This window comes from Gopherus flavomarginatus, chromosome 1 (genome assembly GCF_025201925.1).
Source record: "Gopherus flavomarginatus isolate rGopFla2 chromosome 1, rGopFla2.mat.asm, whole genome shotgun sequence".
NCBI classification, from domain to species: domain Eukaryota; kingdom Metazoa; phylum Chordata; order Testudines; family Testudinidae; genus Gopherus; species Gopherus flavomarginatus.
Genome location: NC_066617.1, coordinates 66,650,637 through 66,794,815, shown reverse-complemented (window position 1 = coordinate 66,794,815; position 144,179 = coordinate 66,650,637). Strand labels below are relative to the sequence as shown.

Sequence of the window (144,179 nt, the reverse complement as noted above, 5' to 3'; positions counted from 1 at the left end):
GGCAGTCATTTGGGTCTGTGGATGGGCAGGGTGCTTGGAAAGAGGCTATACTGCATCTCCATGCCATATCAGCATCTTCCTAATTTTTACCATGAATTTTCACCCCTTGCTGGCTGGTGATGAAAGAGAATTTAACAGAATAGTTACTCCACATGGTCAGTTATGTTCCAATGCAGAGCATACTTATTAGGGCTACCTCCGTAACTCACTAGCCCCCTCCATTCCTTGATATGCTAGTCGGTTGCTAGACTCCTAAATATCTCCTTAGCCTACTCCTGTTCTTTTTGCAGATACAGACTAACATGGTTGCTACTCTGAAACTTAGCCTAGACTGATGATCATCCTCCTACTGACCTGGAATAGAAGTTCATGCTTCCACTCTTGGACCTCCTGAATATCATTATTCTCCAGAGTTTATCCTGAACAGACTGAAAAAACATAGCTAGTGAATAGATCCCTCGTGAGTATTCCCTGCCTCCTGGAAAAAAATGAAGGGGATCTAGAAATCATTACAATTGAATTTTGTATGTTTATCTTACCATGATGTATGCAGGGACACTTGCCTCCACCCATGGGGTTTCCTACAGGAGGTCTGCTCACAGCGCATGCCCTAATCTCAGCTTGAGTGTGATATGTGAGGAGTTCTGTGCTGCTCCCAGCTTCAGTCTTTAGGGCAGGGAGTTTGTTTATAAACAGAGGCAGAATGATTAAGGTAACAAAAGGCTTGTCATTAAATTAAATTAAGGATTGTTAGATGAGCCTGAAAGCATTTCCAGGCACTTCAGTTAAAAGATAAGAAACAAAGGCTAGGACTAAATGGTCAGTTTTCAGAATGGAGTGAGGTAAATAGTGATATCCCTGAAGTCAGTACTTGGAGCAGTATTATTTAACATATTCATAAATGATCTGGAAAAGGGGTAAACAGTGAGGTGGCAAAATTTGTAGATGATACAAAATTACTCAAGATAGTTAAGTCCTAAGCAGGCTGTGAAGAGTTACAATAGGATCTCACAAAACTGGGTGACTGGGCAACATAATGGCAGATGAAATTCACTGTTGATAAATGCAAAGTAATGCACATGGCAAAATATAATCCCAACTATATGTACGAAACGATGGGGTCTAAATTAGCTGTTCCCCATCAAGAAAGAGATCTTGGAGTCATTGTGGCTAGTTCTCTGAAAACATCTACTCAATGTTGAGTGGCAATCAAAAAAGCTAACAAAATACTGGAAATCATTAGGAAAGGAATAGATAATAAGAGAAAATATCATATTGACTCTATATAAATCCGTGGTACATCCACATATTGAATACTGCTTGTAGATCTGGTCACTCCATCTCAAAAAAGATATATTGGATCAGAGATGTTTGACACCAATGATTAGGGGTATGGAACAGCTTCCGTATGAGGAGAGATTAAAAAGACTGGGTCTTTTCAGCTTGGAAAAGAGATGACAAGGTGGGATCTGATAGAAGTCTATAAAATCATGAATGGTGTGGAAAAATTGAATAAGGAAATTTTATTTACTACCTCACATAACACAAGAACTAGCGGTCACCCAATGAAATTATTAGGTAGCAGATTTAAAACAAACATAAGGAAGTATTTCTTTACAGTCTACCTGTGGAACGCTTTGCTAGGGGATGTTGTGAAGGCCAAAACTATTACAGAGTTCAAAAAAAGAACTAGATAAGTTCATGGAGGATAGGCCCATCAATGGTTATTAGCCAGGATGGGCAGGGATGCAAGATCATGTTCTGCATGTCCCTAGCCTCTGTTTGCCAGAAGCAGGGAATGGGTGATGTGATGAATCACTTGATGATTGCCTGTTTTGTTCATTATCACCAAATGGGGGCAGGCTAGCTCAGTGGTTTGAGCATTGGCTTGTTAAACCCAGGGTTGTGAGTTCCATCCTTAAGGAGGCCATTTAGGGATCTGGGGCAAAAATCTGTCTGGGGATTGGTCCTGCTTTGAGAATGGGGTTGAACTAGATGACCTCCTGAGATCCCTTCGAACCCTGATATTCTATGAAGCACCTGGCATTGGCCACTGTTGGAAGTCAAGATACTGGGCTAGATGGACCATTGGTCTTAGTATGGTCATTCTGATGTTCTTACATAGAACCCAGATATATCTGCTCCCTGCTGTAACCCACTAGCCCCCCTTCCCTCCCAGTGTTGAGATAGAACCCAGAAATCTTGATCAGGTCTCTCTCTCCAAGAGTTAGTAAGAATCTACATTAAAATTTTAAACTTAACCAGTGTCCCTTAAGTGACTTGCCACAAGATGTCAGACTATGTTAGTATTAGAGCTGAGTGGGTCTAATATTTACTTACTTTTCTTTCTTTTATATAGGAATTAGACACAGTAGTCCTGTCAGTTGATTGCTAAGTTATCTGCCAAAAACCTAGAGCTTTCAAGTCCCTAAGTAGCCCCTGGAATCACAGTTAAAGGTCCCCTCCCTGCACCCCAATCTGAAATGGTGCCCCTGGATGCACGATGGCTTTTAGCACTGCTATAAAGAACATCTGAAGTGGCCATTGTTTTTGTGTGAATAAAATAAAGCCCATTGATTAAAAAGTATCATATTTTGACTTGGAGTTAAAGCAGCCCCTTTGATAGCATGGAAAATGTAATTTTTGTATCATGGTCAAACAATATGATCTTTCATTTCCTTTCAAGGCCCTTCCACCTTTGCAAGGGAAACACATGGCAGCAAAGCCTGGGGAAGCAGACCTACTGACTGCAGGTAAGGAGAAAGAGAATCTGAGATGAGTTGATGGAAGATTCTAGATAAAACAAATCAGTAGATAGAATTCCAGAAGGACCAGATTGAGTATTAGAAGGTAAAGATGCAAGAAGGATGGAAAGAGCGAGCTAGAGAGTCTGCACAGCATAAGGAGAGATTGGCAGAGAGCGTGACTGCAGATTGAGGGAGGAAGGCAGAGCTCAGAGCTGTTCAAGCAATTACTTGTGCTCATGACTACCAAACTGCAGACTCCGCTGCCACCTTCAGCTCCTGCTGCAGCCCTACATCCTAGTCCTCTCCACTATATTGTGCCCTGCAGACTATGCAGCCTTTGTACAACTCAGGGACTGGCTTGACCATGTCATAGGCAATGAAGAGCAGCACATGGACTAGACAAGTGTACAATGTGCATTCATTCCCTCCAGTGTAGTCAGGGCCCACACATGTAAACTACACCTGAAAGGCCAAAGCGAACAGAGGGACTGTTGTGGTCACCCAGAACCCCCTGTTGGTCATGCCATGTCCACATGAGAAAGTGATCCTGCCATGTCATTTGGCAAAATGTGCCTTTCACTGTTTTAGCACTGAGTTTGGTGATTGTGTTGTATGTTTTGATGGCAGCTGGTCTGCCTTTCTGGTTCTTACATGGAAATACATGTGTAAAATAAAGTGTTGATTTTGCGCCAAGGCTATAATAGCAAGTTTTATTGTATGCAATGCTAAAATTTATGAAAGTTTGTGCCATTTTTATCACATGTGAGTTCTCAATAAACTTCATAATAAAAGTTAGAAACTGTCATTGCAGTAATCCATAAGCTGTGAGTTGCAGTACATGACCAATATTTATAATAGCATGACATCGTCGTACATTTCAGGGAAGTGTTTACAAAATTCGTAACACCAACACATTAAAAAAAATTCCTACAGCGGCCTTATACACAGCACAACTTTGAATACCATTTCATATCCCCTCATGCATGGGAGCATGCAAACTGATTTGGTGGGTGCACAAAGCAGCCCTGATTTCCATTAAGAATGTAGATCCAGCACTAATTATGAGAGGTGCACTGTTTGTCTGAGTGTACTGGTTCAGAAATCCAGCACTGTCTTGAGTCTACACCTGGCAAAAAGGTTCCCCCTACTCCTCACAGACATTGTCCAGAACATAGCAGGCCACAATAATGTGGACTGCATTGACAACATTGGCATCCATACGGTTTTTCAGGCAGTGCCAACAGGATTTCAATCTGCCAAATGCACATTCCACCACAATCCTACAGCTACTCAATGTGCAGTTGAACCTTCTTTTGCCAGGTGCTCTGAAATCAGAATATGGTCTCATAAGCCATGGCAACATGGGGTAAACAGGGCTCCCTGGAATAACAGTGGGAACAGTATATATATTATATATAACATTTATAACAACATAATTCAGTGAAATAATGTCCCAGCTTCTCCATGAAGATAAAGTCTCAATCTGCGGAACTCCCTGACATCATGCACACTGCCAGTGCAGCCTATATTAGTGTCCATGAATCTGCCCCGGGGTCAACTAGGGCCTGTATAACCCTTTCAAGTTTATGTACTCGTGCTCCTTGTAGAGGGCAAACTATAGGCAGATGAGTTGCATCAACAGCCCCAGCAAAGTTTGGAAAGCTCATCTCTCAAAGCCAGCAATTATTTCAGGAACACCCTGAATTTGTAATGTCCGCCATCTTTGGGTACTTTACAGTCATAAACCTGCCATTACAACCCCCACAGTTGATTTGCCAACTCCAAATCATGGACCTATAGCAGTCTAGGTTAACCAGCTTCTAGATGGCTATAGTGACCCACTTCTAATGACACATGAGGTGTCGGGGCACTGGAGGGTTGGGTCAAGCTGATCGCAAACCTCCAAGAACGTCTGCTTCTTCGTGCAAAAGTTCTGAACCCACTGTCAGTCATGCCAGGTCCGCATGACAATGTGATCCCGCCACTGTGTGCTTGTGCCCTTGCTCCAGAAATGCCAGTCTACATATGGGGAATCTGTGGCTAAGGAAACAGATATGAGTGGCATCAGCTGGGTTGCACTGACATGTCAGAACCCTCCTCTGAGAGATGCCTTTGGTAGTTCAAAAACTGCTGCTGAAATGTGTTTCCTGAAATAAGACTCTGAAGTGGAGAAGTTCTTCCAGCGGGTTGGGAGCCATGTTGATGGCTCCAGCTGCTGGCAGTGTGAAGACACAAAATGGCTCAGTTGGATGTATTGCAGACTAAAACCCCTCAACACTTCTGGTCAACTCACACAGGGCAGACAGACGAGTTCTTCCACAGCCCACTATGAACCAAGCCCTAGAGTGTCAACAGCGGGCAAGGGCACTAGGAACTGGGAGATGATGGTATATGCAGATAGAGGCTGAAGTTCTAACTCACGTCTGTGTAGTGCAGTTGTAAGGCCCAGGTTTCCAATGGAGTGTGGACACCAAAGTGGAGGCTTGGAAACAACAGATCTGCACAGGTGCATGTCACACAGATCCAGGCTTACTATGCTGTGTGGGCATATCCTTTGTCTCCAGGTAGACAAGCCACAAGTTAAATTTGAAGTCTTGGTCCTTATCTTGAAGATGCTCAATGGTCTGAGCCTCTCTATAAGATCAACTAAAGTTCTCTCATGAAGACCACAGGTGATAACTCCGCTCCTCAGACACAATAGAACTGTCTACTGTAAAGACAGACAGAACCCTTTCTTGCCAGCCAGTCAGAGACTGTGGAACAAAGTACCACAGAAATTTAGGACCATCACAGATTTCACCACCTTCCACTCCAGACGCAAGGTGCACTTCTTCAGCTTCGCCATCTCTAACACAAACCTGTGGCCTCATATACATTAAAAAGAAAACAAAACAAAACAACCCCAAAATAAAACACTAAATTACAGACAAAACACATGACAGATGTTAATCATTTTTTACCAAATTTATTTCTAAAGTGACTTCAAGCCTCTGCTGTGGCACTAAGAATGTTGAGCAATATCAATAAAACAAAGATACAATACAATAAAAAGCACAAACACTAAACTAGACCAAAACGTCTTGATTTTGAACATATCTTTATCAAAGCCCTTCCTCTGTGCACCTGTGATGGAGTTTACCGCCCCTTTAAGATTCAGCCAGGAAGTCATAATCAGAACAGTCTGGAGATAATCAAAGGGTCTCCCTACTTTGCCCTAAGACTGAACTATTCAAACAGGAACAGGCAGCTGAGTATGAGAGAGGAGACTGAAGCCAGCCATCCTGATAAGGGTGGTGATCTCTCTCCAGCAATATGAGGCTAGCCTGATCATCCACAGAGACTTTGAGTTTGGGAGCTCTGAACCCAGGTCCTGAGGTAAAGGGCCTTAGAACTATTACTCCACATGTTCTTTCCCCAGGGCGCCATTAAAGAAGATATACTTCTATTGATTAGCTTATTCTGCTTCTCATTGCTCTGATCTGTGCAAGTGGATTTTTCACATCCAGTTGAGAGAAAGCAAGGTGGAGCTCCCCTGCAGTGCTACAGCTGGCCACAAAGAGGTCCATAGGGTGGCCCACCCCTTTCTAGCCCCCAGTTTTGTGCTCCTTTAATACATCTTTAGATTCATCTGTAGCTATTCTAGCTTTTTTAAGGACCACATATGCTGCACACACATGTTCTTTAACCCCTGTGTTCCTGTGGCTTCCATGCCTCATGAGGTAGAACCCATGACCACTCGATTATTTTGTGTTAATGCCCCAGCAGGAACTCTTGTAGCTGCCAGACTAGGTACTAATTTGTCCCTATGATATTTCATTGACTGTTTGGCTCTAATCCACTGGCTTTGAGCACTTCCTGTACTAGCTGCATTTTACTTAAGCCAGGCTCTAGCACCCATTACCTTTGTCTTCTCTCCTTACAAAGTTATGTACTGTGCAGCAAATCAGCATTTCTTCCTGTTGATTCCCATTTCCAGGGCTGGTGCCATGTTAATGGAAGGTATTGTCTCAGATCACCACATGAGCAGTGGAAATTTGGACCCCTCTAAATTTATTTGCAGTTGCTTGGTGGAATTTTCTGGAGATGAACACATCCCAAACAAACAGTGCCAAAGATGTGTCAAATGTATACATTTGAGCACTTTCATTAGCTAGCTATAACTTCCATGTGATACATCAACTCTGCTGTCATCTCACATTGTTTCTTCCCTTCTTGGCATCTGGTAGTGATCTGGTATTATATTTTTTTAATGGATGGATCTCTGGGGGTCCATACATTTTCTGAATATCCCATCACTTCCCTTCACTGAATCCACTTAGTCTATGAGCTTCTTACTGGGTTTATTACACTTTGTTTAACCACCCTGTTTAATTCTTTCTGTAATTACTGTCAAGGCCACTGGTATTCATTTTACAGACAGCATGTTGTTAAACAGCATGGTTTATGCAGTATTACCTGTCCCAAAGGACTACATTAAAATATGACCGGAGGTGCCAAGAAATTGCAGTTCTCATTCTGCTTCCTCTGTGGTTTAATTTGATTGCAAAGCAGAGAGCTCTTGTATGCGCTCTGTCTGGCACTTCTCTGTTGTTGTTTGGTTGATTGGTTTGATTTCTTAGCAAAGACTCCTTCTCCAAGTGATAGTATTACAAAGAGTTAATGTTAATCCCTTTTTAAGCAATGTAGTCTTTGCATTTCAATCAGCTGCCAATTACAGGCAGTACACTAACCCTAAATTTTTCAGTAAGGTCGCTTGATTTCTATAGCAAACCTGTACTGAATTCCGTGGTGATTCTGCAGCCCTGTTGACTGATTGCAATTTAATCTTCCCAGGATTTTCAGTTTTACTGACATAATTCTAAGAGGTACCATTCAGTGAACATGTAACAATAGTAATACTATATATTCTATAATGTATAGTACACTTAATGCTATGCACCTCACTGCCTTCTGCTGCTCAGTCCGCCATGATCCCTGAATGTACTACTCACCTTCCTCCTCATTCTAGTAACCCTGCATGCTTGGCATCTTTTCCTTCAACCCTGATTCTCCACATGTGCCCTGTATGTGTCAGTTCCTTCTCCCTCTGTCTGCACCTGCTCTAATTCTCTGCAACAACCTCCAAGTGCAGGACAAACCCATCCTGGTGGTCTTGACAGTAATCACTGTTCCTTAGTAAAAGGTGCTAGGGCAACTGGAGGTTGTACAATGAAAACATTTAATTCCCTCTTCTAGGGGAATTGAAGTTTAGCACACAAAAGATAAGCTGGAGGCAGAAAACAAAAGATGACACCCAACAGCAGGACAAGTGATCAGAAAAACTGGATTTTCTATAGCAGGAAATTACTTGTGGCTGGAAGCATAGAACTCAGATGGCTGGGATTGTAGGTTTCATTATTTCTTTGTGAAGTCTGGCATAGTTTCATTCTTCCTGATTCCCCCAATGTGTTCACTTTTGCTTCTCTATCCAGCTGTACTATGACTCTTGTGCCTGTTACAGCATGGTTGCTATAGCATGTCCTTACTAGACTGCCACCTTGCAGCACTGTGTGGTGCAGCAGCCACTCACACCCAGTTTCCTCGAAGTGCCCTTCTGCTGCTCTGCCCAGCCTCCGCATCTGGATGGCAGAGACTTAACCCTCCAGCTAGGTCACTTACAGTTCTACCCCTTCTGGGGCCTCAGAGTCCACATCAAGTATGAAACAACAAACACTCCCATTCCTCCACGAGATCTGCTAGGTGCCAGTCCTTCCCCAGTTCCTGGCCATAGACAGACTTCTCTCCCACAGTGAGAGCACCATATCTACTCTGTCTGCCTGCTCCCTTTCAACTGAGCCCATCTCTTCCTTTTAAACCCCTCCCTGGAAGGCTGTCTCCTGCTCCAGGTGTCTCATTTTGGGAGGCTTGTGGGTCCCTTTCTAGTGGTATAGTCCTTTTGTTTCTAATTGATCTGTTTTGTGTGGCTTCTCTTATATTGCAAAATGTTGGTCTGCTGCTTTATCTACTTCCCATATAACATCACCTATGTGTCGTCAGCATTGTCTATAAAATGAACCACAGATGTGTCTCCTAAAAGACACATCTTCCCTATATCTGTATAACACCCCTATCTCTGTCCACGTGGTGAGGAAAGTAGAAAACCCAGAGAAATAGCTAAAGGAGACTCACATCAAGCAGAAAGACTGGAAATGTGACCATTAAATTGTGTGGGAAAAGGAGGATTAGCCAGGAATGGGAAAGGAGGAGCTGACAGCCAGTCACTACTCAGCATGCTACCCCTCAGACAGGCTAATGGCTATGTAAAACCAGAAATTAATCAGACTTGCTGGAAGCAGCAATAATTGCTCTTCCACATTTTCTGACTTCCACTGGAAGAATTACAAAACACAATCTATGGCGTAGAAGACAATGACAGCATTCTAATAGCTATCTGTGCTGTCATTTTGAGAGATGGGAAGCCTGGAAGATGAACAATGAGAAACTTCATGGGGGGAATCCTGGCCCCCTCGGAAGTCAATGGGAGTTTTGCCACTGATTTCAGTGAGGTTAGGATTTCATCCCATGTGTCTGGCCTGGATTCATAGGAAACCCTGGATTTAATTGCATGAATCCCTGGCCTCTACTCATGTTCATGGCCCCGCACCCTGGCTGTTCTGCATCCCCACTGCTTCCACAGGAAAGTGAGGAGGAGAATGCAGCCCAGCAGCTGCACATCAAAAGCCACATGATTTTTGGATTATTTTGTTCTCCTCCACACAGTTTTATGCCAGAGTGGAACATATGGTCCAAAGTGATTTTTTTTCCTTTGCAGTTAGCATACCCTTTACCATAGTTAAGTATTGTTTCATGACATAGCAGCTGCAATCTTTTCCCTGTCCATTCTTTTTCATCTTTCTCGCTGAACATGCAGCCTGAACTCAACTTTTCTGCTCATAGACTCATAGGTCAGAAGGGACCAATATGATCATCTAGTCTGACCTCCTGCACAAGGCAGGCCACAGAACCCTACCCATCCACTTTTATAACAACCCCTAACCCAGGAATGAGTTATTGAAATCCTCAAAATTGGTTTGAAGACCTCAAGCTGCAGAGAATCCACCAGCAAGCGACTCATGCCCCACGCTGCAGGGGAAGGCGAAAAACCTCCAGGGCCCCTGCCAATCCGCCCTGGAGGAAAATTCCTTCCCGACCCCAAATATGGCGATCAGCTAAACCCTGAGCATGTGGGCAAGACTCACCAGCCAGTACCCAAGAAGGAATTCTCTGCAGTAACTCAGTTCCCATCCCATCCAACATCTCCCCGCAGACCATTGAGCAGACTTATCTGGTGATAATCCAAGATCAATTGCCCAAATTAAACTATCCTATCATAACATCCCCTCTATATACTTATCAAGCTTAGTCTTAAAGCCAGAAAAGTCTTTTTCCCCCACTACTTCCCTCGGAAGGCTGTTCCAGAACTTCACTCCCCTAATGGTTAGAAACCTTCATCTAATTTCAAGTCTAAACTTCCTTATATCCAGTTTGTACCCATTCATCCTCGTGCCTACATTAGTACTAAACTTAAATAATTCCTCTCCCTCCCTAACGTTAACCCCCCTGATATATTTATATAGAGCAAGCATATCCCCCCGCAGCCTTCTTTTGGCCAGGCTAAACAAGCCAAGCTCTTTGAGTCTCCTTTCATAAGGCAGGTTTTCCATTCCTCGGATCATCCTAGTAGCCCGTCTCTGGACCTGTTCCAGTTTGAATTCATCCTTCTTGAACATGGGACACCAGAACTGCACACAATATTCCAGATGGGGTCTCACCAGCGCCTTATATAACGGTACTAACACCTCCTTATCCTTGCTGGAAATACCTCGCCTGATGCATCCTAAAATCGCATTTGCTTTTTTAACAGCCGTATCGCATTGGCGGCTCATAGTCATCTTGCTATCAACCAATACCCCAAGGTCCTTCTCCTCCTCTGTCGCTTCCAACTGATGCGTCCCCAACGTATATCTAAAATTCTTATTATTAATCCCTAAGTGCATGACCTTGCACTTTTCACTATTGTATTTCATCCTATTACTATTACTCCAGTTTACAAGGTGGTCCAGATCTTCCTGAATAGTATCCCTGTCCTTCTCCGTGTTAGCAATACCCCCCAGCTTTGTGTCATCCGCAAACTTTATTAGCACATTCCCGCTCTTTGTGCCAAGGTCAGTAATAAAAAGGTTAAACAAGATCAGTCCCAAAACCGATCCTTGAGGGACTCCACTAGTAACCTCCTTCCAGCCTGACAGTTCACCCTTCAATACGACCCGCTGGAGTCTCCCCTTTAACCAGTTCCTTATCCACCTTACAACTTTCATATTCATCCCCATCTTTTCCAATTTAACTAACAGTTCCCCATGTGGAACCGTGTCAAACGCCTTACTGAAATCGAGGTAAATTATATCTACCGCATTTCCTTTATCTAAGTAATCCGTCACCTTCTCAAAGAAGGAGATCAGATTGGTTTGGCACGATCTACCTTTAGTAAATCCATGTTGCAATTCGTCCCAATTACCATTGACCTCTATGTCCTTAACTACTTTCTCCCTTAAAATTTTTTCCAAGACCTTACATACTACAGACGTCAAGCTAACAGGCCTATAATTACCCGGATCACTTTTATTCCCTTTCTTAAAAATAGGAACTACGTTAGCAATCCTCCAGTCGTACGGCACAACCCCCGAGTTTATCGATTGCTTAAAAATTCTCGCTAACGGGCTCGCAATTTCACGTGCCAGTTCCTTTAATATCCTCGGATGGAGATTGTCCGGGCCCTCCGATTTTGTCCCATTAAGCTGTTCAAGTTTGGCCTCTACCTCAGTTGCGGTAATATCCACCTCCATATCCACATTCCCATTTATCATCCCTCCATCATCACTAAACTCCTCACTAGTCTTATTAAAAACTGAGGCAAAGTACTTATTTAGATATTGGGCCATGCCTAGGTTATCCTTAACCTCCATTCCATCCTCAGTGTATAGCGGCCCCACTTCTTCTTTCTTTGTTTTCTTCTTATTTATGTGGCTGTAGAACCTTTTACTATTGGTTTTGATTCCCTTTGCAAGGTCCAGTTCAATGCGGCTTTTAGCCTTCCTCACTTTATCCCTACATGTTCTGACCTCACCAAGGTAGCTTCCCTTGCTAATCCCGCCTTTCTTCCACTCCCTGTAAGCTTTCTGCTTTTTTCTAATCCCCTCTCTGAGTTGCTTGCTCATCCAGCTTGGCCTACAACTCCTGCCCATGGTTTTTTTCCCCTTTCTTGGGATGCAGGCTTCCGACAATTTCCGCAGCTGTGACTTAAAGTAATTCCAGGCCTCCTCCGCATTTAAATCCACAAGTTCCTCCATCCAATCCACTTCCCTAACTAATTTCCTTAACTCTTTAAAATTAGCCCTCGAGAAGTCGAAAACCCTAATCCCAGATCTACATTTGTTTATCCTTCCATCTAGTTTGAACTGAATCAGCTCATGATCACTCGAACCAAGGCTGTCCCCTACCACCATTTCTTCTACAAGGTCCTCACTGCTCACCAAAACCAAATCTAAAATGGCATCCCCTCTCGTAGGAACTTCAACTACTTGATGAAGAAATCCATCCGCTATCACATCCAGAAAAATCTGACCCCTATTATTCTTGCAAGCACTCGTCCTCCAGTCTATATCCGGGAAGTTGAAGTCTCCCATAATCACACATTTCCCCTTTGTGTTTACTTCATTAAAGACATTAAAAAGGTCTCTATCCATATCCAAATCAGATCCCGGTGGTCTATAGCACACCCCAAGCACTATCTCAGGGGAAGCTCTAGTTGCTTTTTTACCCAGTGTGATTTTTGCCCAGACAGACTCTGTCTTATCCATTCCATTGCTTCTTATTTCATTACAGTTAATCTCATCATTGATGTACAAGGCTACTCCACCACCTTTGCCTTTCTTCCTGTCTTTTCTAAACAGCACATAGCCTTCAATACCTGTACTCCAGTCATGACTACTATTCCACCAGGTTTCTGTTATCCCTATAATATCTGGTTTCACTTCCTGCACCAGTAGCTCCAGTTCCTCCATCTTGTTACCTAGGCTCCTCGCATTAGTGTACAGACATTTTAATTTTTGGCGTTTGGCGTCAGTGACATTCTTTCCCCCGTCGTGTACAGACCTTCTACCACCAGCATCACCCGTTAATCTGGTTTCTACTCCACTATTCCTCCTTGGATCAATTCTTTGGTCCGCAAGGGTATCCCCTCTCACTTTGTTTATTTCCCTCTCCAGGTTATATTCCAGCGTGGAGATCTCCTGAACATCTCCCAACCATCTCCCCCAACTTCCTAGTTTAAAGCTCTCTTGATGAGGTCGGCGAGCCTCCATCCTAGAATTCTATTTCCCTCCTTACTTAGATGAAGTCCATCCTGAGCGAACAGTTGTCTATCCGTAAACGCTTCCCAATGACCGTGCATCCCAAAGCCCTCCTTATAACACCAATGCCTGAGCCATCTGTTGATCGCCATAATCTTGTCACTCCTTCGTCGCCCTGCTCTAGGAACCGGCAGAATCCCACTGAAGATCACCTGAGCCTCGATTTCTTTGAGCGTCTTCCCCAGTCTGGCATAGTCCTCCTTGATACAGTCCAGCGAGTAGCTAGCCGTATCATTCGTTCCCACATGAAGGACAATCAACGGATTCTTTCCCGCTCCCGCTAGGATCCTATTCAGCCTCAGGTCCACATCCTGTATCTTAGCCCCTGGCAGACAGCACACCCTTCTGTTCTCCTGATCAGGTCTAGTTACAGGCCTGTCTATTCTTCTCAGTAAAGAGTCTCCAATCACGTAGACTTGCCTTTTCCTGGCGACAGTGTGATTCTCCGGTCTATCCCCTACACCAGCTGGCTGCAAGTCCTCTCGATTTGTATTCGCCCTTACAATCCTCCTAGGGCTCATACTTGGTGTCGCCTCCATTGACTCCTCCCCTCCTTCTGCAGGACTAGCTGCTTGTCTCTTTTTCCTTGCCTTCTCTCCTTCAGCAGCCTGCTGTGCTCCATCTTCATTTTCCAACTCAGCAAACCTGTTCCTGAGTTCTATTTCTTCATCGCTGGCCCGTCTTTTCCTCTGCCTGGTTCTGCTAGTCACATGCTTCCACCGTCCACTTTCCTCATCCAGCAGCCCCTCCTCAGAGTTCTTTGGTCCTGCTTCTATCCGCTCGTCTGAGCTTATCCTCTGTGCCTCATCATGTCTGTGTTCCATCATCTGCTCAAACCCCCTTCTAAACTCAGCCAGAGTTTCCACCTGCATCTCCAGACCTCTTATCTTTTCTTCCAGCAGCTCTATCAGGCGGCACTTCATGCAGACAAAACTCCTTTCTGGTGCCCCCTCCAGGACCATGTACATGCCACAGCTACCGCATCCGGTCATCCTCAGTGTGTCTCTACCTGCTGCCTCTGCCTCCATCATATCCTTCCAACTCTGTGCCTGGCAATCCACGCCTCACACCGCACCACAGGCCGCCAACAAGCACTGGGCTGCTGGCAGATCCCGCCCCTTCCTTTGTCTGACTTCCTGGTTTCTCTGCCTTGGTCTCCCCTGTAACCTCCCCCTGGGAACTCCCACTGAAACTTCCCTGTTAGCAGCTCTGTTCGCTGGCTCCTGTGCCGCTGCAGCTGTCTGTGCCGCTGCCTGAGTGCCTGGCTCCTTATATAGGACCCCTAATCAGGTAAGCCCCGCCCCCAACTCAGGGCTCAGCCTCGCTCCCAGCACACGGCCCCTAGCAGCCTGCACACACACTCACTCACACACAAACTCCACAATACAATCCACAAACTACAAAAACCTGCTCCTCCAACAGCACTCCCACTGAAACTCCTATGAGTCCTACAATTGGCTTTTGAAGCATTGGCTAGACTCTCGTAGCACCTTTGTAAAATACTATGATGCACTCTTTATATTACTTCTTTAAGGGATTTTAATTATATTTTGAAGTTTTAATTTTCACTCTAAGTACTGAAAGTATTCCCAAACCTTATTGCTATGTGTGATGGCGTGACTACCCCACACTCACCCTGCAATGTTGAATGCAGGCTAGATGGGCCAATTAACCCAACAGGCAGCTGATTAAGGACGCTCAGTTTGGCAGGAATAGGCCAGGCTTATAAAGCCCAGGAGCTGAAAGGTGAAAGGGCTGCTTGGAAAAGGCAGCTGCTCCCAGGAGGAAGGAAGGAGTGCGCACTGCAATGCACTGCCCTGCAGGCAGGAGCACCGCCAGCTTTTTTGGTGCCCTAGGTGGCAGAAGGTCCCTCCCCCGAAATGGCGCCCCCGACAGAGGCAGCGGAAGGTCCCACTGCTGAAATACCGCCGAAGACCATGGCAGCCAAAGATCCAGCCGCCATGGTCGCCGCCCCCCAAATGTTAGCGCCCTAGGTGACCACCTAGGTCGCCTAATGGGTTGTGCTGGCCCTGCCTGCAGGCACTCCCTGGGAGGAGGCTTTGGAAACTGGTAGGCCCAGGATGACAAGGGGAACCGGTAGTAGGAAGCAGCCCAGGGATAGAGCAGTGAGGCCAGAAAGAAAAGGCCCAGACTGCTGAGCTGAGCGTCCCTGGGCTGGAATCCAGAGAAGAGGGTGGGTATGGGTTCTCCTACTAGCCATTGGGTGAGTGGCACAACAGAGGCATTGAGCGGGAAGACTGCCTAGGACTACTGAAGAGCTAAACCTCCTCTGGACGAGGGGGAACACAGATAGTGACACAGCCAGAGGGATGATCCACAAAGAGGATGCTGTGGTTCCTGAGGCTGTGAGAGGGGATGCAAGAGGACAGCAGAGACAGAAAGATGTGCCCCATGACACTGTGCAAGTCAGAGACTCTTTGATTTGTTATCAAAGAAGCTTGCATGACCCCATAATTACAGTATTGAGCTTTTAATCTTGTGTGTGATAATCAAATGCCTTTGTGAGCTGCTACATTCAGCAGCAAATTACCCAACATACTTCCTTTTTTTCCAGTGAGCAATATGTATCAAATTTGCTCACTATGAAGTTGAAATTAGGTCACAATCATCTCCCCAGTTAATTTAAATGCAGAGTATATTTCAATTGCCCGAACCTTTGCTATGTTACAGTCTGTTGGTACTGGTTCAATGTTAACAAATGCACAGTGATGAACATTGGAGGGAAAAAGTTAAACTACATGTGCAACGTACAGGGTTCTAAGTTAGCTATATCAATTCAAGCAAGAGACCTTGACATCACTGTAGATAGCTCAATGAAAACCTCTGCTCAATATGCAGCTGCAATCAAAAAAGCAAACAAGATATTAGATTGAACAGGAATGAGATGGAGAAAAATACTGAAAATATTACAATCCCATGATACAAACTGACAGAGTGACTTCATCTAGAATACTGTTACCGAAATATCGGGTCTGCCTAGCTGAGAGCCAATTAACAGCCTGACAGGGATAAGGAAAATGCTTTATTCTGCAGAAAAAGGAGAGCCTGTACATTGGTACAAAAGACTCTGTCTTACACAAATTTCACAAACCTTTTATACACATTCAGACAAAGACCCTTGCGTGTTAATACTTGATTGGTAAGTGTAAAATCTCATGTTCCCCTAATCTGGCTAGTACTGACTGGTTTGGAGCAGGATCTTCCTGCTTTGAGGCAGAGGAAAAGAGATAGTGAAAAAGTTCAGGCTACTGTGTCCATGAGCAGTACTCACCCCTCCCACCTACTGGCCGCTTGTAATCTATTAAGAGGGGTCAGTCAGTTTTCACAATACTATGTGTAGTACCGGTTACCTCCATCTCAATAAGGACGTCGCAGAACAACAAGTAATGATTAAGGACTTTGAAAAACTCTCATATGAAGAAAGATTGAAAAGATTGGAACTGTTTGCCTTAGAAGGGAGCCAAATAAGAGGGGACACAATGAACATACGTAAAATGAATGAGCTAGAGAAGAGAACAAGAGATATTCAATGAAAATATAGCTGGGAAATTAAAAACCCATAAAAGGAAACACTTGTCCACACAATGTGCAATTGAACTGTGGAAGTCATTGCCAAACAAAGTCACTGAGACCGAGTACTTAAGATTCAAAAAGAGACTGGATTCATATGGATTTGAAGAATATCCAGCGTTATAATTAATGACAATTTTTGGAAGGGATATTACACATGCTTCCAGATTTAAGCCTAACTCCAAATCTCTAAATGATAGATAGCAGGACAAGACCTAATGTAGGGGCTGGGGGCAGATAAACCCGCATCTCCCCACTCTAGGGTTCCTCTGAACTTCTAATTCTGGCCACTGTGAGAGACAGGACACTGGACTAAATGGACCATGGTTCTGAAACAGTATTGCAATTCTTATGTTCCTGCCTAATGTTGTGACACTCTGTACCTCAGAGTGGCACCCTGGAACTCCCATATTCACCACTACCCAAGATCCACAAACCCGGAAATCCTGGACGCCCCATCATCTCGGGCATTGGCACTCTCACTGAAGGACTGTCTGGATATGCGGACTCTCTACTCAGACCCTATGCCACCAGCACTCCCAGCTATCTCCGTGACACCACTGATTTCCTGAGGAAACTACAATACATTGGTGACCTTCCAGAAAACACCATCCTAGCCACCATGGATGTAGAGGCTCTCTGCACGAACATCCCATACACAGATGGAATACAAGCTGTCAGGAACAATATCCCTGATGATGCCACAGCACAACTGGCTGCTGAGCTCTGTGCCTTTATCCTCACACACAACTATTTCAAATTTGATGACAATATATATCTCCAGATCAGTGGCACCACTATGGGCACCCGCATGGCCCCACAATATGCCAATATATTTATGGCCGACCTGGAACAACACTTCCTCAGCTCTCGTCCACTCATGCCCCTTCTCTACCTATGCTACATTGATGACATCTTCATCATCTGGACCCATGGGAAGGAGACTCTGGAAAAATTCCACCACGATTTCAACAGCTTCCACCCCACCATCAACCTCAGCCTGGACCAATCTACATGGGAGGTCCACTTCCTAGACACCATGGTGCAAATAAGTGATGGTCACATTACCACCACCCTATACCGAAAACCTGCTGACCGCTATGCCTACCTTCATGCCTCCAGCTTCCATCCCGGGCACATCACATGATCCATTGTTTACAGCCAAGCACTGAGGTACAACCGCCTCTGCTCTAACCCCTCAGACAGAGACCAATGCCTACAAAATCTCCACCAAGCATTCTCAAAACTACAATACCCGCATGAGGAAATAAGGAAACAGATCAACAGAGCCAGACGTGTACCCAGAAGCCTCCTACTGCAAGACAAACCCAAGAAAGAAACCAACAGGACTCCACTGGCCATCACATACAGACCCCAGCTAAAACCTCTCCAACGCATCATCAGGGATCTACAACCCATCCTGGACAATGATCCCACACTTTCACAGGCCTTGGGTGGCAGGCCAGTCCTCGCCCACAGACAACCTGCCAACCTGAAACATATTCTCACCAGTAACTGCACACCGCACCATAGGAACTCTAGCTCAGGAACCAATCCATGCAACAAACCTCGATGCCAACTCTGCTCACATATCTACACCAGCGACACCATCACAGGACCTAACCAGATCAGCCACACCATCACCGGTTCATTCACCTGCACGTCCACCAATGTAATATACGCCATCATATGCCAGCAATGGCCCTGTGCTATGTACATCGGCCAAACTGGACAGTCGCTAAGGAAAAGGATAAATGGACACAAATCAGATATTAGGAATGGCAATATACAAAAACCTGTAGGAAAACACTTCAACCTCCCTGGCCACACTATAGCAGACCTTAAGGTGGCCATCCTGCAGCAAAAAAACTTCAGGACCAGACTTCAAAGAGAAACTGCTGAGCTTCAGTTCATCTGCAAATTTGACACCATCAGCTCAGGATTAAACAAAGACTGTGAATGGCTTGCCAATTACAAAACCAGTTTCTCCTCCCTTGGTTTTCACACCTCAACTGCTAGAACAGGGCCTCATCCTCCCTGACTGAACTACCTCATTATCTCTAGCTTGCCTGCATATATATACCTGCCCCTGGAAATTTCCACTACATGCATCTGACGAAGTGGGTATTCACTCACAAAAGCTCATGCTCCAAAACGTCTGTTAGTCTATAAGGTGCCACAGGATTCTTTGCTGCATATTCACCACTGTCATATAATTAGGATATGTTTTGTACAAAGTATGACTTGTGAGGTATCATTTAAAAAGTCTTGATCTGTTGAACACTATCGTCCTCTTTGATTGTATATGCTATCATTGTATGTGAAGTTATGACATTTTGCTATGTGTGTGTTACTGAAATATATTGTGAAGTTGGGATCACCCACAACCAGCCTTTCAGGTACAACAATGGAGTAGCCAGACAGCGATTAATGGCTATCAACAACCATCAAGGAAAGAATCCACTATCCCAGGAACTGTATACAATGGAGACTTCTCAGAGAGAACACGTAGACAATGAAGATTGCTAGACCAGTGGGGCCAGACCATCACATTACAAACATAGATCTTTCCATCAAGCTGGAAGAAACTATAAAAGAGGGGAAGTGACATCACCACTTGACCTCACTCTCCCAACAATTCAACACCTGAAAACACATCTGGAGGATAAAGATTTTGAATTGGGGGAGAGTGGACCCAGGATGGAAGGCAGTTCCAGCCTATGCATTGAGGATCTGTGACCTGTTTGAACCATCTGTCAGGGTGAGACACTTCTTCATTCAAATCCTGTTTAGTTTGTAGAACTCAGACTGTGAATTTATTTCTGTTTCTAAAGTAACCAACTCTTTCCATGCTTGCTACTTATAATCACTTAAAATCTATCTTTCCATAGTTAATAAATCTGCTTTATATTTTACCTAAAACAGTGTGTTTTGGTTGAAGTGCTTGGGAAATCTCAGCTCAGTTTACAAAGGATAGTGCGTGTCCTCTCCACATCGAGGGAGGGGGTGAACTGGGTAATAAACTTACACTGGGCAGGCTTCTGACCAGTGCAAGATAGTGCAATTCTGAAGTGTAGGGCTGGAGCTGGGTGGAATTGGCTGGAGCCTCCCTATTGAAGGGCCAATTAACCCTCATGAGTGGTGGAGAGATAATTCATGTAACTCAGCTGGGCGTGTCCTGCCTGTGGATGTCTTGTAGGTGCAGTACCTGCCAGAGGTTTGTGTCTTGACACAGCATCACAGTGTGAGAGGGATACCCCAGCTTGGTGGGACAGAGGGCTCAGTGGTCCCACAGTCCAGGTTGGATGTGCAGTCTGCTATTAAAAACTGCAGAAGCAAAATGAGCCCGGAGGAAACGACATTGTTTCTCATATTAACTACAAAACAGCCTGCAGCAATATAGAAGCTTCATAAATTCAAACTTCAAATTCTCTCGCAAGAATTGTTTTATTCTTGCCCCTATATTTTCAATTATGAACAATTAAATTTATGACTCCTCCAGGAACTGTGTAGTTAAATCCCCACATTCAACTTTGAAAATGTATGGATAAATTTGCTTGTCTGATTGTAAATATAAGTAAACCTAGCTGTAGTAAATTACATTCAAGGTAGTACTATATTAAGTTAATTTTAGCTATTTAAATAATAGAATTATAGGTTCTGCTTGTTTCATTGGGATTTACTTTTCCTACAGTCTGATTAACTGAAAATTTGAAAATCAAGTTCTGAGAAAGTTGAAACAAATAAATTTTCTATATTTGTGTAACAATAGCATATTGCACTGAAGATTACTACAGATTAAGGTCCATAATCCTTTAGAAAAGCATTACACTAACAATACTGAAAATAAAAGTTCTCTGTATAATGGAGAAGGCCCTGTATATTCCACAATTATGCAGCTGAGAAATTTGCAGTGCATTCACTCTCTGCCACAGAACTGTGCTCCAGAATCTAAGATTTCTCAATATTTTAAAATTAGGTTGATAACCCTTAGGATTGTAAAGAACACCTAAATGTGAAATGAGTATAAACCATTATATTCCTAAGGTTGCAAGAGAGCCTGAACAATAGTTCTATAAGAGGTGTGAACTGTGCTATTTGTGATGGGTTGTTAAATCTGAAACCTAAATATGGTGCTGTTACCCCACCACCACCCGCCTTCTGCCCAAGGTGAGGTTAGGGATGCCATGTGGCAAGGTGCATATTGACCAAGGGGAGTTCCAGGTTCAATGACTGGGATCGGAGCTGGAGAAATCAGGTGTAAGGAGATCACTTACAGGATGAAGAACAAATTAGCTTTTATTATCTACAGCTGTCTGGCACCTCGGGACAAGCCCTGGAAGCAGCATCAAAACAAAAGAAAAGGGGCTGCTCACCCACCATTACAACTGTCGGCTCACTTCACCAAACTGCAGCCAGCCTCCCCGGGAGCCTGCTATCCTGCAGCCTTTCCCTCAGGATTACCACTGCTAACAGCCATAGCCCCCACCCCCTTCCCCTGCTTTGACCCTCTGGAGCCAGCAGCTGAAAAAACCTTCAATTTGGCCAAGTAGGGCCAATGCCTCTGGAGGGGGAAACCGTGCCCACTCTGACTGCCATAGAGACAATCACTCCCTGTGTCTGCTCCAGACCTTTCTTGAATAAGCTGGCGGTCTTCCTGCAGACTCTGTCTTCATACTACACAGTTCAGGCTTGTTACACCCTTTTAAATATCAACACTGTCGGCCATTTCTCTTTGAATTGTTTCAGTAGAAACATCCAGCTAATGTTCTTATTCTATAATCCTGAACTGTCTTGTATGCCTTCCTGCGTGCCAAAAGCTCCAAATGTCGGCTTCCCAGCTGCCAAAATTCTGATTTTCCCCTGACACTTCCCACAATTCAGTTATGTGTTATCAATAGAAAGATCTGCAGAAGTAAAATAAACAATTCAATACCAGGGTATGGTATTGCACTACAGATTGTATTATCCATTTTCATATTTCATTCAATAGAAATGTCCTTTTTTGAGTCTACCTGAAGCAGTTGCAGAATTTCCAGCTGGTGTCACCAGAGTGAACAGCAACCAGGGGGCCTTGCTGCAGGTTTACTCCAGCTAGCTGCAAAAGCCGAAGGACCTTGATTGCAGCCACGGCTCTTGCAAAATTCAAGATATCACAACCTAGTGTGCCTCAAGTTTGTTGTCACCATAAATGGTATAGAACTGTATTTCTGAACGACTGGTCTGTGGACCAGTGCCAGTCCCTGAGATCCTCCTGAAGTGTAGGGAGGCAGCAAGCCAGTCCCTGGTATCAAAAAGTTTCAGAAACACTAGTATAGAAGATTAATTTATCTCCATTCTCATTCTGTTCTTGGTCTTTCTACTGAGACTATTAATATAGGTGATAATGTAAATCGCGACTTTGATTTTTGAGATGTGGATGCTTGTCCACTAAGAAGGGGATCGAAACCATCAACCCATTTCACACTGGCACTGAATAGTTCAGTATTTTATGTAGAGAAATGTAGTATAACTGTTGTATTTAATGTCCCTATTCACAACAAAATTAAAAACATATTTAGTTCACATAGATTCTATAATTTAGTCCATGTGAATTGTCCCACACATCCTGTACATAATTAGTATTTAATTACATTACAGTAGTGCCTGGAGGTTCTGATTAGGATTAAGGGCTCAATATGATAGGTCCTGAGTAAATGGGGCTCCATCATGCAAGCTGTTGAGTAGAACTGGGCAAAGGATGGAAATTCCATTTTGCAAAGAATTTTGAAATTTAACTTCTTTTTGAATCAGAAAGAACCCACACATTTCAAAATTCTCTGCAAAAGAATTCTGAAAATGTCTGTTTTAGATCAATCAGAACATTTTGTTTAGATTTTGATTTCTTTTATTTTATGCTATAATACATAATAAAACAGAATTTAAAAGATTCAGATTACAAACTGTTTCAAAACAAAATTGAAAGGTTATGTTGAAATGGGATGTTCTGACATTGTTGAAACTTCTTTAGTTTTTCTCCAAAGCCTCTTGATTTTGGCATCACTGCATTTTCCAATGGAAAAACTTTAGTGGAACCATTTTCCAATCAGCTCTAGTGCTGAATACTCTGGTCCCAGTCCAGTGAAGCACTTACGCATGTGCTTAACTTTAATCACTTGAGTAATCCTATTGAAACTGGCCTACCTCTGTTCCCAGTGAAGTCAACAGCAGTGTTACTGTTGACTCAAATTTAGGCCACTGCTGAGTGCTTTTAAATATGCCACCCTCAAATCAGAAAACTCCCCCTTAGTTAAGTCAGAGACAGCAATTATTTTATTAGCCACCAAACTTTACTTACAGAGCACGAAGCAAAGAACAAGATCAGCAGCAACTAACAACCTGTGTGCCTGAAAGGCAAGCAGCAGGATCCAAATTAAGCATCTCAGTCCAGGGTTGTGCCTATTGTATACTCTTTTCATGCCTCTTCTCCTCCTATGACACTGATCAGGGCCGGCTCCGGGCACCAGCTGACCAAGCACATGCTTGGGGCGGCACCTTGTAAGGGGCAGCCAATCTTGGGGTGGTGGGGGGCACTCAGGGTTTTTTTGGTTTTTTTTTGTTTTTGATTCAATGGGGCGGTGCTTGAGGGGTTTTTTTTGTTGTTGTTGTTTTTGTTTCGGCCAGGCAGCGCTCGGCGGGGTGGGTTGTTTTTGTTTTGGTGGCATGTGGGGGGGGGTGTTTTGGCGGCACAGTGCTGGGGGGGGTGTTTCAGTGGTGCAGCGCTGTGGGGGGTGTTTCGGTAGGGCGGCGCAGCGCTCAGCGGGGGCTGTTTTGGTGGCGTGGCGCTGGGGGGTGGTATTTCAGCAGGGCGATGCTCTTTTTTTTGCTTGAGGCAGCAAAAAAGTTAGAGCCGGCCCTGACACTGATCAAGGGGACCCAGCAACCAGTCATCTCCTGGGTTACCATATCCCCAGCTGGATGTAGTGTTGTTCAAATTTTTCAGACATCCCAGGGTGGTCATCAAAGAGATGTAGCCAACACAGCTAGTAACCTCCAGTGCAGTCTCATTCCAACACCACTATACTGAGGAACTCAGGCCTGGTCTACACCTAAAACTTTGGTCCACTTAGCTACGTCGTTCACGAGTGTGAAAGATTCACACCCTTGAGAGATGTAGTTAAGCTGACCTAAACCCCGATAAGAATTCTTCCATTTACCTAGCTACTGCCCCTCGAGAGGGGTAGATTTACTACAGCAACAGAGAAACCCCTTCTGTTGCTGTAACAAGTGTCTACACTACAGCAGTGTTGCTGCAGCTGTGTCTCTGTGGCTCATGGAGTGTAGACATACCTTCAGCTAACCAAAGGACTCTGCAGTGGAGCAGGGCAATCTCTACACTAATATTAGTCACATCTTAATCCCAGTGGAATTCAAATACACAGTAAACATACCCATTCAGGTCTCATACAGCCAGTACAGGTCAAGTGTATATGGACACACTTTCTCTCTAGATAGATAAACACAGAGAGAGTACTCTATAGAATGGAAATATCCTTGGTAGACACTGTCTGATTTTATTAATACCTGCAGAGAGAACTCTGGTTACTGTATTCCTTATTCAGAGGTTATAAAGGTATGGCTTTTGGCTCTGATCCTATCAGTTTTAATAATTAGTTAGGTAAAGTTATAGGAACTGATGATCTACTATACAGCATTCCTGCATACTCAAAATGATACCTGCCATTGGCAAACACCAAGAAAACCATTTCAGTGATAATGACAGAGAAATGCGTCTCATTTTATAACATCTCTGGGCTGGGTGCCTTTTTTAGCACTCTTGAACTATTTAATAAAGTAAATTTTATTCCTTCACTCAATTTTTAATTCCTTTTCAGGTATAAAATTGCCTGCATTTTTCTGGCACTATAAAAAAGTGTTTTTTTAATGAAAAACACTCTTTTCCATTATATTTAGGGCAGAGGAACAAAAGTATTGGTAGTAAAATCTGCAAAATGATGAATAGCTGTAGTTTTGTAGATGCATCAGAACCAGAGATTTTAGAAATTAAATTGGCATGCTTCTTAGGAAATCCATCAAAGTTTAATTGCTTATATCATTTTTGTGATTAATTTTTTTAATTGTTTTCTTTAAAGAAACAAATACAGAAAGGTGAATGACTTACAGCTTGTATGTCTTCTAATCCCACTCTCTTCACAAGATCTCCAACAGAATTACAGAATTTCACAATTTAACAACTTGCCAAAGCTGCAATACCAGACAATACTACACAGACATAACACATTAGGGTGAGGAGAACAGTAATAAAGCAGGAGAAGATATATATGAACAGGAAGAGGAGGGCTTAGGTGGAATGGAAGTCTGGCATTCTCTGAGCCATCTCAACATTTTTATCCAAATATATCTAGAAAAAGGGTCCAAATGTCTTCAAATTAATGTAATTGTTCTCTAAGGCAATAACCTATTCTTGCTTTGGCTGCTAACTCAAACAGATCTGAGTACCACTGCTCTATTCTGGCCATAAAGTTGCGCTTCCATTTTTGAAAAATTATGCCCTTGGGGATCATTGCAGTCCTCAAGATCAAAAGGCATTGTGATGGTGTGTGATAGAGCCTTTGATGGGCTCTTTCCCTGGGCTACTTCCTACTAAAGTCTCATCTGTTTAGGGAGTGGCCCCTCTAGTCTAATTACCCTGCAGTTGGGGCTTATCTGCAGGCTCCCGTGGGCAAGGGGAAGGCTTACTTGTCTCCAGTGGCTGCATTGGCTGGCAGGTTGCTGCTCTGTTCCTTTAGGCTGGTAAACAGTGAGCTCCTGCCTCCTCACCTGTCAGCGCCTGACTAAGCCAGGCTCTCTTCATGGCATGCAGCCAGCGGAGAGGGACATGGTCAGTGATAGGGTGAAGTGTGTGCTCAGAAGATAACAATGGAGTGAGTCCATAGCCCATTTTACCGACAAGGCTTCTCCCTCGGAACAGCTTTCTGCTAATGTATAGGATGAGGTGTTCATTGCCTCCCACTACCTGGGATAGAACAGCTCTTAGGCCGATGTCCGAGATGTCCGTCTGTAACAAGAACTCCTTGGTAAAGTCAGGGCTATACAGTTTGGGTTCCTGACAGAGCTGGGCTTTCAGAGTTTGAAAAACTTCCTCACAGTCTTTGGTACACTGGATCCTTTTAGCACTCTCATTCTTGAGGAGATCAGAAAGGAGGGCCACATTGGATGAGAACCCTGGGATAAAGCAGTGGTAGTAACCAGCCAGTCCTAGAAACCGGTGTACTTGCTTTTTTGAGGAAGGAGGAGGGCACAGCTGGAGGGCCTGGACTTTGCTAATCAAGGGTCGTACTTTGCCCTTTCCCAACGTGTACCCAAGGTAGATGGTCTCATCCTTCTTGAGGTGACATTTAGCAGGGTTCGCCATCAGGCCGGCCTCCTTGAGGGACTATAGCACTGTGGTCACATGTTTTAAATGGTTCTGCCAGTCGTGACTATAAATCACCATGTCCTTTAGGTAGGCAGCTGAATACTGGCTATAGGGGTGGAGAATGCTGTCCATTAGTTGCTGAAATGTGGCAGGGGCCCATGCAAACTGACGGGCATGATCTGGAACTGGAAAAGCCTGAAGGGAGTGGAGAAAGCTGTCTTTTCCCTGGACTCAGGTGTGAGGGGGATCTGCCAATATCCCTTTGTTAAGTCCACGGTGGTGATGTACTCTGCCTTTTCTAGCTGGTTGAGCAGCTCATCCACACGTGGCATCAGGTATGCATTAAACTTTGATACAGCGTTGACCTTGCAGAAGTCAATGCAAAAGCAGGTACTTGACTGGGCTTAGGGACCAGTACCATGAAGCTTTCCAGTCACTGAAATACTCCTCAGTCACCCCTAATGCTAGCATTGACTGGAATTCCTGTTTCGTAGTCTCTTGGTTTCTGGGGAAGGGACCAAGGGTTTTCTCTGACCTTAACTCCCGGTTCCATCTGAATATGATGGGTTATCAGGTGAGTCCACCCTGGTCGAGTCAAAAAAATGGAAGAGAAGGCAGTGATTAGTTGCTGCACCTGAATTCTCTGTTCTAGGGTAAGGTTGTCACCAATCTTGACCAGTCCTGCAGTTGAAGCCTCCGCAACCTGTGGGCTTAGTTCAGGCTCTGGTAGGTAGGTAGTAAGCCTTCCTGGGCTTTTTGAAAGGTTCACATGGTAGATTTGTTGTACTTCACGTTTGTCGGGTTGATAGATTTCATAGTTCACCAGTTCTCACATGTCAGATTACCCTTACCAGCAGGCTAGGAGCTTCAACTCCAAGCTGGGCAGCAACAACAGTACCTGACCACCAGGCTGAAACACCGAGAAACAGGCCCATTTATTGTAGGCAGCTTCTTGGGTTTCTTGGGTATGTAGGAGGTTCTCCCTGGCAAACGAGCCTACAGCCTCAAGTTTCTCCCATAGGCTCAAGACATACTGTACCACACTGATGGCTTGGGAAGGTTGCTTCTCCCACATTTCTCAAACTAGGTCCAAAATCCCTCCCTATAAAACCTCAAATGGCAAGAAGCTGGTGGAAGACTGAGGAACCTTCCCGATTATGAACAGGAGAGGAGGGAGTAGCTGGTCCCAATGTCGGACATCTGTCAGGACAAATCTTCATACCATAGCTTTTAGGGTTCTGTTAAAGTGTTCTACCAGGCTGTCTGTTTGGGGATGGTATACAGCTGTTCACAGAGTCTTGATTTTTAGTAGACGGCAGAATTGCTTGATCATCTGGAACGTAAAGTTTGTTCCTTGATCTGTCAAGATTTCTCAGGGCACTGTGACTCGGGCAAAGATATTTATAAGTTCCATTGCCACCCTTTTGGAATTCACAGAATGTAAGGGCATGGTTTCGGAGTACCAGGTCCACTACAGTAAGAATGAACCAATACCCAGTAGCACTCCTCTTCAGAGGGCCAACTATGTCAACTCCAATCCGCTCAAAGTGGATAAGCCCATAAGCAGGAGAGGCGTGAAAGGGGCTTTCTCAGCTGGCCATGGTGCAGTGAGCTGGCACTCTGCACAGGAGGCACAGAAATCGGTCACCTCTCTGTAGATCCCTGGCCAAAAGAACTGGGCCAGAATCCAAGCTAATGTCTTTTCCCTCACAAGGTGCCCAGCGGTTTGTATAGCATGGGCGAGTTGCAAAAACTCCTTCCAGTAGAGGCAGTGCACCAAGAGCTGATGTTGAATCTCTTCCGTCTGCGGGTCTTTCTCTACATGATATAGATGGTCATCCTGAATCTCAAAATGTGAGAACCATCCCACTTGATGGGGTTTAGTGATCTCCTCATTCACCACTGCCACCTGGGCATATGCTCGAGTGTGTCATCAGCCCGTTGCTCTCCCACAAAGTCCAAGAGAAGAGTCAAAATCTCTGATTCAGATCATGGGGAGGGTTCCCATTTCAGTTGGGAGAGGGTCTGATCTGGCTGGGTTGGAGCTGAAGACTGGGATGTCCCTTCACCAAGGTCTGCAACCTCCTGCACACCTGCGAGGATTGCCGCTTCAGGTCAGCCTGTGGCTGGAGCTAGGGGCCCCTGGCCATTGGAGGGGGTTCCCACCAGCTTGGTTAACAATTCTCTAAAGTAGCTCCAGTCCCTGCCTAAAATAAATGGGTAGGCAAGTGTCGGGGTGAGACCAACCATCAGGGGCTCTTCTCGTCTCCCCACCGTTAAAGTCACTTCTGTGTGGGGGTAGGCCCCCACGTCTCCATGCACACACTGTAGCATGACAGTGCCCTGAGTTGGGCCTGGATTAGGAACAACTGCACTTTGTACAAGGGTTTGGGAACACCCCAAAACTACCAGCCCATCACTTCTCTCCCATTTACCTGTAGTGGAATGGTCAGTTTGGCTGGGTCCCCTTGGTGTGCTCATGTCTGCAGAGTCCAGATCTTCCCAAAGCTACATTCCACATAAGGACAGTTTCTGGACCAGTGCCCAGAATGGCCACACATGAAACACTGATCTGATCTTGGATGGTGCATGGGGTTTTCTGTTTAGGTACTTGATTGGTCTGGTCCCCATGGGCCACCTCGAGTTCCAGGCCAGGGACGGTCCCTTGATGTGCCACTGGTGGGCCTGTGGTGTCTCAAACTGAAGTATGAGTAAACCTCTCTAGGCTTCTGGGGTGGGGAACCCTTGCACCTCTTGCTCCTCAAGCCCTCTGGGGCTTTGGTAAGGGGGGAACATGTCTACATTCCTCAAGGACCTGGGGTCCGCAGGTGGTTCCGTCCTTTGGCAGTACAGGGCTTTTGGTCCCAGATGATCCCTGGGATGGGTATCATCACAGGAGACTTGGCAGCTAGGTAATTCTCAGTGAGCTGGATGGCATCCATCATGGTTTCAGGATGGTGCTGCAACACACATTCTCTTTCCTCAGGGGGCAGGATCTGAACAAACTGCTCTAGTAGGATCAGCTCAGCCACCTGCACTCCCATCTTTGCTTCAGGTTTGAGCCATCTTCAGCACGAGTCCTGCAGCTTCTGAGCGACCAGGTGTGGTTGGGCTCCCGGTGGGCAGCGTTCTCTCTTATTTTTCCCACCCATCTGTGGAATTTCCTCCATATTGGTGCACATAACAAATTTCATGTGGTGGGGTGGGGCTGAGGGGTTTGGAGTGTGGGAGGGAGCTCCAGGGCAGAGGGTTGGGTTGCGGGGTGGTGAGGGCTCCGGCTATGGCTGCAGGCTCTGGGATGGGGCCAGGGATGATGGACTCAGGGCTGGGGCAGAGGGTTGGGTGCAGGGGGATGAGGGCTCTGGCTGGGGGTGCGGTCTCTGGGGTGGGGTTGGGGATGAGGGGTTTGGGGTGTAGGAGGGGCTCAGGGCTGGATCAGAGGGTTGGGGGGTGAGGAGGTGGGGGGTGCAGGCTCTAGAGTGGGGCCAGGGAAGAGAGGTTTGGGGTGTGGGAGGGAGCTCAGGGCTAGGGCAGAGGCATGGGGTGTGAGGGGGGTGACGGATCTGGCTGGGGGTGTGGGCTCCAGGGTGGGGCCAGGTATGAGGGGTTTGGGGTGCAGGCTGCCCCAGGGCTACGGCAGGGAGAGAGGACTCCCCCAAGTTCTCTCTCCCTGCAGTAGCACCTGGGCTGGGGTGGAGGGGCGCCTCTCCCCAGACGCGGCAGCACCAGGGAACCTAGCCAGTGGGTACTGCTCCCTCCGGAAGCATTGATGAAACTTCTCCTCAGAGATTTCTAGGGTGTCAAGGATCGCTGCCTTAACTCAGGCACATTCCTGGGTGGTGGCGGGGTTTAACACATGATGTGTGGTCTGTACTACCCCAATTAAATACAGGGCCAACACTGCAGCCCATTGGTCTCGGTGCCACCAGGCTACCATGGCCACCTGCTCAAAAATTTCTAAAAAAGGCTCAGGATCATCATCAGACCCATCTTGGGAAGAGTGATGGGGCAGGTTTAGTCAACTCTGCTGGAGCACTGGGTCACAAAATGGAGGCCACTTGCTGAACCAGCTGCTGCTGCCGGGCTGCCAATTGGTGAACTAGCTGTTGCTGCTGCATCACCAACTGCTGCAGGAGTTGCTGCTGTTGCTGTTTATAGTGGGCATTTTGTTTGGTCATCCACTTCAGCAGCTCTTCCATCTCCATTCAAGGTTATATTCTTCTGTTGTTTTGGGCTCTCTCTCTTTTTTAAAAAAAATTTCCCCTTCAGCAGGGACTAGGGCATTGCCCACATTCTCCACCACCCGTGATAGAGCCTTCAGTGGGCTCTTTCCCTGGGCTACTTCCTACTAAAATCTCATTATTTTGTGGCATGGCCCCTCTAGTCTAGTTACCCCACAGTTGGGGCTTATCTGCAGGATCGCCTGGACAAGAGGAAGGCTTACTTGTCTCCAGTGGCTGCGTTGGCTTGTACGTTGCTGCTCCATCCCTTCAGGCAGGCAAACAGGGAGCTCCTGTCTCCTCATCAGTCAGTATCTGACTGAGCTAGGCTCCCTTCTTTTCTCCCTACTCCAGGCATGGCATGGGGCAGGGCTACAGGTTTTCTTTAACCCCTGATGTGCAAGGCAGCAGTTTCTCTGCTTCTTCACATGGTGTTAAAACCAGCTTAGCAGGTAAATAGGAAAGAATTTTGGATCACAGTTTGGCTGCTAAAGCTTAGCACTATTTTAACTCTTGTGTCCACCTTTTTCCACAGATGCCTGACTATTGGACAACCCCACAGCATATGCATGAGAGTTCCTTTTTCTTTGGTACAGGGCCAACAAACATCAGAGGATAAGGCCTTTAATTCTGTGCAACTTATCTGATGTCCAGTGCATTTTGAATAAAATAACCTCAGATGCACAGAAGCATTGTTAATATTATGTAATATGCTCTGCCACTGGGATTCTTTAAAGGGCTTTGATAAATCCTATCCCATGCATTCACAGAGAACTCCAGACTTGGGGCTGGTCTACACGGGGGTGAGGAGGGGAAATCGATCTAAGATATGTAACTTCAGCTACACTAGTCGGGTAGCTGAGGTCAAAGTATCTTAATTCGACTTACCTGGCCGTCCTCATGGTGGCGAGTCGACTGCTGCGGCTCTCCCATCAACGCTGCTTACTCCTCCTGCAGAGGTGGAGTATGGGTGTCAATTTGCAGATTGATTTATCGCGTCTAGACGAGATGCGATAAATCTATCCTCGATAGATTGATTACTACCCGCCGATCCGGTGGGTAGTATAGACATACCCTAAATAGACATAGTGGACATGGGCCTGAATAGTTTATGAAACATGTCTAAGGTCCCAGTAGTTCTGGAGCTTCTCACAGGGAATCTAGGGAACCCAAACCAAATTGTCATATTAGCAAGTGTCTAAGGGCATGTCCATGTGCTTATGTTCAGTTGGAGCTGTCTGGAGCAGAACTCCGGTAAATATTTTCAACTGCCCTACAGTTTTCATGGCATGTTGTTGTGGGAGAGGATAATAGAGGGGCTCTGGGAAATACTCTACGAGAATTTAAACCCTAGGCATGTCTACATTGCCCCATAGTTTGGACCTACTGGGTGTGAATAGCAGTGTGCACCAAAGAGCTGAGCTGTAACTCCCCCGTGTGGGCACCGTGGGTGTAAACATAAAAGTTCCACGTTCACACTAATGACCTAAGCTGTGAGGCTGCATAGACATGCCTTCAGTTGTATGTACTGCCACTTCACTGACAGCTGCATGTCAGAACATTATTTTAGTGTTAGAAAAGGGCCAAAGTTCTCACCGCTGACTAATTAGGAAATCCATATGATTCCCCTGCTCAGCCAGTCCTCCAAATTATAGGTTTGTTCTCACTCTGCAAGTCTGGATTGCCTCAAATAGATGCTCTTGCATGATGGCAAGGATGAAATTGATACCTCTTTGCTAGGGTAGCCCAGACCCTTCATGCAGTCTACTTGTTTTTCTCCACTGGAGAAAAAGAGCAGCTGAGTGGACCCTCAGGGAAAATTGGTTACATTAATACACATTCAATTTCCACCAATGTGTGTATAAAGATATTAGCATGCTGGAAATGGTTTGATATCTCTACATGATGAGAACATAACAATTTTGTAGGTCTGGGAGCCCAAACCTCTCCTTGGGGATTTGGAGTCTTTTAAATGATAGTCATGTCATTGATTAGAGACCCGTGGGAAGGATACAATAATATTATTATATTTTCTAAAATGGAGGTATTATACAGCTAGACTGTTTGGAATATAGAGGAGCCCAGGCAGAATATTGATTTTTATTGAGTTAACCCTTCCCCACAGGCTCAGGGAGAGAGGATGCCACACGTATCACTATTTGAGAGTACAGAATCTAAGTTTATCTTCAATCTGCCTATATCCTTAACTGGTTTGTTAATAGAACTCATCATAGATATAGGCTTTTGCGAGTGCTGTAATGCCTCCTGAATTATAATTGCTTACTTTTATCAAATTCACATGACATCTACTATATTTTATAGAAAGCTTGTCTCCCTAAATCCAACAGCTCTTGCTCCACACTTGTTGAAAGACATTTATAGGCTTATCTGTTGGAATTAGGTCCTATTTGATCATTGGAGTGATCCATAAAGTACCAGATCTCGTGTTTTAACTCATGTTTTACGGGGAATAATTAGATTCTTGCTGGAGAAGCATAACTAGTATGGTGCTTAGAACTATGCCATAACAAAAACACTGAACTGGCATCTATTCACTGTGTTTTTGGACAGTGTCATATAACATATATCAACAGATGGAAGAACTGGCAAAACTTATATTGGCACCCCCACCAACTGAATGTACCCACCATTTGTAACACTGATAAGCAACTTAGTTGTACTGTTACATCCTGGGCTGCTCTTGGGTGCTGCAGCTAAGGGCACTTTTTTCACCTGCATGTGGTGAGAATTGTTTTTGGTTTTTGCTTTTTATGTATATCTTACCACAATTTTCCATGCCTTTGTCATCTCAAGACTGTAGATCAGTGGTTCTCAACCAGGGGTATGCAGAGGTCTTCCAACATCAACTCACCTAGATATTTGCCTAGTTTTACAGCAGGCTACATAGAAAGTACTAGCGAAGTCAGTACAAACTAACATTTCATACAGACAACGACTTGTTAATTGTGCTCTATATACTATACACTGAAATGTAAATACAATATTTATATTCTAATTGACTGATTTTATAATTATATGGTAAAAATGAGAAAGTCAGCAATTTTTCAGAAATAGTGTGCTGTGACACTTTTGTATTTTTATGTCTGATTTTGTAAGCAAGTAGTTTTTAAGTGAGGTGAAACTTGGGGTACACAAGACATTATCAGCTGCTTGAAAGGGGTACAGTAGTCTGGAAAGGTTGAGAGCCACTGCTGTAGATTACTGTAAGGAACTCAATACCTTGAGACTACTGAGAAACTTAAACTAGTGCAATATGCAGCTATCTGCTCACTAATCGTTCATGTTGGGAGCACATTATACCACTGTTTTAGGACCTGCAATGTCTTTCAGTAAGTTTCTGGGTGCAATTCAAGATGTTGGTGTTAACCTGTAGAAGACTCAAATGATTTGTGTGACCTGGTTATGTGGGGGATTTGGAGGGGTGCTGCTCTAACTTGTGGCAGCTGGCCCTTCCTTCTGGTCCCCCCAGAAACACTTACTGTCCCCCAATATAGTCAAATAATGGCTGTGTGTGTGTATCACCATGCTGATTGTGGGAAAGATTCCTCAAAAACCACAGCCATGGAAGGGTTGTTTCTTTGCTGTCTGATTTGGCATTTACAGAAAAATGACAGCTGTTTTTTGCATGAACACCTTCTTCAAAGAATGCTATTGGCACTGGGCTTAGGGAAGACAGATTTTCAGCTTTCCAGGCCAAGGAGTAGGATGGTAACATAGCTGTGTACAAGGAAAATAAACAGAAAAAAATGGTACAGGAACTTCTGGGGCTGGGGTCAGACACAAAAAGGAGAAGCCATGCTCAGATGCCAGTGGGCTACTGTCACCATTGTTAGAAAAAAAATGGTATGAAAAGGTTCTGCTGCTGAAGAGAATATAATCATCCTCCAGACACCCCCAATAAAAATGATTTTTGTTTTGTTTTTTCAGATTTGATGCATTATCCTTCACCAAACTTTTGGAAGAAGATTTAGTCCTTCAGCAATTTGCTATTGATCAAATCAGCCTGTAGAGGGCCTCCTTGCACTGAGAGCTTTTGTTATTACGAAATCCTGTTAAAATGATAGGTGCAAAAGGAGGGGAGGGGAATAGTATCCATGCTTTGGTTATTTTACAAAATCCTTGAATGTCAATGGCCATCACTTGTGAAAATTAAGATTAAATACTTTAAAAACATATATAGTAGTCTTAAAGCAGGTGAACATTAAAATTATGATAAACTATAATGCTGTATTTAGTTTATTCACCTTTATTCTGAAAGCATTTTCAAGAAAAAATGTAAAACCATGGCGAATTCAGAGTAAGAGTACATCTATTAGTTTCTGCTTTAAAAAACCAAATATACTTGTATGGGTAATTCCGAGATGTAACATATACTATACTGAATATATTCTGACAAATTTAAAAGACATTCAGTCAAAATAACAGAAATAAGGCAGGAAATAAACATTGGAACTACCATACTGGATTAGAGCAATGGTCTTTCTATTCCAGGATCAAACGCTCCACAAATGATGAAAGAAATACCACAGTAGGCACTTATGGAAAAATCTTCCCCCCGAGAAAGTTTCCTCCTAGTCTTGTATAAATTACAGGTTGGTTTCCAGCCTGAGCAAAACTCTTCTTAAAAAATTACTATTATAAATCCAGATATCAATACACATATTCCACACATAAAGGCAAATGAATATGTCTTTTTTTTTTGCTCACCAGCTGATACAAGAATGGCATGTTGTGTAAAACTCATGTCTTGAGGCACATCTGATTTGTCATTGATTTCCATGACATTAAGAACTGAGTTTTGTAAGTATGTTTAATCATAATTATAAATCTGGATGGAAAATAGTATTTTCCAAGAATATTTGACAATATTTTAAAAATATATATATGGAAACATTTTTTTTTTAACAACAAACAAACACCACCACCCTTTCCCCCAAAGGTCAATTTCTAGCTCTTGAAAACCAAACTGTTTGGCTTTCAGCTTTTCATTAAAAAACACAACAAAACAAAAAAAATAGGGAAAAAATATTCTGTGAAAAATTGGTTTAAAAAGTCTCTTTTTCATTTAAAAACATTTTAATAGAAATTTTTGACCAGCTGTATTTAGTTTATGTCTGTTAGTTAAGCTCTGGTTTCTATGTAAATTGAAACATTACTGTGACATTTCCAAAAAGCATCCATTACATTATATCATTTGTCCAAGTGCAAGATAGAGCCTGATTGCTCCTATGTGGTATTTGTCCCAGATTCACCGATGCATCTGTATGCCAAAGCAAAGAAAACCCTGTAATGCTTGTACTTACCGCACAAGTCACTAGCTTGTGTAGTTGGAAGGCTGCTATAGCAAGCTGGCACTTTGCCTTTGTTGGGTTCAGGGAAAGGATCACTGGAGCACACTGCTCTGCTGAAGGCCCATGTGCCACTGGCACTGCCCAACTGCACACACATGCTGTTTGGTTCATATTTCTCCAATACTAAACCTAAATTTAGTGTACTGTCAATGTGCATTTAGAAACTTCATTATTGCAAGGAGTCATGATTTTTCAGAACTGCCTATTTTAATTATTATATTTATCTTATTAACAAGGGACTTTTAAGTACTACTGCAATAGAAATTATAATAATTTGATAATATATAGCATCATAAACACACACCACACTTCCCAGGTGCATGAGACAAAATGCCTGTCCCAAATTCCGTATGACCTAAGGCACTAATAATGCAGTGGGGTATGGGCCTGTGCAGAACCACTGACTTTAAAGGGGCTAGGCATTTTTAGAGGTATCAGTGATCTTCTCACGCAAATCGGCTTGCAGGGTGCAGGTTGAGTAAAGTCACAGTCAAATGCATACAGAGTAGGTGTCAGTTGGTAAAGCAAAGGGATGCGGGTATGAGAGGACTGATTATTTAAAAAAACTGTAAACTGTATCATTCTTTGTCCTTAACCTGCAGAGCAAAGTCCTCTTGAAGGAAGGGCTAGGTAAGGCACCTGCTACTGTACTTTGCTAAAAAAGGGATTACGGGAACAAAGTGGTGGAGAAACTTCAGTGTCAGATGAAACGATGTGCACTGTTGGTAAATAGGATTTGGGTAAGGTTGAGCCACAAGCCAGGAGGCAGGCCAGGCTGCAGCAGCTTCCATGTGCACAGGATCTTTCACCAACCCCAGCCAAGATCCCACTCACTCACTAAAAGCCCTGGGAGCCAGAGGGACTGGGAGCCTTGCACAAGGGCATGAGAGAAAGACACAAGGTTAGATGGTGTGTCCTAGAACACACACTGACTGAACATTGGTAGTGTGTGCCCCAACACTGACCCCAGCAGCGTACCGCCACATGCTAAGAAAGGGAAGCTCCCTCCACCACACATCTCCCTGTACAGAGATCATTAAGCCTTGTTTCCGACACGCCTGCCCAGGGGTGCTGGAACAATTTGTATAGTGGAGCTGCTGAGAGCCATTGAACCAAACTTTAAACCTTGTATATGATGGAAACCACTTCAAGCCCCGGGGTACGGCAGTTCCATCACCTATGTGTCTGCCTGCTCCATTACCCCCTGTACTCATCCACACCCTGTGTCCCCTGCACACTCCACCCACTCCATTACCCCCTGAACTCACCCCAACATGTCCCCCACATACTCCACCCTGCTCCATTACCCTCTGTACTCACCCTGCCCTGTCTTCAATACACCCCACCCAGTTCCATTACTCCTGTACTCACCCTGTGTCCCCCACACACTCCACTCTGCTCCATTAACCCATGTACTCACCCCAGCCCTGTGTCCTCAGTACACCTCACCTGCTCCATTACCCCCTGTATTCACCCCACTGTGTCCCCCACACACTCCACCCTGCTCCGTTACCCCCTGTACTCATCCCAGCCCTATGTCCTCAATAAGCCCCACCTGCTTCATGACCCCCTGTACTCATCCTGCCCCGTGTCCCACACACCCGTGTTCCGTTACCCCCTGTATTCACCCTGCCCCATGTCCCACACACCCCACCTGCTCCATTACCCCCTGTACTCGCCCTGCCCCGTCCCTCTCACCCCACAACGCTCCATTACCTCTATGCTCCCCCCAGCACTCAATACACCCCCCATTAGCCCTTGTACTCACCCCTCCCAGCTGTCTCCCTGCCATTTATGCCCCACCTAACGCCTCTCTGGACCGCCCCCCCAGTTCCTCCCACCCCCACCTGCGCCTCCACACCCGCTCCCCCTCCCCGTTCCTTCCCCCCTCGCCTCCCCGCCGAGCACCGGGAAGGGCGGGCGAGCAAGGGAAGGACTCGGCGGGCTTCTCCGGCCCCCTCTGGCGGAGCAGCGCTGCCAGCCCGGCCTCGCTTCCCTGCTCCAGGCGCCTCCTAGCGGGGCTCAGCGGCAGCGCTGGGTGCCGGTGCCTTTCCCAGGCACGTCCCCGCTCAGCCGCGCTCAGCCCGACTCCCAGCCCCGCTCGCTGCTGCCAGGGGGCGAACCCACCGACCCACGCCCCGCGGCCAGCCCGTCCGCCCGCCCGGCGCTGCCCAGAGCCAGTCGGCGCGGAGACACGCGGCGTGTGCGCGCGGGACGGGGCGAGGGGAAGGCAGCGCCCGGCGCCTGTCGGAGCAGCAGCAGCATGGCCGGTCCGAGCGCCCTCTGCTCCGCGCTCGGGCTCTGCAGCATCCTGAGCCTCTGGGCTCTGCCGACACGGGCAGCGCAGCGGCAGGAGGACACTCTCTACATGTGGATTGATGCTCATCAAGCCAGAGTCCTGATAGGTAAGCTGGGGCTCTACCCCCCTCGCCTTAGCACCGGCTCTTTGCTCCAGTTAGTGTCTCCCTGGAGGTGCTTCAGCAACGTGTTTGCCAGCCCCATGAAATCGCCCTGGCTGGAGGCTGCTGAGTTACATCTCCAAGCAGTTTGGTAACCTGCACTAGTGGGGCTCCTGCTGAAAGGCGTAGCCCTCCACAAAGACTAACCGGTGCACTTGAGCTCTGTGTTTTATCCGCGAAAACCGAAGTGCCAGTGGAAACTTTAGGTGGTTCAAACGTTGTTGTTTGTAGCATAGGAAAGGGAAAGTTTATCCCAGTGGTTAGTCTTCCCAAGAACTAGGTGATAGCCATAATAAGCATTCTCCACAGTAAATGTTTTTCGTCATACATGATAATCCTGCTTCATTTCCCACTTTCTAGGCTGTATATTTTTGTTTTACAGGCTTTGAAGAGGATATTCTGATTGTTTCAGAGGGGAAAATGGCCCCATTCACTCATGATTTCAGAAAAGCCCAGCAGAGGATGCCAGCTATTCCAGTCAATATCCACTCTATGAATTTTACCTGGCAAGCAACAGGAAGGGTAGGTACAGATTGAGATTGGAAGAAGAAAAAAAGCCCTCTTTAAATATGTTCAGTGGAGGCAAATATTTAGTTTTTAGAATATTTTAGGAAACTATTTCTGATATGTGCCAAAAAGACACTAAAGAGTGAGCCCTTAATCTAGAATCACCTGTTATAGGAATTATTTATCTAGCATGGAAAATGTATAGTGCTTTTTAAAAAAGTCAGAATGAAACACTGTCCCTAACTCAACGAGTTTATAATTTAATTCAAACACAAAATATAGGGTAACATGGAAGGCTGTGAACACCTTATTGATGTGAAAATTATTATAAGGAAAATTCTTGGAAGAACTAAATTTTAAAATGGGAGTTTCAGAAGGAGGGTATTCTTTCTTTGCTGATAAACTAAGGATAAAAGAACCAACAAGATTAGACAACACAAACTCATGAGGAAGACATTAGCTAGCCTTAAATGAAATTTTACAGGCCAACAGTCCATAATGTGGATACAATTTTGTTATTTTTTTTTAAAGCATAAGGTTTTAGCATATGGAGCTCTACTATGACTCATTTATTAAATACATACACACTGTTTCAGTATGCATAGTTGTGTTAAAATAGGAGCTGTATTGCCTAGATCTATTTCTACAAAGTATAATGGCAAAACTATGCAGCGTTGCAATCTATTGAGCCCACGATTCTCTATTCAACTTTTTTTTACTGAAAAGATAAGAAGGTATGGCACACTTTCATGCACAATTTGACAGACTGATAAATATGTTAAATTTGCATAACACTGTATCATGTTGGTCTAAAGTTATTATGGATATGGAGACATATTCAGCTCAACAGAAAAGAATTCTAAGTAAAACAACATTAAAAAAAAGCAGTCCATGCATTTTATACAAGATAATGTTCAGTAAAAAAATCATGTACTTTTCAAAATATTCAGTGAATATTTTGGTTATAGTTTGGTCAACTTTATAACTATGCGAGTTTTCAATTGTTTAGAAACATTTTTTGCAAAATGAGCATTTATGATTCAGGAAATCTCTTACAGCAACTGTCATACCCTTCTATCTATGTTAGGTACTTATATGGCTCCATTACCATAGTATCTGAATGCTTTGCACTCTTTAATATATTCATCATAACAACACCCCTCTGAGGTAGGGAAGTGTTCTCATCCCCATTTTACAGATAACGACTGAGGCACAGAGAAGCAAAGTGACTTGTATGGGGGCTGAGGTCACAGGAGTTCTATTTGTATCTATAGTTATATAGAAAACAAAAATTATACCACAGAGTGCTATTTAAGTAACTACCCGTAGTTAACATGTCCCAGGACAGGCATGATTGTACTGCTGTCAATGAGGAAAAAATATCTTATTGGGTAGTGGGATTGAGACAGAGAGAACCCAATTCCTTTTCCTATCCCCTTTTTTCTTTTCTGCTCTAAGACCCCTCTACGCAACCCAGTGAACAGTTTGTTGGGCAGCTGTGATTATAACATTTGAAATGCATGGCACTGCTCACATGCTTAAAGTAAAGCAGGTGTTTAACATCTCTACTGGGTTGGGGTCAGAGTATTCAGCCCCTTGCAGGATCAAATCCCATTTGAACTGTGAAACAAATCATTCTTCTTTCTCTTTAATTTATTTACTGAAATCATATTAGTTAAAACTGCCTTGATATGCTTAAATATTTTAAATTTTAAGAAGTAATTAATCTACAGTTTCAGTGGCTGTACATCTACGCAGAAATGCTATTTGAATATCTCCCATGTCAAAATCAGGTCAGAACTATAGAAGGAGTTTAATTTCTACAGAAACCGATTGGCATAATTGATTATGACATACTTCAGGTAAAAAAATTAAGATGAAGTGAAGGATTTAGTTAAGCATAAGACATAGCAATTATTTAAGGATACAAATGTTGACATTTTAAAAACACAAACCTTAATTCTGGAATTTTTAAGGTAAGGTAAAACAAAAATGATTGGAAAAAATAATATATGGAGATAAAGTACTATAAATAACCTTAACTCTGTCTCACTCCTCCTGTTTCTAAAGTAGTGTTAGCTTTCAGTCATGTGTCAAATAAATGCTAAAAATAACATAGGCTATTCATTTGGTGGAAAACATATAATCCTGTTTAGTTAACACTTACTGCCCCATCCACCTCCATCCTGTGCATACAGAGTATGTATACCTGAGCAGTTTGTTCCCATGGCTGTGGATATTTAAACATGATGTATCAGTGCAGATTAGGTGAGGAGTTCTAACTCACAGCCCAGATGGGGTGACTATGGTGACTTAAAACCAGCTTCATGTCTTCCCAATCCTGGGCTGTTCCAGGGGCTGGCGAGCCCCCTGATATAACTGCCTGGGGAGCCTAAGTTCTGGCAGGCTCTCTGGGCTGCCCTCTGGGCTGCAGTGCTCCCTGGAATCTCCACAGTAGTGTGTACTGTGGCCCACCCCCAACATGCCTTCTGGTCCCAGTAGGTTCTCAGAGGCCAGCCTTCCATCTGTTTTCCACAGTTTCTGTGCCAAGGATATCTTCCCCCGATGGGAACCAGGGCTTTTTGACAGTGTCTGTATATTGTTACTGCCCTTTTTCCTGGTGTAAAGGGGTTGGAGCCAGAATAAGGGTCTTGCCCTAGATCCAGGGCCGGCTCCAGGCCCAGCGTGCCAAGCGCGTGCTTGGGGTGGCATGCCGTGCGGGGTGCTCTGCCGGTTGCCGGGAGGGCGGCAGGCGGCTCCGGTGGATCTCCTGCAGGCATGCCTGTGGAGAGTCTGCTGGTCAGTGGCTCCAGTGGAGCATCCGCAGGCACGCCTGCGAGAGGTCCACCGGAGCCGCGGGACCAGCAAGTTGCAGAGCGCTCCCCGTGGTGTGCCGCCGTGCTTGAGGCGGCAAAATGGCTAGAGCCGGCCCTGCCTAGATCTTGACAGTCCATAGTCAAAGCAAAAAGATTAATTAGCACTGTACTGCATCTAGCACACTGGGGTCCTGGTCCATGAGTACGGTTCCTACGTGCTATGGTAAAACCAATAAATAAGAATGATAATTTTGAAATAACATGCGCCTAATTTAACTTAGTGGCAGTGCTAAGAGGGCAGAATTAAAGTTGTCTGTGGTAACAGAACTCCATTTTTCCAATATTTACAACATTTGAAAATTTTTTACTTTAAATTCACATTTTCAAATGTTTTCTTTTTATTTTAAATGTAAGGGCTTTTACAAATATCCGTTGCACACTCCAAATAAGTACTATGTGTTTGAAACCTTTACTCAGCCTTAGTTTTTGTCTGAGAATTTCCTTAGCTTTTTGATAACACTGTCAAGAAAAAAAAAATACTAGTACTCTTGCTATACAGAAAAATATATTAACCATAAATAATAGACTGCCTCTTATCTAATAGCTGTTAATTAGCACATCATGGTCCTCTACTTGCCTGAACTGCAGCCACATGTGTTCCATGATGTGTCTTTGGACTTCTCATGGTCCTTATGCCCAGATGGTTTTGCCTCAGAGCTATGCAGGAGTTCTTTGGGAGTTCCAGAGTTCCTGGGACACATGAACAGCACAGTAGCATATGCATGGTTTCTAATACATGCTAGTCCCCCTGCAGATCGAGCAGATATTAGAAACCATGCATACACTATTGTACAGCTCCTATGTCCCAGGAGCTCCAACAGTTTGGGCAAATTCTCTGCTACCATGCAGCTTGCATTCCAATTTACACCTATGCAATGTGGGTGTAACGCACTAACGCATTAGAATGGAAGTGTTTTATGTCTACTTTGCACAGCTGTAATGATGACACAAGGTGCAGGGCAGTGGAGAATCTGCCCCAGAGTCTGGAAACCTCTCATGGTCCTGCATGGCTGGGTAGGTCAACTCCCAGTCAAATCTTAAATGCTTATTGAAATGAACAATTAACATTTTAAGAACTGGATTATTCTTGTATTTTGTGTAAATTCGGTTAGAAGTGATTAACAAAGATAATAAATGTAAATATCCTAGTTCTAATATTGTGATCTTTGCAGTTGGACATTTTTGTTGTTTCTGTAGGGGGAAAAAATCTCTTTGATGTAGGAACTGTTAAAGCCATTTTCATTAGTAAATGAAAAATGTTTGTTTATTTTAATTCTTGAGCAACTCACTGCAAATAAGGAACTTCAAAAATTATGGCAAATTGTGTGGGAGGGAGAACTAAATTAAGAGTCTGATACTTCAAAGTTGTGAGTACCCTCAATACTCAGTGAGTTTAAGAGGAGCCACGGATACTAAGCTGCTCAGTCCACCTTATTTATTGGGACCTTACTTATTAAAATTCCACCCAGTATTACCTATGCTGTGTAAACTTCATAACAGCTGTAGTTTTATGTTTAGAAAAAATGTACTTCAGAATGTTGTACAGATGTTCTGTGTTTAAAAAAAAAGTTCCCACTGGATAATATTGTACATTGCATACATCTGTGTAACCACTAGAAGTCACTGGTGTTGCTTTATTTTTATATCCTGCAGATTCTTGCAAAACAAAGTGTAAGTGACTTGTGGTTCTATTCTATTCTCTTCTCGAAGCTGGGGGATGTGTGTGCAGAGCCTTCCTAATTTGGAGAAAAATAGTCCCTTGTGCGCTAACTTGTGCTGCAACGTTTTACTTTGCCTACTGGAGGAAAGTCCTACAGCATGCAGTTGGTAATAGCACTTCAGCAGTATTTAGCAATATATGAGGGGGATAGAGGCTCCAAACCTTCAAACACATATGTATATGCTTAACTTTACTAATGGGAGTAGTCTCCCTGATTTCAGTTGGACTTTTTTGGTAGTAAAATGAAGCATAGATGTGAGTGTTTGCAGGATCAGAATCAACATGAAGGAAAGGCTTTGTCAGTGAATAGGAGGTAAGTACTGGAGCATAAAGACAAAATAAGTGATTGATTAATTCAGTGGGCAGAATAAGAGTCAAGATCAAAACCAAGGTGGGTTTTTTTTGCTCCAACAGTTACCAGTAACTGAATAATGCAGCGGCAGTGTCCAGTCTGTATGGTGAGTTGGGGAGCATATGTCACTCTATGATGTTTTCAGCATACCTTCTGTTTTGCAAAAGGAGGGTTAAGAAAGGAGATAAAATTACAACTCAGAGAGGCTGATTCTGATCTCATCCACATGGGGGTAAATCCAAAATAATCCACTTAAGTATAAATATAAAGTAATTCCAATTATGTGACTGAGATCAGAATCTGGCTCAGAATGAAGGAATAAGAAAACATCTGACTATGTTAAAAGATTTATGTGCTTCCTCCCTCCTTCAGGAAGGTGAATAGACTACTTGTTATATACTGTTATTGGCATAATGGGAGAAACACATTTAAATATTACAACACCACTGATAAAATAAAGGGAAAACAAAAGATGGTGGACTTCAGTTCAAATATTTCAGAGGAATCGCTGAACATACATAAACACCTCATTTGTACATAGCAATTACAGCAGCAATTTTTATTATTTCTAAAATTGTCTAATGTATACAGGCCACATTTTTTTCTAATGGAATTATGACTGTTTTGGAAGCTATGATAAATGCGGTTGCATAACTTTGGACTCTTGGGATTTACAGTAGTACCTTCACTGTGGTTTCATGTCAGCAAACAGAGGAAATACCTTGTTTTCTGACCTCTGTACCACAATTTCAATGTGAAATGTGAATATGTTTACATACTGTGGGCATGATTTTTAAAAAGGGGGTTCTTGTATCAAAAGCATAGCTCCAAACCTTTAATATTTAGATTCTATTCTGCTGTGGTATTTTGCATCTTGGTGTTGTAGACATGCCACCAGGGATCAAAGAGTAATGCTATAGAGATCCCACTTCATTTAGTAAAGCAGGCATGTGCCAGCCATCTGTTCTATCTGCTGATAGAAAACAGCAGTAAGTTTCTCAAAGTTTTGCCAAAAAAAAAAAAAGGCTTTATTGCTCAGTAGAAATGACTTACAAGACACCTTATAAGCTACATCTGGTTTCCATAGTAATTTACATGGCATATATGTAAACTACACAATTACACTTTTTACACAGCAGTGTAGTTGTGGAAAATAAACCCTTCAATAGAATTTTCAGTGCTTATTCTTTTATTTAAAAACATTTCTAAAAACAAAAGAGAGATGTGCTTTGAATAAAAAAGCAGAAGTAATAAAACTTTCAATGTTTTTACAGAACGTGCTGTTGACAAACACTGGAATTAAAAGGTACATCAAACTTTAAAATGATATACTGGAAAAAACAGATCTCTCCCTATGGTACTAACCACACCTTTGAATTTTAGACCTCAATTTACTTTTCACTACTTATTGGGTTTATTTACTTTTACAGTGCTCTCAACTTGGAAAACAAATTACATCAATTTCACATTGGTTTATAATCAATTTCCCTTTTAGGTTCCAAACGCTGTAAAGTTACAGTTGCAAACAGTGCAATGGAATGATTTGTTTAATAAGAACTATTTCCAGTAAAAACAATTAATGCATTAAAGCATTTGTTTTGGCCCTAGGCATTGTGCATCTCTTATTTTTGTAATATCTAAATTTTGGATCAAATTTGTGTTGACAGTATTCCTATCAAAGCATCTTATGTGCATTTAAACACATACCTGGGGCCCCATTCTCACATAAGCTATGCATAGATCTGTTATTTGACCTACATTTTCTGAAATGGTAAAATATTAGGTCATATTTACATTACATTCGGTCAGTTTTATTTCTAGTGTTGTGCCTACCTTAGTTAGGAGTAATGCGTTTTCAAAGCCACCTGCGTTTTCTTTTTACAGTAGTTTGAAAAATGTTTTCACCATATGGAAGTGGTAGATAATAGTTGAGTAGAATTCTCAAAATAGTTGCTTTTAAGTGGATTTGAAAGATCACAAAGTCTGTTACATTTCCTGCCTGTTATACCAACCAGGGTGAGAATACAAATTTCATATAGACATTTTTTTTTTGGAGGTGGAAAATCCCATTGGGTTAGTAAAGGATGCCTTATTTTATTTCTGTTGTTAGTTTGGGGAAGATCTACTGATGTTAACTTTTTGGGTGATGCTTTTATAGGGCCCAATTCTGCAATGTGCAGAGTGTCTCCTATGAAATGCTGAATACTCTCCTCCTCCACAGAATGTACACTGCTGGCATCAATGGGAGTTAAGGGCACCCAGCTCCTTATAGGATCAAGCTCATATTTTCTGATTCTCTTCAGAGAAACCATAATCATACTGATGTTCTTTTTTAAGTTTATCTTTTTAGACTGACAGCCCTGGAGCATGAATCTTGTGTTTAGCCACATAATAGTACAGTACTGTGTACACAATATAATAGTGTGAGCTTCCTCACATTCTCCTTCTGACCTGCTTCAGCTGTGTCCTAGAGGGAGCACCTCTTGCAATTCATTCTTTATGCCCCTTCAATCCTTGGCTTTGTTTCTAAGACTACCAACAAGGGGAAGGGGAAGTAATGCCAGTACAATGATGGTTTTTGTGAAGCTCCTATGCTAGAGCTGGTCTGTAAACCACTGGGATATTCTGGAGATGACCTCAGGAGTTGCTGGTTACTCCCCGCAGAGCATTCCTATATAGCTAGACTTTGAGGAATGGAAGTTCTGGAATGAGTATCTGGCTGACGACAGGAAAAATGGTTTGTGGGGCAACTGGAAATGGATCTGAGGCAAAGGAAGTTGGGTTTCAGTTCCAGCTCAGAGAGTAAGCCAAGCTTGAAAGAAGGGCCCTAACTTTTGTGGGGCCCTACACTGATGTAAAACAGCTTGAAGACAACCTGGGGCCTGATTCTGATCTTACCTATGTAACTCACACACCTCCTGAGTGTGGTGTTCAGTCCCATCTAGTGGCACTGAGACCACTTAGAGAAAGATAAAATAAGTTTGCTCTACAGCCTTCACTAACAGCCAGTTGGCTTTTAGCTCATGCAGTAGAGGCTCATGCGCTAAGCTCCAGAGGCCGCAGGTTCAATCCTGCCCACCCATCACAAGTGTAGGTGCAACTATTGACGCGAATGCAGTTATACTGATGTAAAAACAATGAGGGTGAGAGAAGAATCAAGCCCATGGTTTGGAGATCTACTGGCTCTGGAAAGTCTAAGTTACTGAAGACACCGACATCAGGGGTCTGGTTCTCTGTTGCATAATACCACCTTTACAGCAGTGTCCCTCCACTGGTTTCAAAACACGTATGCCCTCTAACACAATTTGGGCAGATTCTTTGGTCCACTAAGTTCACTTTGTGCCACATATGCAGCACAGAGTGAACTTAAACTAGGGGAGGAGAGGACACATTGGATATGGAGTTGGGAGTAGTGGATCCAAGCTCTTCTATGCCTGATCCTCTGCTGGTGTAAGGGCTGCTAGTTGCAGAAATCACTGTAGGGCCTTTGCTGCACTAACTTCCTCTGGTACTGGCTCACCAAGGTCCAGGGAACTACAGTTGGCTTCCTGCACCAACCACTCACCCTTACATCTGAGTACAGCCCAGACATAGTAGAGAATCAGAACCCTTAAGTTCAACCATACTATCACCAACAATGCACTCAAAGTACTGAAAAATCACATTGCATTTCCCAACCTTACCTCAGACCTCTAAATGTGTTTTGTTATATGACATTATAAATAAACATCTGAAACAGTGTGTATGTGTACATTTCACCAGTATTAGGGGATTGTTTGGCTTGGTGCTGCATATTACACCGTTTATCTGACTTTTTTGAAAGTCATAGGGTAAATAGAAGTTCACTATGTTTTTAATAAGTTATTCTGAGTATGTGATCAGCAGTTTTGTATTTTTTCTCCATTTGGTTTGTGCAGCTGCCAAGGTTGTCATCCTGAGATAATAATTTGTCCTGGGAATTGGAATGGTGATTACATTACTTAATGATGTAGTACTAGAAAGTGATGCATTGCAGTGTTCGCTTCCTTGGTGTGTGCACCAAAGTAATAGTACTGTTGTACTGAAAGTTAATATGTTAGAGTGGGTAATGGGCTAATAATTGAAGAGTGGTTTCAGTATTGGATGTGGTTGTTACCTTAACTTACAACTTCCTTACTTTTAGTGTTTGCATTTTTGTGGGAAATTGCACTTGAGCCAATTTAGTATACATAAATATGAGGGCTGAGGACCCACGGCTGGTGACTGGATGGGAGTGCTGGAGAGAGGGACTGGCCATGGTGAGCCAGGCTTAGCTAGTTTCATAAAGCAATAGAAGCCTGACTCTATAAGTCCATGTGGTTTGAGATCCTTCTCTCTTCATGCAGTACCTTGTTAGGTGATGTGCTTGAACTGACAGTGCCCTGGTTTAAAGAGGATGCTGCTGGCAGGATGTTCTCTCTGAAGGGCCTCTGAAACTCAAGCTGGGTCTCGCAATTGATCAGACAGAACCTGAATCTGTTAGTCTTCAGAGCACACAGCAAAATCTGTTCCTTTCCCCTACACTAGTAGGCTGGAGTAGGCTAAGAAAGGGGATAACAGGGTAAAAGTGTGTGTAGGGGGCAGTTAATCCTGGATAGGTGAATATTCTGTTATTTAGCTGGAGATTTATAAATATGTCTAGTGTACACTTGCAGAGAGCAAATTGATAGGAATTCACCTGGCTTTTTTAAAATACTGAAGTAAATACTACCTGCAGAAGGCTGCAGCATGACAAATGTGCCCAGCCTCAGTTTCCCTTTTTGTCTATCCTTGAAAGGGACATAGTCTTTCAGTGTCCAATACAAAACCCATCTTTGGGCATAATTTATTCATATACACCAGTACAGTAATTTCTTGTAGTAAAACCATTCTCCAGTTCTCACAGTAAATACATAGGGACACAAAAGTTTTTCCATTCCCTTCTCAAGGGACATCATCTCCTAGTCACCCATGTGAGAGTCAATAGCAGCACATTGTTCCCTGTTCCTTTTGCCCCTGATCCAGGACCCTAGACTTCAGGCCTCCCTGTCTCAGAATGACCAGTGTCATGACTCTTACCACCGCCCTTCAAGTTCCACTACTGAGGCTTCTCTGCCTCTGAGTCCTACCACTGTTCAAGGAACCCCTCGCTAGGACCAACCCCTTGTTATGGGCCTCCTCCTCTCAGGTCTTCACCCCAAGTCTCCCTGCGGTGTTCCACCCCAAAGGCCTCCCCACAATCAGGGGTCCTAACTTTGGTCAGTTCTCACCAGCAGTTCTGTTCCAGCTTTCCTCAGGACTCAGCTCTTTCTGCTGGGTCTCCTGTAGCTCTCTTCCAAGCCACTCTTGCCAGCTCTCACCAGCTGCTTCCTGTCTCTGGCTCCTCTCAGGGTATGTCTACATCTACAATTTTGCAGCGCTGGTTGTTACAGCTGTATTAGTACAGCTGTATAGGGCCAGCGCTGCAGAGTGGCCACACTTACAGCAACCAGCGCTGCAAGTGGTGTTAGATGTGGCCACACTGCAGCGCTGTTGGGCGGCTTCAAGGGGGGTTTGGGGAACGCGAGAGCAAACCGGGAAAGGAGACCAGCTTCGCCGCGGTTTGCTCTCGCGTTCCCCGAACCACCCTGCAAACCGCAGGGAAGGAGACCTGCTTGCTCGGGGGTTCGGGGAACGAGAGAGCAAACCGGGGAAGGAGACCAGCTTGATTACCAGAGGCTTCCTCAGGTATGCTGGGATACCTGCTTATTCCAAGGAGGTCAAGAAAAGCACTGGTAAGTGTCTACACTTGATTACCAGCGCTGGATCACCAGCGCTGGATCCTCTACACCCGAGACAAAACGGGAGTACGGCCAGCGCTGCAAACAGGGAGTTGCAGCGCTGGTGGTGCCCTGCAGATGTGTACACCTCCTAAGTTGCCGCGCTGTAACCCCCTCACCAGCGCTGCAACTTTGTGATGTAGACAAGCCCTCAGTCTCTTGGTCTCATCTGCCAGTCTCATTCTTCTAGGACCCAGATATCCTCTCATAAATCTAACTGGGGTCAGCTTCTGAAAGGGCTAGTATTACCTTGTGACAAGTACATAATTTATATTTCATTTTGTAAAGTGCTTTTAGATCCTTCAAAATGGAAGTCACACTGTTATATAAAGATATATAGGCAGTGAAAGGAATATGAAAAGAATATAAAAAAAGAGGAACTGGTAAGAAAGTGTTGGGTCTGAAACAGAGAGGACCAGAGGTGTGGACTGAACAACACTGAAGTAGACCCCTGCAAGCAGCCAAGCCTGAAAAGAAGACTTGGCCTGGACTTTTTGTTATCTTACAGTTTTGTTTGTTAATGAGTCAGACCCCAAGGAAAAAGGTAACTTTTGACACACTATGGGACACATGGACTGTGTCTTAAAGCAGACAGGAAATTCACCTGCCAACCAGTCTGTACATTGAACTGCGATCATAGAAATGTAGGACTGGAAGGGATCTCAGTAGATCATCTAATCTAGTCCCCTGCACTGAAGCAGCTCTAAGTATGTAAGTGGATAACTAGACCATCTCTGACAGATGTTTGATTCACCTGTCCTTAAAAACCTCCAATGACAGAGATTCTACAATCTCTCTAGGTAATTTGTTCCAGTGCTTAACTACCATTACAGTTTGGAAGTTTTTCCTAATGTCTAACCTAAATCTCCCTTGCTGCAATTTAAGCTCATTGCTTCTTGTCCTATCTTCAGTGGTTAAGAACAATTTATCACCTTCCTCTTTATAACAACCTTTTACATACTTGAAGGCTGTTATCATGTCCCTCCTCAGTCTTCTCTTCTCCAGACTAAACAAAGCCAATTTTTTCAATCTTTCCTCATAGGTCTGGGGTGGCCAACCTAAGCCTGAGAAGGAGCCAGAATTTACCAGTGTGCATTGCCAAAGAGCCACAGTAATATGTCAGCAACCCCTCATTAGCTCCCAGTCCCCAGCTCACAGCGCCTCCCACCCACCGGCAACCCTGTCAATCAGTGCCTCCCCTCCCTCCGTGCACCTCCCAACCAGCTGTTTCGTGGCATGCAGGAGGCTCTGGGGTGAAGAGGAAGGAGCAAGGGCACGGCAGGTTCAGGGGAGGGGGTGGGAAGGAGTGGAGTTGGGGCAGGGCCTGTGGCAGAACCAGGGGTTGAGCAGTGAGCACCTCCCCTCTCGCACACATTAGAAAGTTGGCGCCTGTAGCTTCAGCCCCAGAGTCGGTGCCTATACAAGCAGCCGCATATTAACTTCTGAAGAGCCGCATGTGGCTCCAGAGCCACAGGTTGGCCACCTATTTCATAGGTATGTTTTCTAGACCTTTAATCATTTTTGTTTCTCTCCTCTGGACTTTCTCCAATTTGTCCACATCCTTGTGGTGCCCATAACTGGACACAATACTCCAGTTAAGGCCTCATCTCTTCTGAGAAGTGTGGAAGAGTTACTTCTCATGTTTTGCTTACAATATTCCTGCTAGTACATCCCAGAATGTTTGCCTTTTTTTAAAAAAAACAAACAAACCAGTATTTAGTTTGTGATCCACTGTAATTCCCAGATCCTTTTCTACAGTGCTCCTTCCTAGGCAGTCATTTCCCATTTTGTATTTATGCAATTGCTTAGTCCTTCCTAAGTGTAGTACCTTGCATTTGTCCTTATTGAGTTTCATCCTGTTTAATTCAGACCATCTCTCCAGATTGTCAGGATCATTTTGAATTCTAATCCTGTCCTCCAAACTGCTTGCAACCCCTCCCATCTTGGTATCATCCACAAACTTTACAAGTGTATTCTCAAGGCCATTATCCAAATCACTGATGAAGATATTGAATAGAACCATTCGATATGCCCTTCCAGTTAGATTGTGAAATATTGCTAACTACTCTGAGTATAGTTTGAGCCAGGTTGGACCCACATTATATATGCCATCAGTGAAAAACTTAAGGATTCAAGTTATCAGTAGTATGAAGATAGAAATGCTTCATTCATTTGCAGCAAAGAAGCTAATAAACAAAATAAGCGAAGTTTTGCCATTGTATAATTCCATGCTAAGAAGGTCCCACTAACATTACCATTAGGAAATTTTTCCTAATATCTAGCCTAAATCTCCCTTGCTGCAATTTAAGCCTAAAACTGCTGCACCCAATTTTGGGTATTGTGACAAACTTCATCCTCTGCCTCGGTGGGTTCTGCACTTTCTGGCGAATTTGCGCGCTTCAGAGGTTCATGGCAATCCTCAGTTTGGCTCCTTTTGTTAGTGGCACAAACCTGCCGTTCACTTGGCTAACCTCATCACTGGCCAGAATAGGGAAAAGGAGAACAATCCACTGCAGTCTCTGCTGCCCCACCTAATAGGTCGGGGGACTGGCCAGAGACCTTCCCCTCTGGTGGGACCCACAGTCCAGATCAAGTCCCCTTATCAAATAGGGAGGTGAGGGCATTGGTGGAACCTGGGCCCACCCTCTACTCCGGGTTCCAGCTCAGGGTCCTGTGGATTGCAGCTGTCTATAGTGCCTCCTGTAACAGCTGTGTGACAGCTACAACTCCCTGGGCTACTTCCCCATGGCCTGCTTCAAACACCTTCTTTATCCTCACCACAGGACCTTCCTCCTGGTGTGTGGTAACGCTTGTACTTCACAGTCCTCCAGCAGTACACCTCTCACTCTCAGCTTCTTGTGCCTCTTACTCCCAGCTCCTCACACGTGCTCCTCACTAACTGAAGTGAGGTCCTTTTTAAACCAGGTGCCCAGATTAGCCTGCCTGTCTTAATTGATTCTAGCAGCTTCTTAATTGGCTCCAGGTGTCCTAATTAGCTTGTCTGTCTTAATTTGTTCCAGCAAGTTCCTGATTGTCCTTGAACTGTCCCTGTTACTTTACCCAGGGAAAAGGGACCTGCTTTTCTGTCTGCCTTCTATCACTCTCCTGTAGCCATCTAACCCGACCCTGTCATAGTATATATTTAATTCCATAGTATATTCTTTCTGGAGATGTTTCAGAGAAAAGCTACTAAGCTCATCAAAAGATAGTTGTGGGAGTTAAATTTCTGCAGTCTGTCTAGCTTGGAGAAGAGGCTGTTGTACACAAAAAATGGGATCATAAAGACTTGGGTAAGGAACTGTTTCAACTGAGCAACAAGCAAACATGTGGACACTTCTGATCTCTCCCCTCACCCTACCCCAAGCATAGGTTAAATGTGAAAGTTTGCTTTGTTTTGTTTGCTTGTTTTTAAACCCATATGATACTCACCATTTAGACTTTGTCCCTGGAAGTACTAGTAGAATCCAACTTACTAGGATATGTGGGGGAGAAGAGGAACGGATAGTTATTTATTGATTTCTCTAGCACTTACTGCCATAGCTACTGAGAACTCTAATTAGAAAAAAACATATTAAAAAAGATAAAATTATATATGCTACCCATAATAAATTATAACATTAAAACTAAAAATACCACTTTCCGGATTGTTTCTAGCAAACATTCACAGAATAAGCATTAGCTGAGATAAACAACTAACTAAAGTTAATAAAAACCAACCAAATGCTAAAGAAAATAAATAAGCCTGGACATCAAGCCTGGAAGCCTGACAAATTCAAATTCTGGCCAAAGGCAACACATTCCCTAAATGGGGGCTCTCTAAGGAGAAGACCTGCCACCAGGCCTGAGAGTTCAACCACAGAAACTATTCGCTACAGAATTCCATCCACCCTCAAGTACTACAGTTGGCAATGAGGTGAGAAGCAGTCTGTTGTACTATTAGTTTGTAGACTATTCAGGGCTTTAAAAGAGAACAGGGAGCCAATTCAGAGATTTGAGCACTGGCATTATCTGCTTATAATGACCTGCTTATCTCTGGAAGTAGGCAGGTACATTCTGGACCAGATGACAATTTTGAGTGACCTTCAAAAGTAGCTCTAACTAGAGTGCACAACAGTAGTCTGTCTAGAGGTGACAAAGGCATAGGTAATGGGAGAGGTCACACAAACTTTTGGTCAGTTGTAGAAGATAAAATGCACCATGGACCACCATCACTACCTGCAAATCTAGGAGCAGTGACATATCCAATAGGAATCTTAGACTGTAAACCATTAGGCAACATTCAAACATGCTGGACACTTTCAGTAACTGGAACAAACACCACCTGAGCCAATTTCTTTTAAAGGTTCGGTAAATGTTGGTCTGATCTTTTCAAGTTTGATTCTCGATTAGTTCATATTCATTCAGGTCTCTTGCTGAGCCAGGCACTGGTAAATAAAGGAAACTAACAATTAAGTTTGGTGAAAAAAAGAGATTCATCCGAGTGTGATCGGTATGCTGATGTCTCTTCCCCCTAAAGTCTGTTTCCCCATATGGTCTCACATTGAATAGACATGACGAGATGTGCAAGATCCTACATGAGGGCCCTCAAGGAGGATGAGCAGTTGCCCGGCCTCACACTCTGGGATCTCTTTGAGGATGGAAAGAATTCACTTATGCCTGCAAGGTGTTTACCTATGGATGCTCTGTGCTCACAAGCATCAGATAGACACATTTGGAATGGGGAAAGAATTTTCCACCAGGGTGTATTGGCAGGCACTCTGGGTTTTGGTTTGTGCAGAGCCGTGTTTTGTGTGTGTTTGTTTTTTGTGAGTGTTTTTTGGCCTTCTCCTAGATTTGCCTAGAGCACATCTGTTAGGATTAGGTGACCATGATCAAATTTCTGTGATTGCAGTCTGTGAGTCTTCCTTTATGTACCTTTCATCGCTAGAGTCCTCCCTTTCTGGTCAGGGTTGTGACAGAATGCAGAAGCTTACACTGCACTACCTGTCTTGTGGATATAAATTATAGGACTTCATGACATCACAAACCACTCTAGCTTCACTCCCTTGGTTACCATGCCAGCAGAACCCCTTTGAGCCTGAGCATTGTTACCCCTTGATATAATTCACAATTGTGTTGTATCTATGTGAATATCTTGTTTAGTTAACTGACCATTTTTACTTGCCCTACCAATCATTTGCCGTCATGTATACCTTATAATTCATAGACCTGATGTCAACTCAGGCACTCATTTTATGGTATGCCTACACAGATAAAGTTACATTTTATTCATTTCTAAAACTCCAATTTTTAAAGCATTTAAAGTGTTGAACTTTGAAAAGAGACCTTTGAAAGAAAATGCTGACAGCTCTTTTTTTGGACAGCGAAATAGTTTCTCCGGTAAAATATAACCAAATTTTGTAAATTAATTAATTAAATGGAAAATTATGAAATGGTCATAAATGCACTGTGACACTCTTCTGACAACATGAGCAGTTATTTAACAGCTTGGTAATAAAGTGAAATAATGAAATACTGAGGAGGTATTTTACATGAGTCAAGGAACAGTTTGTTTCCATTCATCCTTCTTTTTGAAGAGAGCATTTTGGATTCAGATTCAGCACAGTTACAATGAGAGTTGTACCTGCTTATCCCAGAGCAGAATTTGATCTCTACATCTGAAAGCCGAATAACAAAATGAAACATAATTATCTCTTCACATCTGCTCTAGAAGTTACTTTGTAAGACTATAAGAAACTACCTTAAGCTAAAAAGGTCCACATTCCCATAACTACAGTCTGGTTTTTTTGTAGATGTGCTAGTTATCCATGTTGTGTGATTAACTCCATATTTTGAAATGTGGGAACTGGTAGTGGCAAGAGTATTTTTCAACACAGAAAATGTGTCCTGTATCAGTAGATGTACCATCCTCTACATGGGCCTTATAAATCTCTGACTTAGTTTATTTGATTGCAGACTTTCAATCAAGAAAACACCCTCCAACCTGAAACATGCAAAGATGTGTCCTACCTTTTCCTGTGGGGAGAAAGGCATTATACTTGAGTGACTGTATTCTTAATTTCAGAGTAGCAGCCGTGTTAGTCTGTATAGCAAAAAGAACGAGGAGTGCTTGTGGCATCTTAGAGACTAACAAATTTATTTGGGCATAAGCTTTTGTGAGCTAAAACCCACATCATCGGATGCATGCAGTGGAAAATACAGTAGAATATATACACAGAGAACATGAAAAAATGGGGGCTGTCATACCAACTCTAACAAGACTAATCAATTAAGGTGGGATATTATCAGCAGGAGAAACAAAAATTTGTAGTGATAATCAGGATGGCCCATTTCCAACAGTTGACAAGAAGGTGTGAGTAACAATAGGGGGAAAATTAGCATGGGGAAACAGTTTTTACTTTGTGTAATGACCCATCCACTCCCAGTCTTTATTCAAGCCTAATTTAATGGTGTCCAGTTTGCAAATTAATTCCAGTTCTTCAGTTTCTCGTTGGAGTCTGTTTTTGAAGTTTTTTTGTTGAGGAAGTTTGACTTTTAGGTTACTTTTTTGCTTACAGACAGCCCCCAACCCTGAAGCAAATACTCACCAGCCACCACCCAACAAAAACACTATCCCAGGAACCTATTCTTGCAACAAAGCCCGTTGCCAACTTTGTCCACATAGCTATTCTGGGGACACCATCATAGGACCTAATCACATAAGCCATGCTATCAGAGGCTCATTCACCTGCACATCCACCAATGTGATATGTGCCATCATGTGCCAGCAATGCCCCTCTGCCATTTACATTGGCCAAACCAGAGAGTCTCTACGCAAAAGAATAAATGGACACAAATCAGACGTCAAGAATTATAACATTCAAAAACTAGTTGGAGAACACTTCAACCTCCCTGGTCACTCAGCTCTCAAAGTCACAATACTCCAACAAAAAAACTTCAAAAACAGACTCCAGTGGGAAAGTGCAGAATTGGAATTAATTTGCAAACTGGACACCATTAAATTAGGTTTGAATAAAGACTGGGAGTGGATGGATCATTACACAAAGTAAAAACTGTTTCCCCATGCTGATTTTCCCCCTGCTGTTACTCACACCTTCTTGTCAACTGTTGGAAATGGGCCATCCTGATTATCACTACAAAAGTTTTTTTCTCCTGCTGATAATAGCCCACCTTAATTGATAAGTCTTGTTAGAGTTGGTATGGCAACCCCCATTTTTTCATGTTCTGTGTATATATATATCTTCCTACTGTATTTTCCGCTGCATGCATCCGATGAAGTGGGTTTTAGCCCACAAAAGCTTATGCCCAAATAAATTGGTTAGTGTCTAAGGTGCCACAAGTCCTCCTTGTTCTTTGTATTGTTAATGCTGCACTGTGCAACTCTGGGCATGTTTATTAATTGGACCTAATGTACATCAATATTGGATGCAACATTTGGTGTCGAATACTGATACAGATACAGATTTTTTTTGCAAATTTCGAAGTACTGATCTCACATGGTTGAGGTGGGGTTTTTTTAGTACTACACACGGTATTAAGAGATTTTCTGTCATCCTATTCAGTTAACTTGGATTGTATGCTTTTCATTGTGATGTGTACAATGCCTAGCATAATGGTGCCCTGCTTCCTGACTGGGGCCTCTGGGTGCTACCAAAATAGAGATAATTAACTAATGACTTTTGTAGTGCCCAAAGTGTACTAGACACTTGGCAGAACAAGCAGAAAAGCCAGGCCCCTGGAATTCACAGCTTACAATCGTATTTCAGACTTTCTCCATTGAGGGTGAGTAATACACAGTAGATATGCATGGGCTAAGGAGGACAAAGATGTGTGTGTATTTGAGAGTGCAGCATATGTGTAGATTTTGGCAGCCCTGAAGCAGCAGGAGTGACTGCAAAAAGGCAGCACCACAGATCATCTATGTACTAGGGTTTGGACTATAGAGTGCTCTTCTCCCACCCACATTAGGAAGTCCACAGGAGGGAGCCCATTTTCTTCACACTTTGGAAGGTCTTCAGGAGAGTCCTGCACAACTTTACAATAAACTAGACTAGAGTAAAGTATATAGTACCCTTCTCAACTGTAGAGCTCCTAACGTGTACTCGAATGGTCCATTCCTCTGGTACCTTTTACGGAATCCACACGAGGGAGCCACTTTACTGCATGCACAATTTAAATGATGCTTAAGGCACATTGGACTTACTAGTGCACACATTCCTCGGATCAAATGCACAAGAGAGAGGTCCTCTCCTATGCACCGTAGCAGCTTCACAGTTCAGAAAGGCCATAGCCTGACTGATGGATTTCCTCACTGCACGGCTCCTGCTATAACTTTTACAGTCTCCAAATACGTGTAACCCAGTAATATAGTATATCTGTCCAATCTGTACTGCAACACTTTGCAACAAAGGATCACACAGCACATGGCATGATTGTCAGCTAAACCACCAACATGTAACATACTTTTCAGTTCAGTGTCATGCACATACAATTCATAGCACAGGTGGCATGCCACAGGAAAAAAGTAGGTGCTTGAAAGGTTTCTTATTTTGTTGAGAGATATGTCACACTCCTTTAAATGATGCAGCCTCCCACCCCACATTGTGTGTAAGTAATTGGTATCCTTTGATGTTGTGAAGCACTTTGAGGAATAATATTTCTGAGACGTTTAAAAAATGGTATTTATGAATCAATGTAATCCCTTCAGTCATTTCTAACTGCTAAACGTTCCTTATGGTAGGCCTGGTTCTACTCTCACTTATACCTGCTATACACAAGTGGAACCCTATTGACTTCATTGAAGTTATTCTCAATCTATAGTGCTCTAAACAAGTGACGAATCAGATCCCATATGTCTGGGTGCTAGATTATGGATTTGGATTTTTCATTTAGTTGAAAAATAAGCCTAATGTATGGTAGCTACGTGGCTACACAACTGAGGAAGCTCAAGGGTAGGAGTTGTTCTTATGCTGCCTGGAATATGGAATGTACATTTCCTAAATAGTCTAAAGTTCTGCCTGCTTCAAGGAATGCCATCTGAGGAGCCAGCATCTTGCATGTAACTCTGAGCCTGATTCCTCCCTCAGACACCACGGTAAATCAGTGAAGTTACATAGGTGCAAAGGACAAGAGAATCAGGTCATTTGTTTTTACTTATGCCACAAGACTCTCTTTGGAGATCCTGCATCACAAATGTGGATCTAAAGAGCTGTGCTTCATGGAAGATGACAAAATAAAAATATCTGGCACATAAAAATTTAAAAAGGACCAGAAAACTATCCTTAATCCACACATCCACTTCTGTTGACATCAAAGTGAATCCCATTGCAGATCAAGGGCAGTCTGTGACTCAAAGTTTGCTGTCAGTTTCTCGACTGCTTAATTATTGCACTGTGTAAAGATTCACAGTGCGTATTTGAAGGTATATCTAAGATCCCCAGAGATCCTTGCATTCTGGTGCTATCTTTAGGGATTGTGCTGCTCCAGGCATATTGGAAAACGGGCCTCATTCAGCAGTCTCTCACACACTTGTCCTTAAGGACTGATTTTTCAGAGACTCTGAGAATGTCCAGCTCCCTTTGACTTCACCTGGAGTTGTGGGTGCTCAGCACCTTTGGGAAGCTGTGGGTAAACGAGGAGAATTTGGTTCCAAAATGCAACAGTAAACCAGATTCACTAAGGGTACTGCATAGAGTAAATTACAGCTAATAGGCTCAGCCAGACTCTTTAATCCCAGAAGGGCATTTATCTTGGTGGAAATCTTGGAGTGTTGCTGTCACTACCCTCCTTTGGGATTTCCATCAGGGGAAATTTAGCCCTTGCTTGAGGATCCATAGGAATGCCACAGTTGGGAGCCACTGGAACATTATGTTCCTGGCTTCTCAGACCATGCCTCCTTGCTGGTCAACAAAACCATGTTTTGAAGTGTACTGACACCCTATGGTTCCCCTTTGTGCAAGAGCAGTTACAGCCCCTGCAACCTCCTCTCACAATGAACTTTCTGCTACTGGGGCTCTCCAGTATGCTGGTAGAATCTAGTTCCCAGAATCCAGAGCAGTTAGTGTCCAGAGAGATGTAAATTTCAGCCCCTCCCCCCCCAAAAAACAAACAATAAACAAAACACATCTTGTACATTTGCTAGTGGTGCACTCATTCATGCATGTCTGAGGGCTCAGTTGCCAAAATCTGACAGCCAGATGCAGGAGCCACTTCACAATCACCTCTAAAGAAAGAGAGAGTGCCAGAAAGAGAAGGAAGTGAAAAAAAACAGGACACAGATATAAAGCAGCATCAGAACAGAAGCAGCTGCTGGGGACAAAAAGAAAGAATTGACGAGCAATTGTCCAAAAAAACCCCAACAAAAAACTTTGCAGTAACCATTGCAAAATCAAAATACAATAATACACACTGAGAGAAGCGATTCTCCTACCTGCTCTCAGACACACTCCACATGCCTCAAGTAAAGTTCAAAATTCACCTCTTCCTGGGGCTTGACTTCATTAGCCTGCCACTGAATAATAAAGGTATGTTTATACTGCAATTTAAGACCAGCTTGGGACTTGAGTTAGCAGACCCTGTGTTTGTTAACCTAGGGCTTGAGCATATACCCTCATTTGTAACCACAGGTTAGGAATTGTTAAAAACTGGCTCCCAGCCTGGGTCTCCAGTATCTACATTGCACTATCCAGGGCCAAGTCCACACTCGGGAGTCCTGGGACCCCAGGTCCGAGTGCTTGGTTAGCATGATTTGTGTGTAGACAGAAGGGGGATTAGGTTTGAGACTGTCAAAAATTGCCAATGCCGACTATATTTCAAGTCGTCATGGCGGGTTATTGGGAAAAGTTTTCAATTAGCAGTAATCATGCCTCGGATTAACCTCATTGGCTACGATACTGCCACTGCACAAAGAGCCTGAGTTTGAACTATGGGCTTACACTGCAGTTTAGACATGCCATAAGGGTATGTCTGCACTTCAGTTAAAAACTCACGACTGGCCCATGCCAGCTGACTTGGGCTCGTGGGTGGCTCTAGCTAAGGGGCTGTTTAATTGTACTGTAGCTGTTCGGGCTTGGGCAGAGAAAATGTAGGAGGGTTGGGCTGAGCAACCCAGTGCTAGGAACCCTAGGAGAAGCCAAGCTTCGGACTGGAGTTGGTTGTCTTAGGATATGTCTACACCGCAATTAAGCAGCCCCTAAACCCGAGCCCAAGTCAGCTGGCATTGGCCAGTTGCGGGTGTTTAACTGCAGTGTAGACATACCCTAACACAACAAAGCTTGGCTTCTCCTAGGGTTCCTAGCCCTGGGCTGCACAGCCCAACTCTCCTACATTTTCTCTGCCTCAAACCCAAGATCTCTCTGCCAGGGCAACCCAACTCAAATCTCTTTCAGAGCTTTCTTTCTTTCCCACTGGAAGGTCTTGGTATTATTGACTGGTAGTTGCACGGTAGGATGGCTTCAGCCTCTCTGTCCAGGAGAAGCCATTAATCCATTCAAGCAACTTAATTACGGTCTGTCAAATATTTGTTCTCTCATCCTTGCTGCAGGAAGAAAGGTGTGAACAATGGAATACTTTGTTTTGGATTTTTTTAAATATACAGAAATATACACACATTGCTATAGACTGATGTTGGAGACAGAAATCCTGTTCTGATACTGAGGCATCTGGCTGCAGCAGTTTCCAGTGCAGCACATCTCTCTGGCAGAAACTCCCCACAGGCATCCAGAAGAATCGAGAAGCTGGCAGAAAAGGGCACAAAATGCTTGGGCTTATCAGACTCTGCTTGCCATTGGTCAGCTGTGCCACACCTGCTGAGCTAACTGAGCTCTGCTTCTTGAAGGTCCATCATGCTCCACCATTTTTCTCACTCTTCTCCAAACAGCTAGCCATGGAGGGAGAATTGCCCAGATATCGAGGAACAAGCTGGCAGTAAGGGGCCTTTTGACCCACCCTTTACTTCTTAGACCATTTGCCCTAGTCCCTCCCACTATGTTCTGGGCCCATCAGCAGCTTCTATGGAGACACTGGTACATCACACTTACTCCGATGCTGTGGATCTACAGAACTACGGTTGTGCCAGCTCTGCTGCAGAACAGTGAAACTGGGCTCTGAGGAAAGCTAAAGAATGTGAGATTGATGGTTTAAATTCTTTCCGCCTTCCTCAGCTGCTCCATATTAAGTGTCAGGACAAGAATAGCAATGAGCATATCTGTAGAGAAACTCAGTTGGCACATGACTAGGATTTATCACTGAATTTGGTCCGCTGTTTGGATCATTAGCTTCCCAGGCTGGGTCCTGACAGGGAGCGCAATGTGAATGCTGATCCATGCCCCCCGCCAAATCCAGTAACTGCTTCCATCGGCAGTGGTTTGGTTTCAATGGCTTTCTTGGTATGGATATGCTACTAGGATGGCAGACTAATGCATTTATCAAGGAATGCTGCTAGCTGGCTGGTGATTATGTGGGTGTCAAAATTTTGGGTGGCGTGATCAGATTGCCAATGACAGACACAGACTGACTATCCTGCCAGACCACCTTAAGGACCTAGCTAGAGATCAATCAGGGTGGTGCTGATTAGCAAGGAACTACCTCCCTTTGGGATTTGCCCTCATTGATGATGATGGGTTAGCCCTTATGTAACCCTTCCTTGTGCACTGTAGCTTTCAGTGAGACAATCTGGCTGTTATGTAAACCCATTGAGCTCACTATGGGATCCAGTGAGACAAAAGAGCTGCAAGCCATTTTAAGGCTTTCCCTGCCCATCCCTCAAATAAGGGCTTAGGGAGCACCATTAAAGTTCAAGGAGTATCTGCAGAGTTCAAGCGGCCTACTTAGGGATCATTTCAAAAGAGTGAACATTTCAAGTGTTACACTTATTCCTGTAGCACAGCAGTAGGTGCAGTTCTCCCTTCAGATCTCTGGTTCAGTGATAATCTATTATCTCAGGCCATGGAGGCCACTTTCCCCATTGCCTACAAATAAGGGAGGAAAACCCAGTAAGCTCAGGTTACATTCCCTGTCTCAGTCCTGAAAGATTCATTTCTCCTTCTTTACCCTCAGCCCTCTGTAAATCTGAGAAATGAGAAGAAAAGTGAAAACACTGCAGATTTTTACCACAGGGGTCACTCCACCACAGAGGAAATTTCTAAAAGCTAATTTTTTCCAGTAAAACAAGAAACAAGAGGTGCAGGGACCCTCCTCCTCCTTCTCTTCCTATTCCAGTTCACCATAATACAAACCTTCCCTGTGTAAAGACTGAAAAAGGGACAAGAAGGGGCCCAAAAGTGCAGAGGGGTCCTCATATTCATCTTCCTAGGAGCAAGGGCAGGTTGTTAGGGTTGTTTTCGACTTTGGGCCAGAGCCGACAGAGGAGGCACCAGAGAACTCGTTTGTCTTTTGAAGAGGAGGAGTATTTTGAAGCCATTCTCAGGAGTACAGTGGACTCTGTAAAAGGAAACATGGGAGGAAGTGGGACAGAAGTGGAGCAAGTCCACCTACAAGGAAATCTATCCTGATTTATACTCCCCAAAAGTTCATGCAACCTTCATGTCAGGATAAAGAAATGGCAAGTCTTCACTTAAAATAATACAAAAATGTGAAGCCACCGTAGCAGCTTTTCATTCATCTGCTACCTCCTTATCTTGGCTACAGTCATATGTCCATGGTCAGACTCCCACTGTGCCATTCAAGATCAGTAGATCCTCTGGACTGGGAGCCTTCTTTGAGAAGGAGCTCCTTTTCAGTGTGTAGTGTGGGACATTTCTCTTACTGTAAATCTCAGGTTGTTGGTGGAGTGGGCATTAAGGGAGGAGAAGGTCAAATGAGCTATAACTCTGTCACACCACCACCTCAGGCTGGGACCCCGGGAAGGTCAATCCTCAGGAAAAGCAGGTACTGGTTACTACTACATATCCTATGGGGCAGGCTCTTCAGTGACTATAAACAGAGAAACCTCCTCGAAATAAAAATAAATGTAAAATAAAATAAATCTAAGGAGACTTTGTAACTCAAGAAGAAGTATAGACCCCACTCTACGTCTTGACATATTTTTGATCCTCCTAAGATTTATAGAAGGGATATCCATCTAGTTGATTGAATATGCCAAGTGTCATGAGAGAGAGGAGATGCAGGAGGTTTTCCTGTAGTATCCTTCAAGCAAGCATAACTTACAGGCTAATGATGTGGTTTCCCAAATATGGGGCAAGTGGCAGGAAATTTTGAAATGCTGGATCAATATTCCATTTAAAAATAAAACTTAGGCAGAGAGATCCACCCAGTCTTATGCCTTAGAATTAAATACAACTCCAAAACCAAGATTATTGACATGCCCTTCTTCCTGAACCAGTTAAAATACCAGAGTATGAAGACTGCAATGTATCATCTGCTTCACACTGGGCTATGGGATCTTCCAGGGAATAAGAAGGCTTAGGGACTCTGTCCCATCCTCTTGTTAGTGCCAAAGTGTTCCACAACAGAGGAGCACTCAGCCTGAAGTTCTTGAACAGATTCCAATGGAAGCCGCAGTTCAGGATGGAAACCCAAATTCCACCGTACCAGCAATTCCCACAAGGAAAATTTTAATTTGTCTATCTTCGGTTGATCTGAAGAACACCTGTCTACACATGGTAGGCACATCTATTTGAAGAGCCTCTGAAAGGAGATAAAACGGTTACTCATCTTTGTAACCGTTGTTCTTCGAGATGTGTTGCTCATATCCATTCCAGTTAGGTGTGTGCGCGCCGCGTGCACATTCGTCGGAGAGACTTTTACCCTAGCAACACTCGGCAGGTGAGCTGGGCGCCCCCTGGAGTGGCGCCGCTATGGCGCCGGATATATACCCCATCCGACCTGGCCACCCTTCAGTTCCTTCTTGCCGGGTACTCTGACAGTGGGGAAGGAAGGTGGGTTTGGAATGGATATGAGCAACACATCTCGAAGAACAACAGTTACAAAGATGAGTAACCGTTTTTTCTTCTTCGAGTGATTGCTCATATGCATTCCAGTTAGGTGATTCCCAAGCCTTACCTAGGCGGAGGGGTCGGAGTGAGATGTGGCAGTATGCAGAACCGCTGCGCCAAAGGCTGCATCATCTCTAGATTGCTGGACCAGCGCATAGTGCGAGGTGAAGGTGTTCACCGATGACCTGGTCGCTGCACGGCATATCTCCTGGAAATGCACGCGCGCCAGGAAAGGCGTCTGATGACGCTTGAGCTCTAGTAGAGTGTGCTGTGAGGTGGCCCGAAGGGACATGAGCTAGGTCATAGCATGTGCGGATGCATGCAGTCAACCAGGAGGAGATTCCCTGGGAGGAGACTGGCAGACCTTTCATCCGTTCCGCGACCGCCACGAACAGTTGGGGAGACTTTCGGAACGGCTTCTTTCGCTCAATATAGAAAGCGAGTGCCCTGCTTACTTCTAAGGAGTGTAGCTGCTGCGCCCGTCGAGAAGAATGGGGCTTCGGAAAGAAGACCGGGAGGAAGATGTCCTGGTTGGTATGGAAGGCAGACACAACGTTAGGGAGGAACACCGGATGAGGGCGCAGTTGCATCTTGTCTTTATGAAAAACAGTGTAGGGCGGGTCCACTGTGAGTGCTCTCAGCTCGGAGACCCGCCTGGCCGATGTAATGGCCACCAGGAAGACTGTTTTCCATGACAGGTACGGGAGCGAGCAAGTCTCTAGCGGCTCAAATGGTGGGAGCATTAGTCTGGATAGGACCAAATTGAGATCCCAGGTAGGGGCAGGGCGACGTACGGGGGGATAGAGATGCTCTAGGCCCTTAATGAACCGAGAGACCAAGGGGTGGGAGAACATGGAGTGGCCACCCTCACCTGGCCGGAAAGTGGATATAGCCGCTAAGAGCACTTTCAGAGAGGATGTCGCCAGGCCCTGTTGCTTAAGGTACCAGAGGTAGTCTAGGACCGTGGGAATCGAGGCCTCCAAAGGAGTAACGCCCTGAGTTGCGCACCAGCAAGAGAAGCGTTTCCACTTTGCCAAGTACGTGGAGCGGGTGGAAGGCTTCCTGCTGCTGAGGAGAATATGCTGAACCGGAGCGGAACAGCACAACTCCGCTGCGTTTGGCCATGCAGGAGCCATGCCGTGAGGTGGAGGGCTCGCAGGTCTGGGTGACGAAGCCTGCCGTGGTCTTGCGTGATCAGGTCTGGGAGGAGAGGGAGGGGAACTGGGGTGTCCACGGACAGATCTAGCAGGGTGGTGAACCAGTGCTGTCTGGGCCATGCAGGCGCGATCAGGATCAGATGCGCTTTGTCCCTGCGGAGCTTTAACAGGACCTTGTGCACCAGGGGAAATGGAGGGAAGGCATACAACAGGTGGTGCCTCCACGACAGGAGGAATGCGTCTGTGATCGACCCCAGAGAGAGACCCTGAAAGGAGCAGAACTCCTGGCACTTCCTGTTCGAGCGGGAGGCGAACAGGTCTATGAGGGGAAATCCCCACCTCCGGAAGAGCGAATGGATGACGTCCGGTCTTATTGACCACTCGTGACATAGAAAGGACCGGCTGAGCTGGTCCGCTAGAGCGTTCTGGACCCCCGGAAGAAAGGACACCACTAGGTCTATCGAGTGGGCTATACAGAAGTCCCAGAGTCGAATGGCCTCTTGACACAAGGGAGACGAGTGGGTCCCTCCTTGTTTGTTGATATAGTACATGGCCATTGTGTTGTCCGTGAACACCGAAACACAACGGCCATGAAGATGTTGCTGGAACGCCTGGCACGCAAGGCGGACTGCTCTCAACTCCCGGACGTTTATATGGAGTGTCAGCTCCTGGGACGACCAAAGGCCCTGGGTACGCAGGTGACCTAGATGGGCCCCCCAACCGAGGGATGACGCATCCGTCGTTAAGGTCATCGACGGCAGCTGTGGATGGAATGGCATCCCTGCGCATACTAGGGATGGAGTTAGCCACCAATCGAGGGAGCGGAGGGGGCTGGGGGGGGACTGTCACCAGGACGTCTATAGGGTCCCTGTCCGGGCGGAAGACCGAATGGAGCCACGTTTGGACGGGTCTCATGCGGAGTCTGGCATACTTGGTCACATAAGTACATGCGGCCATATGCCCCAGGAGTCTGAGGCAGGTGCGAGCTGAGGTGATTGGGGAGGCCTGTAAACCTCGTATAATCGATACGATCGCTTGGAAGCGGGGCTGAGGCAAGTAGGCCCTGGCTTGAGTGGAGTCCAGCGTTGCCCCTATGAAGTCCAGACTTTGTGTGGGGACCAGGGTGGATTTCTCGGTGTTGAGGAGTAGGCCCAACCGGGAGAATAGGTCCGTGACTATATCAACATACTGCCGTACCTGAAATTGAGAGGTCCCCTTGATGAGCCAGTCGTCCAGATATGGGAACACATGTATCTGTTGCCGGCGGAGGTGGGCGGCAACGACGGCCATGCACTTCGTGAACACCCTCGGGGCCGTGGAGAGGCCGAAGGGGAGGACTGTGAATTGGAAGTGCTGGTGGTTGGCCATAAAGCGAAGGTATTTCCTGTGTGGTGGAAAGATGGCAATGTGGAAGTACGCATCCTTCATGTTGAGGGCAGCATACCAGTCTCCAGGATCCAGGGACGGGATAATCGTTCCCAGGGAGACCATGCGGAACTTCAACTTGAGCATCCATTTATTAAGTCCGCGCAGGTCTAGGATAGGTCTGAGGTCTCCCTTGGACTTGGGAATCAGAAAATAGTGGGAGTAAAACCCCTTTCCTCTCTCGTCTAAAGGTACCTCCTCTATAGCTCCTGCAGTGAGGAGAGATTGGACCTCCTGCAGGAGGGTTTGCTCGTGAGAGGGGTCCCTGAAGAGGGACCTGGATGGGGGGCGGGAGGGCGGTGATGAAGCAAACTGGACGTGGTACTCTTGCTTCACTGTGCGCAGGACCCAAAGATCCGATGTCAATTGGGACCACGCCGGGAGGAAGTAGGAGAGACGGTTGGAGAAGGGAGGGAAAGGATCCTGTTCTGAGACTGGTACGCCGTCCCCGGGTGCACCTTCAAAAGTTGGACTTGGGACCCGGTGGTGACTTAGAGGGCCCATGGTTTTGGCCCCCTTGGGGACCGGACTGGCGTCTGCGGCCACCCCACCCGCGCCTTCTACTGAGGTCCTGCCTCTGCCGAGGTGTAAAGTACGGGCGGTGTGCTTGGGGCCTGAAGAGTCTACGCTGGGTTACGGGGGTATGCATTCCCAACGAGCGCATGATGACTGTATTATCCTTCAGGCTCTGCAGTCTGGGATCAGTCTTTTCCGAGAACAAACCCTTGCCTTCAAAGGGTAGGTCCTGGATGGTGTACTGCAGCTCAAGAGGCAGGTTAGAGACCTGAAGCCAGGAGATGCGCCTCATGGTGATTCCCGAGGCCAAGGTTCTGGCCGCTGAGTCGGCCGCATCTAGGGAGGCCTGGAGAGAGGTCCTGGCCACTTTCTTTCCCTCCTCCAGGAACGCGTTGAATTCCTGGCGTGAGTCCGGGGGTAGCAGCTCAGAGAACCTACCCACTTCTGCCCAAGTGTTATAATTGTATCGGCTCAGTAGAGCCTGTTGGTTGGCCACTCGGAGCTGTAGGGCCCCCGCTGAGTACACCTTACGACCCAGGAGATCCATCCGTCTGGCCTCTTTGGACTTTGGGGCTGGCGCCTGCTGGCCATGTCGCTCCCTTTCGTTGACCGACTGGACAACTAAGGAGGAGGGGGGAGGATGAACGCACAAGTACTCATACCTCCGAGAGGGTACTATGTACTTTCTCTCAACTCCCTTTGCCGTCGGTGGAATGGAGGCTGGAGACTGCCAGAGGGTATCGGCAGTGGCCTGGATGGTTTTAATGAATGGCAGCGCGACCCGGGTGGGAGCATCAGCGGTGAGGATGCTCACTACGGGGTCCTCGACTTCCGGGACCTCCTCCACTGGGAGGTTGATATTGAGGGCCACTCTGCGAAGGAGGTCCTGATGGGCCCTGAGATCTATCGGCGGGGGCCCTGATGATGAGATCCCTGCCACAGCCTCATCCAGTGAGGAGGAGGAGGATACCCCGGGAATGAGGGGGTTCTGGACGGCCTCCTGCTCCTGGGTCGGTTCCTGCTCCAGCTGCCCCAGGGAGTCCAGAGGATGTGTCACGTGCTCTTCCGACTGAACCGCGGGGGGGAGGGAAATGGTGGCCTCTGGTGCCCGATGTTCTGAGGCAGCAGAGCGGGTCTGGACCGGGGGGCACCCTGGGTTTGGTGGTACGCCCAGGGTGTCCAGAAGGTCCAATGTCCTGCTGAGGTCCAATGTCCTGCGACCAAGAGTCCTGGAAAACCCCCGTAGGTACCTCCGTATCCCGGTCCCGGTCGTAATAGCTGTCTGCCTGGGAGGATACGGACGTGTGTCTGGACGGCCATGGTGGAGCAGAAAAGCCTGGAGCTGAAGTCCCGACTGATCTCACACCCCTCGATCCTGGGGACCGGTGCCGGTACACGGAGTGGTACCGAGAGCGGGACCGGGACCTGCGACCAGCCCAGTGCCGGGAGGTCGACCGGGATCTCGAGTCTCTACTCCCTGACCTGCTCCGGGAGGTACGGTGCCTGGGATGGTGCCGGGAACTGGAGCGGTACTACGAGTAGCGTGTTGGAGAGCGAGAGACTGACCGGTGCCGAGAGTCCGACCGGTACTGAGAGTCCAACCGGCGCCAGGACCGAGAGCAACGTCGAGAGCGGGAATGACGTCTCGACTCAGAGCGTCTGCGGGATCGTGATTGTGAGCGTGGCCGGTCCGCTACACTGACAGACGGTGGTCTGGTCAGGGTCGGCTTGCCCATGGACTGCAATACCTGCACCGGCGGTGCGGGGGGTAGGGGCAGTGCCGCCTCGGTGATGGCGATCAAGTCCCTCGCTGCAGAGAAAGTCTCCGGGGTAGATGGCTAAGTGAGCTCTACCACGGCCGGTGCTGGGGAACTGTCAGGTGCCGGACTCAACGGCCCTCATGGAGCGGGAGTCGACGGTACCGGTTTAGGCTGTGCTGCTGCAGGTATTGGTGCCAGGCGGTCAGACTTAGGTGCAGTCTCTGGCTGCAACGCTGGTGTTGCCGTCTGACCCTTCGCCGTCTTCGACCTCAGGGAGAGGGAGCGGCGGGGAGTCGATTTCGGTGCCGGCGGTGGCCGGTGCCAGGAATCCTTGGGCATACCGGCGACGCCCGGTGCCGTAGGGGTGCCTCTGCTCACCGACTGGCTCGTGCTCGGTGCCGAGGGCGACGGTGTCAGGGCCGCTTCCATTAGGAGCTGCTTTAACCTAATGTCCTGCTCCTTTTTGGTTCTTGGCTTAAAAGCCTTGCAAATTGGGCACTTAGCCGATAAGTGCGATTCCCCTAGGCACTTCAAACAGGAGTCGTGGGGATCTCCTGTCGGCATCGGCCTGTGACAGGCCAAGAACTGCTTGAAACCCAGTGAACCAGGCATGAGCTCCGGCACCGGGTGCGGGGAAGGGGCTACCCCCCGAACCCCGCAACACTTACTAACAACTATAACTATGAACTATAAATAACTCTAATGAACTATATATATATATACAATAACAGTTAACTACACTACGAATATAACTAGAAGAGTGAGTAGCTAGGGAAGGTGGAGGTCAGCTAAGCCGCACTCCACTGTTCCAACGACCGACACGGACAGTAAGAAGGAACTGAAGGGTGGCCGGGTCGGCTGGGGTATATATCCAGCGCCATAGCGGCGCCACTCCAGGGGGCGCCCAGCCGACCCGCCGAGTGTTGCTAGGGTAAAAGTCTCTCAGACGAACGTGCACGCAGCGCGCACACACCTAACTGGAATGCATATGAGCAATCACTCGAAGAAGAAAGTATAATTACACAGACCTCTATGTACTGTCTGCTAGTTTTGAAGGACTGCAAGTCCCATGATGCAGTGGAGGGCACCCTCTGGGACTGGAATGAGCTTCCTGGGTCAGAGACTGCTGCAGGGAGTGAGGGGCCTCATTTTGGGATGGCGAAGTAGCACATGGTGGGCTCCATTTTGGTGGGGAGATGAGATCGTGGTCATTTGTTGGAAGTGCTTTGTAGATTGTCTAAATTAAACCAGCTAAGCTGCTTCAAGAAAGCCAGAAGTTGCTGCTGAGAGACTGCTGGGGCTTTGACCAAGCAGGGAGCCAAGGAGGCTGTTGCTGAGCTTCATTGGAGCCAGGCCAGAGACTGTTTCTGTGCCCAGAACTGACTGAGGTGGGCCTATAATGAAGACAGTGTGAATAACCGCCATCTGTGTTGTTTGGAAAGTGCTTTCAGCAACAGGAGGATAGTGAAAGAGACTTTAAGGGATTTCTCTGAATCTGAGAAAGACAAAGTATTGGCTAACCAGGATGCAGAGCTACATCCTGGTTACAGCAGCTCCCATCTTCAGAGGGGTTGTACAGCTTGGAATGATCCCAAGTTAGAATTGCTCTGCCCCGTGTTGCCTTGGCTGGGTTGTTTTACTGGACCGACAGAGTGCTGTCCCCAACTTCAAGATCTTCAAGTGCACTCACACAAGCAAGTGTCTAGAACTCTGAAATTAAGAAGAGTGTAAACTCAGGGGAGGCGTAAATGGGGCCAGTGTAAATGCAAGTGGTTTCGTTTCATTTACTACTGTAAACTGCATTTATTTATTGATTTATTGAAGCACCCCCTGTTGATTTAAAGTGGCTGTGACATTTTAATTAATCTCAATCTGTTATATCATGTTCTACGAAATTGTTAAATAAAGAAGTGTTTAATCTAAGAGTATTCTGGTTGTATGTTGTTTATAAGTGGTACCTTTGAGTTAGCACCACTATATAGATTAGCTCAGATTTACTCCTGGAGTCTCCCAAGGCACATCAGTGAGTGTTTTCAGGGCCCAGCCAGGTGGAGGCATCGCCAAGATTAATTTCCTTTATAAGTAAAAGGACTAGAGCGGTGGATAGAGGATTCCCACCTATCCAACATCACAACTGGGATACTCAGGATCTCCTTTACTGTCGATTACATCAGGTGCCTGGGCACACAAGAGAGTGTTGCCTGCTTCCGAGTAACCCAGGAAGGAAAGGGGGAGGAGGGCTGTGACGATGCGGTTCTGGCGGGACCCAACTGAGAGTGCCAATTTAGGACCAATTGCCCAAACAAGGCAGTCACAGCCCAAGGCTGGGGTTTTTCCACCTCTAAGGCAAACCAAACCAGCCAGACAAAAATGACTTCGGTTTCACCCCACTGGCTAACCACAAGTCACACAAGCAATTTCCTTAGACACTCCAGTCTCCCAGTGTCACAACCAGTCCCACCTGTCCTGGGGATGACTGGTTATGAAAACCAACACCCCAGTAAAAGAAAAAGGTTCTCTCGATTCCAAAGGACCAAGCCCCAGACCCAGGTCAATATACACATCAGATCTTACCCACAAATCACGCTGTTGCCAATCCTTTAGAATCTAAAATCTAAAGGTTTATTCATAAAGGGAAAAAGATAGAGATGAGTGCTAGAATTGGTTAAATGGAATCAATTACATACAGTAATGGCAAAGTTCTTAGTTCAGGCTTGTAGCAGTGATGGAGTAAACTGCAGGTTCAAATCAAGTCTCTGGAGAACATCCCCAGCTGGGATGGGTCATTCAGTCCTTTGTGCAGAGCTTCTGTTTGTAGCAAAGTCCCTCCAGAGGTAAGAAGCAGGATTGAAGACAAAATGGAGATGAGGCCTCTGCCTTATATAGGCTTTTCCAGGTGTAAGAACACTCCTTTGTTCCTGCTGTGGAAAGTTACAGCAAAATGGAGTTTGCAGTCACATGGGCCAGTTTCTGCACACCTTGCTGAGTCACAGGGCGTAACTGCCTTCTCTCGATGGGACAATTGTGTAGGTGATGGTCCTTAATAGGCCATCAAGCAGGCTAAACAGAGCTGACACCAACTTGTCTGGGATCTTTCCCAGTAACACAACACAAGTTTGAAATACAGACAGCATACAACCAATATTCATAACTTCAACTACCAAAATGATACAGACATACAGACAGCATAATCATAACCAGTAATCCGTAACCTGGTCTTAGACACCTTATATGACCCCCTTTACCTAGGATTTGGTGCCACTACAGGACCTTGGTTGCAACCCATTTTCTATATGGTCCCAGTTTATATCAATAACGTCCCAAGGGCTATACGTCATTATGTGAACCTTCTGTAGGGGTGTATCTTAGCTTCGCATGCAAAAGACAGTGTTACCGATACGTTGCTTCACCTTTTGGACCACCTGCCTCTCTCTCTCCCTGTGGCAATAAAAGGTTAATCTCTGCTCTAAAACAACCTGCTTATCAGAACAGGATAAGACCCACAAAGCAGCCATCCCATGGCCCATATTGTGTTCTGGAACAACCTGGATATGTCTACACCACCAGGAGCCCATGCAGTCAATATTACTTCTCTGAGTCATCTTAGAGTTATGTCTACACTGGCAGAATTACAGCGCCGCTCAGACAGTGCTGAAGGGAAATGGCCGTTGTGTGTTCACACTATCAGCTGCCTGCGCAATAGCATGTTCACACTTACGGCACTTGCAGCGGTATTTGGAATGGTGCACTCTGGGCAGCTATCCCACAGAGCATCTCTTCCTCATCTGTCGCTAAGAGTTGTGCAAAGGCAAAGGGGGTCGTGGGGCATCCTGTCCCAATGCCCCATAATGCATTGCTTTGCATCCCAGCAATCCCTGTGCTTCCATCTGCATTTGGTGCCATCTTTCAGTGGTTTGTGTACTGCGCGCTCTGCTCTGCCTCTTCAGTCTCCAGGAATGGATCCCGCACTGTTGACCAATATGCTGCTCACTCTCATTAACACATCACGAGTGGCAGTTTTAGTTATTCCTTAAACTACAAAGGCATGAGCAGTCTGACATTGATCTTGCCACCCATAGTAGCTACAACACGAGATTGCTTGTGGCATTCATGGAGGTGCTGACCACAGTGGAAGGCTGCGTTTGGGCTCGGGAAACAAGCACTGAGTGGTGGAATCACATCGTCATGCACATCTAGGATGACGAGCAGTGGCTGCAGAACTTTCGGAAGACAAAAGCCACATTCATGAGACTCTGTGATGAGCTCGCCCCAGCCCTGCGGCATAAGGACGTGAGAATGAGAGCTGCCCTGTTGTTGGAGAAGCATGTGGCAATTACACTGTGGAAGCTGGCTACTCCAGACTGCTACTGATCGGTCGCTAACCAGTTCAGAGTAGGAAAGTTGACAGTTGGACTCATGTTGACGGAAGTGTGCAGGGCCATTAATCGCATCCTGTTCTGAAAGACTCTGTTCTGTGACTCTGGGCATCCTGTTCTGTGACTCTGGGCAGTGTGCATGACATTGTGGATGGCTTTGCACAAATGGGCTTCCCTAACTGTAGAGGGGGTGATAGATGGCACGCACATTCCAATTCTGGCACCAGACCACCTAGACACCAAGTACATTAATCACAAGAGGTATTTCTCAATGGTTCTCCAGGCGCTTGTGTATCACCGTGGTTGTTTCACAGATATTAATGCAGGCTGGTTCGGAAAGGTGCATGACGCACGCATCTTTCGGAATAGTGGCCTGTGCAGGAAGTTACAAGCAGGGACTTCCTTTCTGGCGTGCCGCGTTCTCCTTTCGGTCCCTCTTCTCACTGTCCCACCACTCCTTCAATTCTTGTTTTTTGGCCGCGGAATGCATCATGACATCATGCAGAAAGTCTTCTTTAGTTCTTCGTGGCCGCTTTCTAATTCTGCACGGCCATTCAGCTGGCAATAACAAAGAGGGAGGCTGGGCTCCCAAGGTCATATCTGTGAAGCCAAAATGCAACATTTTACAGAAGCAATATTGTTTGCAACACAGAGAACACTGATTCAGTCATTTAAAACACAGCCCCTATTCACATACCTGTCACTAACTGGATGACCCCAGGCAAGCACACATGAGCCACAAGACCCCCAAAATGGTAAGTAACTGCAGGAGCAGGGGAAATCAGTGTTCCAGGACTGTACTGTACACTGGGCACATGGCTCTTGAGGAGCACCAGCACTGTAGGGGAGGCCTTATAATCATTACTGTCCCCACATTTTCCACAGGCTGTGTTCATTATGGAAGATATCTTGTTGCTGAGAGTGAGCAGGGAATCAAGAGAGGGTTTTCTCCAAAACTGAGGCTTCCGCCCTGGCCGTTTTGCGGCTCTCCTGTGAGCAGCAATGGTCTCTCCCCCCATGACAGCAGAGTGGTGCGGGAAAGTTACCTTTAATAGGGCAAGAAACAAAGCAGCTCTGCCAATGAACCTGTGGCAGCAGATTGCCCAGTATCTCCACGAGAGTTTCGTGGAGATCTCTGAGGCAGATTGCCATGAAGTGAAACACCCCATTCTGCTGCTTAGAGTAGGCATGTGGTGGTACGCACATACAGACACAAGCCTGCTTCCTGCAACTCTCCTGCCCCCAACAACTTGCTTCAGCGATTCCCAAAAACAGAGCCACTTACCAGGGGCCTCCTCTCCTGTTTGCGCTTCGCCAAGCTCAGACAGCTGTGACTGGCTAGTCTCCTTCGGGGTAGAGAAGAGCTCCTGGCTGCATGCATCTCTGATCTCTGAGTCGTCCTCTGCCTCTGGGTCCCCCTCCCCTTCCACATCCTCGTCCAAGATTTCCTCCTCCTGGCTCAGTCCACTCTCTACTGGCACGCAAGCCACCGAAGTATCCACAGTGGCCTTCGCAGTGGAGGCGGGGTTGCCACCAAGTATTGCGTGCAGCTCTTTGTAGAACTGGCAGCTCATGGGCCCAGCACCAGAGCGGCAGTTTGCCTCCCACACCTCATGGTTGGTGTTCCACTGCTCCTTCACGTTGACCCTGCACTGCAGTGTGTCCCGGTCATGGCCCCTTTCTGTCATGCAATGTGAAATCTATCTGTAGGTATCATTATTCCTATTACTGGAGCACATCTGGGACTGGACAGCCTCCTCTCCCCAAATGCTGATAAGGTCCAGCAGCTCAGCATTGCTCCAAGTGGGGGATCGCCTGGTTCGTGAAGCAGGCATGGCCACCTGGAAAGATGCGCTGAGACCATTGCACACGTCACCGAGCAAACAGGAAGGGGACTTTCAAAATTCCCAAGGAATTTAAGGGGTGGGGCTCACAGTTGGTCACCTGAGGGCAGGGCAGTAGAGTTCAAACTGATGACCAGAGTGGCGGGAACGCCGAGAACAGGCATTGTGGGACACCTCCCAGAGGCCAATCACAGCGCTGTAATTGACCAGGGTGTCTACAGTGGCACCGTGGAGCTGTAGCCCCAGTGCAGAAAGCAGTACGCCTCTCAGTGGGGTGTTTTTTTTACAGTGCTGCAACTGTGCAGTTTCTGCACACTAAGTGGCTTGGCAGTGTGTATACCTTAGGAGTTACAGTGCAGAAAGCTCCTTTACTGCGCAGAAACTTGCCAGTGTAGACAAGGCCTTAGATATCAACCTCCACAGAAGCCTGTCTCCCTCAGAGGACAGGGTTCAAAAGCCTTTGGCCATAAGAAACAGTGTCATTCATTTCCCAGTCATATCCATCAGGGCTCTGATGTCTCGGATCAGAACAGTTCTCTTGCACCAGCTCTCTGTTGTGAGTGACATTCCACTTCTGTTCTCTCCAGAAATTTCTTAATTTCTTTCCAAAGTTTATTATTTTCCAGGACACACCGTCCTGGCCCTCCCTCATCCCATTGTCAAGGGGCATTCAGAGGGACATAGCACATCAGAATCAGGTAGGCTTAGTGGGAAAAAAAATCTATGCCGTCTCCAAGAGCAAAGAAGCTCATTCAGGGAACAATCTCATCTAAGGTTAATGGAAGAATGAATTTCCGACATAGTATCAGTTGGATCAAGTCAGACCAATCAGATATGTTCTAAGAGCTATGACTCCAGCCCTGATCAGCCAAGATACACCAGTCATGTTTTTCAACACTTTTTATCAACAAGGAAGAAGGTACCAGATCCTCAGTTGTACTGCGAACATCTAGACTTTTCTCTTTCTGGTCAAAGAGGAGAAATATATATATTCTGTACTCCCAAGCACTGCACCAAGTGAAAATAAACATCACAGCAGCTGGTTAAGCAGGAAAATAATAGATCCACAATAGTGAAGTGTGCAGTCCAAGGTTTTCCAGCAGAGAGTCAGGCCCTTCAGGTTATAGAGATGAAGTTGCATAGGCTTTGGCTACTCCAAGGAGAGTCTGGGTGCTAAGAAATCTGGGTTCCATTCCCAGCTGTCACAAACTCTTTCTTGAGACCTTGGGCAAGTCATATAATCTCTGTGCCTCAGTTTCCCACCCATAAAATACTTCCCTACTTCTCAGGGCTGTTGTAAAGAGGAATTTATTACTATCTGAGGTGTTCAAATTATGGTGGTGGGGACAGATAAGTATTTAAAAACACTGATAGGAGCCCACTGCTGGAGCTTGTATGTTGTGTAAAAGTACTTTTAAATACATGGAGGTCTCCTCTGACATTTGAATCTTCAATAGACAAATCAGTTAATTTTTTCAGCGGTAGCATCTACTGTACATGTTTCTTCTCAGTTACTCTTCTTGGTAAAATGCTTCATTTCAGTAGTGTATGTAATTCTTCCTCAGTAAACCCACAAAATTAAAGCAAGCGCAATAAATCTTTGGATATGCACATAAGGCTGTTTGATCTCAATGAAGCTGACAGTAAGAGGGAGTGAGGTCAGCAGAAAATCATTGTGATAACTAGCCAGCAAGGTGCTGTATCCTTTTTTGTTTTTGAAGTAAGAATTCTTGCTTCAAAATCCTTTTACAGTCATTTTTAAACACCAATTACCGGTAATTAAATTGGAGTGCAACACGAATTTTGCTAATGTTTGTCATTTACTGTGCAGTATATTTAAAAAATATTCTATCATTCTCAGAGAGGTTAAAAGCTCTCTTTCCCTGTGCTATACTCAAGTGAAAACCTCAACTTGTGAGAGCCTGAAAGGACTCCAGACTGACATTAGCAACTGTGATGATTCAGAGCTTTTGAACAAGTGCACCATTTACAATTTGAGGAGACATATTTAGTACACAGGAGTGCCATTTGAGGCCAAGAGTGAAACACACCGACTCTATAAGGGTTGGGGTGTGCCACAGTTTTAACTTATGGAAGTTGTTGATTATACTTTTCGGACATCATAATCAAAAGGTTGTTGTTTGGTAATGATATGTTAGATAGGGCCGCCCAGAGGATTCAGGGGGCCTGGGGTCCTCGGCGGCGGGGGGCCCCCGCTTCAGTGGTAATTCAGCAGCGGGGGGGTCCTGCTCCGGGACCCACCGCCAAAGTGCCCCCGAAGACTCGCGGCAGGGGCCTCCCACTGCCAAATTGCCGCCAAAGACCCAGCTCTTCAGCGGCGGGTCCCAGGGAGGAAGGTCCCCCCTGCCGCGGGTCTTCGGGGCACTTCGGCGGTGGGTCCCGGAGCAGAAGGACCCCCCACCACCGAATTGCTGCCGAAGACCCGGAGCAGAAGAAGCTCCGGGGGCCTGGGCCTGCGAGAGTTTTCCAGGGCTCCCATAGCGAGTGAAGGACTCCGCTCCAGGGACCCTGAAAAACTCTCGTGGGGGCCCATGCGGGGCCCGGGGCAAATTGCCCCACTTGCCCCCCCCCTCCCCGAGCAGCACTGGTGTTAGAGGAATAAGGATGTCTGTGCATTTGTTGCAGAAGTTGGAGGGATTTAGTGAATGAGGGAGGGGACTTCAGGGAGAGAAAGGACAGTCTCGTGGTAAGGCAATTGAATGGTGCCCTGAAGAATTGGATTCTGTCCCTCCCTCTGCCACAGTGGAACAGATTTTTCTAAACCAGAATCCAAAAAGGGACTAATTACATTGTCACACAGAGCCTGTCAGGTTAGCGCATTAACCACTGGACTCCAGGATATTCTGATGTGTGTCTCCTTAAATCTCTTCTAGTGAAATTGTTCCCTTTTAAATAATAATTGAATAATTAAATATTAATTGGACCAGAGAAAGAGTGAGTGATTGTATAGCACAGTGGTTAGGACACTCACTTGCGAGATGGCAGATCCCTAATCAAATCCCTTCTCATCATCAGGGAGAGGGGGGACTTGAAGTGGTGAGCTCCCACATCCCTTGTGAGTACACTAACCTTCAGCCCAATGGTTATCAGAGAGTTCTTCCTCCCCCACCCCCTCTCATTTTGTGTAGAGTGAGATGACCTCTAAGCACGCCTACCCGATTGGGTACTGCTGGCAAGTTAGGCAGAAGAGTGCCTATCTTCCTCCAGTTTGTGAATTGCACTGGGGCTTATGTGTGGGAGAGGTGTCCAGACACCGGGAAGGAGGCAACAGTGTGTGTACCCAGAGGCAGAAATGTAGGTGACTAGGGAGCTCTTCTGGGAAAACTTGGGTGTTGAGGAAGAATAGGCACCTACAGGCTTCACTGGCAGCCAAGCAAAAATTTTATGAATCAGTGATGCCTAAAAAGGGTACTTAGGTCCCTAAGTACATTTGTGGAACCCAGCCTAGGTACCTAAAGATGCAAACAGGTGCCTAGCTGGATATTCAAAAACATATAAACAGGTTAGGTGTCTAATTACCAATAATTGGTCCAGAGTTCTTGTGTGGTGCTGGGATTTTCTGGGTGCCCAATGTGAGACACCTGAGACAAGAGTTGCAGAATGACTGAGCATTCACAGGTGCCACTGAAGTCAATGGAAGCTGTGCTTTGAACATGTAGAGCGCTATATCATGTTATCTACTTTTGAAAAATCAAGTCACAAATTAGGCACCCAAAATTAGTGAGCACTTTTGACACCTTTGCTTTAATCTCTCTGTGCCTCAGTTCCCTAGCTGCGAAATATTGATAATACTACTGTCTCTCACAGGAATGGCATATGAAGATAAATTCATTAATGTTTAAAGCACTCACATACTGTGGTGAGGGCACTACTGAAACACCCAGGAGGAAATTACTAATTCTGGGTTCAGTGCAGGGCTTGAATGGTGTACTGTAAATAAGGGTTGGGGTCACACATTGAATGAGGAGGATATAAATAAATATTGAATGGCTGCCCATTCACTGAATGAGGCTGGGGTCCTGTAGAGATAATAGCATGTGATCATATAATTAAAAACCATCATAATGCATATGCACAAGGGAGCGAATTAAGGTGGCATGGACAGTAGTGCAGAGCAGTGCTCCATCCATGCTAGCTCCTGCTGGGCACACCCACCCTCTATACTGTGGAGGCTAGTAGACTATGGTGTAAATCCAGCTTTGTGGGGGAATCCCCAGCCGCCCAGTTAGGGCACGTTTATGGCCTCTTTGTGCTGCCGTAGTGGAGCTAAGTGGCTATATCAGGACTTCAGTGAGAGTTTTACTTGAGAAAGGACTTCAAGAATTAGCCCGTCGTTTGTACAGCACTTTGTGATCCCTTGGAATAAAAGGTGCTAGTTATATAAAATGTGATTACCATGGCCAGGTCAACACCGTAAAGTTTTGTCAGCATAGCTATGAAATGTGTGTGAAAAAACTAGCCCCAGCTGACATAGCTATGCCAGCAAAAGCACCAGTATAGATGCAGTAACAACTTCTGTCAGCATATGCTCCGTGATCTGAACTAGGGGGCTCTGCCAATACAGATATACCACTGTAGCTATATCGGCTTAGCCCACATAATGTAGGTTAGTCCTCTTAGGATGTTTATTCACTTTCTTTCAAAGTGCAGCACAAGGAAGCATGCAACTTTCCTTGCAATTAGGCTGCCTCAGGCTTAAAGGTCTGTCACATGCCAACATTCAACAGGACAAATGTTCATCTGAAAATTATGTTTAAACAAAGACGCCTTTTTAAAAAAAATGAAAAATAGATGGTGTGAAAGTTGAAAGTGTACTATTGTTCCACTTTGGACTATATGCTGAATAGTTGCTCCAGTGACTGCAATTAACAAACATTCACTTTCAATTCATTTTGTTGTAGGCTGAGTACTTTTATGAGTTCCTGTCCTTGCGCTCACTGGATAAAGGCATAATGGCTGATCCAACCATAAATATCCCCCTGCTTGGAACAGTTCCTCACAAAGCATCAGGTTTGTGTTGTTCATGTTATAAATATAATGTTTCTGGAAAAAATACATTCTAAAGTAGTTAAAAGGGTAAATAGCCCCCCATAAATTGCACTGTAAATTTTAGCATCAAGGAAATGTTTGTTATAATACTGAACACTTGTTCCATGTAAATAATATGAAATCACTTTACCTTACTCTATTACTAAAAATCTAATGAACAGCCCCTTTTAGTTATTTTTCTTCTTTGAGCTAACTCTTGTTACTCTTATTCATGGAAGTAAGCCAGCAGGAGTTGTTCCAAAGTTTGATGCCTAAAATTCATTTATATGAAGCATTACTGCAGTTCAAAATTTATACAAAGCCATTATTTTGTTTTAGTTGATAACAGCTGGGTAATAGTAGTAGTAGATAAATAATTGTCAATGTTAAAGTATGTGGACATTATAAGGGCATATCAGAACTAATTTTACTGCAGTTTACTTCATATAGTCATTTAGATATGTGCAAAGTGAGTGTAAAGTAGGCAAAAACATTAAGACAGACTGACTTTGTTTTTCAGAATTTTTCATGATTATCAAAATTGAGCAGAATTTTTGTTTTTTAATTTTCAAAAATGATTTTAAATTTTGGTTGTGTTTAACTCGCTAAAGGACTAAGATGACCAATTAAAAGTTATACAGTAGCAAAAACAAAAAAAGGCAGGCAAATGGGAAAGTGGAGGAGAAAAAAGGGATTTTCCCCTTTTTTCAACTTAGTCACTTTGTGGAATTTTTGTAAAAAAAAAGAAAACATTAAAATTATAAAAAACGTTTTTAATTTGCCTATTTTGAAAATGAAAGGCAATAAAGGAAACATTTTGATGGGATTGTCAATTCAATATTCATAAAAAAAATCAATTAAATTTTAAGATTGGAAAAGTGCATTTTTTGATCAATTCTTTTAGATTGAAAATATTCACCAGCTTTAGTGGTAAATTAGATGCATTGTGTCTGTGCAGAGGTACATGGAACAAACATGATATTCCAAAGTTCTTGTAGGATGAGGTGCGTCTTAAAAAACCAGCAAAACTGGAAGAGCCTTCCAGTAAGTAGGCAATGAGATTGAGATAAGTCAGCCTATCATCCTATAGTTGACTTACTTCACTTGCCTACTGCAGTGCTGTTAAATTGTATTAAGTTAATATTTCTTCGCTAACCCCAAGCTAACCTTTTTCTAATCTACAGACCAAAGAGATTATGCCTTTTCCCCCCTATCTCCAGCAAGTATATGCCAGACTTGACCACTTAGAGTCAGATTCTGATATCCTTACTCATGCTGAATAGTACCTCACCCAATGATAGTACTGTTGAAATCAATAGGAATTCTTTTGGAATAAGGTATTGCTCACACTATGTCTTCACTGCAAAAAATAACTGTGTTTTTAAATTGAGATTGCTGTCTTGAGGTTAGCTATCTCAACATAAAATCCTAGTGGAGGCTGGCACTGAAAGTTCTTACCTCGATGTAGCTAGTTCCATCCACCCATGGTGGCTTGTCTACACAAAAAAGTTGTGCTGTTTAACTATACTGGTATAGTTAAAGCCTTACAGTCCTCCTAGTGTGGACATAGTTTTGCCAGTATAGGTAATTCATGCTAAACTGATGTAAGCACCTTCATACTGGTATAACTGCGTCTACACTAAAAAAAAAAATCACAACCCTCACCAACATAGCTACAGTAGTACAAAAACGGTGGCTAGACCATGCCACAATCTTGCCCCCAGTGATCTCCTTTACAGTCCTATTCACTGAAGCTACTGTTAGGCAACTAACATAAATTGGACCATACATCAGTGCTGGTCTAAAAACTGTTCAGGACCTTTGAATGCTCTGAAAGATTATCCCAAAATCTATATTTCAGTGTATGGAAAAGGCAGAGCCTGAAGAAACAAATTCGGGAAACATATAAAGTAGTGATAAACCTGATAAACTGATAAACCAATTCCTTTCTGGGGAAGGAGAAGGAGAAACTAAACAAAATCATTAATGCACATTTAAAAAAATATTTTTAAAACTGACAACACTCATGGGTAATTTAAGATTTTACTTCTGGATAAAACACAGCTTTTTCTTGGTTAAAACAACATTATTATAACTAGGGGTAATAAACTCCCAAAATTTAACTTGTAATATGAATTGAGTGTGAAAAGGCTCATTTATAATAAGGGATGGTTAAAAACAGTCTTAACTACAAGAGAAAAGAATTGTGCAGCATGAGTGAGAAGTTTTTACACCACACACGGTGTGTGTGTGTGTGTGTGTGTGCGTGTGTGTGTGTGAGAGAGAGAGAGAGAAAGAGAGAGAGAGCAGGACCGATGCAAGGAAGTTTCGCGCCGTAGGCCAAACTTCCACCTTGCGCCCCCACAGCCCTGCAGCAGCTCCCCGATGCCCTGAGGCGCCCGCCCCCCGCACAACTTCCCACCCCCCACAGCAGCTCCCCACCCCCAGGCCCAGGGATCCCTGCGGTACCTCCCCACCCTAGCTCACCTCTGCTCCACGTCCTCTCCGAGCACGCTGTCCTGCTCTAATTCTCCTCCCAGGCTTGCGGCACCAAACAGCTGATTGGCGCCGCAAGCCTGGGAGGCGGGAGAAGCAAAGCAGCGACTGCGCGGTGGAACCCCCGGGCTGCCGGCGGCGGCGCACTGACCCCGGGAAACCCCTGGGCTGCCGGCGGCGGCGCGCTGACCCAGGGGAATCCCTGGGCTGCCAGCTAGCAACGGTGGCCCACTGACTCAGGGGAACCCCTCGGCTGCCGGCAGCGGCGCGCTGACCCAGGGGAATCCCTGGGCTGCCAGTGGCAGCTCAGACTCCCTCTCCCTCTCAGGGCAGCAGCCACTCAAACACTTAAAAAACAATTGGAGGGCGCTGCTTTTTGGCGCCCCCAAATCCTGGCGTCCTAGGCAAACGCCTAGTCCGCCTAAATGGTAGCACCAGCCCTGAGAGAGAGAGAGAGAAGGAGAAAGCCAGATAAAGGAATAATCAGATGAAATTAAATTGCAAGTGTTAATCTGCATACTCTTCCAAAGGACCAGTAGGAAAACTTAAATAGACCTATGATGTAGAAGAGATCTGTAATATAATTAAACAGATACCTGTCGGTAAGTCACCAGGCCCTGATGAAGTCTCATCTGAGTAGTGTAAAGCTTTAGTAAAGGGTTGGTGCCCAAGCCTGTCAATTTATTTAAGTTTCCTGGAATCTTTTCAGACTCCAGATTCTACATGAGAAGCCCATATTTTATTGATTTTGAAGCCCAACAGAGATAAAATTGATTGTGCCTCTTATAGACCTATTTTTCTATTAAACATTGATGTCAAAATATTAACCAAAGTGCTTGTTAGTAGGCTTGATTCTCTGCAGCCACAACTGAGACCAGACAGAGTTTAACTGAGGCCACTAACTAAGAAATATAGTGTGTTCTGGGAGTGATCCATTTGGCCCAGTCCTTGACGCATGAAAGGCCTTTAATCACGTAGAGTAGAATAGCTTTAAGAAGAGTAATGGATAGTGTATAGATGCTTTTCTGATGGCCAGTCCTTCCTGTTCTCCCTCCCCGGGTACGTCTACGCTATGGGAGTATTCCGATTTTACATAAACTGGTTTTGTAAAACAGATTGTATAAAGTCAAGTGCACACGGCCACACTAAGCACATTCATTCGGTGGTGTGCGTCTATGGTCTGAGGCTAGTGTCGATTTCTGGAGCGTTGCACTGTGGGTAGCTATTCCGTAGCTATCTCATAGTTCCCGCAGTCTCCCCCGCCCCTTGGAATTCTGGGTTGAGATCCCAGTGCCTGATGGGGCAAAAATCATTGTCGCAGGTGGTTCTGGGTAAATGTCGTCAGTCATTCCTTCCTCCGGGAAAGCAACGGCAGACAATCATTTCGCGCCCTTTTTCCCTGGATTGCCCTGGCAGACACCATAGCACGGCAACCATGGAGCCCTTTCATCTTTTTTTTTACTGTCACCGTATGTGTACTGGATGCTGCTGAGAGAGGCGATACTGCAGCGCTACACAGCAGCATTCATTTGCCTTTGCATGACAGCAGAGACGGTTATCAGTTGTTCTGTACCGTCTGCTGCGCCATTGTAAATTGGCAATGAGATGACGATTATCTGTTGTTCTGTATTGTCTGCTGCTGTCATGGGTGCCCCTGGCTGAGGTCGGCCGGGAGCGCAAAGACAAAAATGGGGATGACCCCCCCCCCCGCGTCATTCCCTCCTTTATGGTATCTAAAAATAGAGTCAGTCCTGCCTAGAATATGGGGCAAGTGTACTAGAGAACCAGTGTATCAGAGAACCAGAGAGCACAGCCGCTCCGTGTCAGATCCTGCAGAAATGATGAGCTGCATGGCATTCTAGGGGGTGTCCCTGCAGCAACCCCAGCCATTGCTTCCCTCCTCCCCAAACCTTCCTGGGCTACCGTGGCAGTGTCCCCCCCATTTGTGTGATGAAGTAATAAAGAATGCAGGAATAAGAAACACTGACTTGTTACTGAGATAAAATGAGGGGGAGGCAGCCTCCAGCTGCTATGATAGTCCAGGCAGGACATTAAGCGGTGTAGGGGAGAGGAGCCCAGCATCCCGCTGCTATGATAGTCCAGGCAGTACAGAATCTTTTCTTTACACATGAAGATGGGGGGCTGATGGAACTCAGCCCCTAGTTGCTATGATGAGGACGGTTACCAGCTGTTCTGTACCATCTACTGGGAATGACCGGGAATCATTCCTATTTTTACCCAGGTGCCCCCGGCCAGCCAGGAGCACTAACGGGCTGATTATGACAATGAATAGCAGTCATATTGTACCATCTGCCACTGGGCAGGGAAGGGGAGCGGATACTGCTCTTCACTGCCGCAGCATCGCGTCTACCAGCAGCATGCAGTAGACATAGAGTGACATTGAAAAAAGTCAAGAAACGATTTTTTTTCCCTTTTCTTTCACGGGTGGGGGAGGGGGTACATTGACAAGCTATACCCTGAGCCACCCCGGACAATGTGTTTGACCCTACAGGCATTGGGAGCTTAGCCAAGAATGCAAATACTCTTCGGAGACTGCTGGGGACTGTGGGATAGCTGGAGTCCTCAGTACCCGCTCCCTCCCTCCATGAGCATCCATTTGATTCTTTGGCTTTCCGTTACGCTTGTCACACAGCACTGTGCTGTGGACTCTGTATCATAGCCTGGAGATTTTTTTCAACTGCTTTGTCATTTCATCTTCTGTAACGGAGCTCTGATAGAACAGATTTGTCTCCCCATAGAGCAATCAGATCCAGTATCTCCCGTACGGTCCACGCTGGAGCCTTTTTTGGATTTGGGACTGCATGGCCACCTGTGCTGATCAGAGCTCCACGCTGGGCAAACAGGAAATGAAATTCAAAAGTTCGCGGGGCTTTTCCTGTTTACCTGGCCAGTGCATCCGAGTTCGGATTGCTGTCCAGAGCAGTCAGAATGGTGCACTGCGGGATACCGCCTGGAGGCAAATACTGTCGATTTGCGGCCACACTAACCCTAATCCGATATGATAATACTGATTTTAGCGCTACTCCTCTCGTTGGGGAGGAGTACAGAAACCGATTTAAAGAGCCCTTTATATCGTTATAAAGGGCCTCGTTGTGTGGACGGGTACAGCATTAAATCAGTTTAACGCTGCTAAAATCGGTTTAAACACATAGTGTAGACCAGGCCCCAGGCACAGGCTGAGCTCCTACTCTCCAAACAATTTAGCAGCAGGAATTGTCCCTCCCAACTCATTCCTGGTTTAGGAGCTAAGGCTCAGATCCTCAAAGGTATTTAGGCACGTACCTCCCATTGACTCCCACCTAACTCCCTAAATACCTTTGAAGATCTGGGACTAAGTAGCTGCCTGTTTAAAGGAGCAGAATTTTTGACATCTCCCATCAGCAGAGCGTGCTAAGCGGAGCGGAGAAAGGGAGAAGGAATTGGGTAAGAGGAGACAAATCTCAGAAGAAGGAGGGAAAGAAATGGGGAAAGTGGAGAGGGAGGGCCCCATCATGGCAGGGGTATAGTAAGAAATGTAGCCAAGAGATTGTGAGAGAGAATGGCCTGAGGGTTTGTGGCAGGACATAAGGCACACACTGAAGTTTACATAGGGCGGCAAAATGCTTTTGACTGGTTCTGGCTATTTTTTGTAGTATATGTTTAGAATATTTACAGTTAATCTTCAATTTTTAGTATTTTGAAAACGATAATAGTGTTGAAGTGATGTCATGTTGACAGCAATATGGCCTTTCCATAGCATCTGGAACTTAAGATAAATAACTTATATCAGCATGTGCTATGTATTGAGTGAGTTATATTGAAAACTATATTTTGATGAACAGCAGAATGTTGTAATCTACTGTACTATAATGACTGCAGTATAATCACTTGAAAAACAAAGAGATTACACTCAAGTTTAACACACATGTAAAAAAAGAAACTGATATAAAAAGTAGCAAAATAAGCATAAGTGCTGCCGTGTTCTTATTAAACATTAAGGTAATTTTTGATTTGTATATTTGTGTGACATGCATTTTTGTGTGGCCTTATACTGAGCTCTTTTGTATCAGGTTATCAAATGGTCTGATAACACAAAAGTTCCTGATCTTTAATGATTATTAAAGTATTTGTCTCAAAAGTACAAATAAAGTACAAACTGCAGGGCTGTTTCTGTAAAATTACTTTGTGTAATAAACAGTTTTACATTAAAAATGAAGTGAGAGATGCAGAAGAGTCTGCTAGTCTGCATCATTGATACATAGACTGGGTTGTCTCACTGATTTTTAAACATTTTGAAAGGCTGAATCAAATGATCAGCTCTGACTATCTTCATGAAGAGCTGTGCTGCACTGTTGTAAGGTTACCAGGAATGAGCTTTCATAGTTCAATAAGGAGAACTAGTAACTATCATGATGGGAGGTCTAACTAATATGAACATGGTTTTTAACGTATTTGTAGTTTGGGTAAGTGAGTTCCAAGACTAATATGGATCTGTAAACCATGTTTATATATGATGAGCGTGTGCAGACACATAATTGTACTTAGTATATGCCCTATATAGTAAGCCCTAGTTAAGTCATGCTTGGTGTTACAATGCATGTGATATTTAACAGTGATTGGTAATCAGTTTGGCAGCATGCACATTAGTTAAGAGTGAGCTGCTAGGAAGAAGGGTTTTTTTAAATGAAGTCTGCAAGCAGATCTAAATTAGCTAAGCATGACTAAATAAATGCATCCTATAAAGTAATGTTCAGTTGTCTGCACTTAATTTGTTAATTTGTGTCTGTTGTGTCTTGTGAATTACTTCTACAAATCTGGTGCAAATTAGGTGTCACAGAATCAGTCTTCTGTAGATGTGTGTGTCAACAAACAATGAAATTATTATTAAAAACCAAATTTTAATAATATTTTTAAAGTAAAATTTTTACAGCAGTTCAGCCAAAAAGGATTGTAGTAGATTTTGTTAAGGGGGAGGAGGAGAAAAGGGCACTACAGACGGGCTAACTTCTCTCCGGTGCCAAGAGAGGGGGGAAGAGCAGAGAGAAGTAGCAGAGCAGAGGGAGGCAGGTGAGAAGGAAGTAGAGTAGGTGAAGATTAGCTGGTACTTCAGCCAAACGGTGGGAGTTTAGCAAGATAATTTTTATTGAAATCAATTGAGGCCAAGATTTTCAAAGGAGTGTAAGGGAGTTATCTGCCCAAATCTCATTGAAATTCAAAGGAGTTGGGGCCTAATTCCCTTAGGTTGTTTTGAAAATCCCAGCCCAATATCTCATGGCTACTACACATTCAACTCCTAGGATGTTGGCATCATTACACAGTCTCCCACAAAATAAAATGATTCAAGAGTTGGAGAAAATGCCTCACAGTGAGAGACTTAAAGGGCTCCATTTCTTTAGTTTATCAGCAAGAAGATTGAGAGGTGACTTGATTACAGTGCATAAGTATCTTCACAGAGAGATAATACTGAGTACTAAAGGGCTCTTTAAACTAGCAGAGAAAGTCATAACAAGAACTAATGGCTTCAAGGTGAAGCCAGACACATTCATATTAGGAACTAGGAACACATTTTTAACAGTGAGGGTAGTTAGCTATAGGAACAAACTACCCAGGGGAGTGGTGGATTCTCCATCTCTTGATACCTTCAAATAAAACTGGAGCCTTTCTGGAAAATACACTTTAGCCAAACACAAGTTATGTTTTAATCAAACCAGTTAAGAGGCGGTAACTGGGTGAAGTGTAATGTGATCTGATAAATGGGAGGTCAGACTAGATAGTCCAATGCTCCTTTCTGGTGTTAAACTCTATGAATCTATTTATTTAAATCCACAGGCTGAAGTAATTTAGGATCAAATCTTGATCCCATTAAGCTCAACAGGAGATTCGTCATTAATAATGGATCCAAGTTTTGGCCCATAGTGGCATCACCAAATTTCACCTGTATTTCCTCTAAGCTATTACTTAAAACAAAACATTGTGACATTTTTCCTAATACACCTCTATCCCGATATAACGCGACCCGATAGAACACGAATTCGGATATAATGCGGTACAGCAGTGCTCCAGGGGGCGGGGCTGCACAGGTTCGATGTAACGCGGTTTCACCTATAACACGGTAAGATTTTTTGGCTCCCGAAGACAGCGTTATATCGGGGTAGAGGTACCATTCTCTTGAGCACCGCATTATTTACTATACTTTGCAATGAGAAGAGCAAATGTTCACTAAAATTTAAATTATTCACTGCATTTAAACTGTTTTTAATCCACAGCATGACTTTTCCACTTACTGCAGGGATATCTATTTTTTTAAATAATCTTTTAAAGAGGTCAATATAAAAGTAAAAACAGATTTTATAACAGTCCCTTAGCTATGTAGGAGCTATCAGACGCAGAATAAGTTTTAGTAATAAACTGTGTTGTATTTTTATATTATATACACAACTTGCATTTGAGACTCTTTATGGTATATAGAAGTAATACAATGAACAACAAAAATTGCCCACCTATTACTTACAGAAAATGTTTATAGCAACCAATTTAAAACAAACAAAATACAAGGCTCTTAGCTCAGTATTTTGCTCTGAAGTCTCAGACCAAATTTAGGGGAAATGAGTGAATAATGACAGATAGCTGGATCCAATTTATAAAGGAGCAAGGAGGAGCCAGTCATGAAGAAAGGAGATAATTGTTTCATCTGAGGATTATTTAAGATCGGTTGTGACAATCACATAACTTCATTCTTTGGCTCTGGGATACCAGGCCTTCCTCCTCATTAAAATACTCCAGATTTACTGCCTTTAATTACTTAGTAAGCCTCTTTGTAGTTCAAAAATGTTGGCTTTCCAAGAAGAGTGTGCAAATCTCCAGCTATCCATCACATTTAGGACACTCAAGGAGTTCTGTCAAAGTGGTGTCTCTCTGTTCTTTAAAATATTCTCATCAATTATCTTATTTACTAAGTGTGCTATCCTGCCATCACTTCACATAACAAGCTTTTATTAAAGACAGTTATTTAAATATTATTTATTTAAATATCAATGGCCGTGTCCATAAGAACAGACTATATCTAGGATAAAATTTTCAAAAGGGAGTAAGTCCCATTTTAAAAAGTAACTTAGGAGCCTGAGTCTCAATACGTCTTAGGGTACATCTACACTGCAGCTGAGAGCGAGCCTCCCAGCTCAGGGAGACAGACTCTCACCAGTGGGACTAGAGCTAACCCACTAAAAATAGTAGCATGGAGGTTGCAGGTTGGGCAGCAGGTCAGATTCTCGAGCTCACCTAACCCCCTGTTCTGAGCACAGGTGCCTAGAGTGGCAATGTTTACATGGCTATTTTTAGTGCACTAGTTCAAGCCCTGCTAGTGCGAGTCTGTCTACCTGAACTGGGACACTTGATCTCAGCTTCAGTGTAGACATAGCCTTAGGTATTTAGGCACTTAACTCCCATTTAAATCAATGGGAATTAGGCATCTAAATACTTCTGAGGATCTGTGCCTACGTCACTTCTGAAAAATGAGAGTTAGTTAGGCACATAAGTCAGTTAGGTACTGTTGAAAATGTTACCCCTAGTTTGCTTTACAAGACTAACTACTTTGGGGTACAAGTAGAAGTGGTTTTGTCTGAGTGTTAACAACATAGTCTGTACCTGTTAGTTTTCACAAATAACAGATATCAGAGAGATGTAATGTTTTATACTCATAGACTTTAGAGCCATAGGGGACCATCTAGTCTGCCTTTCTGCAAATTGTAGACTACAGAATCTCACCCACCCACTCCTGTAATAGTCCCCTGACCTCTGGCTGAGTTACTGGAGTTCTCAAATCATGGTTTGAAAACTATTGTGGGGTTACGATATATTAAGATTTAAATATTTATACATATTTTTTCTTTTTAGTCGTTCAGGTTGGATTTCCATGCCTTGGAAAACAAGATGGAGTAGCAGCATTTGAGGTTACTGTAATCATAATGAATTCAGAAGGCAATGTAATTCTCCAAACACCCCAGAATGCCATCTTCTTTAAAACATGTCAGCAAGGTAAGCCATGGTGACCTGATATCATTAGTCTGTGCTGGTTAAATTGCTCAAGTCTCATTCCCAATACAGATATCAATGTTGGGGTTACACACATTGACGCGAGAGTCACCATTCATAGGTTGCAGCAAAGAATCCTGTGGCACCTTATAGACTAACAGACGTTTTGGAGCATGAGCTTTCGTGGGTGAATACCCACTTCCTCAGATGCATGTAATGGAAATATCCAGGGGCAGGGATATATATGTGTGCTAGCAAGCAAGCTAGAGATAACGAGGTCAGTTCAATCAGGGAGGATGAGGCCCTGTTCTAGCAGTTGAGGTTTGAAAACCAAGAGAGGAGAAACTGGTTCTGTAATTGGCAAGCCATTCACAGTCTTTGTTCAATCCTGAGCTGATGGTGTCAAATTTGCAGATGAACTGAAGCTCAGCAGTTTCTCTTTGAAGTCTGGTCCTGAAGTTTTTTTGCTGCAGGATGGCCACCTTAAGGTCTGCTATAGTGTGGCCAGGGAGGTTGAAGTGCTCTCCTACAGGTTTTTGTATATTGCCATTCCTAATGTCTGATTTGTGTCCATTTATCCTTTTCCGTAGAGACTGTCCAGTTTGTCCGATGTACATAGCAGAGGGGCATTGCTGGCATATGATGGCGTATATTACATTGGTGGATGTGCAGGTGAATGAACCAGTGATGGTGTGGCTGATCTGGTTAGGTCCTGTGATGGTGTCGCTGGTGTAGATATGTGGGCAGAGTTGGCATCGAGGTTTGTTGCATGGATTGGTTCCTGAGCTAGAGTTATTATGGTGTGGTGTGCAGTTACTGGTGAGAATATGTTTCAGGTTGGCAGGTTGTCTGTGGGCAAGGATTGGCCTGCCACCCAAGGCCTGTGAAAGTGTGGGATCATTGTCCAGGATGGGTTGTAGATCCTTGATGATGCGTTGGAGGGGTTTTAGCTGGGGGCTGTATGTGATGGCCAGTGGAGTCCTGTTGGTTTCTCTCTTGGGTTTGTCTTGCAGTAGGAGGCTTCTGGGTACACGTCTGGCTCTGTTGATCTGTTTCCTTATTTCCTCGTGCGGGTATTGTAGTTTTGAGAATGCTTGGTGGAGATTTTGTAGGTGTTGGTCTCTGTCTGAGGGGTCAGAGCAGATGCGGTTGTACCTCAGTGCTTGGCTGTAGACAATGGATCGTGTGATGTGCCCGGGATGGAAGCTGGAGGCATGAAGGTAGGCATAGCGGTCGGTGGGTTTTCGATATAGGGTGGTGTTAATGTGACCATCACTTATTTGCACCGTGGTGTCAAGAAAGTGGACCTCCCGTGTAGATTGGTCCAGGCTGAGGTTGATGGTGGGGTGGAAGCTGTTGAAATCATGGTGGAATTTTTCCAGAATCTCCTTCCCATGGGTCCAGATGATGAAGATGTCATCAATGTAGCGTAGGTAGAGAAGGGGTGTGAGTGGACGAGAGCTGAGGAAGCGTTGTTCCAGGTCGGCCATGAAGATATTGGCATATTGTGGGGCCATGCGGGTGCCCATAGCAGTGCCACTGATCTGGAGATATATATTGTCATCAAATTTGAAATAGTTGTGTGTAAGTATAAAGGCACAGAGCTCAGCAGCCAGTTGTGCTGTGGCATCATCAGGGATAGTGTTCCTGACAGCTTGTATTCCATCTGTGTGTGGGATGTTTGTGTAGAGAGCCTCTACATCCATGGTGGCTAGGATGGTGTTTTCTGGGAGGTCACCAATGCATTGTAGTTTCCTCAGGAAATCAGTGGTGTCGCGGAGATAGCTGGGAGTGCTGGTGGCATAGGGTCTGAGTAGAGAGTCCATATATCCAGACAGTCCTTCAGTGAGAGTGCCAATGCCCGAGATGATGGGGCATCCAGGATTTCCGGGTTTTCTGATACTTGACATTCATAGGTTGTTGTTCTGGCTCTGCCACAAATTTGCTGGCAGCTTAGGCCAAGAGTTCTTAAACATTTTTCATAGTTTGAACTACATCTCACTAGAAAGATGATCTTGATGACACATCTCTTCCCATTCATAATCACACAGCATCTCTGTGTGACTATAGAAATGGCTCCCATGGGAAACAAATATTAGTAAAGTTTTAAGTTTCTTATTAATGTGATTCAGCAGTTGGAAACACGGAGAATTAGCAGCATGTCACCAACCTGCTCTCCACAGACCACTGATATAGATAGGCTAATGTTTTTAAAAGTGGCTGCTAAGTTGGGGTCCCCCAATTTTTGGTCTCCAACTTGGGCCTCATTTTCAGAAGTGCTGAGTACCTTCAACTCCATTTGAAGTCAGTGAGAGCTGCAGTTGCTCAGAACCTCTGGAAATCCCGAACTGGGCACTCAAAAGTTGACATAGCTGAAGTCAGTGGCCACTTTTGAAAATGTTGTCTGGCACCTCTCTTGTTTCTCAGTACAGCTGTCTATAAAATGGAAATAACACAACTCACCTACATCACCGCAGTGCCATGAGGCTTAGTTAATATTTGTAAAGTACACAGAGATATTTGAATGGACATCACTGAGGTGCAAATTCTCCCACCCTTACTCATGTTGAGTAAGTACTGTACTATGTAGATCATACATTTCATTTTACTAGGGTCATTTGCATTGTAAAATACTATTATGTGAATAAGGGAGGCAGAATTGAGCCGTTTCTGAGTTCAAGGTTTATGCTTATAAGCCAATATACAAACACCTGGGGTGTACTGACAAAAATTTAATCAAAAGTTATATTGGCTGACAACAGAGCACCCAGGAGTGTATTACCCTTAGAAATGGTTTATTTGGGCGGGAGGGGGGCGCGGGGGCAATGTAAATATACTTATGTAACATTATCCCAAAGTTAATAGTTTTTTTGGAGAGTGTTTTTGACACAAATTTTGAGGCTACAGCAAATGTTTAAAAGATTAGCTTCCAAGATAATGCAGTTATCAGATAATGTCTGAAGTTGTATCAAATTAATACGACACAGTTTGTATACAGTGAGTGTGATTGTTATTAATTCCCTTCAGTCTTCTTTCCTCATCTCCCATTTACTTCCCCACTCCTTTGTCTCCTAACTAATTGGCAATGGCAGGGCTTCAAAGAACAAGCAGCAGGAGCAAAAGCTATTTATTCTTTGAAACCCCATTGTTGCTTAACAGCGGAGAGGAGCTGGCCTTCTCCTTTGAAGCCTCACTTCTGCCAATTAGCTGAGAGAAAATGGGGGCAGGGATGGGCAGGAAATAGACAGAGAGGAAGATGGGAAGCTTAATGGGATTTAAAAATGCAAATCTTATACACACGGCAGTGTGTGTGTTTGATGCAAATACAGCAGTGTTCAAAACCATTTTAGAACTTTTAATTTTTATTTCTAGTTAAAGCTATTAAGTTTAATAAAGTTTGGATGAAGTGTAGCTGTGACCTGGCTGATAGAGACTGTAATGCTCCAACTCATATGTATTTGGGGGAAATACGTCTTTCTATGAGTTTGGAATTCTCTCTAGCCCATCCAGCTTTCATCCAAGCCATATTTTATGTGCTATCATTTACTGTTATCATCATCAATTTGCAGAGATGCAGTTTTAGCTTTAGGTTAGCCCAGTGGACTGAGATTGAATGGTCATTTTGGTCTTTCACTCACTGAGCCTATGAGGCAAGAGCACATTGCAGGGGCAAGTCTCCAAACTCCAGGGGCATGCAAGAGAGGAGATCTATCATGCCAATGCCTTTCAGCCCATATACAGTTATCTGAGGGTGAGCCTCTCATTTTTGTGCTTAATTTAGGGACATAGACACAGCAGCATTTTGTGATGGCTATAGGGAGAGATGGGGATGTTCTCACTGGTAGGTTGGTTCAGAAAAGTTTTTTTGGTTTGGTTGTGTTTCTAAAGTCCTCCATGGAAAGAAGAGAGGAAACAATGAAGCTTGTCATACAGCCATGTAGCTCATATTCCCTGTTGCCTGGCCCTCGATCATAGTTTCCAGTTATTCCTAGCCAGCCAGGAAGGATCCCGTGCTAGAGGAAGTAGGGAAAGCCAAGGAGCAATTTTGTGGGAAAGAGAAGGCTTTGTAGTGGCTAAGAGGTGGCCACACAAAAAATAATATTTTTCCATTTTTCTATTTGAAATGGCATTTATTTAAGCATGCATTTTCTGTAATGAATAGCAGCTCTGCATTTGGGCACAAAGGAAAGTACATTTCCAGAATGGATCCTAGAGTACAGCGTTGGAACAAAATGTCTTTGTGTTTATTACTACTGTTTCAGAGAGCTTTACTTTTATAGCAATACATTTTGCTTCCTGTATCTACAGCTTATATATGGTGACTCTCAGTCTTCACCTTTTCGTCTTCTCCAGTTCCTGTTCACTCGCTTTTGTCTAGTGGTCCGGAGCTTCACTTCTGCACAACATACAGACCCTTTTAAAGCAGAATTTGTTCTATTGTCTCTGTTCTCAGGTTTACCCATGGTACGTTATTGACTTCAAAGGGATTGTAGAGATGTAACCCAGGACAGAAAATGATTAATAATCATGACAGCTTGCCATATTTGCCTGTAGTTCTGTTTAGCCATCTCTTATGATTTCCATAGGGAAATTTGTTTAAGAGTTAATCCATTTACTTTCAGATGATTACACATACCAGCTGACTAAAACTGTGGGTGGGGGAATTAGTGTGAATTACAGTTTGTAGTAGCTGTGGCCTGCAGAAGTGCCCCATGCAAGCTGGCGCATCTAAATTTACAAACATTCTACAGTTTGCAGCAAAAGTAAAATATTATCTGTAAACTCTGCAAATATTTAAACTTTGGACTCCACTTAATTCCATTCAGGAATTGGATTGTTCCAATGGTTGGTGGTACATCTTTCCAGCATCAGCATGATGGATTGTATCACTTTCTGGTAAAGATAAAAATAGAGAAGAATTGGGACCATTGCTGACAGACACCGTCAATTAAGGAAGCTGTATTATGATCATTACACACAAACAATTCACTTGATACTAACAATCTAGCCAATTACCATCAAGAAACTCATCTAATTTTGATTAAAAATATTGAGGAGGTTGTGGCAAGGCGATTCTCAGATTATCTGTCTACCTCAGAGCTCTTTGAACTTTGCCATTTTGGTTACAGAACAAGGTTTGGCAAAGAATTTGGTAGATAATTCCCTCCTGGTGATGGATAAATAGCAGATGACCGTGCTGATACTGTTAGAGCTATATGCTGATTTTGGTACCACTGCTCATAAGCTGCTATTGGCTTGCTCCAGTGGAAGTAGACATGGCTGCCACTCAGTAGCTTTGTTTTTATCTGAGAAATCTCAGCAGGTATTTTGGACGAATTGCTTTTTTGCCCTGAGGGTTCATTTTGGGGGACGGGTTCCGTAGGGTTCCAGTTTCTCCCACCTCTTGTTCAATGTGGATATGGGGCAGTTGATAATGAAGAGGCATGGGCTGTGATGTGTTTTAGAATGCTGATGATGCCCAAATGTGTTTCTCTTCCACTGTTGTTAAATGCTGTGGCCACTGTTGGGTAGAGATTTGGGATGTGACTAACAGTTGAATGATGATATGGGATCAGTGGGCAGGAATGCTCCTCCCCATCATCTTCGCCCAGTGTGAAGATTGAGTCTTTCATTTCATACAGATGCAACACTAGAGTAATGTAATGCACTCTGCCTCGGTCCACACCTTAAATCAAGCCAAAAAACTGAAGGCGAGCTTGCTAGATAAGCAGGCTCCTAACTAGGAACATGACACCAGTGCTCCAGGATCTGTATTGGCTAACTATTCATTTCCAGGCAGTTTAAGGTAGTGGTTTTTGCAGACAGGCCACATTATTCGTTAGTTTATTGACTAGCACAGAGTGGCAGAACGCTATCACAGGTACTTTCAAGAGTGCAATCGATTATATGATACAACCTGTATTTGTAGATTAACAAGGAGATTGATTTTTAGCTGTGCTTCCATCTCAGTCAGCATTTATGGCTCTGGTCGATAAATCTTATACTCACCTCAACAAAAGTTGCTATCCAGTTATTTTTGCTCTTCTGTCAATAGACTGTGTCGACGCTGTTCAAAGTGGAGTGCTAACTGAAGTATGTAATATCCAATTAACAATGTTTTTGTTGTTCATGAAGCTGAATGTCCAGGAGGGTGCAGAAATGGAGGTGTTTGCAATGAAAGGCATGTCTGTGAATGTCCAGATGGATTTTACGGGCCTCATTGTGAGAAAGGTAACTTTAAAAATTTCCTCAATTGTTTTCTTTACTATAGTCCTACTGAAAAAGAGCAGGTACATCACTGAAATCTCTCTCTCTCTCAATAGTGTAAATGGCCTTTCCTGGAGGCTCTCTCATGTTGCTAGATATCTGTAAATATTAAATCCAAACACAAGAAAATTATCGTTATGACCCCAGATCTAATGAAAACATCAATTGCTTAATGAAAATGCCAACTTCTAAAGAAAAATATCTTCTCGCTAAAGGATATATTAAACATGAAATTGACCGACAATTAAGAGACCGTTAATCACAAACAATCCATCTGGCAAGAGATTAAATGGAATTCTTCTGCTAATGAAGACTAGCTGGAAAACCAAGTATAGTGTTCTTGTTGTTTTGCATTTGTTATTTGAAGATAGTATCTAATTTGGATGCCACATCTGTGTCTCAAGCAGACTGACAATGGAGAGGTGAAACATTTTGGGTAGATTCTCCCTTCTCTTTCCATAAGTGAAGGGGAGGCAATAACTGCGCATTTGGACGGTGAGATATATGGGATTATGGATTAGGTGACGAGTACACTAGCTCTTGTACATGCTTCCTCCTTCTTCCTAACCCTGGGGAAGGCTCTTGCATGGGTGCTCTGTAGAGTCAGGAGAGGGCAGAAGCCAATCACAAGACATCTCTCACTCAGCCTTGCAGGCATTCCCTGGGTAAGTTAATACTGGCCAACAGTGAAGTAAAACTCTGCTCCCTGACATTCCTCCTCAAGGGCTGGATAGGGTAGCAACAATAGCTGGGGAAGAGGCTGTACAAGAGCACAGCATCTGAAAAAGCCATGCTGCTGTGGGAGCTTTGAGGCAATGTGGAGGCACAGGACTGCTGTACCGATGGCCCTGGCCTTGACAGATGTCCCAAGGTCCATAGGTACAAAGGACTGAACCCTGATCAATTCCATACCCACACAACTGAAATATTTCAATGAGTCCAAATTTGCTATTTTCAGTTCTCAGTTTGGGAATAATCTGTGTAAGGGACCATTTTTGCTCTCAGTGTTCAGATTAAGTAGGACGAACACTAAAGTCAATCTTCAGTTTCTTACGGTGTTACTTCAACCACCATACTCTATATGCATAGATATGAAACATCTTTCTGCATTAGCTATTTTATATTGCAAAGCTGACTTGTTATACTAAGCAGAAGGAGGAAAAGTGTTGTCTGAAAACTACTATTCCTGCTTATTATTGATTTTTTTGAATGTTTGTTATATAAAATCCTGTATCAAATTTTGGCATGTTCATCTCTTCCTCATGCCAGCGTTTTGTTCTCTTTCACTCTCGTCAAATTAGCTCTGTGTGCGTCCCGCTGCATGAATGGTGGGCTCTGTGTCACACCTGGTTTGTGCATCTGCCCTCCTGGATTCTATGGCGTCAACTGTGATAAAGGTAACAGTATAGAATAAAAAGCAGTTGAATTGTAAGCCACTAGCCACTTTTGTGCTCCCTGTCCCACCTTCTTGCATGCTGATTTCCTCACAGTGGTGGTAATGGATCATAATTAGGGCCCTACCAAATTCATGGTCCATTTTTGTCAATTTCACAGCCATAGGATTTTAAAAATCATAAATGTCAAGATTTCAGCTATTTAAATCTGAAATGTCTCGGTATTGTAATTGTAGGGAATCCTGACCCAAAAAGGAGTTGGGGGAGCCACAAGGTTATTGTCAGGGGGTTGCAGTACTACTACAGTACTGCAGTACTGCTGCCCTTACTTCTTAACTGCTGCTGGCTGTGGTGTTGCCTTCAGAGCTCTGCAGCTGTAGAGCGGTGATTGCTGGCCGGGAGCCCAGCTCTGAAGGCAGAGCCGTTGCCAGCAGTAGCGCAGAAGTAAGGGTGGCATGGTATGATATCGCCACCCTTACTTCTGTGCTGCTGACTGCAGAGCTGGGCCCTCAGTCAGCAGCCACCACTCTCCAGCCACCCAGGAGGCAGCAGTGCAGAAGTAAGGGTGGCATGGTATAGTATTGCTATCTTTACTTCTGCGCTGCTGCTGGCAGGGCACTGTCTTCAGAGCTGGGTGCTCAGCCATCAGCTGCCACTCTCCAGCTGCCCAGCTCTGAAGGCAGCGCAGAAGTAAGGACAGCAATACCGCACCCCCCCTAAAATAACCTTGTGACCCTCCCCTACACACAACTCCCTTTTGGGTCAGGATCCCCAATTTGAGAAACACTGGTCTCCCCCATAAAATCTATATAGTATAGAGTAAAAGCATGGGCGGCGTGTGGAGGTCCCCTTTGTAGAGGCTAGCCCCAGCTCCACCCCTTCCACCTGCCAACACCACCACCCCCTGCGCCCTGCAGCTGGAGCCCCAAGACACACACACACACCCCTATGGCCAGAGCCATAGGCCAGCCAAAGCCTGAGCCCCCCTTCCCAGAGGAGTCCTGGGCCAGCTGCAGCCATGCTGCACCTCCCCTCTCAGATTCCAAGCCGCCTACTCATCTTGATGGGTTCATCAGTAATCTCCCTGGAGTCCAGGGAGATTACTGATGAACCTAGGAAGCTGAATAGCACATACCACCTCCTCAGCCACTCAGAATCTGCCTGGGGCATAATAAATAAAAAACTTTCCCACAAACCCCACACCCGGGGGTCCAGCGCCACAGCAGTGCCAGAGGAGGCACTAACCCTCCCCTGGCCTATTATACCCACTACCCATGGGTAAAAGAACACAAAAGACCAATTTTCATGGGGGGAGACCAGATTTCACAGTCTGTGATGTGTTTTTCATGGCTGTAAATTTGGTAGGGCTCTAGTCATAAGGTATTCTTGACTGTATGGTACAGGGCTGCAGAGATCCTGACAAGAGGACTATGTGTGATAGTGTCCCCTCAGACATTTGTTTATGTTGTCTGACCTTATATGTACACCTATGATACTTTCTGTGTCTATCTACATCCTCCACATCACAATATTTAACAGAATTTCATGACTACAGCACTTTATATCCAGCCTAGTACATCTCTGCTACCTCATTCCTGGGCCTCTTCACACGATGGCGCTACTGTTAAGATATGAACAAACATGGCCAAAACTCAGCGGTGACTTTCATTGTAGTGAAAATTACACATGTGTAAGCCAGCAGATGATAGATGCAATTTACATTCACTTTTGAACACTCAAACGCGAAATGAATAATATATAATGTACACAACCATTACCTCCTTAGCTGGCTCACTGAGGGACTATAGGAGTGGCCAGCAAATTCATTTCCATTTGTGGCTTGGTGAAGTGGGAATAAAGATTTGGACCTTGGTTTCCTTAGAGGAAAGATTGGTGCATTAACTTATTTTTTAATCTGTCTGGATGCAACAAGTAACTTACTCCATTTAATATTTTTTGATATAATGACCTTAGTGTATCAATAAAAAACAGTAAAGGAAGTATGACATTCACTGTCCCAGAAGTGCTGGATATTTAAAAAATACAAAGTTTCCTACTGAAATATATCAGAATAGTCCATCACACAGAAGGTGTAAGAACACAAAACTATACAAAACATTCAATTAGTAAATTCAATAGGTCTTCAGCGAACTTTATAACAAAGTCATGTTTTAATGGAAGTATTTTAAACCCACATTCTGCAGATAGATATGCAATTATAGTCCCTTGTGCTTACAGAATCCGTTTGGCTTAGTATGTATTTAGTCTTCAGTAAAGGAGTTTGGCCCAGATCCCCAAAGGCTCTTAGACATCCTAGATTTAGGTACCACTGTGATCCATAAACTGCTGCTCAACTGCCTCCTAGCCCTGTAGACACCCAGACTCACCAGACATCTAAACATTTGCTGTAATAGTTCCCTAGGTGTCTAGGTTTCTGCAACTGAGTGCACACACTGCTGCCTTGGGCAGGCATCCAAATGCCTCTCTCATGCCAACCACTACCTAAGCATTCCCCACCTATCTCACCTGCAGGGCCCTGTCAGGCAGGCATGATCTGAGCACACCTACCTCTGCACAAAACACAGATGACCTCAGTTCTAATCCTTAGCCTAGTGTTTAGGATACTCACTTGGGATGTGAGACATTGGTTCATTTCCCCCTCTGCCTGATGAGAAGGGATTTGAACGGGGGTCTCCAATCTCTGAGGTGAGTGCCAAAGTGGTTAGAGTAGAAATAATTTTACATTAGACATATAATTTAATCTTTTGTTTTATGTCCTTCAGCTAACTGCACAACAACCTGTTTCAATGGAGGAACCTGCTTCTATCTAGGAAAATGCATTTGTCCTTCAGGACTCGAGGGAAACCACTGTGAAATTAGTGAGTCTCAGCTTTACATTGTTTCACTTAAACCAAGGTTATTCCAGTTACAGTAACTGGAAGATCAAGCGACACATTTCTGAGCTGTCTGACAGCTGGGTTCTCAAACAGCAGGTTGGGACCCTCTGAGAGTGAGCCAGGCCTGTGTTGGCGATCTTCACAGCCGATGAGTATCAATTCATTTTCTATTTATTTTTTTAAACAAACCCATGGGTTTAGTAGCAACCCTAACTACATGAGCGCTCAGTCAACACCATATGCTTGTGCCAGGTGTGAAGCAATTTACACTCCTGCCTGTGAGATTAGAACTGAGCCTCTAGATTCTAAAAGTAGAGTATGGAGCTTGAAATATTAATTGGTATTGAGGGAAAGGGACCTAGGACCGTAAGGGTTGACAGCTTCAGTTGGAAGTATTAAGTTACATTCACATGGCAGCTTGAAAACTTCTTGTCACAAACATCAATGACTTGCTATTTCAGATGTTTCGCATCAAAGCCATTCAAAATATTTCAGTCTATAGTCAATCTAACTGTTCTGCGTAAAGGTGCAGGTGGAAAGCAGATAGCCTGCCCTGGGACAAAACTGGGATGCCAGCGGTCAAACATAGCTTAGCCTAAAATAAGAGTTTTCTCACAGCTCTGTTAAATTAGATTAATTTAGTAGCTGGGATGGAGTGCCAGTGTTTTGGTTTTGAAAACATACACATGGCTTATACCTTTTGCATTGTATCCCTCTAACAACATTCAGTGCTGCATCTTTCTTGCCTTACTCATGCAGGTAATTTCAGTGACTTCATTGGAACTATGAACATGAGTTAGGCAAACAGAGTTTGGCCTTATATTTGTAATATTTTTTTCTTTGAATGCTTAACATCAGTATAGACAGACAAGCAGATTAGTACATCTCCCACAGACATGAAACTTAACTCACCATCTCAATATACAGATGGAAGTAAGGGCCAGCAAACAGTGCAGTAACAGAAGATGGTAATAAGTCAATTACTATACAATAAAAAAGAATCAGAATGTGTGAAGACTTAAATTTGGCACAGTATTCGCATGTAGATAGAAGAATGTTTTGTAGATTACCCCTGCCTATCTTTATATGCTGCAGTTTGTTTTCTAGCAGTTTTTTATCTTATCAAAGTCAGTGGGAAGCATCAAGGTTTTATTATAGTTACGCAAATGAACAAGTGATGTTTCAACATTGTTATGGTATAAGTGTCTTTCCTCTCATTCTAGTTCTGTGGGCCAAACTCAGAGCTGTGTAAGCAGGTACAACTCCATTGATTTCCACTGCATTTGCATCTGCTTTCATCAAGTCTGAATGTGAAAGCTTGGCACTCTCTCCTTCCTTCCCTCATTTGAGAAAAGATTGACATTGATGGAATTTATCACATGAATTTGATCAGGGTTTGACCCAAAGTGTGAGCAGTTCGTACTTTGTGTCAGTGGCTTCTGTATTTTTTTTAATTCATATACTGACCCATATTATAGAACATTTAAATAAGGCTCTTCCATTTAAACGGACACTAACATGGGTATAAAAACTAAACTCTGTATTCTAAAACCTCCTGCTTGTAGGCTGGAAATCAAATCTCATGTAATCTGCCATTGCTGTGGCAACATCTTAAAAAATACGTCTTTTTAAAAGCACAGTATTCGGTTATATAGCCAGCCAAATCTGGATCTACCTGAAACACGAATCACAAGTAGGACACTCCTCAGTCTTCATTCCTTTTTTTGTTTTAAAAGTGTATCTTGCTTGCTCCTTTAAGGTTGTGACAAAACTAGCACTGCTCTTAATCTCCTTCTGGTGCACTGTCGCTAGTCCATCTGGACCACTGGTAGCAGCAGCAGCCACTCTAGTGTAGCTCTGGAATTTTTAACCATAGTGTCATTTAACCTTACCCAGGGCAGATGTGGGTGAGATGGGCCCTACTCCTGCAGAGACTTAGGTACACATGCAGGTTTACTCACATGAGTAGTCCCGTTGATTTAGATGGAAATCCAGGTAGTAAATCAATTCCTATATGAGGAAAAAAGGATCAAAACATGTTAAGAACTAACTTGAAAATTAATTGACTTCTGTAGGAGTAAGAAGAGTTATGCACATGCCTAGGTTTTTCTGGGATCAGGGCCATGGTCATTGAAATGCTGATGGCTGCTGGCAGCACTGCACCGGTACTAGTGCAACAGTGGGAGACTAAAAACAAAATGCTAGACCAGGCTTATAACATCAGAGGAGAAACAAATCTCATTCCATTTCCTTAGATCCAGAGCCAGCTACATTCAGTCATGGAGGTTTCAGAATAAACAGTGGAAGAAAACCTTTGCATTAGGCAGAAAGCCATCTTCAGAGGATTGCAAAGAGGATTCCCCTTTATATGGTTTAAACATTTTGCGAGATCCTTTAATAGCTGAGTCCCTCTCTAAAACTCCTGGGAAATGTACTAACCGTAATTTGCAATACTAACAAGCATTCTCCAACTCCTTCAGGTTTCTTCTTACTGTAGTTATACATTGTCTCTAATTACTGTTTCAGTCTGAGACTGGCGAGTTGTAATTTTCTTTTTTATTTCTTCTCCTCCTTTCACCAACTGAGTTGTTCCTTTTTCCATTTCCCAGTCTTAGTTTCTTTTCCACTAACAGATATGTACATAGCACAGCACATAGCATTTAGCTTTTGTTCCATTCCAAGAAGACATTTTAGCTCACAGTTAATGTGCGGGTATGTCTACACTGCAAAAAAGGGTGTGTTCTTAACTTGGGTTAGCTAACCCGTGCTGGCTAACTTGGGTTAAGATAGCAATGAAAACATGGCAGCTCAGCTTTTAACTTAGATTAATAACTCAAGTGCAACCCAGGCTACCCAATGGGTTAGCAGCTTGAGTTAAAGCCTAAGTTAAAAGTCAGGGTGCCATGTCTTCATGGCTATTTTAACTCAAGTTTCAGGCTGTCTGCAGACTCAGGTAGACATCACTGCCTTGGTGTCATTTTCAAGCCTTTCTTCACAACCACTGAAGCTAGAAACCTGTTTTAAAATGAAAGCTTGATTTCTGGAGCAGTAAATTGCAGCATGGAATGGATCCTGCAGCAAATTCTACAGCATCTACAGAGTACACACAGTTCTGACTGTAAGGTGACAGGACAAGCCAACCAGTTTATTTCGTGCAAATACTTGCAACATTTGTTCAGTTCTTGAGTATCCTGTTAAGGAAAGCCCTAATATCCCTCCCCTGTTTCTTCCATTTGTGCCCAGCTGCCTGGACCCTGAGCTCATATTCCTTGCGGCTAGCTGCAAAATGTTGACACAGTGACACTATGCTGCAGCTGCCCTGGGAGGGTATGGAGAAGTGGGCAGTACTCATAGAGGGCACACTGAATTCCCTCTTCAAAATCCCAGTGCTATGAGTGTAGCCAAAGTCTGTGTGGACACTCAGAGGCCATGCCCAGTTCTAGCCCAATTTTCAAGCTGCTTAAGCATGCATATAAATCTTTGGAAAACTAGACTTCCCGTGCCTATAGGAGAGTGCCCCCCTACAGAATCTACTGCATAGCACAAGACTTTTTAACAATATGATCCAATGAATATTTCAAACACGAAGTGTGTTTTTAAAACAGTTATCTTCCTCCCTCTCCCTGTAATTATTTTTGTATAAGTGAAGTACTAAGACCATTGTTTTCATGTTTCCTATTTCTAGGCAAATGCCAACAGCCATGTAGAAATGGAGGTAAATGTACTGCTAAAAATAAATGTAAGTGCTCCAAAGGTTACCAAGGAGATCTTTGTTCAAAGCGTAAGTACTAACTCTACTCAATCAATCCTTGTTATAAGATCATTGTGATAGCAATACAGTATCTTATTACGCAACATCAGCACTAACTGTGTGTTGCCAGGGTAGCTCAGGTTAATTTACTTCATGGACATGCTTAATTTATTGAAGTTAAGGGGGTAGTTGTAAAACTAAGAACTTGTAAAAAAACAACCAAACCTTTCAATAGTCTGAGTTTCTTTAAAGCAGTAACACATCAGTATAATAAGCAAGTGTTTCTGGATAATAACATTTCAATTCTCTGATATTTCAAAATACCACTGGAATCTACCTTTTTATGAATGTAAATATTATGGGCCTGATTCTCCTCTCCCTTACTGACTTCATTGACTTCAGTAGAGTTAGTCCTAATTTGCACCAACGTAAGAGAGTTAAATAAGGCCTTGCAAGTTATTTTCAGAATTGTGCACACAGTCAATTTAAAATTATAGATTTACTGCTAGCACCCTTGGCCATGCCAAAACTAACATTCTAAAGAATAGCAGGAAAAGCAACTATGTAACTTTATCTCTGAGTGAAATGTAAGGAAGTTGAATTCATGTTCTCACTTGATTACAGCTGTCTGTGAACCTGGTTGTGGATCATATGGAACCTGTGTGGAACCTAACAAATGTCAATGCAAAGAAGGCTGGCATGGAAGACATTGCAACAAAAGTAAGTGAGAACAAAGCTCCGAGAATCCATACTGGAGCTTTTCAGAGATCATCTTCCATCTATAAATGGCATGCTCAAAGCTACTACATAATCGCTAGAAATAAAATACTCTCCTTAGTTAATAATCCTTTCATTTTTTAAAAATGTATGCATACAAATAATTATCCCAAACATTTTCAATACTTACTTTTTGTCAACTGTATATTAATTACAAAAAAGGAATAAAAAAATTCAAAACTACTCTACAGTGATTAACCTCACTTTTTTGCCTATTGGGAATTCTAAAATTTGGTTCACTGAAAATTTCTACATGACCTAATTTATGTTCTGCCCATGCGGTGACACTGATCCAAACCCCACTGAGGTCAATGAGAATCTTGGAAAGTGCGCCCTACTGTATCTGCTGCGCACACACTATTCTAACAGCATGATTCCCATTGACTTCAGTGGGGCTTTCAGAACACTGGATAGACATTTCTGTAAATACAAATATATTACATAGGGGTTTAGAACTGATTGGATTTTTTCAAAATTTCAGAGAAATAGATAAAGTTGTTGCAAAATCTTCCCTCCAATTTTCAACCAACTTTAAAGCAGGTTAAAATTTAGGTGTGTGTAGGGGTGTTAATTGACTTTTATTTAAAACAGACTTAAAGATTCCAAAATTTGTTGATCTCAGTGTTACCTTTGTTGATCTATTTGACACTTATTGCAATGTGTAGTCAACTGACGACTTCAGTGGAGTTAAACCAGGAATGAATTTATCCTTAAGTTCTCCATATTTAATATAATCTCTGTTCCCAATAACAAGAAGTTATAAAATGACTTGAAATAGACCCAAGTGACAAATTCCAATTCAGCCTTACTTGTCATAAAATACAGTACTATAGTAACAACAAATTGAAGTATTGAGACCTTTTTGATAAAACCATTCATAAGATATATATTTGCTGTAAACATTATTAGTCTGCTATCAGTAGTTAATTTGAAAAGTGGCAGTGAAAAAATTAGAATATTTGTTACCGGTATAAGCTTTTCCAGTTTGTTAGATAGTAAAAATGAAAATTTCAGAACAATTTATTTTTAATGCCATATGCTTAATAAATCCACCAGACATGAACCTACATGATAGTATAAACTGAACTAAAATAATTTTAAATGATGTTGATGTCATTGATCCATTGGGTAGAGAAAGGTGTGCATGTAAAAATGTATCAGAGAATAATGACGAGTGTTTTTATAAAGCCAAAACATACTCTGACAGGAATGAGTTATGGTTTAAAATTAAGACTTTGGGAATCAGTTTAGAAGATGTTGGATTGTATATTTGTTTGCCTAACTATGCCATTCACTGACAAAAGAATAAATTCTTTAACACGTACAACAGACACAGTATAGCTAAAAATCAAGTATGTGGAAATTAATATCAATTTTAATACCATCTTTTTGTAATACATCTGTAAAGTTAACCTACCAGCTAGCAAGTGAGCATTTTTTCATTGTGAATACATGTACATTTTACTGCCCCCAGAGAAGCACAAAATGTGTAGCATGCATACCATTGTACAAGGATTCTGTCTTCGCACATTAGTGTCTGCCCCAAGGGCTTTGAAGCCCTCGTTAATAAATATGTTGGTTTAAAGACTGGCTATAGTCCTGCAGTTCTTAGGCAAAATACCTTTTGCAGTCATCAGGTTGGGGCCACCCTGAGTAGAATTCACCTCTGTGTTAAGAGCCTAAGTAGAATTTACTGAAGCTATGCACAGGGCCGTTTGTGCTTGAGTTCATTTTACTCTGCAAATGAAACCAAGTATCTCTCAGTCAGACTCATGATTAATTTCAAAGAAGGAAAAACTGTAGCTACTTTAGGGGTGACTTCATTGGCTATGAAAGTCAATGGCTATAAAACAAAGATTAAAATAATCCCCACAATTTAAAACAGTTGTCCCCAAACTGTGGGGCAAACCCACAGGGGGTGCTGAGGCAGGGCCTAGGCCAGTCCCTGCAGAGGGCAGGGAGGGAGCACCACCCGGCCCTGCTCTGCCCCCAGCCACCTCCCCCAACTCAGCTCAGTCCTCATTCCCTCTCTGCCCCCAGGCCAGCTCCACCTCCTCCCCAGTTCAGCCCCAAGCTATGGCTTCAGCCCAAGCTCCTCTGCTGAGCCAACTGTGCTGTAACAGAGGAGGAGGCATGAATAGATTCCATTACTGGGGGGTGGGTCACACCAGGAAAAGTTTTGGCACCACTGATTTAAAAGTTCCATGCGCCGTCGGACTGAATGGCTTCTCAGTACAACAGTATTCTTAAAGAGAAGTGGTAAAAAAATGAAGCAAACCTGAAATTCAGTTTTTAAGTCATGTCCTCTTGAGGTTTTATAATTAGATTTGTAAATGAAATGGTAAACGAACAGGTACAACACTGATACTTGTTATCTCATTTTCAGTTTCAGTAACAAAATATCTCAGATCCTTAATTTATTTTTCTGGGTGTTTGTTGCTGCCATTCTCATTTTCTTTGTATTTGGCTTTAAAACGAAGTAAAATGCATATAATTAACACACATTCTCCACTGGGATTTTTATGCCCAGCAAACCAATAATACCATTTTAAAGCTCATCTCTAAGGGCTACCTTTGACTCTCTGTCCATCAAACATTGTTGTGAATCCAGTTGAGTATTATAGCCCTAAGTATACTTGTAGTGCAGTGATTCTGTGATAAGGCAGCCTTACGGTAAAAGCCAGAAAGACGGCCTCCTGTCATGATTAACTTTTTGTTGTATGGCACCCATTTTTTCCTGTGGGCACCTGTGTGATGTGTATTAAAATTCCCTACATTCCCATGGGAAAAACTGTTTCAATTTGAAATGTTAACAATGAACCAGGAGTCTGCTTTTGTAGTTTCTTTCTCAATTTTTCAGGGTATGGAGCCAGCATTATGAGTGCCCTGAGGCCAACAGACCCCAAGCACAGACAGCACACGCCTTCACCTAAAAAGGCTGAAGAGAGGCATGTTCCACCCGAATCCAATTATATCTGGTGAACTCAAACATCTGAAACGTTTTATGTTACACAAAGTTCATAGCCTTCATTAACCTTTCATGTGTTGAATGTTAAAATGCTGTTCATTACAGTTAAGATTACTGGCCTGAATTTTATTAGCTTCATTATAAACCACTGAGCTGATATTTACTATTCCTTTTAAGTTTTATAAATCCTTCTTTAGCACGATTATATAGGCTTCTTGTTTCAGTGCTTTGGACAGTGTTTTGTACTATATTTCAGTAATGTTTAAACTTCCTTTTTGATTATGTAGCTGCAAATGTTTTCAAAAAATGAAACAATATCCAAGTGAAGCATTTTGTAGAAGCTGCCCTGGGTTGATCTGATGACTAGAGAGTTTGCCTAAACAACAGTCAGGGTTGTTTTTGCATTGCTACTATCATGTACTTAGAACAATTACAAAAAAAGTTTCCTAATTTTAAAAAAAAACTCAATACAACAATATTGTTGGTCATAACAAATTTGCAAAGTGCTCTGTATTAAATATACACTATGGCATTTGAACAATATAATATATTGTAAACAAAGTAGAACTATAATGTATGAACTTTTTGCATTGGCTTGAAGCAATATAATATATTGTAAACAAAACAGCTCTTCTGTAATAAACTTTTTATACTGATTGTTATATATAAAATAAAGATGCTGCTTTAGTTTTTTGAGGGCTGAAGTGTGTGGCCTGTTATAATTTCACTAGTGACATGTTGAAAGGATGTGAGCTCTAGGGCAGTTAGATCCCACTTCTAACAAATAGGGAAATCACCCCAACTCTCCTATTTTCTCTGATTTTCCCCTCCCCAGATATTGGTACATCCTCCCTGACAGATAGTATTTAACTCTGGAGCTTATAATGATATTTCAAAAGAGCACATTTTTGCCTTTGGAAAGGAGGAAATGGCAACAAATGGCAGATTCCACAATAAATTTCACAGGATCTCTCAAGAGAATGTTCATGTTATCCCGCTGCACTGCAAACTATGCATGCTGAACCCTGGTCCGTGCTATTACTACACTCCGTGGATTTTCAGGAACTAAGTATAAACACTGCTCACTGAAGTGGGTTTAAGATCACTATGTTTGACATGTGTTTCTCTCCTTGTTTATGGTTACAGGATAGTGGTTTTGTTTTAAATTGGAAACAAATGAACAGATACCTATTCTCTCCCTTCCTCTCTCCATCACATGCATGCGTGGTACACAGAGCTTAACCGCATAGGCCGAGATCATGCCCCAAAGATCTATGCATTAATAAAAACAGTCGGGCCTGAATCTCATTAACATTAAGGCCCCTTTTACATCACTCTGGCAGTGTAAATGGGAATCTGGCCCAGTTGAATAGAAATACAAATACAAATTTAGCTTGTTGGTATCATAATTAGTGCTCTACTCTGCAAGCACAGGGTCTGGATATAAACACTTTCATTTGTGCTTCAGTTTCCTTTCGGAAGGGCGACTATGAGTAAATGGTTCATCCCTGAGGACACCTCATTGTTGAGAGACTATGCCTACATAGTCTGTTATGCTCAAAAAGTGAGCAAGATGTGGGTGCCTCGTTATGTGCCTCTTGCTCTTCAGAGAGTTTTGCAATGTGAGATTGTCATAAACAGATAGCTAAGGATTAATGTTCTTTTACCTGTAAAAGGGTTAACACAGGGAACCTGAAACACCTGACCAGAGGACCAATCAGGAAACAAGACTTTTTCAAATCTGGGTGGAGGGAAGTTTTGGGTGTGAGTTCTTTGGTTTTTGTCTTGGGTCTGACCCTTTCGGCTCTGAGAGTGATTTTTCTATCTCCTGGCTTTCTAATCTTCTGTTTCCAAGTTGTAAGTACAAGGATAGTAAGACAATAGGTTTATATTGTTTTCTTTTGTATTTACATGTGTGTAGTTGCTGGAGTGTTTTGAATTGTATTCTTTTTGGATAAGGCTGTTTATTCATTTTTTCCCTTTAAGCAATTGACCCTGTATATTGCCACCTTGATACAGAGACTATATATTATGTCCTTTTTCACTCTTTTTATATAAAGCTTTCTTTTTAAGACCTGTTGGAGTTTTTCTTTAGTGGGGACTCCAGGGAAGTGAGTCTGCAGCTCACCAGGGAATTGGTGGGAGGAAGAAGTCAAGGGGAAAATCTCTTTGTGTTAGATTTACTAAGCCTGACTTTGCATACCCTCTGGGTGAGGGGGAGAGATTAGATCTCTCGGTACTTGTGTTTCCAGGAACTGGAAGCAGGGAATCTCCTAGGGTCGTCCAGGGAGGGGAGCCTGGGAAGAAGTAGCAAGGAAACAAGGGGAGGGGAGTTATTCCCCTTTGTTGTAAGACTCAAGGCATCTGAGTCTGGGGGTCCCCCAGGGAAGGTTTTGGGGAGACCACAGTGAGCTAGGCACAGTATAATTCTTACCTGGTGGCAGCGATACCAGGTCCAAGCTGGTAACTAAGCTTGGAGGTTTTCATGCTAACACCCATATTTTGGACGCTAAGTTCCAGATCTGGGAAGAAATGTTATGACATGGTGTGCAGTGGTGTGGAAAGATAGAAACCAGAAGCCAGTAGGAATATTATATTTTCCTTTTCTTTGCTAGGGGCTTTTAAGCAGAGAGGGTTTGGTTTTAAAAGGAACCAGAGAGAATTTTTTTTTCTGTTCTCTCCTGGCAGTAGCTTGCATATTAAGCAAGGAACCATTAAGGAACTATTAAGGGTCTTTTGTGAGACAATAGCACTCCGATTGAGAGTCAAGTACCCAGCACAATACACATGCAAATAAAGTGGTTTTTCTGGTTTACTTTACGTTTAAAAGATTAGCTAGAGAAAGAAAGGGAAAAAGGCACTGTTGCTAGGCAGACCCCAGGAGGCAACAGAGAACCTGCAGTTCAGACAATAAACACCAGAGGGCACCCCAACACAAGAAAACAGGAACCAGAATGTCACGAAAACCAGAAGCAGTACAGCTGGAAGCAATGGAAAAACAGATAGAACTACTAAGAACACAAATGACCAGAGATGAGGCAACTCACAAACAAGAGATGGAAAGGCTACAAAAACAAGAAGACGCCAAAAATGCAGCCCACCACAGAAAACTACAAGAAGAAGAGGTGGCCCACAAAATGAAACAAGCAGAAGAAGAGGCAGCCTACCGCCGAGAAATGGAAAAACAACAACAAGAAAGGGAAGAGAGGGAAAAACAGAGAAAACATGAACTGGAGTTAGCGCAGGCTGGGCAGCATGCTCCAGCCAATCCTAACAACCCTTCGCCAATTATGGTTCCACATCCCAAGAAATTTCCCACCTACAAGGCAGGTGATGACACTGAGGCCTTGTTAGAAAATTTTGAAAGAGCCTGTCTTGGGTACAGCATCCCTGAATACCAGTACATGGTAGAATTGAGGCCACAGCTCAGTGGACCTTTAGCAGAGGTGGCAGCTGAAATGCCTAAGGAGAAAATGAACAACTATAAACTTTTTCAAACCAAGGCCAGATACAGAATGGGGATAACCCCAGATCATGCCCCTCGGCGTTTCAGAATCCAAAAGTGGAAATCAGATGTGTCATTTCCCAAACACGCCTACTACGTTGGAAAGAATTATGAGGCCTGGATATCAGGAACCAATGTTAAATCCATAGACGAACTGCACCTCCTCATACAAATGGAACAGTTCTTGGATGGTGTTCCTGAGGACATAACACGGTACATACAAGATGGATAACCCAAAAATCTCACCGAGGCGGGGGAGATTGGAGCCAGATGGATGGAAGTGGCAGAAAGCAAGAAAGCTACTGTCAAGGGGAACGAATACCCCAGAGGGCACACCGACCATAAACCCTACAACCGAGGACAGCCAAAGACCCCACCTACAACCCAAGGAAAGCCACAGGAAAACAACACCCTATTCTTCCACCTCACCAGTCTCCAGTAACCCACCTCGACCCAGTGACCAGTCAGCTGGAAGATGCTTTAAGTGTAATGAACTGGGACATATAAAGGCCAACTGCCCAAAGAACTCAAACCGAGTGCAAGTCGTTACACCACCATCACACCAAAGATCCCCAGGCCCAGATGCCTCTCAAATACCCTTAGAGCGAAGGGAAATTTTGAGAGTGGGCGGAAAGAAGGTTACTGCGTGGAGAGACACGGGGGCACAAGTGTCAGCTATCCACCAATCCTTCGTCAACCCCAAATTCATCAACCCAAAGGCTCAAGTGACAATTTACCCCTTCATGTCACAAGCTGTAGACTTGCCTACAGCTGAACTGCCTGTCCAGTACAAAGGCTGGTCAGGAATGTGGATTTTTGCAGTCTATGACAATTATTCCATCCTCATGCTACTGGGGGAAGACTTGGCCAACCAGGTGAAGCGGGCCAAGAGAGTGGGAATGGTGACACATAGCCAAACCAGGCAAGCTTCCAGACCCATTCCTGTTCCTGAGCCGTCCACAGGGGCCCCGTCTGCGTTACCAGAGACCCAGACAGAGGTAGTGGACCAGGATCCCATGCCAACAACGGACACAGCCACAGTGCTTCCAGTCCCAGACCAGGAACTGGAAAAGCAGCCAGCACAAGAACCGTTGCCAGCACTGACGACAGTGCTTGCAAATCCATCTTCAACCCCAATGCCAGAGGGCGCCAGCGAGCCTGAACTGGCAGAAGCAGCAGACAGCCATACCCAAAAGGCTCAGCCAGAGCCTGAAATAACCCCTGGTGCACCAGTGGAGAGCGGTTCACCAGCAACGGAAACAACCCCATCACCTACATCACTTCCAGAGGGACCAAGCCCAAGTCCACAATCTGAGGAAGAACTGGTGACCCCAGCCTCAAGGGAACAGTTCCAGACAGAGCAGGAAGCAGATGACAGCCTTCAGAAAGCTTGGGCAGCAGCACGGAGCACCCCACCGCCTCTCAGCTCTTCTCACCGATCCCGATTTGTTATAGACCAAGGACTTTTATACAAGGAGATTCTTTCTGGTGGACACCGGGAAGAATGGCAGCCGCAAAAAACAGTTGGTGGTTCCAACTAAGTACCGGGGGAAGCTCTTAAGCTTAGCCCATGATCATCCCAGTGGCCATGCTGGGGTGAACAGAACCAAAGACAGATTGGGGAAGTCCTTCCACTGGGAGGGGATGGGCAAGGACGTTGCCAAGTATGTCCGGTCTTGTGAGGTATGCCAAAGAGTGGGAAAGCCCCAAGACCGGGTCAAGGCCCCTCTCCAGCCACTCCTCATAATTGAGGTCCCATTTCAGCGAGTAGCTGTGGATATTCTGGGTCCTTTCCCAAAAAAGACGCCCAGAGGAAAGCAGTACGTATTGACTTTCGTGGACTTTGCTACCCGATAGCCGGAAGCAGTAGCTCTAGGCAACACCAGGGCTAACGCTGTGTGTCAGGCCCTAACAGACATTTTTGCCAGGGTAGGTTGGCCCTCCGACATCCTTACAGATTCAGGATCTAATTTCCTGGCAGGGACCATGCAAAAACTGTGGGAAACTCATGGGGTGAACCACTTGGTTGCCACCCCGTACCACCATCAAACCAATGGCCTGGAGGAAAGGTTTAATGGAACTTTGGGGGCCATGATACGTAAATTTGTCAACAAACACTCCAATAATTGGGACCTAGTGTTGCAGCAGTTGCTTTTTGCCTACGGGGCTGTACCACATCCCAGTTTAGGGTTTTCACCGTTTGAACTTGTGTATGGTCACGAGGTTAAGGGCCCATTACAGTTGGTGAAGCAGCAATGGGAGGAATTTACGCCTTCTCCAGGGACTAATATTCTGGACTTTGTAAGCAACCTACAAAACACCCTCCGACACTCTTTAGCCCTTGCTAAAGAAAACCTAAAGGATGCTCAGGAAGAGCAAAAGGCCTGGTATGACAAACATACCAGAGAGCGTTCCTTCAAGGTAGGAGACCAGGTTATGGTCTTGAAGGCGCAACAGGCCCATAACATGGAAGCATCATGGGAAGGGCCGTTCACAGTCCAAGAGCGCCTGGGAACTGTGAACTACCTCATAGCATTTCCCAATTCCTCACTAAAGCCCAGAGTGTACCATGTTAATTCTCTCAAGCCTTTCTATTCCAGAGACTTACAGGTTTGTCCATTTACACTCCAGGGAGATGATGCTGAGTGGCCTGAAGGTGTCTACAACGACGGGAAAAAAGACGGTGGCGTGGAAGAGGTGAACCTCTCCACAACCCTGGAACGTCTGCAGCGGCAACAAATCAAGGAGCTGTGCACTAGCTTCGCCCCATTGTTCTCAGCCACCCCAGGACGGACTGAACGGGCATACCACTCCATTGACACAGGTAATGCTCACCCAATTAGAACCCCACCCTACCGGGTGTCTCCTCATGCCCAAGCTGCTATAGAACGGGAGATCCAGAACATGCTACAGATGGGTATAATCCGCTCATCTACCAGTGCATGGGCATCTCCAGTGGTTCTGGTACCCAAACCAGATGGGGAAATACGCTTTTGTGTGGACTACCGTAAGCTAAATGCTGTAACTCGTCCGGACAACTATCCAATGCCACGCACCGATGAGCTATTGGAGAAGTTGGGACGTGCCCAGTTCATCTCTACAATAGACTTAACCAAGGGGTACTGGAAAGTACCGCTAGACGAACCTGCCAAGGAAAGGTCAGCATTCGTCACCCATGCAGGGGTGTATGAATTTAATATCCTTCCTTTCGGGCTTCGAAATGCACCCGCCACCTTCCAGAGGCTGGTAGATGGTCTACTAGCAGGACTGGGCGAATATGCAGTTGCCTACCTCGATGATGTGGCCATTTTTTCTGACTCCTGGCCCGAACACCACCTGGAAAAGGTCTTTGAGCGCATCAGGCAGGCCGGACTAACTGTTAAGGCCAAAAAGTGTCAAATAGGCCAAAACAGAGTCACTTACCTGGGACACCAGGTGGGTCAAGGAACCATAAACCCTCTACAGGCGAAGGTGGATGCTATCCAAAAGTGGCCTGTCCCAAAGTCAAAGAAACAGGTCCAATCCTTCTTAGGCTTGGCTGGGTATTACAGGCGATTTGTACCACACTACAGCCAAATCGCTGCCCCACTGACCGACCTGACCAAAAAGACCCAGCCAAATGCAGTTAAGTGGACTGATGAGTGTCAAAAGGCCTTTACCCAACTTAAGGCAACGCTCATGTCTGACCCTGTGCTAATGGCCCCGGACTTTGACAAGCCATTCCTAGTAACCACAGATGCATCTGAGCGTGGTATAGGAGCAGTTCTCATGCAGGAAGCAACAGAACACAACTTCCATCCTGTCGTGTTTCTCAGCAAGAAACTGTCTGAGAGGGAAAGTCACTGGTCAGTCAGTGAAAAGGAATGCTACGCCATTGTGTATGCCCTGGAAAAACTATGCCCATATGTTTGGGGACGGCGGTTCCAGCTACAAACTGACCATGCTGCGCTAAAGTGGCTTCATACTGCCAAGGGGAACAACAAGAAACTTCTTCATTGGAGTTTAGCTCTCCAAGATTTTGATTTTGAAATTCAGCACATTTCAGGAGCTTCTAACAAAGTAGCTGATGCTCTCTCCTGTGAGAGTTTCCCAGAATCCAGTAGTTAAAAAGTGTTCTTAAAATGTAAAAGTCTGTTAGTTATATTCTTAGTGGTATATGTAAAGGTGCATGTTGTATTAATCTGTTTATTTTAAAGTTCTAGGAAGAAATCGCCGCTAGTGAGGTTCCCCACTGTCTGCAATTTGGGGGGGCGTGTCATAAACAGATAGCTAAGGGTTAATGTTCTTTTATCTGTAAAAGGGTTAACACAGGGAACCTGAAACACCCGACCAGAGGACCAATCAGGAAACAAGACTTTTTCAGATCTGGGTGGAGGGAAGTTTTGGGTGTGAGTTCTTTGTTCTTTGTCTTGGGTCTGACCCTCTCGGCTCTGAGAGTGATTTTTCTATCTCCTGGCTTTCTAATCTTCTGTTTTCAAGTTGTAAGTACAAGGATAGTAAGACAATAGGTTTATATTGTTTTCTTTTGTATTTACATGTGTGTAGTTGCTGGAGTGTTTTGAATTGTATTCTTTTTGGATAAGGCTGTTTATTCATTTTTTCCCTTTAAGCAATTGACCCTGTATATTGCCACCTTGATACAGAGACTATATATTATGTCCTTTTTCACTCTTTTTATATAAAGCTTTCTTTTTAAGACCTGTTGGAGTTTTTCTTTAGTGGGGACTCCAGGGAATTGAGTCTGCAGCTCACCAGGGAATTGGTGGGAGGAAGAAGTCAAGGGGAAAATCTCTTTGTGTTAGATTTACTAAGCCTGACTTTGCATACCCTTTGTGTGAGGGGGAGAGATTAGATCTCTCAGTACTTGTGTTTCCAGGACTGGAAGCAGGGAATCTCCTAGGCTCGTCCAGGGAGGGGAACCTGGGAGGAAGTACCAAGGAAACAAGGGGAGGGGGTTATTTCCCTTTGTTGTAAGACTCAAGGCATCTGAGTCTGGGGGTCCCCCAGGGAAGGTTTTGGGGAAACCACAGTGAGCTAGGCACTGTATAATTCTTACCTGGTGGCAGCGATACCAGGTCCAAGCTGGTAACTAAGCTTGGAGGTTTTCATGCTAACACCCATATTTTGGACGCTAAGGTCCAGATCTGGGAAGAAATGTTATGACAGAGATAGTTACAAAATGATGCCATTTGGGGCTGTTTATGTACAGAATCATATGAAACATAGGCACAATCCCTCTCTGTACTGCCTTTGTTCTGCACACCTGACCATCTGAAAAAGATGCCGGTACATTAAAGGCTAAAATTAATGGACAGGAGGGATTGATTCATGATGGAAGAACTATAGCAAAGGGCCCTGATTCTGCAGCTCTTACTTAGGCAACTCTCCTGTAGACTGATGAGTACGGACTGTAGGATCAGGCCCATTTATTGTCTCTCTTCATGAGTTAACTCCTCCTGCCCAGTAATATATCGGGCGCCAAAAATCAGTTTCACGCTTCTTGACACAAAGTGTAGCCATCTGGGGAACAGAGCAAACATGTACAGCAGTACCAATGCAGAAAGGGCAACAAAAATAATTAGGGGTATAGAACAGCTTTGGGGTCACCCAAAGAAATAACCAGGCAGCAGGTTTAACACAACATAAGGAAGTACAGGTCTGTCACATCTTACACGCATTTAACATGCGCGATTTCAGCTTTACGCGGTTGGCAAAAACAAAAAAGAGAAAAATAACAATTTAAATACTGTTTCTGTAGTGCGGGCGATTCTGCCCACCATTCAACTCAATGTAATTTTGACTATACATGGTTTTCGCTTTACGTGCTAACCGCGGAACGGAACTCCCGCGTAAGATGAGACAGACCTGTACTGCTTTACGCAACACAGTCAACCTGTGGAACTTGTCAGGGGATGTTGTGAAGGCCAAAAGTGTAACTGGGTTAAAAAAAGAATTAGATAAGTTCATGGAGAACAGATCCATCAATGGCTATTAGCCAACACAGTCAGGGAAGCAACCCCATGCTCTGGGAGTCCCTAAACCTCTGATTAGTAGAAGCTGGGACTGGACAACAGGGGATGGATGACTTACTAATTGCCCTGTTCTGTTCATTCCCTCTGAAGCCTCCGGCACTGGCCACTGTCAGAAGACAAGATACTGGGCTAGGTGGACCTTTGGTCTGACCCAGTAGGGCCATTCGTATGTGCTTAAAGGTAAAGAGCAGAGCAGCTAGGCATAGGGAAAGCAGGGGGAGGGATAGCTCAGTGGTTTGAGCATTAGCCTGCTAAACCCAGGGTTGTGAGCTCAATCCTTGAGGGAGCCACTTAGGGAATCTGGGGCATAATCAGTACTTGGTCCTGCTAGTGAAGGCAGGGGGCTGGACTCAATGACCCTTCAGGGTTCCTTCCACTCCTAGGAGATGGGTATATCTCCATTATCCAAAAAAAGAAAATGGTACTCCAGTTCCCACTGCAGAAGAGCTTCCCCACCATGCTAATGTGATACCAAAGCTTGCAAGAGAGAGCCTCTAAAGGCCCATGGCCATGTGTGCACACCTCAACCTACCCTCTGCAGCAGCACAGGTGGAATCCCTTGCTGTCTAGTCCTGTAATCCTGCTATGAACAGGGATGCATCTGTAAACTCCTCAGCAAAGCAAACCCTCCCCATGCCTACAGCCTTGGCTCCAGAGCAGCTGGAAGATTTCCCCACTTCCTGGAGGCTTCTGATTGCGGGGAAACAAATGTTCCTTTTAAAAAGTTGTCCACTGTATGGAAGAGGTACAGACAGTACAAATTCCCCTATTTCCCTGCCAGTCTGTGTTAGCCTCAGCCAGAGCTAGAGAGCCCAGCTGTGGGGGTGAGAGGAGCATGCAGGCTCTGCTGCCATTCAGTCCTTGGCTTTTTATAAGCCACCCTCTTAAAATTCAAAACAGACCAAAAGATGGAAAGTCGAGCGGGAGTGGGAGAGAAAAGTGATAAATGTCAGGCACAACAGTGGCGATTGCCTGGGGGGAGGCAATGTTTGGGGGAAATGGTTTGAGGGTTTTTTTTAGAAAGTGAAGAATGAGTGGCAAGTGGTGTCCAAACACAAATTCCTACCAGATCAAAGCTCAGGGAAGAGGTAGTGAGTATACGCTGGACTCATTAGCAGTGTTTTAACGTTTAAAGCCAGTCCCTCACATCTTAGATAACTTGTGGGAAGGCAGAGGGAGAGGACACCACGATTGGTTAAACCAGTGAGCAGACCCTGCTGCTGTATTCTGAACAAGCTGCAGCAGATGGCTAACTGAGCCTTGTCACCCAAGGGCATATGTTGCTCTGCAAGGTCAGCAGGGCCTAAAAATAAGGCTTTAGAGGAGACAGTTTTGTATCACACCTGACTTGTGAACTTGCCATGGAAACTATAAAAGTACAGATTAAAGGAACATGAAAAGTACCTAGACAATTAAAACATTTTTTTCTCTTCATTTAAGTAGTCTATAGTGAAAAATGTATTCCGTGTAGGTTTAGTTAAAGAATTGAAATCCAGATGTAAGGCTTTATTAGGTTTTGCACTTATCTACACAGCATCTCAGGTACATACACTGTGTTAGGGCATAACAGTAAAAAGCTATTGATGGCACGAGTTCCAACTCCTACATTTCACCAGGTCATCCCCAGCACTTACAAGTCAGACCTTTCATTCCACATCACACCATTGTGCATGTGGCATATGCCACATATTTGACAGAAAACCTGTTTTAGAAATAACAGAGAGAGATTTAATAAAAATCAAACCAGTGAGCCTCTCTGTCATAGCCTGCTACCTGTAAATTCAGATTTTGTTGCACCACAAGTCCAACTGCACAGCCCTGAGGACGAGGAAATTACTAAATAATAGAAACATCTAAAGAGTATGTAAAATAGCTTTCTATAGATAATGCTAATGCAGTTTCAAAGTCCAGTATCTTGTGACATACCAGGACAAAATAAGCGCCACAGCATTAGAAATGAGTGGTAGCAAACACCGTTCTCCCCCTCCTCAGACCCCCACCCCTAGCTCCCCCCTTTCCTACCAAATCACAGCTGAATAGCTCACCCATGTCTTCAAGGCTCAGCCTAATCAAACCCCTGCCTATGTCTCTGCTTCTCTCGTCACATCCTAACTTCTGTGATGCCAGTCGCCCACTCATGTCCTAGTACGGGGTGGGCAAACTTTTTGGGCCGAGGGCCACATCTGGGTGGGGAAATTGTATGCAGGGCCGGGGCAGGGGGTTGGGGTGCGGGAGGGAGTGCAGGGTTTGGGAGGGGGTATGGTGTGCAGGAAGGGGCTCAAGGCAAGGGATTGGGGCAGAGGAAGCGAGTGGGGTGTATGAGGGGGTTCAGGGCAGGGGGTTGGGGTGCAGGAGGGTGCGGGAGGGGGCTCAGAGCAGCGGGTTGGCATTCAGGAGCGGTGCTAGTGCAGGCAGGGGGCTTAGGGCAGGGAGTTGGGGGGCGGGGTACAGGAGGGGTTCGGGCTCTGGGGTGGCAGCAGCACGCACCAGGGCCACAGTAGGTTCCTGCACACCTGCCCTGTCCCTGGCCCCTTGACACTCCAGGAAGCGCTGTGGCCCCTCAGGTGGGGGAGGGCTGCATGTGCGCTGCCCTTGCTGCGCCTCCAGGTACCTCCCCCAAAGCTCCTATTGGCCACAGTTCCTCATTCCCGGCCAATAGGAGCTGCGGGGGGCAGTGCCTGGAGGCAAGGTCAATGAATGGAGTCCTCTGCCCTTCCCACCTCCCCCTTCCCCCGAGAGGGGCACAGGGCCTGCGGTGCCAAGGGGGGCACGCCCGCAGGCTGGATTGAAAGCCCTGAGGGGCTGGATCTGGCCCGTGGGCCGTAGTTTGCTCACCCCTGTCCTAGAACTTCAGTCCCTGCCACCTTTGGAATAACCTCTGTCACCCAGTGGGTCAAGCTGCCTCCCACTCTTGACTCAGATCTGTCTGAAAATCCATTTGTCCTGTGAGAATCACAACTGTAACCTCACGTCAACATCATCGCATCATCTCCTAATACAGACACGCATGCTAAGCCAGCTGAGTCTCCCAGGGTATTTTTCTCTGTTTTAGGTTGTAATCATGTCAGGTTTGTAAACGTATTTATTTAGATGCCTAAAAATGTAGATTGGTGCCTAGTATGATTTTAAAAGGAGCCGAGGGCCAAACTCCTATTGATTCCAATGGGCATTAGGCACTTCTGAAAAAAATCTACTAGGCAGCTACTGCATCTTTAGGTACCTTAGACCCCTTTACAAATCTAGCCCTGTGTCTTTAACTGTATCTTGTACAGTACAGAGTACTGTCACCACTTAAGTAAGAAAACTAAAAATAAAGTTAAAACAGTGATATTAATGCAATCATTTCCAGCCCAGATGGCTTGTAAGACACTGGACCCTAAACCTTTCAGTGGTCTAAAACTGAATATTGACTGTCCTGCTCTTTAGCTGGGGGTGAGTGGAGGATACAAGGGGTTATGTATGTATGGGCAAGCGGGTGGTAGGAATTCAACATTTGTGAGAATGAAGGGAACATTTTAGTGATAGGCTTATTTTTCATATAGAAGTGGTGATTTGAAAACTGCCCAGAGGGTTGGAATGATAGACGCATTCCCTTGTGAAATGGGCAAAGGGGAATGAAACTGTAAAAGCAATGAACACATGAGTCTGCTGGTACCTGGCCCTTGCCCCCCGTCTCTCCAGATGTGCAGCTTTTGAAAAGGAAAATTTTAAAAGGGTTGAATTAATACTAACCAAAAGAACCCTCCTTGCATTTCAGCCATGGGCATTTTCAGTGCAGTTGCTAAAGAGCTCTTATAAATTATGTCCATAAAAATGATGAACACGTATTATTTCAGACTGAAACACTTTTGCTGTTGCTCCTAAAGTATTAAGTGCTCCTTTTTTGAGTTTCATCCGTGCTGTTGGAGCCTTGTGCTAGTGGAAAAGTCATCATCGTAAATGGAGCATGACGGAAATTGTTACCCAAGAAAAGTTCTCAACGTCGTCCAGCGTGTGTATGTTACCACAAAATAGCTCCTAACTAAAAGAAATCACCCACATGCAAATATGTAACCACAGCCTTTGACAACAACATTAACCCAAAGCCAGCCTCTGACATATTCTATTTCATACAGTCCATAACAATCTTCCAAGGCAATAGCTTAAAGTTAAAACCTGAGGCTACAATGTGCTTTTAAAAGGATTTCTATGGTGAATATCCAAAAACATTTCCATGTATCAAAATTATGATATTTTGGGAACCCAAAGAAAAATTTAAAAGATATGTAGCAGCATGCAGTCTGCAGCTTATCAGCTTGTCTGTCACCTGTAGTCTCACTAAATCACTGGAAATCCCTATAGAAGAATTCTGTTGGGGTGATGGAAACAAATCACATCTGTCTAAGGGACTGATTGGTCCCCAGCACTGTTGTACATTTTTGATATATTCACCTTCACAACACCCCTATGAGCAGGGAGGTGTGATGGACTTCCTGGGGGTGCAACCTGGAACTGGGGTACCACTGAGCCCTCTGGCATACCAGTCTGGGCCCCCTCACACTGTGATGCTGTGACAAGCTGCAATCCTCTCCAGGACTTGCACTTACACAGCCATACAGAAGCAGAGACACACCCAGCTGCAGTTACATGAATGCTTTCACTAGCCATTCATGAACCAACAGTAGAGAGGCTCCAGCCAGTCCCTCCTTAGCTCCCCAGTCTAGGACCCCAGAGCTATACCCTTTTGCTCTGCTCAAAGGCCTGACAAGTATAAGTTTATTACCCAATCCATCCCTTCCTTAATGTGGAGAGGACAATGCACCAGCCCCTGTTCCTGAGCAGATTTCCCTTTTGCACTTCAAACAACACACTGTTTTAGGTAAAAAATATAAAACAGATTTAACAACTACAGAAAGATAGATTTTAAGTAATAAATGTACAGATCAAAGTAGATTACCTAAAAAACAAAACAAAACAGCAATGTATATTCTATAAACTAGACAGGATTTGAATCAAGTAGTGTCTCACTCTGATGATACAAACAGTCCACTAGTCTTCCACACACAGGCTGGGATTCCTTCTTTCCTGCCGAGGACCCCCTTTCCCAGTTCAGTCTTTGCTCCTAAGGTGTTGTGCTGTAGGGGGAGTGAGGCCCAGCGATGATGTCACTTTTATAGCTTCTTCAATGTGGAGGAAACGTCATTGTTCCAAGCAAAGTTCCCAACAGTGTTTGTGGAAAAGTACAGGCACAAGATGGCGACTAATATCACATGATCTAGTCACATAGCCTTGCATGCTTTAATGGAGTTAGCAGCCATTATTGATATACTGGCTGAAGTGTGCACAGGAAAGGCCAACAGGTGAGGATAAGCTTCTTCTGTGGCCTATTGTGTTTCTTAATGGACCATTACTTTGAATGGTTCATCCACAATGTGCTGGCTAGACTGGATGTAAACTGCCTTGTGGGTTTCACTCCAGGAGCAAACACATTTATATCATGGTACAGTATTCATAACTTCAGATACAAAGAAAGCAAATACAATCCAACAGGATATTAATGTTTAACAGATGAAGATTATTAGCATGATATCTTACAAGGCATACTGTGCACAAAACATATCATAATCATATCACCATGGTAAATATGGGGGTGCCAGGGTATTGCTTTGGGGCACAGAATGTCACAGGAGGAAGTACTTCTATCCCTATTTTACAGATGGGAAATTAAGGCCCAGACAAACTAAGGTAACACAAAACTGTGGCAAAGTAGAGAATCAAACCCAAGTCCTCAGTCTACACCCTACCCACAAGGCCACCCTTCCTCTCACTACAGTCATACTGGCTGCTCAGAGTTTGAAACAAAATAAAAACAAGATATTTAGAAGGAGCTTGAATGGCTGTCAGAGATACCCACAGCTCTCTGTCTTTGTGGTATGAGTTGCATGAATGATTATTTGATACTCTCTCCAGCACTGTGTAGTTTATAACTTGGGAATGGTGGCTGAGTCACCTGCTTTAGAACAAGACAATCCTACTCACAGTGGGCAACCTAGTATCTTGTTGGTAGTTTCAGGGAAGATAAAATCAGAGCAGTAAAAACATTGAACTCCTAAAGTAGCAGACAAAGCAGAAAAATAGATCATTGGCATTAGCATTCTGGGGAGTCCCAAAGCAAAGGTGAGACAACAGGCTAGCATCACCTTCTCTGGGGAACCAAAATACTGATGCTTTAGTCTGTGATGAACTAATATTGTGACTTTTATTTCAGTGCCTTTTAAAAAAAATCTTCTCACTTGCCTGTTTCTATGTTATGGTGATGGCTAAGTGACAAATTTAATACTGTTGCCCTAATATGGTCAAGGTTCTATACAAAGTGATCTCAACAAAAATTTTAAACATGGCTACCATTGTGAAACCTGTCAACAACAATTGTGAATTTTGATTGACTGTCTTTTTCAATGTGATACACAACTTTCCCAAAGTGTCCAAAAATTGCTTTTCCTGTCCTAACTCAATTGTGGATAGATAGCACCTCTTAAGAGTCACTTAAACCCTTAAAATGGGGCTTAAGAGATGCAAAGGGCATGTGCTGGCCCTCTGTGGACGGTGAATTCCACTCACAACAAAGACTATGTGCTTAATTGTACTTTAAATAAAGTTCGTGATTACAGTAGAACCTCAGAGTTACGAACACCGGAGTTATGAACTGACTAGTCAAAATCATGCCCCTTGTTTGGAATCAGAAGTACCAATCAGGCAGCAGCAGAGACCCCCCAAAAAAGGCAGATACAGTACAGCACTGTGTTAAATGTAAACTACTAAAAAAATAAAGGAAAAGATTTAAAAAGATTTGACAAGGTAAGGAAACTGTTCCTGCGCTTGTTTCTTTAAATTAAGGTGATTAAAAGCAGCATTTTTCTTCTGCATAATAAAGTTTCAAAGCTGTATTAAGTCCATGTTCAGTTGTAAACTTTTGAAAGAATAACCAGATTGTTGTATTCAGACTTACAAACATTTCAGAATTATGACCAACCTCCAATCTCGAAGTGTTCGTAACTCTGAGGTTCTACTGTAGTTATTTTGTTTAGCAATTTTAAACCTCTATTAATGGTCTCATCTTTTTGGTGAGTCCCTCTGGTCTATTTTAAATGTACTGGGCTGAATTCATCCTGGTGTTAAACCCAGGATAAACTGGGCCATCTCTCACTCTCAGAGCAGAATGTTTATGACATAAAAGTGAATTATCACCATAATTTGATTGCCTCTCACAAAACAACCTTCTTAAGCTTTCAATCATAGCAAAGACTGCACCTCTATCTACAACAGGTGTTGCTCAGGTTGTTTCTGGTATTAGGAGACAGTCTGCCAGAACCTGGTACATTTTGTTCATATTGTGTACGTGTCTTCCCATTGTTTTCTTTCCAGCTTCGGCTGCATTTCAAGGAATAAAGGATTCTGAGCGATGAAGAAGATAATAAAACCTCCAAAACTGTTCCAGCTGATCCCGTGCTGTAAGATCCAAGCTGAAGTGTAACTTTGGCTATTCTTATTTAGCCATTTGCTGCTGCTTTGTCTCTCCTGCATAGATTTGTTTTCTCCCATCCCTTTCACCTCTCAAGCCACCCTAGTCTGTAGTGTTTGTCCAGTACTGAAGAGAATCTTACCTACAGGCTCCATTTATAAAGCTAGGATCACATCCATTCCCAGTATAACTCCTTCAACTTTAATGGAGTTACAGCAGAGAGAAATTTCACCCCCTGGGTCAATGTGTCATTTATTTCTAAGGCTCTGCTTGGATTGACTGTGTTGTCTCAGATTTTACTCTTCACAACTCTTGCAAAAATTTCAACCCAGCTCCATCAGTAGAAGAGCTTTGATCTGCGCTATGATTAAACCCCCAAGGTGTTATGCTGCTCGTATAATTTCATATTTGGCTAGGCAAAGAGACACCAAAGGGTATGTGCCATGCTGTGCTGGGCTAATGCCAAACGTCAAGAACATTGTTAGAACAACAACAACTTCTTAAACAAAGGAATTGTCCCAGCAAGATGTTATTTTAAAAAAAGAAGTTTTATTGCCATTATGAAAAGGCAACTAGTTAAAAAAGGTCTCTTTTTTTATTACAGCCTTTGCTGTCAGAATGGCTGCTAATCTATCAGCCCAGAGATTTGCGTGTGGCTTTCAGCAGTAAGATTTTGTTCAAGCTCTGCTAATCCCACATTCCTTATTGTCTGGGGTAAGCATCAGTGCCAGACACCTTTATGCAAATTTTAGAACACAACCAAAATATTCAGACAGAAACGGAATGGAATGCTAATGGAAAATGTATGCAATGCTCTGCCCACCCCAATTAACTGTATCATCAGATACAAGAAGGTTTTTAAAAAGCCACGTGCTGCTATTTTTGTGCGCAGAGTTTAATTGTGTGCAGTCAGAAGTGAAATGTCTGCAGTGCCTTAGAACTATTTTCTTATGCAAAGTTAAATTATGCATAGAACAAATGGGTTGTTTAAGAGTACTGTGTGTTTTCAAAATGCACATGAGTGCAGTTTTGAGCAGATTTATTACTTACCTCTGTGACTTTCTAGAGTTCAGAAAGCCCAGGCTATATTTTTTTTTAAATAAAACATCACAATCTTCAGTTTAAAAAGAGTACTGTACATTTTTGGCTTGGATCAACATTTACTGTGAATATAAATAATAGATATAAAAGAGTGTGCTTTAATCCGTCTCCAGATATGTCTTCAGAGGCCAGGATCATGGCGGAGTAATACAAATCCTTCTCTTGGGATTTGATTTTTCAGCAGTTTCTAGCATACATACCAAGGTACGCACATTCCTATGCAGTGCCTAAGATGTTGTGTTTATGTCTGCACTAGATTGTTAGTTCCATGGGGCAGACACTGTGTCTTATGTGTCTGGGCAGCAATGAACACAAACCAGCACTTGAACTGTAATAAGACAGATCCATATGTACAGTCTAGAGATGGAGCAGGGTCACGAAATTTGGAGCTGGAATCGGGTTTGACTCTGTACTTCACAATGAGGCATTTGGATTCAGTTCAGCCCAGGAGCGCGAGAGAGTGCACACAAGAGAGCGTACTACCACAGGAAAGTGAGGTACAAAATGCATTATCACGGGCTCAACAATGCCAATTGAGTTCACGTCCGCTTACAGTGATTCAGCAATGAAACAGATTTTTAGCTAGCTGTAATTGTTCTTTCAGCTCTAAAAGCCTCACAGTCTCTGCTGCCATAAATCCCACAGCTCATGGAGACAGGAAGGGACTGCAGCATAAAGTTTTCTTGCACTAGAGCAGTGGTTCTCACCTTTTCCCCCCACAACTGGACCTTTCAAGAGTCTGAAGCCTGAACCTTGCCGCCTGGGGCTGAAGCATGTAACTTAGCTTCATGGGACCACCTGTGGAGGGGGAATAGGCACTGATTCCATGGGTGTTCCGGCGCTAGAGCACCCACAGAAAAAAAAAAGGGTGCTCAGCACCCACCAGCCACAGCTGATTGGCAGCACCACCAATCAGCTGTTCAGAGGCGCCAGCAATCAGCTGTTCAAAGACTGGAGGAGACACTTGGGGGAGGGTAGAGAGCAGCGGGCAGTGGGGATCTCAGGGGAGGGGTCAGAGTGGGTGTGGGAAGAGGTGGAGCAAGAGAGGGACCTCAGGGGAAGGGGCAGAATGGGATCAGGACCTTGGGTGGAGCCAGGGTCGAGTACCCCTGATTAAAAAATAAAAGTTACTGCTTATGGGTGTGTGCCCCAGAGAGTTGACTGCTTGCCACCCCTTAATGCCGGCCCTGCACTTGCGACCCCCCAAAACCCATCCTGTGACCGTCTGTCACAACTCCCTGTTGAGAAACACTGAAGCAGTGGTGGCAGGGTTGCACTTTGCAGCAGGGGAGGTGTGCTACATAGCACAACCCCCGTTGGCATTACTCCACACCTGACAGAGGCTTGCAGTTTGCAGGGGGCAACACTGCCCCTGCTCCCCAAACTATGCTCATGTTAAAAAGTTGGGGCATGGCCTCCTGTCTGCCACCAGTTCCGGTGCTGTTGACTCTGCCTATGTGCACAGCATCATGGTACTGTTTTGCCCAAAAGCTCACTTTTGGCTGGTGTTGGATCACAAATCACTTAGTTATTGGAGCAGGAGCATTGTTATCCTTGTTGTGTGACTCAAGGGCAGCAGAACTGTGCTTGGCATGACCTGATTGAGTGACTCACTCTCAACTGAACTGCAGTTGCTAGGGATGGGATAGGTAGCCAACTCCTCAGTGGAGTTGAGTGTGGGCCCTGCCTAAGGGTTCCAGACACCATTTGGCCTCTCAAGTGTGTAATAACAGAGCTGATTGAGGCTCAACTGAGAAAAGACGGTTACTCACCTTTGTAACTGTTGTTCTTCGAGATGTGTTGCTCACATCCATTCCAGTTAGGTGTGCGCGCCGCGCGTGCACGTTCGTCGGAAACTTTTTTACCCTAGCAACTCCAGTGGGCCGGCAGGTCGCCCCCTGGAGTGGCGCTGCCATGGCGCCCAATATATATCTCTGCCGGCCCGCCCGCTCCTCAGTTCCTTCTTGCCGGCTACTCCGACAGTGGGGAAGGAGGGCGGGTGTGGAATGGATGTGAGCAACACATCTCGAAGAACAACAGTTACAAAGGTGAGTAACCGTCTTTTCTTCTTCGAGTGATTGCTCACATCCATTCCAGTTAGGTGAATCCCAAGCCATACCTAGGCGGTGGGGTCGGAGTGAGAAGTCGCGGCATGGAGCACTGCAGTTCCGAAGGCCGCATCCTCTCTTGACTGCTGGACCAGGGCGTAGTGGGAAGCAAAGGTGTGGACCGATGACCAGGTCGCTGCCCGACAGATTTCCTGGATGGGCACACGGGCGAGGAAAGCCAGCGACGACGCCTGCGCCCTGGTAGAATGCGCAGTCACACGGCCCGTAGGGACATGGGCCAAGTCATAACAGGTCCTGATGCAGGACGTTACCCAAGAGGATAACCTCTGGGAGGAGATAGGAAGCCCTTTCATGCGGTCCGCTACCGCCACGAAAAGCTGGGGGGATTTGCGGAAGGGCTTGGTCCTCTCCACGTAGAACGCGAGAGCCCTACGGACATCAAGCGAGTGGAGCTGCTGCTCCCTGCCTGAGGAGTGAGGTTTCGGGAAAAAAACCGGGAGGAATATCTCTTGGTTGACGTGGAAGGCTGAGACCACCTTGGGGAGAAAGGCAGGGTGTGGTCTCAGCTGCACCTTGTCCTTGTGGAAGACCGTATATGGGGGGTCTACCACAAGAGCCCGGAGTTCCGACACCCGTCTAGCTGAGGTGATAGCTACTAGAAAGGCAGTCTTCCAAGAGAGGTAAAGCAGGGAGCAAGTAGCTAACGGCTCAAAGGGGGGCCCCATGAGCCGGGACAACACCAGGTTAAGATCCCAGGTTGGAGCAGGGGGACGGACGTTAGGGAATAAACGTTCCAGCCCCTTAAGGAATCTAGACACCGTTGGGTGAGAAAAAACAGAGCGACCATCCGCACCCGGGTGAAAGGTGGAGATAGCTGCTAGGTGGACTCGCAACGACGATATGGCCAGACCTTGCCCTTTGAGGGACCAAATGTAGTCTAAGATGTCGGCTACCGAAACTTCCATAGGGCGGAGATTTCTCTCCACGCACCAACAGGAGAAGCGCTTCCATTTGGCCGAATATGTCGCTCTTGTGGACGGCTTCCTGCTGCCCAAGAGCACCTCCCTCACCGGCGTGGAGCAGCGCAGCTCAGAGCCAGTCAGCCACGCAGGAGCCACGCCGCCAGGTGCAGCGACTGCAGGTCCGGGTGACAGAGGGACCCGTGCTCCTGGGTAATCAGGTCCGGATGAAGGGGCAGGGGAACTGGGTCGGCTATGGTCAGGTCCAGCAGCATGGGGTACCAGTGCTGTCTGGGCCATGCCGGGGCTACCATGATCACGTGAGCCCTGTCCCTGCGCACCTTCAGAAGGACCCTGTGGACCAGAGGGAATGGGGGAAACGCATAGAACAGGTGGGTCGACCACTGGATGAGGAAGGCATCCGCTATCGACCCGGGCTCCCTGCCCTGAAAGGAGCAGAACGCTTGGCACTTCCTGTTCCCCTTGGACGCGAAGAGGTCCACCCGGGGATAACCCCACCTCCGGAAGATGGAGAGGGCGACGTCCGGGCGAAGGGACCACTCGTGTGACAGGAAGGATCTGCTCAATCGATCCGCCAGCGTGTTCCGTACTCCGGGGAGGAAGGAAGCCATGAGGTGAATGGAGTGGGCTACACAAAAGTCCCAGAGTCGTATCGCCTCATGGCACAGGGAGGAGGATCTGGTGCTGCCCTGCTTGTTGATATAATACATGGTCGTCGTGTTGTCGGTGAACACCGCGACACAGCGACCCTGAAGCTGATGACAGAACGTTTGACAAGCAAGGCGGACCGCTCTCAACTCCCGCATGTTGATGTGTAGCCCCACCTCCTCCTGGGACCACAGGCCCTGCGTCCTCAGGGTCCCTAGGTGGGCCCCCCAGCCTAGATCTGAGGCATCCGTTGTTAGGGACACCGAGGGCTGAGGTGGTTGGAAAGGGAGACCCGCACATAACACGGACTGGTCTAGCCACCAGCCGAGAGAATCTAATAACCTCTGGGGGATTGTGATTAACATATCTAGCGGCTGTCTTGTCGGCCTGTAATGATTGATGAGCCATAACTGGAGGGGCCTCATGCGGAGCCGAGCGTAATCGGTCACAAAGGTGCAAGCCGCCATGTGGCCTAACAGGGTTAGACATGTCCGCACTGACGTCAATGGGGCTGTCCGCAGTCGTTGAACGATCGCCGACAAGGCCTGGAACCGCTGCAATGGCAGCAAGGCCCTGCCCACAGTGGCGTCCAGGACGGCCCCGATGAATTCCACCCTCTGTGTGGGAATCAGGGTGGACTTGTCCGTGTTTACCAAGAGGCCCAGAGTGGCGAACATGCCGGTGATCACGCGGACATGGCTGCAGACTTGTTGTTCCGACGTGCCCCGAATCAACCAATCGTCCAGATAAGGAAACACGTGGATACGATTGCGCCGAAGATGCGCCACAACAACTGCCATGCATTTTGTAAACACCCTCGGGGCCGTAGACAGGCCAAATGGGAGGACTGCAAATTGATAATGAAGAGGCCCCACAACGAAGCGAAGGAAACGTCTGTGGCGTGGCCAAATGGCAATGTGAAAATACGCGTCCTGCATGTCGAGGGCGGCGTACCAGTCTCCCGGATCCAGGGATGGAATAATGGTCCCCAGGGATACCATGCGGAACTTCAACTTCACCAGGTACTTGTTGAGCTCTCGCAGGTCGAGGATAGGCCTGAGGCCCCCCTTGGCCTTGGGGATCAGAAAGTAGCGGGAATAAAACCCCTTGCCTTTCTCGTTCTCCGGCACCGCCTCTATAGCTCCTTTGCCGAGGAGCGTCTGCACCTCCTGTCGAAGGAATTGCTCGTGAGAGGGGTCCCTGAAGAGGGACGAGGAAGGGGGGCGGGAAGGAGGAAATGAAACAAACTGCAGGCGGTATCCCGTCTGCACCGTGCTTAAGACCCAGCGGTCCGATGTTATTTGGGACCACGCCGGGAGGAAAAACGAAAGGCGGTTGGAAAACGGGGGGGAAGGATCCATTGGGGAAACTGTTACTGCGCCCTCGGGCGCACCTTCAAAATGAAGGCTTAGGTCCAGGCGGGGGCTTAGAGGAGCCTTGGTTCTGCCCCTCTTGGTTCCCCGAATGCCTGCGCCTTCCATTCCTGCCGCGGCGCCTGTTAAGGTCCTGCCGCTGGCGGAACTGGGAATACGGCCTGCGCTGTTGTTGTTGCTGTGGCCGGAAGGGTCTGCGTTGGGTCACGGGTGTGTGCATCCCGAGGGACCGCATAATGACTCGGTTATCTTTCAGACTCTTGAGTCTGGGGTCTGTCTTTTCAGAGAACAAGCCCTGGCCTTCGAAAGGAAGGTCCTGTATAGTATGCTGGAGCTCCGGCGGAAGGCCGGAAACCTGCAGCCAGGAGATGCGACGCATCGTTACTCCCGACGCGAGGGTACGGGCAGCCGAGTCTGCAGCGTCCAAAGAGGCTTGCAAGGACGTGCGTGCGACCTTCTTGCCTTCATCCAAGATGGCCGTAAACTCTTGGCGAGCATCTTGTGGCAGCAGCTCCTTGAATTTGTCTGCTGCCACCCAGGAGTTGAAGGCGTATCTGCTCAGCAGGGCTTGCTGGTTGGAGACCCTGAGCTGCAGCGCCCCAGCCGAGTACACCTTACGGCCAAGGAGGTCCATCCGCCTGGCCTCTCTGGATTTGGGGGCTGGAGCCTCCTGGCCATGACGCTCCTTATCGTTCACTGATTGAACCACCAGGGAACACGGAGTCGGGTGCACATGGAGGTACTCGTAGCCCTTAGAAGGAGCCATGTACTTCCTCTCGACGCCCTTCGCCGTAGGAGGGATGGAGGCCGGAGACTGCCAGATGGTGTTGGCGTTGGCCTGGATGGTTCGTATGAAGGGTAGGGCGACCCTGGTGGGAGCATCTGCTGAGAGGATGGTGACAATTGGATCCTCTATCTCCGAGACCTCCTCGGCTTGCAGACTCAGATTTTGAGCTACTCGCCTGAGGAGGTCTTGGTGCGCCCTGAGATCCAGCGGGGGGGGGGGCTGTTGGAGGAGGTACCAGCCACCGCTTCATCCGGGGAGGAGGATGAGGAGACCCCCGGCAAGAGAGTGTCTAACGGCGGGTCTCCTTCGGCCCTCGCCTCTGCCTCAGGGGCCAAAGCGGAGTCTTGTTGCTTGGACCCTTCCTCCCCATCCGGGGAGGGAGGGGGGCGAGACAACGAGGCTTCAGGTGCCCTGCGCTCCGCAGTCGCCGGCCTAGCAGGGAGCTGTTGGGGGCCCTGGGCCTGATGGTATGCCCAGGGTGTCCAGAATCCCCATTGTTGCGGGCCTTGGTCCTGCTGTGGCGGATCGCTGAACAGCGCCGCCTGCCGTTCAGTGCCCAGCGCATACCCGCTGTCCGTTTGTGAAGATACGGACGGCTGTCTAGAGGGCCATGGCGGGGCTGACCCTGGATGGTAAGGGTCTGCGCGAGTCGGCACGGACGATCGTCTCGGTGCCGGGGACCGGTGCCGGGAGTCATATCGGTGCCGGGATCGGGACCGGGTTCTGTCACGGTGCCGGGATCTGGACCTGTACCGGGCGCCGCTTCGGTGCCGGGATCGGGACCTGCCACCAGCTCGGTGCCGGGAGGTCGACTGGGACCGGGACCTGCCACCAGCTCGGTGCCGGGAGGTCGACTGGGACCGGGACCTGCCACCAGCTCGGTGCCGGGAGGTCGACCGGTGTGGCGAGTAACGTCGGGACCGGCTCCTGGAATCGCGGTGCCGGTATCGGCGGCTGGAGTCCGACCGCGATCGTCTTGATGTCGACCGGCGCCGCGAGTGCGACCGGTACCGCTGAGGGGAGCGGTGCCGGGACTGCGAGCGGCGGCGGGATCTGGAGCGACCGTGGCGTCGGGACCTGGATCGTGAACGTGAGTCCCGAGATGGTGCCGACATCATGGGCTTGCCTCTGGACACGACCCGCACCGGAGGTACCGGGGGTGGCAGCTGAGTGGGCTCAGTCAGGGCTATGAGGTCCCGAGCCGAGGCGAAGGTCTCCGGTGTGGATGGGACCACTATCTCAACCCCAGATCTCATGGGGGAGCTCGGCGGCACCGGACTCGACGGACCCGCCGGGCCCGGAGTCGACGGTGCCGGCGGCGCCGCGGCCGATGTTGAGGCCGGGCGCTCCAGTCGGGTCTGCCTGGCCGGAGTAGCAGACTTCGACGGCCTTGGCTCTGTCCCCGGTGCCGGAGAAGGTCGGTGCCGGGGAGTCTTCTCGGTGCCGGCGCGATCCGGTGCCGGCGCTGAGATCACGGCCTGCGAAGCCGCCGGGTCAAGTGCCGCCTCCATAAGGAGAGTTCGGAGTCTTTGATCCCTCTCCTTCTTTGTCCTTGGCTTAAAAGCCTTGCAGATGCGGCACTTGTCGGATCTGTGCGATTCCCCCAGGCACTTCAGGCACGCGTCGTGGGGATCGCTAGTAGGCATGGGCTTCTTGCAGGCCGCACACTGCTTGAAGCCCGGCGAACCAGGCATGAGCCCGGTGCCGGGTGCCGGGAAGGGCTAAGCCCCCGGCGAAGAACTATTTACAAACTACTTAACTTAACTACTACTATCTACACTTAACAATCTAATTAACAACTACAATAGTACTAGAGATAAACGATAGATAACGAGGAGAGCTAGGGACGTGGAGGACAGCTATGCCGCGCTCCACAGTTCCAACGACCGACACGGCGGTAAGAAGGAACTGAGGAGCGGGCGGGCCGGCAGAGATATATATTGGGCGCCATGGCGGCGCCACTCCAGGGGGCGACCTGCCGGCCCACTGGAGTTGCTAGGGTAAAAAAGTTTCCGACGAACGTGCACGCACGGCGCGCACACCTAACTGGAATGGATGTGAGCAATCACTCGAAGAAGAATCTTCTGTTTCACACCAATAGAGCTGCAACTCACTAATAACCAGGTCTAACTATTAAACCTGCTGTGGGACAGTATTTCTGATGAAGGACTGTCCAGTCTGCATTAGCAGTGAGGCTCCCTCACTAACAAAATCAGTGAGAGCTGTGTTAAGTGGTGGGACCTCAAGACATCCCAGAGGGTGTGGAGTGCTTGGCAGAGTGGCCAATGCCAGAGGGAGCAAGGGGCAGGTGAACACATGCAGATGCACCTCTGAACAGTTGGCCTTCACTGAGAAAGGACAATCACTCTGATAGAGGTGCAATGACAGGAGGGGCACACTGGAGGAACTTTTGGTCGCTGGACTTAAGAACTTGAAGCAAAAGACGCTGCCCGATGTATTTTAGAGGCAGATTTTGCTCGTGGTTTTATGCTCATGAATCCTGCTTGTGGTGCTTTCCCAAGTTAATGCCGGGTTACTTTCTACCTTTTTATTAAAAGTTTCTTTTCTACACTCAGAAAAGGGAAGTATTGCCTCTTACAGGCAGCCACAGGGTGGTGTGTAATTATCCCAGGTTACTGGGTGGGGGCTCGAGCTGTTTCTATGTTATATTGTTGAAAAGGAACCTGTAGTTTTGGACCCAGTCCTTGCCACTGCCGACTCCACCTGGCAGAAGGGTTACACAAACACACACACACACACAAGCTACATTAAAAGATGATTAATGTTGCAAAGTCAAGCACTCACAAGTTAGGAAATGCCAGAATTGCCTGTTCAACCTTTATTTGCTCTCCTTGTTCATATTTATTACGATACAGTCATTACATGATCACATACTACTTTTTCCACATGACCCCTCCCTTATTCATGCAGAGTCTGCACTCCAGCTCCTCATCACATCTGTCTCCTCCTACATCCTCTCCCGCCCTCCAACTGCTTCTCAGTCTCTTCCCCTTCCATTTCCCTCCAGTTCCCTCTGTATTAGAATCTGGCAGCTTTCTCTTCCATGGTGCCTGCGTCCAGCAGGTGACCAGTGAGAGGACAGGAGGCACAGACTCTCTGCCCTCAGTTTAGGTGCCCAGACCCAGACCTGGGACAGCCTACAGCAGCCCAGAGATACAATTGCAGGGAAAGTCCCACTCAGCTCTAGTCTGGAACATGCCCAATGCAGACCAAATCTTTGGGGAATTTAGCGGCTAAAATCTATGAGGTCTCTACTGAATATGTACAAACTGCAATTTTTTCAAAGGCTTAGAACTTGGCCAAATTTGGGCAGATATTCATGGGAACAGCAAAAGGCACATCACTGACACAAAGGCTGTTTCCTGACAAATGTCATGTCCCTGTTCCAAGGGGATGCTAGAACTTCTCAAAGAAAGGTCACCAGAATTTTTTAACTTGAACAAAACAATACTTTTTCCTTGCCTCATTCTTAGAAATGCCCAAATCATTTTGACTGAAATTTTCAGCCTGAGGTACACGTCCAACATGGAGAATTTCAGCTCAAATGGTTAAAGTTTGGCAAAGTTGTAAGTGACTGAAAAGAGGAACTTATAGTGGGAAGTGTTGGGAAACCTTAAAATAATACATGGATAGAATAGCACAGCTTCTGCTTCTCCAACATCTCAGGATATGTGATTGGCAGAAGTCAGCAAAAATACATGACTGTCGTTTCTTATGCTTTAAAAAAAAAAAAAAGAGTAGACATAGAATGGTACAATATGGTCCGTAGGTCATCAATATGGGCAGCTACATCTTCATCAGTGTACTTTACTTGTTCTTATGACAATAAGGAGTAACACAACCAGACTGCATATGAAAGTATGCTGTAAAGCTGACTCACCATAGCCAAGTTCCATATAAGAGTGCACAACAAACCAAACTCTACAGAGCTAAAGGCCACTGAAGGATGAAGTCTCAAAAGTTCAGAATGTGGATGCTTCATTTGCATTTCAAAATTTGAAAATTATTTAACTAGCTCTAAAATGAAACTAGGCAGGATCATACCAGGCCATGTGACCTCTGTCCTCAAACAACCTTCCTTCAGTCCTCCCACAGATCACCCTCCTAAATGCTGTCTTCAGGGTGACCCACATGTAGGGCTGATGTTGAAAGGTCTTCTAAGGGACAAAAAACAGCTCTCCTCATCTTCCACTGCTGCCCCTTCTTCCAGTTAATGGCATCAAAAACGGCTTCCACTATCTCACCTGACCACATGGGGCTGACTAAAAACAACCTGGAAACCACACTCCATACCATGTGACCAATCTCAACCAATCAACCTAGTTCAGAATACTAAGAAAAGTGCAAGAATTTTTTCACCCAATTATTTTGGAATGAAATTTCTAACTTTTAAACAATTGGTGTCCAATCACTAAAAGAAGATGTTTTGGTTAAAAGTGACTTGTTATGAATATATTACTCTGCTCCATTTATAGGATGCACCTATCCTACTCTCTGGATGGACTCATTTACAGCATTTAAAATACACATAGAAAAGTTCAGCATGACCCAATGTCAACTTTTAAAACACTCTAAAACATGCAGACTGAAAACTAGTCCTCCCCCTCCTCCTCAAAGAAGCCTGAAAAAAATAAGCTCAGCAGAGTGTCTTGAAGAGCAACAGACCCCAGTTCTGTTGAAGCCACTAGCCTGCTGAGTGATTTTGGCCAAGTCACTGCTCCGCACCTCAGTTTCCTAATTAGTACTGCCCTCCTTGGTACAGTGCTTTGAGTTCTACTGGTGACAAAGGCTATGGAAGAGCTAGGTGTTACTATTAAAGCAAGAGTGGAGGAACAAATTGCAGAATCAAAAATTCTCCACTGAAAATGCCTTTTCCCAACTCCCAGAAGGAAACACTGAGATATGGTAACCATAAGTCTCCCAGCTGATCTCAAATACATAGGTAAAATACAAGGAGAAACAGTTTCTAAGATACATGAGAGCCAAATCATGAAGGGCTTTACTGATTAACTGAACTCAAACTGAAAGACAGTACAGCTTCTGGAGCACAGGTTCAATGTATTGTCTGCAGAAAGCACCATAAGCTAAGTGGTGACGAAGATTGTGCACCAGTTGAATTTTCCAGGTAGTCTTCAAGGACAGCCTCAAGCAGTGCAAAAAACAGTAGACCAACCTGGAGGTGAAAAAGGCATAAATAATCATGGCAAAATGGGTGGAAGGACAAATTTCAAAAGTTCTTCCAAGGGTTCTACTGTATATTTACCTGCTTGTCATGGAATAAAGAACACCTGTGCTTTCAGAAAATTTCATATTGGAGGGACTCATACAGTTCAATAAGTAGTTGGTCAAATTGCCATGCTTGGTGCCAAAGATTGCAGGTAGAGACCCATCAGTAAGGAGATCCCCAGATGAGATCTAGATTTCATCTCAAGCTCCTAAAAGTGTTAAACTTCAACCTAATCTTGGACGGTGTTTATTGGGGACTGAACAAATGGTTTAAAAAAGGCCTTGAACCAGCCTAATTAGTCTGTAACCTAAAATTGTGGGTATGAACAATCAATTGCACATGTACAAAATGGGAAATGACTGCCTAGGAAGGAGGACTGAGGAAAGGGATCTGGGGATTATAATGGATCACAAGCTAAATATAAGTCAAAAGTGTAACACTGTTGCAAAAAAAGCAAACATCATTCTGGGATATATCAGCAGGAGTGTTGAAAGCAAGACAGGAGAAGTAATCCTTCCACTCTCTTCCATGCTGATAAGGCCTCAGCTGCAGTACTCTGTCCAGTTCTGGGTACCACGTTTCAGCAAAAATGTGGACAAATTGGAGAAAGTCCAGAAGGGAACAACAGAAACGATTAAAGGTCTAGAAAACATGACCTATGAGGAAAGATTGAAACAATTGGGTTTGTTTAGTCTGGAGAAGAGCAGAGTGAGGGGGGGACATTATAATAGTTTTCAAGTACATAAAAGGTTGTTATAAGGAGGAGAGGGAAAAATTGTTCTCCTTAACCTCTAAGGATAGGACAAGAAGCAATGGGCTTAAATTGCAGCAAGGGCAGTTTAGGTTGGACACTGGGAAAAACTTCCTGTCAGGGTAGTTAAGCATTGGAACAAATTGCCTAGGGAGGCTGTGGAATCTCCTTCATCAGAAATTTTTAAGAACAAGTTAGATAAACACCTGCCAAGAATGGTCTAATTATTACTTAGTCCTGCCTTGAGTGTGGGGGACTGTACTAGGTGACCTATTGAGGTCCCTTCCGGTCCTAGACTTCTATGGTTCTACAAGTTTACCAAATGTAAGCATCATGGTGTGCTGAGGTTTGCTTTACTGAATCACCCTACAAGGGACTAGAACCCTGGAATTTATCTCTGGAATATGGTCAGGAGAAAACTGGTCCCTCCATCATGACATTGGACTCTTTCTCACCACCTGCACTCTGGTGATAGAATTCCTTCTCCAGACCCAAGGCACTATTGGGATAGCATCATGACGCAGGGACTTTTATACTATTAAGTAAACATTATTAGATCAAATTCACCAAATGTTGAAGTTAAACCCCAAAGCTTTTTCAATGGGATGTGAAAGGTGTCAAGGGGCTTCATTAAGATAACAAATCAGGTCTAACATAAAAAAGTTTATGGTTTCATGACACTCTTTCTTCCTGCTACATTTCTATCCACAATCGACCATTTAATTTATTTCTGTCACTCTAAACTCTGCAGTTTCCATTTCGTTTATACTCTTGCCAACTCTTCCCATCAGCAATTGCAATAAGTCCAAAAAATGTTCATCACACTTTAAATATTTTGTCCATTATTACTAGGCCCATCATGTGTTGATGTACCCTATTTAGCTTTCACATTCCATTTGTATTACTGAATGCCTGTCCAGTGAACCAAACGATCACCACACACAGTCGTTGCCACTGTGATTCCATTAATCCACCAGCAAGGGGCATTCTGAGAGGCAGCCCCATGTTGCTTACACCTACTGCACCACCACATTCAGTGCTCTTAGTGTTTTTCATCATCCAGAGAAGCCAGGAAATTTGCCCAAGTCTTGTTTCCAAAATGAACTCTCCCACAAGGCAGCTTAACACATGGCACTGACAAAGCACTGGACTGGCATTTCCTCCAGTTCTCATACAACTGATTACCAGCTATTACAGGACAAACTTGGCTTCTGCATGAACACCTTGTATCCTATGCTCTGGATTGTTCTCTGTCAGGCTTCTCCAGCTGGTCCTTCTCTGTTTATCTTAATGTCTTATTCCCTTTTGTAACTGATGATCTGCCAAGTTTAGTCTTCAGCCAGGGGAATTAACAGATAACAAAAGGCAAATATTTCATTGCTATGGCTTCAAACATTAAAGTTATTATGAAATATATTTATGGCTATGGATGTATTGATCGTCCATTTCTCAATTCCATTTCAAGACTGCAAAATCCAGCAGCTGTTGGATTACAAGGAGTTAGTCTCCACCATTACTTCAGAGAGAGTTATTCCTTTCTGGTACTCCTAGATCACCTTGAGAATGGGGCCCCAACCATTTCCCAGGGGCGGCTCCAGGACCTAGCACGCCAAGAGCATGCTTGGGGCGGCAAGCCGCAGGGGGTGCTCTGCCGGTCACTGGGAGGGCAGCAGGTAGGCTGCCTTCCCTAGCATGCCTGCGGAGGGTCCGCTGGTCCCACGGCTCCGGTGGACCTCCCACAGGTGTGCCTCTGGAGGGTTCGCTGGTCCCGCAGCTCTGGAGCCACGGGACCACTGGACCCTCCGCAGGCACACCTGCGGAAGGTCCGCCAGAGCCACGGGACCAGCAACTGGCAGAGCGCCCCTCACGGCATGACGCCATGCTTGGGGCAGCGAAATGACTAGAGCCGCCCCTGCATTTCCTCCCCTCAAAGATACAATTTTAAGACAGGTTATATTAAAGCTGCTCATGATTCAACCTGATTGCAGTTTTCCTTTGCACCAGCCTACGATTCAAAGGAGCAATGTTCTCTCTTTCTTTTTATTTACATATTTAAGATAAGAATTTTCTGGACCAGGATTTTGCTACCAGGTCAATCTATTGCTTTGGTTTTTAGTTGACATGCTTACTATGGTGCCCCATGCCTGATCAAGCCCCACCTCCCAAGATTATTCTTCAAAGGAATGAATTGAGTTTGAAATGCAGCTGAAATGTTGACCTAATTAGACCTAAAAATTATCAGATCTCTGCTATGTTTCAACTTTCACAGGCGGCTACTTCAGTACTAATCATTTGGGCTGATTCTCCTTTCAATTCAGTCTTTTTTGCCTCGGACATCAGGATCAAGCTCACTAACCCAGCCACAAAAATACATAGGCCAACCCCGTGGGTGGTGGTATGATAATGATGGGTTCTGGGAAGGGCTGGTGTGATGACTCTTCAGAGTATCCACCAAATTTAACTGACTAACTTACATTCAATTTTAGTTGTGCATATAGAGAAATTGTTTGATCCGAGAGCCTGTGGATGGGTCTAAGATAGACACAGGGTCAAAGTAACGCTTCTGACTAAATTTCCAATGGACCCGATAACTATGGAGTCACTATTGATCCTCCAAAATCAAGATTTACAGGTCATGCTGTATAAACCATTTAGCAATGGTTACTATAAGGGTTAATAAATGATTAATAGATGTTATAAAGAGATTACAATAGTGTGTGCTAGTGATGGTTATAAACAGGGCCATATGTATTCTGCAGCTGTGAAATTTCCCAGAAAATTCACCCCGGCTCCAGAACTATGCTCCAGAATCTCAGACTTTTCTTTTAAAGAAATTAGCTCTCATGGTTGCAAAAAATGACCTTGAAAATATATACTGAGTGAGTGAGGCTCATCTGTGTCTGCACAGAGCCTGAAGCAATGGCTGGAGAGCTGTGACCTGCCCAATTCAACTTATTCGGCCTCATGGACTCAGTGATGCTGTGGCAGAAGCCAGTTTTTTTACTGCAAAATGTATTATTTTGCTGCAGACTGCAGCTGACTCTTGCTCTGCACCTTTCCCCACAGGACTGAGTGGATTAGTACGGTGCATGCTCCCTTCACTTGCTATAGAACTGGGCAAGCAGGGGGAAAGGGATAGTGATAAAGCTGGAGTCAGGAAGTGAGGGGAGCCAGAAGTGCAGGCTGGGCAGGCACGCTGGCTAGAGAATAGAGTAGCAGCCAAGGCCTGCTGAGCTGAGAAAATGAACCCCTAAAGCTGACTACAAACTTTCTTCTTCCTTGGCACACATGACAAGGGAAAGAGATTCTGAGCTGGACCACCCACACATCATCATAACTGCTGAAACCCATAGAGCTGGGCCATTTGGTGAACACAGCAAAAACATCCACCACCAAAAATAATCACCGCTGATAATAATCATGGACAAATCGTACATCTGCAAGTATTTTCAGCTAGGAGCCATAGCTGTGTTTGTGTATTTGGGGGTGGGAATGAAGGGTATATAATGGAGATGCAATAAGTTAACATTGCCCTGGAATTCAGAGGTGTTTGTGGCAGAATTTAGTCCCTTGTACCTCAGAGTATGCACAGTCCTGATTACAAGGCAACCTATTGACCTGTTGGATTTTTTAAATAATTGATTAAACAGTTATTATAAAAATATAATAAATTTATGTATCCTTTATCAATGGACTCTTACATAAAGTGTGATTGATTTAAATCCCTGATAGAGAATGGTTTAAGAAAATAAAACCATGATAGAAAGAATATCACCTATTAAATTCCATGGTTTTTATGAGTAATTTCTATACAGAAAAAACTATTAAATTTAGAGAGACTCCTCTTGGTTTTATCCCTATTAAAATTCTATAAGATTTTCGTGTAAGCCCCCTCTTCCCCCAAGTCATTGCCACTAAGGCACTGGTCCTGCAAACACTTATACGTGGAACAGTCCCATTGAGTTCAATCACATGAATAAGTGTTTGCAGAATCAGGGCTTAATGTATCAAGGACATAGGGTCCAAACTGCATTTCAACCTTAATCCTGAATTCTCTTGCTTTGAGAGTCAAATGACTGCTTTCCTTTAAGGTAAATGGTGAAGAGCCCATTGATGCCTTTTCTATAGTTTGTTTAAAAAAAAATCACAAAAAAATCTCTTATGTGCATGAATGAAAACTACTTCAATCTAAGTTCCCCACTGCTAGTGTATTATGGGAAACCTTTGCAGACCGGAGTAACAGCGTACACAGCTCTATGTTCCCCTCTGCTGGTGCACTGCACCACAACTGGTCTGAATACCTTGAGACCACACACAGGCAACAGGAACAGCAACTGTGGCCTGAAGAATGTCTTGAATGTGATGTTTCCTTAGGGATTTTAGGAACGATACGACAAAAACAATTTGTTGGTTTGTATTTTGACTGAAATAGCTTTTGATCACTCAAATGGATCTGTTCTTCTTGAGAGGGAGCAATCTCCTTTGTAGCAAATGAACAAGGCAAACAGCTAAATCAAAGGCGGTTCTCCATTAAGCATAGAAAATACCTGAAAAGAGCATACCGTTAATTAAATGTTTAGACACGTGTTCACTTTGTAAGTGGATTTACAACAGCTGAATTTAACATTATGTGGAGGCTAAGTGTATAATAGTAGTTGCATATTCATTGCCAATGTTTCATGTAAGAGTTTAAAAATAGGGGAAAAAAGATAATGTTACATACACTGGCTTCACTGAAACTTTAACTATAACCTTTCATCACAACATTTGTTTTTAAATATGCTTGCTTTCATAATGAATGTTATTTCTTCCTCATGTGGCCTCTCACGTTCTTTGCTTTTAATTATTTACTTCTGCCTTCTCTAATTAAACAGAATGGTTGTAATCAGAAAATGTGTTTACTCTGCCTCACACACTCAATGCAATGCAAGATTCTGGGCAAGTCAGGTAGCTTGGAATATGTTCTGAAACTAAAGCCAACAAATATCCCATTGAA

General features: G+C 44.9%; 2 protein-coding genes and 1 non-coding gene across 3 annotated transcripts; 1 reads left to right on the top strand and 2 right to left on the bottom strand.

Moving 5' to 3' along the window:
- The first annotated feature begins 37,980 nt into the window (after nt 1-37,980).
- On the top strand, nt 37,981-111,262 carry WIF1 (WNT inhibitory factor 1). Its single transcript, XM_050923942.1, has 10 exons — nt 37,981-38,201; nt 38,638-38,777; nt 80,481-80,589; nt 90,997-91,137; nt 97,270-97,365; nt 98,703-98,798; nt 101,579-101,674; nt 105,378-105,473; nt 106,068-106,163; nt 109,081-111,262. Exons 1-10 carry the CDS (start codon nt 38,060-38,062, stop codon nt 109,200-109,202), a joined length of 1,134 nt encoding a protein of 377 aa, XP_050779899.1. The 5' UTR covers nt 37,981-38,059; the 3' UTR covers nt 109,203-111,262.
- LOC127043407 (U4 spliceosomal RNA) lies at nt 60,300-60,436 on the bottom strand. The gene has a single exon (XR_007772257.1). It is a non-coding gene; the product is annotated as a U4 spliceosomal RNA (small nuclear RNA).
- A 22,089-nt stretch (nt 111,263-133,351) lies between the features above and the next one.
- Nucleotides 133,352-135,126, bottom strand: LOC127034694 (serine/arginine repetitive matrix protein 2-like). Its single transcript, XM_050923858.1, has 2 exons — nt 134,040-135,126; nt 133,352-133,931 (listed from the first exon to the last, which is right to left on the bottom strand). Exons 1-2 carry the CDS (start codon nt 134,876-134,878, stop codon nt 133,352-133,354), a joined length of 1,419 nt encoding a protein of 472 aa, XP_050779815.1. The 5' UTR covers nt 134,879-135,126.
- Nucleotides 135,127-144,179: the final 9,053 nt, after the last annotated feature.

Bases quoted from the DNA above. Each gene is read 5' to 3' on its own strand.
- WIF1 (XM_050923942.1), top strand. From the start codon at position 38,060: ATGGCCGGTCCGAGCGCCCTCTGCTCCGCGCTCGGGCTCTGCAGCATC. The intron at 97,366-98,702 runs GTAACTTTAAAA...TCGTCAAATTAG, and splicing joins CGGGCCTCATTGTGAGAAAG to CTCTGTGTGCGTCCCGCTGC. The intron at 98,799-101,578 runs GTAACAGTATAG...TATGTCCTTCAG, and splicing joins TGGCGTCAACTGTGATAAAG to CTAACTGCACAACAACCTGT.
- LOC127034694 (XM_050923858.1), bottom strand. From the start codon at position 134,878: ATGCCTGGTTCGCCGGGCTTCAAGCAGTGTGCGGCCTGCAAGAAGCCC. The intron at 133,932-134,039 runs GTCGACCTCCCG...CGCCCGGTACAG, and splicing joins GGTGGCAGGTCCCGGTCCCA to GTCCAGATCCCGGCACCGTG.